This window comes from Lepidochelys kempii, chromosome 3 (assembly GCF_965140265.1).
Source record: "Lepidochelys kempii isolate rLepKem1 chromosome 3, rLepKem1.hap2, whole genome shotgun sequence".
Taxonomy (NCBI): Eukaryota; Metazoa; Chordata; order Testudines; family Cheloniidae; genus Lepidochelys; species Lepidochelys kempii.
Window position 1 is genome coordinate 133549469 of NC_133258.1, and position 144179 is coordinate 133693647.

A 144179-nucleotide genomic window follows, 5' to 3' on the forward strand; every position below is an offset into this window, starting at 1 on the left:
CTGCAGCCACCACCAGCCCGAGCGTGGAAAGGGCAGTTGAGGGACCTAATCCTCCTCTTTACCTCTGGGTCATCTTTCACTGTGACTGAGGAACAGCGGCTGTGCCATGTGGCCCCAGGTGGAGTGGGGAGGAGCAGGGGAGATATTTGGGTTGTTTTTTCTTGTCCCTGTCAGACATGGCCTGAGTTGGGGCCGGGGGACAGGTCTGTCCAAGCAATAATCCCCACTTCTGCATGGGAGATGAAGGGGTTCAGGAAGGGCGAGCTCCACGAAACCCCCTGGTCAGAAGGAGCCCAGGAATATTGGGTACAGTAACTCCTCACTTAACGTTGTCCCGGTTAACGTTGTTTCATTGTTGATCTATTAGAGAACATACTCATTTAAAGTTGTGCAATGTTTGCTTATAATGTTGTTTGGCTATGGGGGGTTGAAACCAGGATAGGCCGGCAGCACCCCATCAGTTCCCCTCCACCCACCCAGCGCCTCCGGCCCACCGGCAGCCCCACAGATCAGCAACTCCCCCCTCCCTCCCCACACCTCCCGCTCACAGCAATCAGCTGTTTCAGGATGGTCTGGGAGGGGAAGGGGGAGGAGCAAGGAGGCAGCGCACTTGGGTGGAAAGAGATGGGGTGGGGGTGGAGTGCAGGCAGGAAGAAGCGGGGTGGGGCCTTGGGGGAAGGGGTGAAGTGCGGGGCAGGCCTTGGCAGAGCCAGGGATTAAGAAACCCCCCCGGCACTTTGGAAAGAACAGCAAGAGGAGCAGCTGGATGATCCACCCTCTTTCACCCTCTGACTCCACCACCTCAATTAAGCTTCACAATCATCATTGCTGAGTACAGTATTAAATTGTTCATTTAAAACTTATATAGTATATGTATATAATGTCTTCTGTCTGGCAGAAGAATTTTCCCCGGAACCTAACCCCCCATTTACATTAATTCTTTAGGGAAACTGGATTTGCTTAACATTGTTTTGCTTAAAGTCGTATTTTTCAAGAACGTAACTACAATGTTAAGCAAGGAGTTACTATATTTTGCTTTCAATAAGTAAAAATGTCTTTTCCTTTTCGGAAGGGGAAGGTGGTGGTGGTAGGGGACTTAGAAAAACTCCCCAAAGCTCTGTCAGAAGCAGAGGCTCTTGGTCCACTGCCCATGTATGTGTGGTGGTAGAAAAGTCCAGGAAGGGGTGGTTCCTAGCCCCTACAAACAGCCACATTTATTGGTAGGGCACTGCCAAATTCACGGCCATGAAAAACATGTCACAGACCATGAAAGCTGGTCTCCCCTGTGAGATCTGGCTATTGTAGGGGGGTCATGGTATTGCCACCCTTACTTCTGTGCTGCTTGAAGAGCTGGGCTGCCGGAGAGCAGTGGCTGCTGGGCACCTATCCCAGAAGCCTGCGCTGTTGCCTGCAGCAGTGCAGAAGGGTGACATGGTATGGTACTGCCACCCTTACTTCTTCACTAATGTTGGTGGCAGTGCTGGCTTCAGAGCTGGGCACCTGGCCAGCAGCTGCAGCTCTCTGACTGCCCAAGCTTTAAAGGCAGTGCCTCTGCCGGCAGCAGCACAGAAGTAAGGATGGCATGGTACGGTATTGCCATCCTCACTTCTCCACTGCTGCTGGTGTCAGCACTGCCTTCACAGCTGAGTTCTTGGCCAGTAGCTGCCAGCCTCCGGCCACCCAGCTCTGAAGGGAGTGCAGAAGTAAGGGCAGCAATACCATGACCCTCCTATAATAGCCTTTCGACCCTCCGCTATGACCCTCTTTTGGGTCCGGACCCGTACAGTTACACCACCATGAAATTTAAGATTTAAATATCCAAAACTGTGAAATTCAAGATTTTTAAAATACCATGACCATGACATTTACCAAAATGGACTGTGAATTTGGTAGGGCCCTAGTTATCCATCTGCCTCCACACTTCAGAACAGAGGGGAACACCCCTCGTTTGGACACTGGTCGCAGGTGTGTCACTCTAGCTCTCTACAGCTCGTCAGTATCTCCTGAGAGGTAACCGGGTTGCGACAGTAAACCTACATACTAGTACCTGTGCTCCTATCACGTGCCTACAGACCCCCAGCTTCTCCTCCACATGCCCGTGCTTGGCTGCCTCCTGAATCCCGCGCCCCAGCAGCGTTGGCTGGGAGAGACCAAAGACCAGCCTCGGCCCAGGAAGCGGCGACACGCGCCTGGCTCAGCACTGGCAGGGCCGGGTGCTGCGCCGTGTGTCAATGGGGCCAGCCGAGCAGCCTGAGAGGAGTCGATCGGGAGCAACAAAAAGCCACGTTCAGGATTCACACTTCGGCCCAGCCAGGTGCAACCTCCCCCCGGGGCTGCAGCCCGAGGCCAGGACTCGGCTGGGCACCAGCGAGCGGGGCTTTGCCGGACCCCAGCGCCCGGCCTGACGGCTGGGGAGCCCGCAGCGCCAACCTGGCTCCGGCTCCGCCCCCTCGCCTAAGAACCAGGATATCTGTGCCTGGGCCAGACGGGTCCGCTCCCACCCCGCCCCGGGCCCCAGCAGGCCCTCAGCGCCCCCTGCCCAACGCTGCAGCCGGGAGCGAGAGTGACAGGAACAGGTGACGCTACTAGGCCCGGGCGTGTCTCCAAGCAACGCGGAAACGGCAGCCCCGCCCCCCCGCAGCCTTGCGCACGCGCCATCTCGGTCCCCCTCCAGGTGTTGTCTTTGCTACCGTCACTTCCGGCTCTGTGGATCTGTATCCGGTCCGGGTCGGGGTCACGGCCTCAGCTGGGCGGACGCTGGAGGGACGCGGCGGGGGCGGGTGAGTGAGTGAGTGAGTCAGGTGCCGGGGGACAGACGCCAGAATCCCCCCTTCCGGCTCTGCCGGAGGAGACGGCACCGGGCGCGGGGCTTGCCCCGATCCCGTGCGCGCGGCGGGGCCGTGGCCGGCCCCTCTCTGAGTTCTCCCGTCGCAACGCGGGGGCGGGGGCGGGGGTTAATCCGCCTCGTGGGGCCAGGGAGACGCTCCGAGCCCCCGTTTCCCTGCAGGCGCCCCCAGAGGGGTGGGCTGACTTCAGCCGCTCTCTCACGGGAGTGGTGGTTTCGCTGTGCAGGCGCCTCGTTTTCACCACCCGATCAGAGTTTCTGTCAGTTTGGGGCCTGCGGAAATAACTTCAGATTCCTGTTATTAAACTGTAGCATGTACCAGGGGGCCAGGGAAGGGGGGCGGGGCGGGGGAGAGGATTAATGCAGTTTGTCATGTCACTAGACTGATTTAAAGTGTGGTTTGGTGTTTCCTCTTGCTATTTAAAAGGGAGCATATGCCCTGATTTGTAATTTGCGCTGGTATTCAGTGAAAGTGCAGACCCTTTCTGGTTCCTGTAAGTGGAAGCTGGCTGATGAGAAGCACCTGCCCTCTTTCTAAAATTAAATTTTGGTGGCTATAACTTGTATGGTTAAGCTTCTCAGACGTACAGCATCTGCATATCAGCAATATGATTCATTTTATTTAGCTCTCCAGTTAACTGTGGGACAAAATCAAGTGGCACACGCAAGGTTATTGAAGCCATTACAAATGAAGTCTCACACCTTGCCAGTTCTTGGACCTTTTTCACTAACCAGTGCAACATTTGTGTGTGAATAAACTTGAGGCAATAGGCAGATCAAAGTGTTTATCAGGGACAAGACATTTACAATTTTATTTTATTTTGCCAGTAATAAAAATGTCAGCACCATCAATGGAGGAAAGGAAGGCTTGCTGGGGAGCCAGGGATGAATACTGGAAATGCTTAGATGAAAATTTGGAAGATGCATCTAGGTGTCAGAAGCTTAGATGTTCTTTTGAATCTAGGTGTCCACAACAATGGGTGAGTGCTAGTAGTTTTTTCACCAGTCATAAGATGCAACCTGACAGTTGTGTTGTATCAAAAATGAATTTCTTCTGCAAATTAATTCATATAAGCATTCTCAAGTAATGCCACAATCTACATTATTCATAATGCCTTAATACCTTACAGTAATATTTTGTTTTTTCGTTTGACACTGCTTCCCTTTAATTTTTCCAGTTATGTAACTATCCAGAATATTTGTACACTGGCAAAAACACAAATGTAAGCAATGCCCTACAAATAGTTAACTTCTGCTGCACAGCGAGCAACGCGTTACTGCTGTAGATCCTCTTAAAGATTGGGTATTCGTTTCATGGAGTAGTACACCGAAAAAACAAAACAATGAGTATTAAATCCAGAAGACTGCCTAGCCAGATAATTGGTGAAGTAGATTTCACTCTATCTATCTAAGTTATGTTGCTATACCACTGGAAAGGTATTTGGGAAATGTCCTGTCAACTCCCAGAAACAGGGAAATTAATGGATAATATCGCAGAAGTGAAAACACAGATCTCAAGGGGAGAACGCTCATGTAATAGTGGCAGGGCTTGCAATTGCATGGCACTTTGAGACCAATATTACAATGTGCTACATCCCATTTTTTCTGCTCCAGTGACGGAGTTCACATTCTAAACCATTAACATACACAACTTCAGTATCAATCTCGTCAAGTGTGTATGTGATCGAAGACTGTTCTTTCCGTAATCCCGTTAGATGATGTGTGAATAAGAACATTTCATGTTGGAGTCCCATACTACACCAGTTTGCTTTGATGAACATAAAGTGATCTCTTTTTAAAACAGGTAAAATACTTTGACAAAAGAAGAGACTTTTTAAAATACAAAGAACAGCTTCAAGCAGGAGAATTTCCTGGGACTACTGAAAAGTCATAGCTACGCATCAATTTATGAAACACAATCAATGAAAGAATAATCTTATGGAAGAGAAGTACTGAAATGCAAGGAGAACTCCTTGAGTTAAAAGTAACTGGTAACTTACACTGTATCTCTAGAAATTCATGCTGCTTTCCTTGTTGCAATGTCTCACTTTTGTGCGAGAACAGTAATTAAATGAAAAAGACTGACTGTCTGTAAGACTGTATATCAACGAAATATGGTATATAATTTTTCCTATACCTGAATTTTTTTATTGTGTAACTAGGATGAAAAGCAGTGTTTCCCAGAAATTAATGCACTGAACTATACATCTATATTTTTGGGAGAATATTAAACTGTTTTCAAACTTGACAAGTTTTTCAATGCACGTGAACTAACTTTTCTAAAAAGCTCCTGCATCTTCCCCCCTTCTCTATGAAGATAATGTGTCAGTGTAAGTGAGCAGGTACACTCTATGCTATTTCTTTGAAAATTTTGTGAATCAATTAATTTCTGCTGTCTTACTGTATGGCCACGTTTTAGATAAAGATCAAGAGGTATAAATAACCACTGTATCTCATTTCTTATGTAGCTGGTTTTCATTTATGTATTTTTATAAATATCCGCACAATTATAGTTGAGATTCTTATGCCACTAATGTAGGTGAACAGTTTCTCAGTCATTAAGTATGTCACCAAAATATTTGAAAAATACAATGCTACAGGTATGATTTCTTATGTCCTTGTTTGTATAATTTGGTGGCAATGATATAACCAACTCCTGTATTATTCACAATGGATTTGCTTCAGTAAAGGTTTGTTTTACGTGAGGTAGTCCTTAGGCAAAATAGCAGCTGCTTTAAAAATGGCATTTTCCAAATTGTCAGTGAAAAAGGCTTAAGAAAGTGTTGTGTATTAGGACAGGGCCCTACACTGAACAATTCACCCTGATAAATTACCAAGCATAGAGTTTACTGGGATCAGCAAACATTGTTTAGGTGTTTAAAACCTGTGTTTTAAAAATGGGTTCACTAACATTTATAGACATGATTTATCCCATACTCCTAAACCACCACCTCATTTCCTGATGTAAAAGACCCTAACTGGTCCTCTGCCAAAACTTCCAGCTTCACTTCTAAAAATGTTATCAATTCAAAATCTGCAGTATGTTGAAAATTTAGGGGGAGTGTAAAAAACTGGATTTAATATGAAAATGACCATCATGAAGGAATAATAAGATATTTCATACTTAATGTCAGTTTTTAAATTCACCTAAGACAGCTGCAGAATTTCAGGTCTGCTGTACCTAGATGCTGCAGAAAACAAAGCATCTTACCACAGACTACACAAGGGTGTTAGGTGTGAGTATGGGCGATCAAATTAAAACCATTTTAACCTCAACTACAGCTGTTGTGATCCGAACAACTGCTATTGTAAAAACCCTACATTTTGAAGTACACTGTATGAAACAGTTAAATGTCACTGAATTGTGTGTTCAAGGGGAGAAGAGTCTATTAACTCTGGTTGCTTCCACTGCAATAAGAGAACTATACATACGTAAGCAATACAAACAAGACTATTTATTACCAATAAAACAGTTGTATATAATCAGATAATACGTTAAGGAATTTAAAAACAATTTTTGTACTACACAACACCATTGTATGACATGCAAAATTTAAAAACATAGTCATTCACCCTGAGTCTGTAATTATTCCATGTGTTTAAAAACATATTTTACAGCACCATAAAAAGCCATCCAGCTGCATTACAAATAAGGCACAAGACTCTTGCAGTTATTTCAGTTGTTTTTGCTTGATTAGTTGTTGCCTTGTATACTCCCAAATCAGCAGAGCTCCACTTACATGAACGTTCAGTGATCGAATGATACCCTGCTGAGGAATTTCTACACAAACATCCAGATGCTGAATCAGGTTTGCTGGGATTCCCTCATGTTCATTTCTAATAAGGAGGAAATTAAAAAGATGTAAGTCTTTTACACAGAAAAGAAGAAATAGAAGCAATATCACTTCATGCTGTCTCCAATATGCACCTGTCTGGAGAAACCTGAGTGTCCCATAACAGAAAAAAACAAGAAATGAGCTTCAGTAGCAAACACCACTCACAACACTACTTGCTGCCAGCTCCACCCATCATGGGATAAGTTTCTTATCCATGCAGTTGATGCTTACTTCTTCATACGTATAACTGATGAGCACAAAAAAAGAAAACCTAAAAATTCCATAGCATTGTAATCGAAAACTTACAAAATACTAGAACTAGTGTCTTGCTTCAGCAGCAAATGTTACAGAAACACTGAAGATAACGGAAACTAGACAGTGTAGTAGTTTAGTCCACTATCTTTTTGCTTTAAGAAAAGCTCAGATTTATATTTTGGTTAAGTCAAAACCAAAATGAACCAAACGGTCTTATCCTAATAGATGTTTTCCACATCTTAAACATGAGACTATGCAGGGATCCTTGTTTAATCTTTTTGCCATGGGAAAACATGGAATTTGCATTTTTACAGAGAATCTTCAGTTTTTACATTTTGTGAAAATAGTTAATATATGTTTTTATTTTAACTAAATTTTATTGAAAGTACCAGTATCACTTATTCAGTGTATGCAACCTCTCCACTCTTATGGTTGATTTTTGAATGGGCTTTAAATTTACATAGCTAAACATACCCCAATAAACTGCTTCTGGCATACAGAGGTTACTCAGTGGCCTATAGGAGTTCATGTTTTAATGCATCTCAAATTTCACTTCAGCCTCCAGATGTAATTAAAGTTATGAAAAGATGCCAAAAACTTTAAAACTCATCCGTAAAGATCAAGTCACTGAGTTTGGCTAGGACAAATTTCACATGGATGGTAAGCTTAGAATTTGTTTGCAAATGTAAATATATTAATAAAACATTGTGTTCACCTGATACCTATATACAGATAGTGTGGTTAGGGAAAGCTAAAGTTCAGCATTTCATTTTAATCACAGAAAAGTGTGGATTTTTATGGGGTTTTTTAAATCAGAGAAGTTTGTTTGTTTTTTTTTAATCAGGGAAAACTAGGATTCCTGCTGATAACACAAATGTTGCAGATCAAGACTGAAGTTTAACAGAACTGTAGCAAAGGTTGCACTAATCTCTTCCTATAACTTTAGCCAATGCTATTAGTTGCCCTGTCACAAAAACTTAAAATCACTCAGAAATGGAAGATGCTGAATTATAATAGCATACTCAACAGAAGGGGTGGTTCACATATAACAATTACTGATCATAGTATTTCCCCATTAATGCAGAAATAAAAGCAACAAAAAGCAAGGTATCAATTTCTTTACTTTTATGCAGAAATAGAAAGTCTGATCCTGGAGAGATTTCTGGGTTTCCATGGATGGGCCAGCTAGGGGATATCCAATCACTTAAATACTTGTGAATATCTTAAGTATTACCACACTGGTCATAGGCATCCAGGTCTGCTATTTCCAGTGACAGCACCTCAGTAAGTACTGCTTACACAGACTGTACCCCCTTCTGAATGAGGTCACTGAAAATAACATCACATAGCTATGCTGAAGATAAAATGGGTTAACCAAAGTGTGCAACATAGGAAAACAAAAGTGTGAAAAAGGAGGGTGAGTGAAAGAGAGGCTGTCACATTACAAAAGAGACTCAGGGCATTTATTACTATACTGTCATGTGAGAGACTTATTACTGGATTTAACTTTAGCTCACTGAAAAGGCAACGTCTATGAAGCTCTACATTACCACTGTATTCTGCTCATGAGAGATGAGGGCACTCTCTTTGCTCTGCAGTGATTTCTGTGGCTGAGCAAATGAATTAGCATTATTGGGCTCTAAAGTCCCATCAAGAAGCCCTAGCCAAGGAATAGTGCCATGGTGTGATTCTTGAGGTGAGCCACGGAGACCACAGTTACAAAGCCCTCGTTAAAGACAAAGATATTTGATCCATGGGGTTCTATATTTTACATCTTTTATACCAAGTGGAAGAGAAATACTGTTATATACTATCTCTCTTCTTTCCTTCCACCAACATAGCTTGATTTTCTAATCATTAAACTGCTGCTTACGAGGAAGGGTGGCTTGATGGACCACAGTATGGAAACTACAGATACAGCTTGTTTGTAACTTACCCCAGCAATAACAAGGATTTCTCTGGAAAGCAGTATTCGGTCAAGTCAGAACTTTTAGCAGTTTGCTCCACACCTATGATAGTGTAGCCTTCAGTTTTCTTCTGCTGTAAATAATTAACAAGCTGAGATGGTTTCACCTGCATGTTAAGAATAGGGGAGAAATGTTACAAATATTTAAATATTTTCTATATAAAAATATATTACCACAAAAAACGTTTACACATTTCTAAAGTTGAGAATAGAACATTCTACAGAAGAAAAAAAAATTGATATTTTAAACTAGTTTTAAGATTTTTTTTTTTCAGACTGGTGGTAATTGGTAATATACAGAAATATACTAGGGCTCTGGGCTTCACAGATATTCGTATAACACAGATCATAAGTTTTACTGGATCTGTACACGATTATATCATATGGGAGTGTTACTGCAGATCAAGTGCAGGACATTTGGTGTTGCCCCAGCTTATGTTTACAATGACTCATTATAAATACCCTTTTTAGGAGGAAGTCAGTAAAAGAATGGAACTGTTACTAGATAATGTAGTGGATAAAGGAAAGATTATGTATTAATAGCCGTGGTTCTTTGAGAGTTTTGCCTTTTCATCACTTGTGGGATGTGGTCCAATCCCCTGGTATAGCTAACCTTTGAAAACCTGCTAGAAAAACACCACCCACTGGGACTACACAAGTATCCATTCACAGCAACAAATGCTCAGGAGCTGAGGTGACAAGAGGCAGTGAGGCACACAACTGCCTCATTTCTTATTGCTAACAGCTAAGTCCTTGTGAAGATGGACGTGTAGTGTGAATATGCAGATGCACTACTCTTGAAGAATCAGTTACGGGTAAGTAAAGAACAGTTACAATAACTTTTTCAAGCGATTGGCCTGTGGATTCCCCTCTTGGTGACTAACAAAAACAAGCAGTCTGTTTGCTTACAGACAGGTACAAGGAATCCTACATAAAGAATGACTGCAGGACAGCTCTACCAAAACAGGAATGAGATCTGGAAGCCTCTACTAAAGAACAGTGTCTTGAAATTGTGTGGACAAAGTATCAGAGGTGTAGCCACATCAGTCCGTATCCACAAAAACAATGAGGAGTCCAGTGGCACCTTAAAGACTAACACATTTATTTGGGCATACGCTTTCGTGGGTAAAAAACCCACAAAAGCTTATGCCCAAGTTTGCATCTGAAGAAGTGGTTTTTTTACCCACGAAAGCGTATGGCCAAATAAATCTGTTAGTCTTTAAGGTGCCACTGGACTCCTTGTTGTTTATGTGGAGCAAGGACCACATAGCTGCATTGCAGATTTGGTTACAGGTACATTCTTCAAACAAAGGCAGCAGAAGCTGCCTGAGCAGTAGTGGAATGAGCTCTAATGTGGCTAGGTGGATCTAGTCTACCTTGTAATATGTCCTTATACAGGTGAAGCCCCATTTTGATAATCAATGGGAGGTTATTGCCTGACCCTTAATCCTATCAGCAAAGATCACAAACTGGCTAGGTGTGTTACTGAAAGATGTTGTCTCGTTAAGGTAGTATGACAATGCCCTTACTAAATCAAGCATATGAAGTTTAGCTTCCCAGGGGATTGAGTGACACTTGGGGAAGTAAACTTGGTGATTAATAAATTGGTTCATATGGAATTCCAAAACCACTTTGGGCAGGAGCTTGGGATGAGGCCTCAGAGTAAGCCTGTCCTTATGAAACTGTGTATATAAGGAGAAGCCCCCCATGAAAAACAATCTCCGCTACCTGAGCTGATGTAATGGCTACTAAAAAGGCAGTCTTCAGTGATAGGTGGTATACAAGGTTCAAAGTGGGGGAGCAATCAACCTTGTTAATACTACACTGAGTTCCCAAGAGTGAGGGTCCCAGGGCAGCTCCTGAATTGGGTGAAAAAGCATGAATAAAGTCTGTAAGGAATATAGCCAGTGTAGGGTGAGAAAATACAGTGTGGCCTGACATGCAGATTTTACTGCTAGGTAGATCTTTATGGAGCTAACAGAGAGCCCCAGAATAGAGATATTATTGCTAGGTAGACAAAATGGGGCTGACAAAAAGCCCAGAATGTTTCTGTAATAGTATATAGTTCTGTATTGTTGAAATGGGTGGTGTTAGGGGAGATGCTGGTGCTCAGATGTGCAAACAGAAAACCACCACTTGGTTTTAGAAGTCATTCTAGTTGAGGCTTTTCTGCTTTAGAGCAGAATGTTCTGAACCTCAGGAGAACACCTTATGGTGTACATCAGCCAGCCAGCATCCACGCTGTCAAACATAAGGAGACTGAGTCTAGGGGTGGATCTAGCCTCCCGGGATGTTTTGTGAGACCATGTCATTCTCAGCAGGTAAGAGATTGGGGGCTGTATTGATGGTTCATCAGATCCAAATACCAGAACTGCTTGGCCCATCATGATAATCAGTCCAGCATCTTGCCTCATTTTCCTCAGGACCCTCAGTCTCACAGGAACCAGGAGCAAAGCATATATCAGTCCCTGCGTACAGAGAGTAAGAAAAGCATCTGACGGGGGCCTAGATTGGACCCATCTGTGGAGCAGAACACTTGGGATTTCTTGTTCTGGTCTGTGGCAAATATGCTATTGATTGGTATCCCCCCTTGCAAAAGATGCTCTGCAGCACCAGGTCCTTGACTGACCACATGTAGTTGTCTGAGAACCACTTGCTGAGGTGATCTACTAGTAATTTCTGTCTGAATGTCTGCCAGGGCTAGTGATATGAACCAGTGACAAATATGCACCATGTCAACAGCCAAATGGCCTGACAGAGCAGAAATGACTCGGCCCCACCCTGTCTGTTGACATAAAGTATAGCTGTACCTGGCCTACAGACAGGTCAGCTGGTACAAAATAGGCCAGAGGTACCGAAAACGACAGTACTGACATGCCGGCTACCAAGAGTGCCAAAGAGGTGTGTCAGAAAAAAGGAAGCCAGAGGATTTAGTCAGTACAACAAGCAATTTTTTTCATGGCCAGTAATCAGGTGCCAGAGGGACCCATCTTAGACTACTGGCTGCCCACAGACTCGTTTTAAGTTTTGCAGCCAAACATATGTGAATTCTTATTTCTCAGTCTAAAGGTCCTGGAGGGGGAGACCTTCATGTGTAGGCTCATCTCTAGAGTGATGCTCCTTCCTAAACCTGCTTGAAGAAGTCAACACATAGACTGAAGTTGACAACTGGGAGCTCACAGACATCTCAGCCCTGGAGCTCAAGGTGGAATCCCGGTGCGCGGGGACACCAGCCAGAAGGGACTGGAGGGAAGACTAGGCCTTAGCTACATCCTCCTCCATGCCCAAGGAAGGTGTCATAGAGCATTTCAGAAGTAGTGAAAAAGAGTGTCCACCACTGAGGGGCATAGAAGCAGCACAGGAGAGGCATGCCTTAAACCCTAAGGTGTTAGCTTCCATCATAAAGAGCTTGACTCTAGCCCTGCCTACTGGGGTGGGCCCTAGGCTCACCGGCAGCTGTCCCTGATCACACTAGCGTGTGCAAGCAGCTCACACGCTCCCAGACAGGAGTTCCTTCCACACAGAGGTCTGCATCTTGCACACACTAGCCCAACCAGGGCCAGCTACAGTTGCTAGGTGTCCGGTTTTTGACCGGCACATCCAGTCGAAAAGGGACCTTGGTGGCTCGAGTCAGCACTGCTGACTGGGCTGTTAAAAGTCTGGTTGGCGGAGCTGGCAGGCTCAGTACATGGCTGTGTGTGGCTCCCTGGAAGTGGTGACACGTCCTTTGGCTCCTAGGTGAAGACACGGTCAGGGGGGCTCCGCGATCTGCCCCCACCCTGAGCACCAGCTCTGCAGCTCCCATTGGCTGGGAATGACAGCCAGTGGCAGTTTTTGGAGCAGCACCTGCGGGCAGAGAAAGCACACAGAGTTGCCTGGCCACGCCTCCACCTAGGAACATGTTGCTGCTTCCAGGAGCCCCTCAAGGTAAGCGTCGCCCGGAGACTGCACCCCTCACCCCCTCCTGCACCCCAACCCCCTGCCCTAGCCCTGAGCCCCTCCTCCACACCCCAACTCCCTACCCCAGTCCTGATCCTCCTCCTGCACCCAAACTCCCTCCCAGAGCCTGTACTCCAACCCCCTGCCCCAGCCCAGAGCCCCTCCTACATCTTGAACCCCTCATTTCCGGCCCCACCCTGGAGCCGGCAGCCGGAGCCATCACCCCCTCCTGCGCCCCAACATCCTGCCTCAGCCCAGAGTAGTCTCCCACACTCCAAACCCCTCAGCTCCACCCCCCAGCCTGGAGCCCCCTCTTGCACCCTAAACCCCTCATCTTTGGCCTACCCAAGAGTCTGCACCCCAACCCCCTGCCCAGAGTCCCCTCCTCTACGGCTCCACACCAGAGCCCTCATCCCCTCCCACACTCCAATCCTCTACCCCAGCCCAGTGAAAATGAGTGAGTGAGGGTGGGGGAGAGAGAGCGACAGAGGGGTTACTGAGTAAGTGGGGGCAGGGCCTCAGAGAAGGGGCGGGGCAGGGGGCAAGGGTGTTCGGTTTTGTGCGATTAGAAAGTTGGCAAACCTAGGGACAGCTGCCAGTGGGTATGGCTGGGGACCGTACAGCCACACCGGAAGAGCTGTCCAGCTTGGGCGCTGGCTCCAGTGACCAGCAGCCCAACATCCTGTTGCTTTTGCCACTACGATTCCTGGTAGAGCTCTGCAGCTCCACGGATATCTGCTGTATATCTGCAGATATAAATTTTGTATCCACGCTGGCTCTACAGATGAGATTTAAGGGACAGAGACTGAGACAGTCTGGGAATCTAAATCAAACAATTACACAGAAAGTGCCTAAGATTAACTATTTATAATGTATTAACTATAACAATTTAAAAGGAGATTTTTCATTAAAACCAGGAAAGGTCCTTTTGACAGAGTGAAGGCCTTTTTTCTCACAACTAGTCACAGAAAGAAAGGAACAGAGGTGGCTGGGCAGAAGACTTCTTGTAACAACTCCAAATGTTCAGTGTTGCAAAGAGGCATGCTGCAATGGATATTTCTTTTTTATATAGTTCCCAAAGTTTAGCAGTACAAAGGGGTAGAGAAAGGCATCTCATAACTGGGAATATGCAGAGGCCACTTAAAATATAATGTTGTTCTACTGATAGAAAATACTAATCATTTTTGTAATCTTGATAGACAGCTAAATACATTTCCTGAGAACTGTGCTAGCCTAATGATTTTGAAGAGCAAAACCAAACAAAATATAAAGCTTTAGATTTATTCCCTCATGAACTTGTCTCTATATGAAAAAATCCTTTTTGCATATAATAATATGGGAAATTATTAGTATTTACCCTAAAATCCTTTTCTGGAACACACTGGTGATTAGCTGATGTGTAGATGGGCTTTCTTTCTACTTTATTCCTGTCTTTATAATCTCAATTTGTCAGAAACCTATCAGAAGCCAAGTCTCACAAGCAGTATAAATTTATCATTACTATCGTGTTCTGTATAGGCTGGGTGTAGAAAATGTTGTTTAAATGCAGATCTGTTATGTCAGTGAAATAGAGTATTGTATGGCTTTGTAATTTATTCTGAAAACAAAACTATTTTAAAGGATTGACAAAATTGTGTAAATACGGAGAATTTTACTCTTACATCAGAAATAAAATTTTCCAGAGATTAACTGTAAGTAGACTCAGACTGCTATGAAAATATACAAAGCTGACTTTGAAAACGTATATATCTATTAGGGCTGTCAAGAGATTAAAAAGATTAACCGCACTGTTAAACAATAATAGAATACTTATTTAAATATTTTGGATGTTTTCTACATTTTGAAATAGACTGATTTCAATTACAACACAGAATACAAAGTGTACCGTGCTCAAAAAAAAAAGTATTTTTCAATTCACCTAATATAAGTACCGTAGTGTAATCTCTTTATCATGAAAGTTGAACTTACAAATGTAGAATTATGTACAAAAAAAAAAACCTGCATTCAAAAAATAAAACAATGTATAATTGTAGAGCCTGCAAATCCCCTCAGTCCTACTTCTTGTTCAGCCAATCGCTCAGACAGACAAGAGGGCAGCATTATCTTCTGTAAATGTAAACAAACTTGTTTGTCTTAGCGATTGGCTGAACAAGCAGTAGGATTGAGTGGACTTGTGGGCTCTGAAGTTTTACAATGCTTTCTTTGAGTGCAGTTATGTAACAACAACAAAATCTACATTTGTAAGTTGCTCTTTCACAACAAAGACTGCACTACAATACTTGTATGAGGTGAACTAAAAATACTATTTCTTTTATCATTTTTACAGTGCATATATTTGAAATAAAAAATGATATACACTTTGATTTCAATTACAACACAGAATACAATATATATGAAAACGTAGAAAAATATCCAAAATATTTAATAAATTTCAATTGGTATTCTATTGTTTAACAGTGCTTTCAAACTGCGATTAATTTTTTAAACATGATTAATTTTTTTGAATTAATCGTGTGAGTTAACTGGGATTAATTAACAGCCCTAATATCTATACAAAACACTACAACCACAGGTTTGCATAGAGTGCTGAGTGTTAGACCTACAGTCTGAAGCAAGATGCCCTGATTTTGATAAAGTATAGAAAAGGCTCTGAAATCTACCTTGTAAATTAGTTTCAGACAAACTGTGTTATTAATTATTCTCATCATGTCACTAAAAGAATGGGCTAAACAAGATGAGATTAACAATATTTCAATGAATCACTAAGTTTTACAAAAGAATTTTAAATTTCAATGTACAACCATCAGCTGTAAAATACTACAATCAGAGTATGTTATAAAACAAGAGGCAACTAGTACAATCAGTTTCATTAACACAAAAAATAATCAACAAACCAACCTTTTAAAAACCGCAACAAGGATCTTCAAAAGCAGCAGGCTAATAATGCAAACATACCTTAATACTAGCATAAAACAGAGAAGCAGGTACTTGTGCCAAATGGGTAAAGCGGTTAATTTTCAGGAGAGGAAAAAAGAAAGTGAGACCCTTGACTTAGAGGGCATCAGTTTGAATGAATTTATATGTACAGTGCTCCTTTTAGCAGCTAAAATACTTTTTCCACCCACCTCGACAAGAGGAAGCCACTGTTCTGCAGAAACACTGAGATGCTGAAATTGCTTATCGTTTATATAATGAAGACTGCCAACAACTAAAGCAGATGCCCCAAATATTTCACTTGTACGACACAAACCTACAAATAAGCACAAGATTTAAAATATAAAGATTACTTTAAACAACAAAACTAAGATATTAAAGCACATGAAAAAGAGAAGACAATCTGAAAACAAATAATCTCCAGCAATATAAACATTTGTCTCTCTAGCCCTCTAGTTTTAGTCAACAGGGTTATTTCCACATGCTTTTCATGTATGTTCCAAGTCATGACTCTCGCAATGTCAGCAGAAAAAGGAAAATGCCTTCTATAAGCTATCAGTAGGTTAGAAATAGATAAATAAATAAATAAATAAAAACCAATCCCACCTTTACCACCATGTCCTATAAAGTATTCTGCAGTATTTACTTCCAATGATGTTACAGTGCAGTGGATCAGCATATATGTATGAGTTTTGGGTTACATACACACAAATGACACAAGGAGAAATCTCTGACCAGCAGGGTTAAGAACAATAAGGAGTTTTGTAACTATATTAGGAATAAACAGAATCCTCACAGTGGTATTGGTTCATTACTAGATGGAAATGGTATAATTATTAATAATAATTGCAGAAAAGGGCACTCTGAGTCCCAGTATGGGTCTCCAACCCTCTTTTTTTCTTCGGTAACTGGAAGTAACGAGAGTAGAAGCCTCTTAGAATTGTGGGCACTGGCTCTCTGGCTCCTATGCTGAGGAGATGGTTTATCTCTTGACATAGCAGCTCTTGTGAGAAGGGTCCCTGAAGAGGGTCCGGGAAGGATGTTTGGTAGGAGGAAGGAGGAGAAATGGATGGAGCGTCCATCCCAGTTGATCTCCAGCACCCATTTGTCGGAGATTATCCATTCCCAGATGCTGCGGAATGGGGTGAGATGGTCTCTCTGAAGGAATGTGGGTGGGGAGGGGCCGGGTTTCCAGTGTGAGATAACAATAAGTAGAATGTTCTACGGGCACCTCGACCAACCGTCAAAACTGTTTCTTTGAGGTGGAGGGTTGAGAGGAAATGGGCTGTGATCCTGACATCTTCCATCTGGGTAACCTGGGCTTCTTCATCTGGGGTTCATATGATCTCTGTGCTGAATATTGAGATGAATATTGTGATGAGTGGGCCTTGATTGGTGGCTGAGGACTATATCTGCTTTTGTACCCAGGTGTACAGATACTGTGAGATTGAAGAGTGGCCCTGGAATCTTTTACTTTGTGAAGGGAGGCGTTGGTCTTCTCGGCTAATAGCTTTATCCCTTCAAAAGGAAGGTCCTCCACAGTCCATTGGACCTCCTTTGGGAAGCCAGACAAAGGAAGCCATGAGGCTCATCTCAACACAATGGCAGTAGAGACTGAACATGCCACTGTGTCAGATGCATCAAGTGCAGACTCGAGAGATGTCTTAGCCAACAGTTAGCCTTCGTTGACTATGACTTTAAATTGCTCCTTATGAGAACTGGAATAAAAGAACTGAGTTTTGCATAGTTCTGATAGTCATATTTTGCCAGTAAGACTTGACAGCTTGCAACATGGAACTGGAAGATGGCCGAGGTGTATGCTTTCCTGCCAAAAAGGTCCAGATGCTTCCAGTCCTGGTCGTAAGGGGTGGAGTTAAACTGGTGTTGGCGGCCCTTAGAATTAACAGCGTCCACAATAATAAAATTTGGGAGGTGGGTGGAAGAAGAGAAACTCTGTCTCTTTTGCTGGCATGTAATATTTCTTGTCAGCGGGCTTGCATGTTGGTGGGACAGACGTGGAGGCCTGCCATATGACCTTGGCAGGATCCAGTAGCGCCTCATTAATAGGGAGGACCACTCCGGAGGATGTGGAGGGAAGAAGGAAGATCCTGGGAACTACAGGCCAGTCAGCCTCACCTCAGTCCCTGGAAAAATCTTGGAGCAGGTCCTCAAGGAATCAATTCTGAAGCACTTAGAGGAGAGGAAAGTGATCAGGAACAGTCAGCATGGATTCACCAAGGACAAGTCATGCCTGACAAATCTAATTGCCTTCTATGACGAGATAACTGGTTCTGTGGATGAAGGGAAAGCAGTGGACGTGTTGTTCCTTGACTTTAGCAAAGCTTTTGACACGATCTCCCACAGTATTCTTGCCAGCAAGTTAAAGAAGTATGGGCTGGATGAATGGACTATAGGGTGGATAGAAAGCTGGCTAGATTGTCGGGCTCAACGGGTAGTGATCAATGGCTCCATGTCTAGTTGGCAGCCGGTATCAAGTGGAGTGCCCCAAGGGTCGGTCCTGGGGCCGGTTTTGTTCAATATCTTCATAAATGATCTGGAGGATGGTGTGGATTGCACCCTCAGCAAGTTTGCAGATGACACTAAAGTGGGAAGAGAGGTAGAGACGCTGGAGGGAAGGGATAGGATACAGAGGGACGTAGACAAATTGGAGGATTGGGCCAAAAGAAATCTGATGAGGTTCAACAAGGACAAGTGCAGAGTCCTGCACTTAGGACGGAAGAATCCCATGCACCGCTACAGACTAGGGACCGAATGGCTTGGCAGCAGTTCTGCAGAAAAGGACCTAGGGGTTACAGTGGACGAGAAGCTGGATATGAGTCAACAGTGTGCCCTTGTTGCCAAGAAGGCCAATGGCATTTGGGGGTGTATAAGTAGGGGCATTGCCGGCAGATCGAGGGACGTGATCGTTCCCCTCTATTCGACACTGGTGAGGCCTCATCTGGAGCACTGTGTCCAGTTTTGGGCCCCAAACTACAAGAAGGATGTGGAAAAATTGGAAAGAGTCCAGTGGAAGGCAACAAAAATGATTAGGGGACTGGAACACATGAGTTATGAGGAGAGGCTGAGGGAACTGGGGATGTTTAGTCTATGGAAGAGAAGAATCAGGGGGGATTTGACAGCTGCTTTCAACTACCTGAAAGGGGTTCCAAAGAGGATGGCTCTAGACTGTTCTCAGTGGTAGCAGATGACAGAACAAGGAGTAATGGTCTCAAGTTGCAGTGGGAGAGATTTAGGTTGGATATTAGGAAAAACTTTTTCACTAGGAGGGTGGTGAAACACTGGAATGTGTTACCTAGGGAGGTGGTGGAATCTCCTTCCTTAGAAGTTTTTAAGGTCAGGCTTGACAAAGCCCTGGCTGGGATGATTTAATTGGGGATCGGTCCTGCTTTAAGCAGGGGGTTGGACTAGATGACCTCCTGAGGTCCCTTCCAACCCTGATATTCTATGATTCTATGAATGTAAAATGTTCACCAGCTTGTAGTGCGACTCGCTCACTTCTTGCAAAGGTATTGGCAATGTTTCTGCCATCCTCTGTGCCAAGTTCTGGCACAGTTTAAAATAATCTGCCATAGTTGGTGGAAGGGGTATCACTGTCTTGTTTAGCGGTGATGATGAGAAGCATGCTTGCCTTTTCAGGAGGTTCAGAAGCCCTCGAGGTAGCAGCTCGATGGTGTTTCCTCGGTTGCTGGTAGGTCATACTATAGCAGTGGTTCTCAAACTTTTGTACTGGTGACCCCTTTCACATAGCAAGCTACTGAGTGCGACCCCACCCTTATAAATTAAAAACACCTTTTTATATATTTAACATCGTTATAAATGCTGGAGGGAAAGCAGGGTTTAGGGTGGAGACTGACAGCTTACAACCCCCCATGTAATAACCTTGCGACCCCCTGAGGGGTCCCGACCCCTAGCTTGTGAACCCTTGCACTAGAGATAAGGGAGACCTGTTGTCTTTGAACCTGCCAAGGATCACGGTATGGCCATTGCGATGGGAAGGGGCCAGTGGTGGGTGCCACAACTGACCAAACCAGGGGGACAATATGCCTGATGTCCATAGTGAAACGGGGCCCCATACAGCGGGTGAGAAGAGTGGCGGGAAACCACGTCCTCTTGCTCACTTTCTGACTGCAACAATGAAAAGGGTGGTGCATGGTACGAAGTCAATGGCAAGTCAAGGGCTCTGGGTCCCCGGTAATGAGCAGAGGTAAGTCCGGTGCGTCAGACACCAAAAGATCCGTCGCGCACTGGAAGTCTGGCAGTGCAGAAGGCATCGGTACCAGCGGTGGTTGTCGATGCCAAGAGGCTTGTACCGACGGGATTAGAGATGTGGACCTGAGAGCAAGGTCTGTTGGTGCCCAGTGTACCACAGGTGGTACCGATGTTGACATCGGTACTGATGGAGCCTTCCCCAGGTCAGATCTTCTAGGTTTTTCATGCTCCCATGGTACCAGTGGTTTCTTGCCTGGGCCCACTGGGTCATTGGCTGGAGCAACCCAACTTACTCCATTGGTATGATACCATCCATGCCCTGGATACCAGATTTAGACAACTTCAGTGCCATTGGTCCTGATGATACTGATTGAGCCAGAGATTGTTTTTAGCTTGATCAGGGATTGCTATGGGGACTCACTGACCTTTTCTTAGAGGCCTTACGTGAGTGGCTCACAGGCAACTCCCTGGGCTCACCTCCCTTCAAAGTAGAAGGTTGCAGTGGGGGCTCCTGCCAGGACTCCAGAGGTTGAAGTGCTGACTCAGTGAAGTGGAATTTGAGCTTCAGTTCTCTGTCTTTTCTGGATCTGGGCTTCAGTTGCCGACACAAACCACACTTCTATGGAATGTGGTTCTCTCTTAGGCAGCGAACACATTGTGAGTGTCCATCAGTCACTGGGATAGACTCCTTGCAACTGAGGCGGTTTTTGAAGACTGGGGTGCAGGGCATATCTTTGTCTAGGGGGTTCCCCCCACCCCCTGGACAAGGGGTTGGCAGAAGACAGTCTTTTTTCTTCTTCTTCTTCTTTTTTTTAAAAGGCAAATGCCAAAATAAAATGTAAACGAAGTAAAGAAAGAAAAAGCGCTTTAATGGAAGCTAAAAATTAGCAATTCTAAAAGAGTTAATGATCTGCGAATGGACAGCTATAGCTCTGTCACTAGCCAGAGGCGGCTGAGAAGGAACTGAGGACGGTTCGCCTGCGTATGCTGGCTAGCCTTGTGGCCGGTGAGGAGCAGTGCATGAGCAGGCTGAACGGACACTGCTACTAAAGTTCTCTGATCGGCAGCGCGGGGATGCAGATACACGTACAATGGAGCCCCCACAGGGACACTACTTGAAGAAGCAGCAGTGATTTTTTTTTAATTTAATCAGATTTTTTAAAAAATTTAAATTAAAGAAATCTCTTTTCATAAATAAACAAAATTACATTTGATATGTAAAGGCCTAAACTTAGTATAATCTACTAAAATCATCTAAATAAAATACAAAAAATAATATTCAAGCACTACATGTTTGTTGTTAAAATTTTAAAAAAAGTCAAACTCCTGAACTGGTGGTAGACCCTGGCTAAGCACCTGGAACTAGAGCTTGTTGAAGTGCTAACTCAGTTTTTGACAGCAGTAGTTCCTTTGGCAGATGCAGAGTGAATATTTTCTTCATTTCAGTTTGTTCAACTAGTTCAGTTCAATGACTAATTCATTCAAAGTTGAGAAATGGCCTGGGAATTGAAAAAGCAGGAAAGCTTATTTTCCTCTTCCAATGTATGAATAAAAACTAGATGTGAAAAGATGTGATTACGAATTCTATACTCCTGAACGATATGAAGGCCAGAAACCATCAGTTCAATTCACTAGTTACAGATAATATTTACTTTGTTTAATAAATCAGTTGGTTTTAAAGGCAAAACATGTTTTGCTAAACATACTTTTATTTTTTATGTATCCAGCAGATTTAGGATTGTTTTTATTAGTTAAATAGAACTATTTGAAAACATTGTTTTCATAATTTATTTAATTCCAATTTCCAATCCAAATGCAGTTTAACACAAATCACAAGTAAAAAATTAATCTAAAAAATAAGAAATGTCATTTTTTCACCATTCTAACAACAAAAAATGTAAAGATTAAGAATCTGAATAAATATATGTTGAGCTATATAACTGCTTCAATAATGCCTATCTAGTGTATTTTCCTTTTTAGCAAAAAAAAGTACTAAATTATACCAACCAATAAGAACTAACTTTTCTAGGAAGATAAATAAAAAGTACAAATGCAAATAAGCTTTAAATTGATTATTTAAATCAAGATTTCCTGCTTACTGATTTAAATCATGAATAAAATCAGCTATTTAAATCACAAAGTCAATCCACCTTGCGCAAATAAAGAATTAAAAATATGCATTGAACCTTACCTCCTAAATTGGTGGGTTTATCAATAAGTGAGGCCACTACAATCAATCTACTGTTGGATTTACCAAGTTTAGCTGCACGGTCCTGAAATACCAATTCCAGGTCTAAATCAGGACTACTGTTTTTCCAAGGGATGATCTTTTTCTGAACATCTGTCCATTCTGTTTGGTTATCCGTTTCAACTAAATCTGAACCTAAGAAAAAGTGTTAGGTTTAAATTATTTAGATGTGGAAAATACTGACATGATAATGAAACTGTTTGGGAACCACTGTTTACTAGGACACCAAAGTGATACCCTTCTGAAACTATAAGGGTCACATATTATCATCAATCTCTATACATTATGCTAATAGCACAGCATAACTATATGCTCTACAGCAGTTTTTTAAAAATTATGTTTAGCAGAGCAAGTACTGACAAAATATATTGCAACTACCAAACCCAAATAATTAATCTCAGATCAAAACATATATGAATTTGTATTTTACCCATATCTTGCTGAGACCAGTCACTTGGTTTTAGATTAAGAAGTTCAGTTCGAGAATGCAACCAATGAAATGCTGCAGGCAAAGAAATGTCAGTATATCTGGTAAATTTATAGAGTGGGATCCATTCATCTTCAACAAGTTCTGAAAGGCGTGGAAGGGTGTAAAATATTGTCTGCAATGTAACACAGGACTTTTAGGATAATCTCAGAAAAAAAATAAACTTCAAAGAGATACTAAACTAACTTCAGCATAATTTTATATTACAAATATTTTATCTATCATAAGCTATAACTTACTGATCAATACATCTCCGAATACTCATAACCTGGTGCAATACAGGAACATATATTTAACATTATGGTCATTTTCCAGTTTTAAAGATAAAACCCATAAAACCCTACCAAAGCAACAATCTAAGAAAATCTAAATTACAAATATTATGCTGGAAAATGCCTCAAATGTACAACTTTTCTAATGTTAAAAATTGTTTGTTGAAGGGGCTAGAAGCAGCAAAGGAACTCGGACAAACACTGGAAGCTTATATGGTAACTCCTCACTTATCACCGTCCCGATTAAGGTTGTTTAGTTGGTGAGCAATTAGGGAACATGCTTGTTTAAAGTTATGCAATGCTCCGTTCCAAGGTCGTTTGGCAGCCGCCTGCTTTGTCCACTGATTGCAGGAAGAGCAGCCCCTTGCAGCTAGCTGGTGGAGGCTTCGAACCAGGGTGGACCGGCAGCCCCCCTATCAGCTCCCTATTCCCATAAGTTCCCTGTGTGGCAGCTGCTTAGCAGGCTATCAATTGCCAGCAGTTCAGCTGTCCCTCCCCCCACTGCCATGTGCTGCTCCTGCCCTCTGCCTTGGAGCTGCTCTCCAGAGCCTCCTGCTTGCTGGGGGAGGGGGAGAAGAGAGGAATGGGCGGCTAATGTCAGGGTGTCCCCTCCCCCCTGCTCCTGCACCCTGCTTACCCCACCTCCATAGAGCAGGGGGGACATACACAACAGGGCTCAGGACTGAGGGAGCTTCCTGGCAGCAGCTGCTGCAGTCTCAGCTTGCTGATTAACTTAACAAGGCAGTGTACTTAAGAGTGGTGTCAGTGTACTTAAAGGGGAAATGCGCATCTCTCTCTCTCACACACAGGGTGTGTGTCTCTGTCTGCAATGCTGACTTCCCTCCCTCCATTCCGGCTGCCTTGTAGAGCGTGAGGCTACAGTAACAACAATGAGTTAACCCTTGAGGGCTCAGCCAATTGCTAGTTCATCATTTAGCAGTAAGGCATTCCCTGGGAAACATCCCACCCTCTGACTTCACCACCTCAACCACGCTTCACAATCATCATCGCTGTGTACAGTATTAAATTGTTTGTTTAAAACTTACACGCTGTGTGTCTGGCAAAAAAAAAATTCCCTGGAACCTAACCCCCCCCCCTCCATTTACATTAATTCTTATAGGGAAATTGGATTTGCTTAACATTGTTTCACTTAAAGTTGCATTTTTCAGGAACATAAACTACAATGTTAAATGAGGAGTTACTGTACCTCAGAGCACAGAGTTTTGAAGGGCAATTATTTTTTAATCCTCATATTTCAACAAAATAAAAAAAACAATAAAAGATGTTAACTCCTAAAATAAGCCATAACTAACCCTAAATACAAAACATGCGGGTGGAAAGAGGAGGGGAAATCAGGAAAAAATAGAAAACCACAAATTGGAAATCCAGACCTTTTTTCAATTTCAATGGTTAGTTTTACTTAATCAGTGGAATGTTATGCCCCCCTCATATGTTGGTATAATCACTAAACTTCACAATAGTTTGGAACTAAAAAATGTATAAGTCTGAAAAAAACACAATCCTTTTGTGACGTTTCACTCTGTATTCTTTATGAAAATATGCTTTTGATATGAATATGACATAACTGAAATGTACTTCATGCAAGATGGATCTTGTAAGATATCATTGGAAAGGTTATAATTTATTGAATGTGATTATCCAATTTGTATGCCTGTATCATTTCTGTATCTGAAGTTAGGAATATGGATAATGTATCTGTATTTCAACTATACTACTTAGGGTGATGCCCACTGCTAACACTTCAGGTACAACAATGGAAATGCCAAAATAGGGCTGATGACCCTCAGCGAGGACAATGGACTGTGAAAAGGCTTGGCCTTCCTGCAGACACTCTATAGTTCCACTGACTCATGGATGCTGTGATACTACAGAATCAGCTGGTCTTATCACCTGATACTAAAGATTACTGGGATACTCGGACTCCTTGTAACTTTCCACTGGAAGGGAAGGGGGGGTCAAGTTTGGGAAACAAAGGATTCCCGCCTTATGTAAATCCTGTTTAAGGGTGGGGAGGAAGGCAAGCAGACTCCTCCTCTCCATGGCCTGTCTGCGCAAGGAGAAAGACTGCGAAAGCCACCTGAAGGGAAGGGGTGGGGTGAGTCCAGACTGAGACAGGGTCCAGTCTGAAAAGGAATATAACTGGAACTCTGAATCACAGAAACTTTGCAGCCTGCCCAAAATAACATTTAGGGTGAGAAGCATATTGGGCTTAGCTTGCATATTTTGCTTTATTTGGTCAGTAATCTGCTTTGTTCTGTCTGTTATCTCATATATTCACTTAAAATTCACCTTTTGTTATTAATAAACTTATTTCTTGTTTACAATATAACCCAGTTTATGTAATTTCTAATGGGGGGGCAAGAAGTTGTGCATAACTCCCTCCACATTGAGGGAGGTGGCGAATTTCATAAAACCTTTGGGTTTATACCCCTTAAAGGGAGTGGGCACCAGGGTGTTGGGGTGAGCCCCTAAGGCTGAATCTTTCCAGAGTGGACTTCTGTCTCTCTGTGCAGCTGGGTGCGGCCCTTCCTGTGCGCTTGACTGGAAAAGGCTTGTGAGCCTAGCCCAGCAAAGCCAGGTAAAGGGGATCCAGGCTGGCAGAATAGGTTGACTCAGTGGCATACTAGCACATCAGGTGACACCCCAAAGGGCCCAAACCCGTCACACCTTTCCTTTGAGAAATTTGTCAAAATTTAGTCTACAGGAAAACTAAGGAGGTGATCTTAAGCTGAATCTTCCCGAAAGAAACAAGCAGACACAATTTGGACTCCAAAGAAGCAAGAAATGTAGTTCATTCAATGACTTCCTGTTACTGTTTTAGAGCAACAGATTGCAATCCTAGCTCGAGTGATTTATAGAAATGTATTGGGCCATAACAAAAAAAATTAAGATATTTAGAAAACTAACTGATCACCAATAGCATGGATATAGCATCAATTGACTATATAAACTATTATTTTATCAATTGAGATGCTCAAGTATAGAAGATGCTCCAAATTCATATTCTTATGCAATACATCTGAAAACAGGTATTTTTCCCACAGTCAACAGCAAACAAATTTCAAATTCTGCGAGGATGTTCTGTTTTTGTCAAGATAGTTGTGCATTTTTCCTCATTCTTGCCTCTTTTCTGCTTTAGGCACTCTACTCATGTTTTTCATCTTCACCTTTATTTTGCCTTTTTTCTCTTCCCCTCTTGTTGATCACTCAGCTTCCAGTTATTCTGAGCCACAGTGATGAAACTGACCTGAAGGAGGAACTGATGTGTCTGACTTCAATGCATCTTTGTCTTTAACTCACAGAAAGTGTGTACTTTAGCTAAGCCACTTCAAAAAGCAGTTTACCAGCACATCATAGAACAAGTGCAAGAGTGACAGGAATGAAAATTCTGAAGGTGGGTCATAAAAGAAAAAAAAGTTGGGTCTTATTGGCTGCAACTGAGCTACTGCAAGCAATTGATCAAGCAACAAATACAAATATAACTAGGAAGGAGTTCACTTGTCTGTTTCCTCCAGATTAACCAGTAACAATTATAATACACGCCTACATTCCTGGGTTTTCAATTTAATTGATTTAGTTTTCTAGCCATGATTGCTATAAAAAAATAATTTTAAAAATCATTTGAGTCCAAATATATTTGTTTTGGTCTAAGATGCACCAAAATATTATGAAGTCATTTTTCATGATATCCAAAAATCAGTTACAACTGATCATTACTCATCATGCAGTAGAACAATGTCCAAATTACAAATATAGCAGCAAAGCAGTGAAAAATAATTGACCATTACATACAGTATTTTATACTTGCCTCTAGACTGTAATCCTTCAGGGGATGAAATGTTGCAAAAAAGAAATGATCTTGGATTCGTTGCCAATTCTTTCTAGCATTCCTATGTATTGCAAAAATACAGTAAGATATACAAAAATTCTACGTATTTACTTATTACAGTCTCACAGTAAAGAAGTCCAGTCTAAATGCATATATTATATATTGTGTTAATGGAAAAAGAGACTACTTTAAATATATATTCACCACTCACATTTATGAGACTCATTTATGAATACAATGAACTGGAAATAAATTCACTTTGTGCCCAGGAACTGGGAAGAAACATATCTCTATGAATTATGGTAACTAAGATAACTATGTTTGATAGAGAAAGGTATCATACCCTCTCAGAGAAGGGGAACAAAAGTTCTCTCAGGAACTCAGAATAAGAGGACTTATGAATGGTGACTATACAGATGAATAAAAAATTAAACAAACTAAACTGCTTAAGACCCCAAACCAGTAATAGGAGGAGTGTTCATGTTGAACTAATTACAAATAAATACAGTGCAAAAATAACAGATAATCAATTTCTCTATTATTTCAACCTTCTCTTTCTCTTGCCGTTGTTAGTGAAATTACGAACACCTAAAACAGTGCACAGAGTTGCATTCAACATTTTATTTCTTTGGATTTCAATGATACCACAAATATTTGCAGGAGGATCCTGATTCTCAAGTCTTGGCAGATAAAAAGATCCAAGTCTGCACACATTTGATCAGATGTGGAGTAGGGAGATAAATGAACAGATTATTAGCAGTGTTAGTAACATGTCAACATATTCACTGTAGATTTTCTGATGTGATCCCACACCCAGGAAGGGATTTGTAGTGCTCACTAAACACTACTCTTTGAACATGGATCTCCTATGTGAATGATCCTTTAAGCCAAGTACAGGTGAACCTCAATTTTATGAACACCAATCTTATGAATGGCCATTTATACGAACCATTTTTCCTCCACAGAAAAAAACAAAAGGTCACATAATGAGAGAAATGTTGATGAAAAATAAGTCAACATCCCTTCACATTCCAATGCTTTCAATGCACTGAAAATCACTTTGGAGTGGTTTGATTGACAAGATGACGGCTATGCAGTACACCATCTTGCAATTTATACACCATACCTACTGTAATGTTCAATGTTAGGAACTTTTGAATTTTACAAACTCATCAATCTATGATTAGTTCATAAAATAGGGGTTCTTCTGTAACTCCAAATGCAGGGGACACACAAGTACTGCCATTTCTTTATATATAGTTAAGAAATGCAAATCTTCTGGAAATCAATCTGTTAGCTTAAATATTTAAACACCAGTACTTTGTAAACATGTTATATTGACAAACTAGCCCCAATTCACAATGCAAGGAGAACAAATAAACATTTACTGTAGATTTATTAGCTAATAAGCTTTGTTCATTTTTCAATCTGGGAGGCAAGATGAGAAAATTCAGGACAGACTACAAAAAATTATAAGCCCTATTCCCCAAGCCACTAAACTCATCTCCATTGCACTGCTGATAGTCTGAATAACATAGTCTGCTCACATTCTCAGACAGGCACTGTAGTTATCAGATGAATGCAGAACTTTCTACTGAGGATTCATATTAAAGGAAACCTTTTAATTCTGAAACACAGAGAAGGAAGGAAGTTTTCTATAATTTCATTTTATCTGCTGATGACGTCTTTAAATTCCATTTTTAAGTGTTCTACTTAAATAGATGAAACACATCAAAATCACAAAGATTATCAAGTGCTACTTTACAAGATTAGACAAGTGGTTTAAGAAGGTCCTTAGACACTACAAATGATTCCAGCAAAGACAGATGGAAGAGCTGCATTCTAAATCAGAAGAATTTTACTAACCCTGTACCATGCATGTTTTCCACTTGATGAAGACTCGATTCAATAACTGGTGTCAAAGCTTCAAATTCTTCCACAAACAATGCTTTGCACATGCCCCAGATTTTCTTGAGAGCTACTAATGCATAAAGTCGAACACTGAAATTGTGGTTAAAACACCACTGTAGAACAACAAGAAGGGCTTTCTTCAAAATTGGTTTCTAGAAAGGGAAAAATATTCTTTAGTTTACATATTTGACTCATCACAGCATTTTTCCCCTGGAGAGCATAAGAAACAGTTTGGGATTGTGAGATAAGAACAGTGTTTTGCTAAAATGGTCAGCACTGAAATACCTAACACAGTTTCATTGAATTGCAATCTTTAGGTTTCAGACTTAACAACCCATTCACATGAATGGAACAGTTCACATCTCTCAGAACCAAAAGCTTGTCTGTACATGTAGTTATTCAGAAATGAATTAACTCCATATGTGGACACTTTTATTCCAGAAAGAGGGTGCCTTTCTCCTGTTTAGCTTAATTAGCTTATTAAAAAACAAATACAACTCTTATCTATAAATGTTTAAACTTCATGTTGGCTTTCATTTTTAAACACACCAAAATATTATTTACTATTTGTATTACCATGGTACCCAGAAGCCCTAGTCACGGGCCAGGAGCCCATTGTGTTAGATGCTTACACAGAAAGAATGTGCAACATAAGTATAAGACAACAGATAGATACATTCAGCTAGACAGGAAGTACCAGGAAACAATGAGACAATATTGGTCAGCATGATAGATAGGCTGTGATTTCAGCACACCACTGGCCTAACCATTGTCACGTTTCTTTGCAGACATCACAGGAAAGAAGAGTTTTGAAGGAAAACAATGAGGTTGCTTTGAGGGTGATTATGGGGAACTCCTCACAAGCCTGCCATCTTCTCCTGGAGGTCTGCATCAAGCAATTAGTTAAATGGACAATGTCAACTTGAAATCTAATCAGTTTAAAAAAAATGAGTTAAAAATAGTCTCAGGTACTATACCATTCACTAAGTTCTCATGCGATTGTGGTTTTAAAAATCACCTTTTTCTATTTTTTAAATAAACGTATCTCTCTCCCCTCTTGCTGTGTGAAAACTCTCACACAAACTATAGAGGAAACCAACGTATTACTGAGGTGTGTGGAGGGGTGTGTATGAGAGTAAAACTGACTATACACAAAGTGACCAAACTGGAAAAAAAATACCCCAGAATGTATGTTTTTCCTTCAACCAGTTTCAGCTCAGTAATCTGAAATGCCAACTGTAATATTAGTTAATGTTTTTCAGACATAGGTGTGATTCTGAAGTTGACAATGTTCCTTTAATAAGCACAATTACTTTTACATATGGTCCAAAACAGAGAAGAGGACAGAAGGCAGAAGTGTGTGTAGGTTTCTGCTCCATAAGAAACACAAAAGGATGGGGTAGGGCAAATAGCTAAGCTAGGCTCAGAAATTTAATGGAACATCACACAATACTATCTAAAACATTAAACCATAAAACTGAAAGGGCACAATCAGATATTAACAACACACTAAACACACACGTTAAAAAAAAAAAAAAACTTTCACAACCATATCTTCAGGGTTGATTTCGTTTTTCTCTGATTTCCTTTGGCCATTTCTTCCTTAAATTTAATATTTAGGACAATAAGGGAAGAGCTTTATTTAAGTTTGATAGTCTAACACTGATTAACTTGATCCTGACAACTTATACAAACAGGCCACTGAAGACAGCAGGATTACTTATATGAGTAATGGTTTGCAGGGTTGGTCTGTACATGCATTTGGACTTTTATCCTGTACAAAAGACTCCAGAAGTCATCTAAACTAGTGTTACAATGAGCACAGGAAAAGTTAACATTTGACAATTTTAGAGAGAGACTGACTAAATTACTAGGGAAATAAACATTTCCAAGATTCCAATAAACTATTACAAACAATTTTTTAAAATCCCTATATAATGCAATTGTGAGCATCCCTTTAAATGTCTGTTCTGGTTTTCTGTAATTTGAACTTACCTTCTCAGAGGTATTTTCAAGAATAATGTCAAAGTGAGACAACACAGATAAAAATGTACAGATGCTAGTTTTAAGCTTTTCTTCACCCTGAAGTGAACACAATGTAATCAATGGAAAAACGTTATATCTGTACCTTTTTGTATTTCACGAAGTGTTCTATAGACTCCAATTATAGCTACAGGCTTTGTAGCCACAATGACCATTATACTGGAAAAACATGTTTCCATTAGCAACACTTATTACAAAAATTAAGTAATTTTGTACAAGAATATGGTTTTAGTTATTCATATTGTTATCACTTTTGTAAAATATCTTAAGCAATAGTAACTATACTATGGTATATATGAAATAGGCTGCATTCCCAGTTAAGTCTAGATAAAAAAATATCACATCAATTTGTCCCTCTGCAAAGAAAAGCAAAGAGTGAAAACAACTCATCGGAATTGAATGAGCTAGGAAACTGAACTGTTTTGTTACTTGCAGTGGTAGTTGCTGTGTAATAGGGTGGAAACACATTGATGAGACAGCATAGGAAAGCTTGCGCTACTGTTACTTTTGGTATACCTGTTCTGTGGAAAAATAAGGAGGATTTGGTTTCCTATGTGGTCATTCCAGTACCTTTCATATTCCACTAGTAAGGTCAATTTCAAAAAATAAATTAATTGAAAAACATTCAAAAAAAGAAAAATGCTCCCAAAGTTTACTTTGTCAAATTGGGAGTCTTGGAGAAGAACTACATCATGCTTCACAGATGTAAGTGATATACAGTGCTAATAATTCAGAGTTTAAGGCCAGAAGAGACCAGTAGATCCCCTAGCCTGACATCCTGTATATCAAAGTTCCCTACATTTCATCCAGTTACCCCTGTCTTGAGCCCAATAACTCATGTTTGAATAAAGTATTACTTATATTTTGCTAAAGCTTATCTTATAGAAAGGCATCCAGACTGGATCTGAAGACTTCAAGAGAAGGAGAATCTATTACTTCCTTTGGTAATTTGTTCCAAAGGTTAATCATCCTCACTGTTTAAAATTGTCTGGCTTCAGCTTCCAGCCACTGGTTCCTGCCTTACTCTGCTACATTAAAGAGCCTCATGGTACCTCATATTTTCTCCTGTAAAAGTACTTATACATAGTAATCAAGTTGCCTCTCAATTGCCTTACTGATAAATTAAACAGATTGAGGTCTTTAAGTCTCTCAGTGTGACGCATTTTCTCCAGTCCTCAAATAATTTTTGTGGTTCTTTTCTTTACCATCTCCAATTTTTCAACATCCTTTTTAAAATGTGGACACCAGAATAGCATACAGTATCACAGTATTGGGTTTTATCAGTATTGTGTACAGAAATAAAATCACCTGCATATTCCTACTCCCTGATTATACTTCCAAGGATCACATTAGCTCTTTTTGTCACAACGTCACATTGGGAGCTCATGTTGAGTTGTTTGTCCACTAAGACCCCTAAATCCTTTTCAGAGTCTCTGTTTTCCGGTCCCCCATTCTGTAGGTATGGCCTGCATTCCTTGTTTCTAAATGTACAACTCTGCATTTGGAGTATTCAAATATATTTTGTTTGAACAGGTCCAGTTTACCAAGCAATCCAGATCACTCTGTATGACTGCCCCACCCACATTATTTACAACTGTGCCAATCTTGCACATTTTATCAGCAATGATTTTATATGTATTTCTAGAGCACTGACTAAAATGTTGAGTAGTGTCACACATGCAAAAACCCACTAGAAACACCCCCTTTCAATGATGATTCCCCAATGACAACTACTTTTTGAGATCTCTCAGTGAGCCAGTTCTTAATCAATTTAACATGTGCTTATTGTATAATATTAATTTTTAAATTCAGAATGTCATGCAGTACTAAGTCAAATGCCTTAGAAAAGTCTATTATATCCACTCAGTTATGCAGCTACCATTGTCAACCAAGTTTGTAATTTCAAAGAGTGAAATCGGGTTTGTTTGACAAGCTCTATTTCCCATAGAAACATTGTGACTGGCATTAATTACAGGCCTAGTCTTTAATTCTTTGTCAGTTAAATCCTGTATGAACTTTTCCATTATTCTGCCTGGTATTGATGTCAAGCTAACCAACCTATGGGTTATCCCACTTTTCCTTTTTTATAATGGCACATTAGCACTCTTCCAGTTTTCTGGAATTTCTCTGGTACTCCACAATTTATTATAAGTTAACATCAGTAGTTCAGAGATCTCCTCAGTCAGCCTTTTGATGATTTTTGGATGCAAATTATCTGGGCCTACTAATTTAAAAATGTTTATCGCTAATAGATGTTATCTAACATCCCCTTCAGCGACGAATGGACTAGAAAGTATGTCTTCATCCCCATAGGATACAAGTACATCCTAAAGGTTTCAGAGTAACAGCCGTGTTAGTCTGTATTCGCAAAAAGAAAAGGAGTACTTGTGGCACCTTAGAGACTAACCAATTTATTTGAGCATGAGCTTTCGTGAGCTACAGCTCACTTCTGAGCTGTACATCCTACTTTTCCAAATATAGAACAGAAATATTTACTGAACACTTCTACCATAGATCTACCATCAAGATTAAAATAAATATTTACTTTATTTGTACATTTTGTTTGTTAACTGCTTTTTCCTTCCCTCAAGATGGTGAATTTTAAGAACTTTTTTAGCAACACATGAAAATGCAAAATATCTTGAAAGACAAAAAGTGAACAATATTCAAAATTGGTCTCCAAGACTCATAACTGGGTAACATGATGCTGAGCAAAAACAGCCACATTAAAAGCTGTAATTTATAAATGAGAATATTACTTATATGACACTTGCACTTCAGAGATGACACAACTTAGATGGGGAAACAAATTCGACTTTTTAACCCCTTTGTACTTCCAAGATTTGGGTCTTGTCCAAAGGCTGGCATGGCTCCCACAGTAAAACAGAGGCATGGCTCCCACAGTAAGACAGAGGAGTTCCTATGTCTGTTTTAATTTACAGTGCCTTCTATGACTTTTTGTGGAGCCATCCCACGTCCCGTCATACCCCTGAAAGCCCCTATGTTGGTGGCTGCCAGGAGGGGTGTTACTGGGCTGTTACACCAACACTAGTCTTCCTGGAGAACCACAGCGAGCATGGGGATTTCCAAGCTGGAGGCATCCATGCGAGTTACAGCCCCTTTCACACCAAAGTATCATATCAGAGTGCATCACAGAATCAGGTTCTGTGGGTTTGATCCTGTGTTCTTTAAGCACTCAAAACACGTACTGACTTTAAGGAAAATTATGGATGCACAAGAAATATTGCACTAGATCCCATGTATGTGAGAAGACATCTTATATTTGTTCAAATTAGACACATTATGAATGTCAAAATTCTTACTTACATGGCAGAAACAATTCCAGAATTTTTCAAGAAACTGGGGGTATCTGTTTAGAATCAAGATGATAATCCATTCTATTAAGTATTTTATGGATGCTTGATTGTTACCAAATCCAGCCTGAAAAATCTTGTCAAGAGTCCCAGTCAAAAAATTCTGAGCAAAATAAAATTAACCCCCCCATTGATTAGTCATCTAAAGTTTCATCAATAAATTTCAAAATCTTGCTAAACTACAAAAAACAAAAACTTTACTGTCATTTGTTCCTCAAATCTTGTTTGAAACACTTTGGAACAATCAAAGCAACAATATTTAATAGGTACATTTAATATATATATATATATGCTACATGTTCACCAATGTGGGAAAAACTCTACTTTGTAGGGAGATGCTGAAATATCTGGGGCCAAAAAGAAATACGCTGTAGAACTGCTGCTTTTGTCCCCCCCTGCCCTATCCTGCCAAACATGTTAATTTCAACACACAGCAGAAGGTGGTCCTTTATTTTTCACTGAGAGGTAGCAAGGAAGTGCTGTGGTTTTTTAAAAAAATTACTACTGTATTAACAAAATACCTTATTTTCAAAACAATTGTTTTAAATAACCAATTCATATGAAGTGGGAATAAAGAGAGAGTATCTTTTGAACTTTTATATTATTAAAGATTATATTGCTGTGCCAGAATTTAGGTCATCACTATAACTGTTCTAAGAATGAATATAACACCTGTACAATTCTTTCAATGGCTTCTTTCAATTCATTCCATGCCAGGCACTGTGTTTTTAAGTGCATTATGACAGATTATCCAAACAATGCAATAGATTCCATTAGGAAGAAAAATAAATGAAATTCAAACAAGCACCAAAGGTTTAGAAAAGTAAATCCTAAACATTCTGAATATTTTAAATAGTAATATTTTTATTAAATGAAAACTAGAATCAGCAATCTGTCCATGATATTTAAGGGCACAAATCACTATTGTATCTAGGTGTTGGCTAGACAGAATTTAAGGACTAAATGTTGCAAATGGATCCAACCTGTTCACATCCAGACCTACTGAAGTCAGTTGGGCTTTCATGTAGGCACAGGGGTGCACCCATGTGGATCCATTTGCAGGATCCAGCATTAAGACAGCACATACAGATAACTGTATTAGTCAGCCTTCATGTAAATAAATTAACAATCAAATCTGTTGTAAGGTACATAAGTGTTACAACTAATATTTTGTCTTTCTAGAAAAATTTATCTTACATGAGAGTTCACGTTGCAGGAATGAAGTTTATATTACACTGGACTTTTGGATGCCAAGTGCAAATATAGATCAAATATTTATGAAATTGCCTATTCCATTTAATATATTCAATTTTGTGTAACAAAATTCCTATTACATAATTAGATTCTATTAAAAATAAAAGCAATTATATAATTATATATATAATTATATAATAAAGGTAATACCTGATCAAGTTTTGGAAAAATAACTAGTAGCGTTTGCCACAACCGATTTTTAATTCTGTGTTGTAAAGAGTTCACATAGTAGCGTGTTCTAGATTTGGACACCAATTCATCCTGAAAACAAATTCAAAATACATGTAACAAGTCTTTAAACTTTTAAAATTTAAAAATGGATTAAATGGTAGGTATAAGTGGTCTCTTCAATAGCTCTTCAAGTATTATTCTGAAATGTATTGTTTTTTTAGAATTAATTTTGAAATCCACACACAAAAAGTAACTGAACTTAGCAAGGATACTAAGTAAAATTAGAAGGTCATTCTTATCTTAATGTACAAGCATACAAATCTTGTGTGTTGAGATGAGACTTCATTAACTTGAAAGAATGTGTCCAAAAGATTATCCAAAAACAGCACTTCCAGCATACAAGAAATTAACAGAAAATGCAGCATAAACAGAAACATGGATCCCAGTTTTCAAATTAGATTGCCTAAACTAGGGCATTCAAATTGACATTTAGTTGTATAAAATAAGTATTAAAGCTCCTACTTGCAGATATGAATATCCAAATGAAGAAACATATGCTCTAACTACTTAGTATCCAAATTGAAATTTGGGATTAGTGTTTTGATAATACTATAAACACTGCAATAATTCAGTTCTGGAGTTTGGCTCAGCTTGTAACTGCAGTTCTAGACAACAATAGATACAAATTGGAGTTCAGCAAAAGAAACATGTTTGTATGAGAGAAAACAGGTCAAAAAAATCAAATATTAAGCAGCTGTCAATACAACACACACTAATTTAACTTTAGATCAGGCAGGTATTTCCCTACATATTCTTCTTTCCACTTATCAAAATATTTGACTGCAAGTATTTCCTTAACTTTTTTGTTAGTGCGTGTAGTACTCTGGAGGTTCAATTTGGATGTTATTATCATAACATGAACAAACTCATAATTTATTTACGGTTTTGTTTGTTCGTTTTGTTCTATTTTAGATTTAAGAAATAAAGAATGCCTATATGAAATCTGTAGGCACCCTAGAGATTAAACTAATGTCATTAAACTCACAACAGAATTGTAATATGTGCCCCTTGGTGTGTCTACACAGCAAAGAAAAACCCATGGCTGGCCTGTACCAGCTGACTCAGGCTTGTGGGGCTCAGGTTGTGGGGCTGTTTCATTGTTGTGTAGTAGACTTACAGGCTCAGACTGGAGCCTGAGCCCTGGGACCTTCCCACCCTGCAGGGTTCTAGAGCTCCAGTCCAAGCCTGTAAGTTTACACAGCAATGAAAGAGCCCCACGAGCCCAAGTCAGCTTGCACGGGCCAGCCTCAGGTGTCTAGTTGCTGCACAGACATACCCTTAGTGGGTCACTGGCAGTAGGGATTGAATCTGACACACCTGTGGACCTAAATGCATGAGCAGCCTCTACTGTCTGAGCTGAAAGACCCATCTCTGTTAGCTCAAATTTCAGTGTGGTTCAGCCACTAGAAGTGGACACAGAGGCACACTATCAGTTATGTAATGACTACCATCCAGCAGCATTAAATATTCATACAAAATAAATTCAGCCAGCCAATAAATCAAAGGAACTGCCCCCACCCTCTTATGCCCTTAACTTTCTTCCCAATCCCTCTGTGTCAAATAAGTGGTTTTTCTGCATGTCCAGATGGTCATAAAATTTGGGCTCTTTCAGATTTTGGGAAGGAGCAAGCTGAGTCTTGAGACCCTCAAGCAGCAGCCCTCCTCTTTTATAGCAAGGGGAATCCAGGTCATGTGCCTCTGCTGACTGCAACTGTGGCAGTATGTCAGAAGAAGAGAGCTGTCTCTTCAGATAACATAAGAGTTGAATACAGACCAAATAAATACAAGCGAGCCCTATGCCAAATGGGATTTAATTCTGGCACAAGGGTCCTTGGAATCTGCGGCAAGTTCTTTTCATTTTCTATAAAACATAAAACTAATTGAATTAAATATGAAATTATGGAATACAACCAGGGCAGTAGCCTGTGTATTATTTATTTTGATATTAAATTCACTTTATTTTATACTGTGCTCCCATTTGCAGTTTTTAAGTTTCCATGCATTTTTGAATTCACAATGCATAATTGCTCTGCAGAAGTTGTCTATGGGGAAGGTGGTGACTTTGGCAGCTGGGTAAGGAACCGCCGAAGTTTCTGGCACGAGGAAGGAGGGGGTTTAGTACTGTGAGGTAAGTACATTAGCTGGACATGTCTCATAAAAGTGATCAGCAGTGAAATAATTAACAACTTTGACACTTAAGGCTGGGTTTTTCAAGAGACCTAAAGGGAGTTAAATGCTTAACTTCCTTGAATTTCAATGTGAATTTAACACCTAATTCCCTTAGGCTCTTTTGAAAATCCCAGCGTAAACTAACATCTTTAGATTTTATATTTAACCACCATTGAAATGAATAGGGCAACTAATATATCTCAGAACTAGTGTTTCAGCCTATCCCCAGGAAAGGAAGACAACACTGCATTGGTTGTACTTGATTTACATTTTCTTCACACAAGTGAGCAATATGATTTTTTTTAAATTGATGCTTAGATTATGGGGCACAATATTATGGCAAATATTGGATTGTTCAGCTATGTCCACAATGGTAAATGCACAGGGCTTGAGTTACAACCAAGTTAAACAAGTATTTTATGGATGAGAAAACCAGTACTTTCAGCATAAATTTTAAAATCTGAGGTCAGATTCTCAGCTGGAAGAAGTTGAAACACCTTCACTGAAGTCTCTGGAGTTATGCAGATTTCCACTAGCTGAGAATCTGCCTCTTGATTTGCAAAAATACTCACAAGCAACTTTGACATCTAGGCCAACTGCAGAAATGTTCATGCCAAGCAAATGTAAAAAGAGGCAGGATTATGGACAAAACGAGTTTATTTTAAAATCTGAATTAATATTAAGATAGTTTTTACTCTAGTAATTGAGGGGGCTAGAGGGACATTGGGACTGGAAGAAAGAAGTGGGGTTAGATGTCCCTGCCAAACGTCATTGAATTGGTAGATAAGTAATTTGTTCATAGAATCGGAAGGGACTTCGAGAGGTCTTCTAGTCCAGTCCCCTGAACTCAAAGCAGGACGAAGTACTATCTAGACCATCTCTGACAGGTGTTTGTCTAACCTGCTCTTAAAAATCTCCAGTGGTGGAGATTCCACAACCTCCCTAGCAATTTATTCCAGTGCTTAACTACCCCGACAGGAATTTTTCCCCAATGTCCAACCTAAACCGCCCTTGCTGAAATTAAGACCAATGCTTCTTGTGTTATCCTCAGAGGTTAACGAGAACAATTTTTCTCCCTCCTCTTTGAAACAATCTTTTATGTACTTGAAAACTGTTATCATGTCTTCCCCCAATCTTCTCTTCTCCAGACTAAACAAACCATATTTTTTCAATCTCATAGGTCATATTTTCTAGACCTTTAATCATTTTTGTTGCTCTTCTCTGGACTTTCTCCAATTTGTCCACATCTTTCCTGAAATGTGGAGCCCAGAACAGGACACAATACTCCAGTCGAGGCCTTATTAGCGCAGAGTAGAGCTGAAGAATTACTTCTCATGTCTTGTTTACAACACTCCTGCTAATACATACCAGAGTGACGTTTGCTTTTTTTGCAACAGTGTTGTTACACTGTTGACCCATATGTAGCTTGTGGTCCACTGTGACCCACAGAGACCTTTCCACAGTACTCCTTCCGTAGGCAGTCAATTCCCATTTTGTACATGTACAACTGATTGTTCGTTCCTAACTGGAGTATTTTGCATTTGTTCTTATTGAATTCCATCCTATTTACTTCAGACCATTTCTCCAGATCATTCTGAATTTTAATCCCATCCTCCAAAGCACTTGCAACCCCTCCCAGCTTGGTGTCATCTGCAAAATTTTCAAAGCGTACTCTCTATGCCATTATTTAAATCATTTATGAAGATATTGAACAGAACAGGACCAGAACTGATCCTTGAGGGACTCCCCACTGGATATTCCCTTCCAGCTTGACTTGAACCACTGATAACTACTCTCTGAAATTCATCTGGAATTTTAGTTTTTATGACAATTTTACAAAGCTGAAAAATAAAACAAGTGATAGTCCAAAATAACACCCCAAGGATTGCACAACAAAACTCAGGAATGGAGCTACCAAGCTGGCTTTCAATCACTTTTGCGCTGTTCTGATCTTGAACCAGCTGTGCGCTAGTCTAGTCACCTAACAGGACATAGAGCAGCTTAAAGTCTACTCTAAATTACACCAGCTGCCAATAACCCTAAAGGGATGTCTCAGTAGCCAAGGATTGCTGGAGTGCATGGAAGCCCTGGGCCAAGGCCCTACACCAGACACAGGAAAGGGATTGCCTTAGGAGCTTACATGTCCGTGGAGGATCTCCCTATGCATGGGCAGACGATCCTCTCATGACAGCTATGGAATACTTTGTGCCAGGACTGGAGGATAGAGTAACCATAGGATAGCTGAAGATGGGGCCTTCCACCCCCATCCTCCAAAACTTTATTTTTATAAGCCAAACCTCTTAGAAATGCTTACAAATAACCTAGAGTTTATTGGACATGAAATATATTAGGCAACACAGTAGAAGGCAAGGGAAACCCAGCATTTTCAACACCACCAAGCCAAATACAAATTCTCAAGACAATGATGCTTATGTTTTAAATATGTGCAATGAAAAAAACAGCCCAGCACAAATGGAGCAACAAACCTGAGACTTGCCACTGTTACTTCCTCAGTTCTGGCTGAATAAAACTCTAATCTCATCCTCAAGCAATAATATAGCCAGGAATATTCAAATCACACTGACAGGTCTTGTGGTGGTAAAAAGATATTATTTATTGGACAAGGAAGTCAAAGGTAGAGATGCTTTAAAAAAAAAAAAAAGATTTTGACCATTCTATAATACCCTTTTGAATGGTGAGTACCTTATATTTCAACTAATCAGTATGATACCAACATTGTGTATATTAAACAAAAATAAAAATTTACTTTATCAAGTAGTTTGATGACAAGGTCTTCCATAAACATCTTGTGCAATGTATTTGATCCATCCAACAAGCATAGGAATTTGACGGCACAAACTCGCACATAATGGTCATCTCTGTTTGTACTGTAAAGGCATGTTAATGATAGGTTATGTGACTACCCTGTCACTTCAGGAAATTAATTATGCCTGCAGAGTTGGGTAATAAATAGGTCCCTACCAAGTTCACAGCCATGAAAAATGCGTCACGGACCCTGAAATCCGGTCTCCCTCCACCCCACCCCACGCCGGTGAAATCTGGTCTTTTGTGTACTTTTACCCTATACTATACATATTTCATGGAGGAGACCAGCATTTCTCAAATTGAGGGTCCTGACCCAAAAGGGAGTTGCAGGGGGGTAGCAAGGTTATTTTAAGGGTTTGCGGTATTGCTACCCTTACTTCTGCACTGCCTTCAAAGCTGGGCAGCCAGAAAGCAGCGGCTGTTGGCCAGGCGCCCAGCTCTGAAGGCAGCACCCCGCCAACAGCAGCACAGAAGTAAGGGTGGCAATACCATACCATGCCACCATAGGTGTCAACTCCATGGGTGCTCCGGGGCTGGAGCACCCACGGGGAAAAATTGGTGTGTGCTCTGCACCCACTAGCAGCTCCCCGCCCTGCCCCAGCTCACCTCCGCTCTGCCTCCTCCCCTGAGCGCGCCGCATCCCCGTTTCTCCCCTTAGCTCCCAGTGCTTGCTGCCACGAAACAGCTGTTTCGCAGCAGCAAGCAGTGGGAGGGAGGGCGGAGGAGAGGGAATACGGCGTGCTCTGGAAAGAGGCGGGGCCGGGGTGGGGATTTGGGGAAGGAGTCCAACAGGGACACGGAGGGGGCAGAGTTGGGGGTAGAGACTTTGGGGAAGGGATTGGAATGGGGGCAGGGCAGGGGCAGAGTCGGCGTGGGGCCAGGGGCAAGCACCCACCGGCGCTGGGAAAAGTTGGCACCTATGCATGCCACCCGTACTTCTGCACTGCTGCCTTCAGAGCTGTGTGGCCGGAGAGTGGCAGCTGCTGACTGAGGGCCCAGCTCTGAAGGCAGCAGCGCAGAAGTAAGTGTGGCAATACCATACCATGCCACCCTTACTTCTGCGCTGCTGCCAGCCGTTGCTCTGCCTTCAGGGCTGGGCTCTTGGCCACAGCTGCTGCTCTCCAGCTGCCCAGGTCTGAAGGCAGCATCGCCACAAGCAGCTGCACAGAACTAGGGTAGCAGTACTGCAACCTTCCCTACAATAACCTTGCAACCCCCGCTCCACAGCTCCTTTTGGGTCAGGACCCCTACAATTACAACACCCTGACATTTCAGATTTAAATAGCTAAAATCATGAAATTTACAATTTTTTAAATCCTATGACTGTGAAATTGACCAAAATGGACTGTGAATTTGGTAGGACCCTAGTAATAAATTTCCATTTACAAAACAGTGACTATATATGAATTAGGGTACCCTGAGACGTTTTGAGTGAGTGATCTCAACTCCAGGTTTTCATTACATTACGGACAACCGAGTATCAGGCTGTACCAAGCACTTTGTAAACTGAGAACCTCATGGGTGAGAATGCTAAAGCAATAAGCCCCTGGAAGTGTCAAGTAAGGGCTGGTGATTGTCAATGAAGTTTTTAAGCAGCTATTGAAACTAGCTAGAAATGCTATTTGGGGGCGGAGGTGCTAGGGAGGAACCATTTCCTTGGGGCTGGGTGGAAGCGTGTGTCAAGCTGCACAAAGGATAAATGTTCTGGTGGCAATAGTTTTTCATTCAAATTCCCAGCTGCAGCAATGACGGGAGGCAGAACTTGCTGTTGAATTGTGGGTGTTAGACCAAACTGAAGAGTGGTCTACAACCAAAGGTGAACAGAGATCAAGACATACTGGTAATAATTAGGGCAGCCAAGAGATCAAAAAAATTAATCGCTATTAATCCCAGTTTTAATTGCATGTTCATCGGTGCAATTAAACTCCTGTTAAACAACTGTTACTAAGCTGGGTGCGCTCTCTTCAGCTGAGCGATCCCATGTTTGCAGAGGAGGGTGGATTTTACCTTAGGGACTCCACATGTGGCAAGAGAGGCGAGGCTGGTGCAGGGAGGCTGAGCTCAACAGGCCACTGTTCTCTATGGGATATCCCCAGAGGGGGATGGATGGGAACAATGAGGCACGGCACAAGGGGCAGGGCAGGGAGGGTCGGTTCCCGTCCCTGGAGCGAGGGGCCAGGTTGGGGGCATTGCGTGCACACGGGGGTTTGTCATCTAGTCGAGTCCCCTGCACTGATGGCAGGATTAAGTATTATCTAGGCAATCCCTGAATATGAACATAAATTAAAACATGTATGATTTACCAGTATTTGGGATAGAGTTTATGAACATGTTCATAAGAACTTGGCTTTGAAGAACATACAAATAATATAATTCCAACCCCCAGCAACTATGAAGGATGCAGTTACCATACATGTTAAATATTAAAAACATACCTTTCTGTGACAACATTGGCTGCACATTCATCTCCAAGATTTTCTACAAAGGCATGGACATCCTGAATGAGTCTTCTCATATGAAAAGTTATTCGAAAGAGGAAGAGAGAAAACACAATTAGGTGAATAAAATATGAAAAACAAACAGATTCTAAACAGTTCACTACTTCTACATTAATTCATAATCTCAAAAAATTTAACCGAGTAGCTAAAGAGCACAAAATCCTAACAAATATAATCACACATACAAAATGAAAATCTAATTAAATGCAGGGTATTTTATACCTTTGATCTCGCCTAAATACAGTTCCAAAGACACAGGCCTCCGTGATAAGTTCACTGTAATTTCCAGCATTTGAGAAGGGATTCTCTAAAGCACCTGTGTCATCAGATGTAGGAAATAACCACGACTGACAGCAATAACTAAGCACTATATTAAAGACTCCAGTTCTTGCAGTGGACATTTCAACTAGCTTGAGTATGATCTGAGGAGGAAAAAAAAGAGATTAAAATCCTAACTCCCAACAAAATATCTTATTGCAGCTATATTGGTCCCAGGATAGGAGAAAGATAAGGCAGAGGGTGAGGTAACTTATTTTATTGGAAGTTATATACATCTTTCATAGAGCAGTTGGTCCAATACAAGATATTACCTCACCTACTTTGTCTCTTTAGATTATTTAAATGTATTTGCAGTACTGCTTCAATATGTTGGGCTTGATTCCCGAGTCAGAGATTTGCTCAGCATTGTGAAGCTGAGGGTGTCTTAGAGCCAGTTACAATTCCCTAATTCTGAGGGCCAGTAGCTTGTCAACAATTCACCCATTATGTGCATTTACTTCAATATATAAGTAAGGCTACAATTTTATCACAGAGATTGTGGAAGTCACGGAATGTGTGACTTCCGAAAACCTCCATGACTTTAGCCCACAGGTGACTGCAGGGTCCCACCACCACCCAGGACAGCCAGGAGCTGCAGGGTACCTCTGCCACCCAAGACAATGGGAGCCCCAAGCTCTGAGGCGGTGGGGGTACCTTGCAGCTACTGGCTGCCGCAGGCAGCAGGGGGAACCCAGATGCCCCTGGCCACTGACGCCAGTGGGGTCCCCGCAGCTCCCCACCGCCGTGGGTGGCTGGGGGGATTCCCCCAGCTCCTGCCTGTTGTGGGTGCAGGGTACCCCACAGCTTCTAGCCACCATGGGTGCTGGGGGACTCAGAGTGGTCGCGGGGGGACCCCGCAGCTCCTGGCCAGCCTCCACAGCTCCTGGCCTCTGGCGCTGGGGGACCCCACAGCTCAGAGCTGTGGAGGAAGGGGACTCTGAAACTCTGAGCCCCCATGGCTGGTGCAAGCCCCTGGAGCTCCCAGCCAGGCCCCCACAACTGCCTAGCGGCTCCCCATTTTGTGATGGATATTTTTAGTAAGAGTCAGGGACAGGTCACGGGCTTCCATGAATTTTTCTTTATTGCCCATGACCTGTCCACGACTTTTACTAAAAATATCCATGAAAAAATCCTAGCCTTATATATAAGAAATGGTCACTCACTCTGTGCATTAACTGTGGTTCTTTGAGATGTGCCCCCTACGGCTGCTCCACTCTAGGCGCACTTGCACCCCCCTGCACCTTTGATCGGTGACTTCTCATAGCAGCATCTGTTCAGCCTGTGCGTGCGTATCACTCACGCCTCGTGCTCCGTGACATTGTTATACAGCCTGGGCAAACTGCAGTCAGTTCCTTCTCTACTGAGACGCTGCATAGCAGAGAACTCCGAAGTAGAGGGGAAGGAGGGCGGGTAGTGGAACATCCATAAGGACACACATCTCAAAGAATCGCAGTTACTGCACAGAGTGAACCACCATTTCTTCTCCTCCTTCTCCTCCTCCTCCTTCTAGAAGCGTCCCTTTGGGTGCCGCACACTAGATGAGTACTCAGCAGTTCCCGCTAAGGAGGAGGAGGGGGCTTTGGAGTTCAGTCCAATACTGATGAAAGTTTAGCCAAGCCAAATGCAACATCAGAAAGCAGAGTATTGAGTTACTGCATAGTGCTCAGCAGACACGGGTACAACGGTCCAAACTGCGGCTCTACATATTTCAATGATGGGAACATTTTTGAGAAAGGCTGTAGAGGTGGGAATAGCCCTCGTAGAGTGAGTTTGTATACCCCAGGGTGTTTGGAGATTAACAAATTATGCAGTCAGATGTCCACTTTGGAAGTCTTTCTTTAGAGAGTGCAGGCCCTCTTGAACAGTCTGAGATCAAGACAAATACTTCGGGAGTCTCTCTGAAAGGTTTAGTCTTGTCAATGTAGAAGACCAGGACGCCCCCGACATCAAGTGTATGTAATGGAGCCTCTTCTTTGCCTAGGTGAGGTTTCGGGTAGAAAATTGGAAGGGGAGTGGGTTGGTTTATATGGAACTCAGAAGAAATTTTTGGTAAAAACTTGGGATATGGTCGTAATATGATCTTGTCCTGTAAAAAGAGGATATACCATAAGGGACCTTATTTCCCCAACTTGTTGAGTCAACATGGTGGCTACCAGAAATGCTGTTTTCATGGATAAATGGAAGAGTGAGCAGGTAGCCATTGGTACAGACAGTGATCTTGTAAGGCATTTAAGAATCAGATTGGGGTCCCAAACTGGAGTAGGATGCTTAACTGGCAAAAGGAGAATTCCAAGCCCTCTAAGGAACCTCATTGTAGTTGGGTGGGTGTAATGAGAGTTGACGGTATTGTGAATCTTGACCACTCCTCGTGGAGTCCAGATGGAGCCCAAGTGGGTTTCTTCGGTAGTAGGTGAGAAGAGGTAGAGCTCTTCTTGCAACTATGGTCCACTGACAGTACCAATGATCTCTCAGAGCCAAAGACTTCACAGTCTTTAGGTTTGAGAGTTCCCTTGATACCTGAGGAACAAGCAGCCTCACTGGCACTGGGTCAAAGAGCAATGGGTGCCAAAGTGGATGGCGTTATCAGAGACCACAACTTCTTCAAGGTAGATTTCCTACCTGGAGAACTCGAGCGACCGTCTTTGGGAGTCTTATGGGTACTCCTCTGCGATGCCCTTGAGGAGTGCAGTTTGGAGAAAGTGGAGGCAGCAGACTTACTCAGAGGCTGGTGTATGGGGGATCCCCTGGCCTGCATCAGAGGCTGGGCGCAGCAACCTCTCCATCATGAGGAGATGAAGTATGATCTTCCTGTTTTTTTCTGGTTCTAGATTTTAATGTCAGACAGAAGTTGCTATTTGGGGAAATATGAGATTCTCTGAGGCAACTGATGCACTGGGAGTGTCATCGCTCTCAGGGATTGCCTCCCAACAAGACAGGAAATGTCTGAAACCAAAAGAACCAGGGACATCCTCCCAGTAACGTAAAACTCTGAGGAGTGTAGAAAAGCTATCTATCTATATATAAGTTTGAAATATATTTTTTAAAACTACTACAGCTAAACTAAACTACTACTAAGAACAACTAAACTAAGGTAAAACTCAATGCAGACAACTGTTAAGACACTGTCTCAGACCAAGGTGGCTGAGAAGGAACTCAGGGTGGTTCACTCACGCAGTGGTGTGGAGCACGAGACTGAGTAACATTCATGCGCAAGCCAAACAGACACTTCTATAAGAAATTTCTAATCAAAGGCACAAGTGCACCTAGGAAAGGAGCACCCACAGGGACACTACTCAAAGAAGAATACAACGATCCAGTGTTTTCACATGAGTAAAAATCCTTGCCTTTGTCTGACTCTCATATATTTGGAAAAAATGCATCTGTGTTTATTTTGATGGGTGTATATTTTTGGAGTTGTAGAAATGTTTCACAATTTAATGGAAAAAAATATAACTTCTATTTCCAAACTAAATTTCTTCATACATATGAAATGGTACTTTTTTAAATTTTCCCAACTGAGGATTAAGTCCATGGCAAATTTAAAGTTAAAATGGTTGTATTACCAAAGTGCAAAAGTGTGTCCGAACCATTTTTTTTAAGATGTGAAACCACCTTTCTTTGTCATTGTTCTGACCTTTCAAGTAGCTGAACAGATTTTTTTTTTTTTTTTTTTTTTTAGTTTAAAAAGAACCCAACCCCAAAACCATAAATTCACTCAGCCCAAAGGGGCGTAAGTGTAAGAAATTGCAGGCCCAAAGTAGAAATGCTTCCAAAAAGTGGTAGTAAGCCTCTAAAAAACAGGGATTTAGAACACGAACAGTTCAGCTGTATTTTATACAATATCATTTGAAACAGAGTTTTAATTATGATTTCTTCTCAGAACAGTTTACTAAAGTAGAATCAAGCCCAGGGAAGGCAGAAGATTTTATGGAGTAAAATAATTTATTTCCAGAAAGATACTATTTTGCCACTATTATACAATTTTCTGACTGCCATGTGATCTGTCTTTGTAACCATAAAAAGTGCTGTGACTACTACAAACTAAAATACTCCTGGAAGAAGGATCTTTAACTGAAATTCTGGAACATATCTGATCTTTCAGATAAAAATAATTCTAGGAATATTTCTTAACATTCTTACAAAAAAATCAGACTCATGAAATTATTGTTATGAAATTCAAGGATGAGAGTTGGTAATACCACAATGAAGGAGGGACCTATACTGCTCTTCATCTATCTGTTTAACTTGCAGAGAACAAGCATGATACTTTCTGTACATTTCAACAAAATCCTAAAATCCTCTTCCACGGATTCCTTAACCAGTAGGGTAAAAATCCATCACATACAAAAAATAAATCTAAACTTGTGCAAGAGTGTGCATTAGTATGGATCCAGTGGAAAGGAGGAAAAAAGCAGATGAAATAAGACCATAAGCGCAGAGCTGTGGACACCTCTCTATGCATTCTATGGTGGGAGTACTCCATTTTTAGCTCAAAACTACCCTTGTGCCCACTTTTTGGCTAATGTTTTAAAGCTGGTACAGTCCACTGTGGTAGACAGCAGACACATTTTAGCTATATTTCTAAAGCAACTCAGTATCCCACAGTTCAATTTTTAATGTCTCTTAAGCTAAAAACTATAGGGACACTCTACAGGGGTCAATGGCAAGAGGTACTGCCACGGAGCGGGGTAAGTATGTACATAAGTAGACACCTGCTTATGAATTTTATCTTCATTTTCTTATGAAGGGACAGAAGGTAGGTTGGACTCTTAGTTGTGTATAGGAGACCTTCGTTACCTCCTTGATTCCTGCGGTCATGGTATGTCCCACTGCAGACAATGGGATAGCTGTCACAGAGACGCAAGACTCTCAACACTTGCACAAACATACCTTGGCATGAAAATATTTAAAATACCAACACTAACACAAAAACTACAAATATTTAAACAAACAGCAGCAAACAAACGATGGCTACAGCTCATACGTTCAAACAACACCGAGCATGTGATTGCCAGGTGTGGAGGTCTGTGAAGAGACAGACCAGACAGAGAGGTCAGGTACTGATTTCTACCACTTGGAATTATTTTACTTGTATATGCTAAGGCAACAACATGTCTTCTCTCAGCTGGGACACAAGCAAAGATTGCTACTGCTGAATCTGATGTAACTATTACTGAACGCAGATGCTGTTACATTTTAACATTTATTTGATGAAGTGGATTTCAAAGAGAATGCACTCAAAAAGAATGAACTGACAGAAAAGAAAATCAATGGATATTATTTTTTGAAAGCTCTAAAAAGAGGAGATTACTCACCTTGTGCAGTAACTGAGGTTCTTTGAGATATGCATCCCTGTGGGTCCACTTCAGGTGTCGGTGCGTCCCGGCGCCGTCGACTGGAGATTTACGGTAGCAGTGTCCACATGGGTCACGCATGTGCAGTAGGCATCTCGTGGTGCTGCGTCTAGCATGCACATGACCCAAGCCCTCCAGTTCCTTCTCTACTGCAGAGTCCTTACTGCGAACTCTGAAGTAGAGGGGAGGGGGTGTGAGTGCTGTCCCTGTGGGTGCTCCACTTCAGGTGAATGTAGAGCAGTGCCCCTCAGAAGACAGGAAGGACTTTGAGTTCATTTGAGTCATAGAGGTAGGTATGGTTAGGCCAACTGTGGCATCAGCCCTGGAGTCTTGAGTGATTGCATAGTGCTCAGTGAATGTGTGGACAGAGTCCCAAGTGGCCACCCTGCAAATCTCTAATATCAGAACAATGTTTAGGAACACTATCGAGGTTGAAACTGATCATGTGGGATGCACTCTGATGTGTGCAGGAGGGTCCACGTTCCAAATACGATAGCAATGTTGAATGCATGTGGAGATCCATTTAGAGAGTCTCTGAGTAGCTCAGTCTTCAGCCGAGGATGGTTGACAAGGAATTGGAGGGCTCAGGTCATGTGCGTGCTAGACATGGCACCAACAGCACCACGAGACACCTACTGCACATGTGAGGCCCGTGCGGATGCTGCTACCATAAATCTCTGATCGACAGTGTCGGGATACACCGACACTTGTCAGTGGAGCACCCACAGGGACAGCACTCGAAGAAAAATTAAGATTACACTGTTTTAAAACTCTTCCCAATATATATGGTTTTATCGGCCAAATACAAGCACAAAGCTTTTGAAAGATTATTTAGTTTCCCCATAAGAACTTCCTGTTTGTTATCTTGTAGCCTCTTAATGCAATTCACTCTTCACTATTGTCACAAAGGATATACTATCTTTCTATTGCACTGATCAAATATTTTTAAGGGGGAATATTTTTCCTCTTTAATCAGAAGTAGGAAGCCAGTGGAATAAAAGCTTTTTCTTGTGTTGACATAAGTCAAGAGATCACACAAAGTCCTTCAAGTCCTTATCTGCTTAATACTGCTGTGGGTGTCATCAAAAACTCAATATTTACTAAGCTACTACAAGAAGTATCTGAGATACTACATTCATTTTCTATTCTAAACACAAATGAAAACAACAATATTCTCAGCTACCACTATGTGGTAACTGTTGGTAAACAGCGACTTTTTAAATTAATTTACTAGGTAACAGATTATGAAAAAAGTATTCATAAATTGGTCAAACATAAATACAAAGATGAAGAAAGGAGCTAAAGAAAATGCTACCATTTAGACCAAAATTGACTACCATTATTTGGTGCCAAAATACACCACAATAAACTTGCATGCTGGCATCAAGGATCTAACTGTAAAAATGATAAAAAAAAATCCATAAGCTTTATAACCAATACAAACATCCAAAAATGGTTTTACTAAAACCCAGGAAAATAGGAACTTTCACTCAATTACAAATTTTCCTGAAACCCCCTCTCCCTCTTCATCAAATGTAGCTGAAGCAACTGGACTCTTGGAGAACAGGAAATGACATACCTCAACAAAATCAGTAAAGATGGATTTCCTGTTTTCCAGAATGGCAAGTAAAAATATAATAGAACTAGCTCCAATGTTAATAAATTCGTCTTTCTTTAAGATGGTAAAATCTTTGTTTTACAGGTTACATTTTTTCTCAGCATTCTGGAATCCTGGGAAAAAACCTCTCTACAGCCGCAGCAAAAGTTGTCTGTTTTAATAGTGTCCTAACTTCAAGTCTAATAGCTCGTCAATGTTATCAAAAGACAGATCTATAAACCACTGGATAAAGATACAAGTAATAATGCATACAGTAGATATGAAATTACAGCAAAAAACTCACTAATCAGACCAAAGGAAACTGCAATCATATTCATGAATTCAGAAGATCTTGGATAGCCAGGGAAGTGAATAATTTACAAGTCAAAGGTACAGTATCTTTCATTACCTATATCACGGAACAAGTAAAGGGGAACTGGATGAGTGAAACAAATTGTAATGAGATATAAAGCCTATCTCTTGTAGGTCACCATTTTGAAGCCAGCACAGATTGGTAGCGACCAAAAGTCATTGCCATGTAATGATTTTTTGTGATCTACTAGAAATGTTTTTTTTCTTTGTAGTTCATAGTAGACAATTTTCCCTCCACCACTCCCTAGAGCCCTAGCTGGCAGGACCAGCAGAGACGGCATAGACTTAATGGACCTGAAAATTAAACAACCTTCTTACCCCTAGAGGCAGTCCCTCCTGAAAGGGTGGAATACACTGTACTGATGTTCTGAAGATAAACAAAAATGACTTTGGTTCTAGTGCTCTCAATCCAGCATCTTTTGTGAGGAGAAAAATTCACTGAGATAGCTGAGAGAGGAAAAAATCATCTATTAAGAAAAGATGTCTTCCGCTCAAGAATTTACATGCATTTACAAAAAAGAACACTAACACTTACCTCCTTTATTTTTGAATATGCTTGACCCTTGCTACTTGCAGCAACAGCAAGAACTTCAGTGTCAAAAACAAACCAAACAAAGGCTTTTAAATTAGACCAAAATATTAGCTGTGTGTTGCTCAAAGAGGACATAACTTTCCAAGCCATATCAAATGCATCTATGCAGAGAGATTCGGATGAGCCCAGAAGCTGAAAATAAAGGGAAGGAAAGCAGTGTTTCATTTCTGGGATGGAAAAATTTTCATTATTGTTATTGACCATAGGTTTGCTTTTGTCTCTTACCTTGGGAACAAGCACTTTCATGCAATGAAACACAGGTAAAACCTGGTCAGAAGGCAAAAGAGTTAGAGCTTCCAGTGCAGACTGTAGAGTTCTTATTGGCCTTTGGACTGCAAGCAAAGATAGTTCCAGAGTCTCATCATTTGACAATGGTATAAATTTATGATACTTATTTAAAATAAAATGAAGGCAAACCCACTGGTCATGTACATAGCTTGCAACGATTTTCCCCCATCCTTGAGAAGATGTTGATTCTTCAAATAAACTGTAACAGAGAAAATACTTTTAAGTCCACATTAATACTTAATACTTCAGTTTCTTTACATACAAACTATAGGCAATAATGTAATGTCCTAACAGAAAAAAGATTAGAATCAAAAGTCTAAATGTCAATTCAACTCCCAGTAAATTCAGTGGAAAGATATCTATTCACTTCAGGAAGAATCAATTGAGTCCTAATTCCCTGTCTACTACAGAAAGGGCTAAGATGAGCAAATCCATTTAGCTTCCATCATATTCTGGATCTGAAGAGTAAGACAAATTCATTTAGCTCCTTAGACAACCTGAATTCATTAAATTATCACTTATGAAACTTGTATCTTGTCAAAAATTACCAAAAAAGTTATCTTAGAGTTACTTTACCCTGTATTAAAGATTTATAGAGAGTGACTTGAACTGAAGCAGAGACATACCTATTTTTTCCCTCAATATAAGAAGGCTTCTTTAATACTTGATTAAGTTGAACAGAGGAAATAAAACCTTTTAGGGTTTCAACAGCGTGTAGAGATTTAAGTTGCAGTTCAGGTTTCCGATCAATAATCTCACAAACCACAGTCAGTGAGGCCATACTAACTACTTTTTGAATCTGTTCTCCAAGCTTTGGTTCCTAGTAATTAAAAATTAAAAATCAAAATCAACAGTATAACATACTAAGATTTCCCCTAATCAATTATGTATAATATACTGATGCATATTGAATACCCTTAAAATATACTATTACATATGAAAATCTGATTAGAAAGTACAATGTAGGGAAAAACGTGTGTGTGTGTGATCTTACAAATTACAAGCATTCCTTTATCAGCACCAGCCCTGTAGTTTGACTATGACATGACATTCATAGTTAACTGAGTGAGCAGAAATTAGCTTATGTACTTTTATTAACAATGGAAATGCTAAGAAATTAATTTCATTCTAGTATATTACAGCACTTGTGCCAGTACAGTTAAGGCTGAACAGCAACTGAGGTCAGTCTTAATTTCATATTTTCTGTTTTATGTCACCAACTTAGTGTTAAGCAAATATTCAAATGTATACCTGTCATAGGTATATTTTCCCCCAAATCAAATTCCTCACAAATTATAAGTTTGAATTCTATTATTTATGGAAATCTGGAAAAAAAAGTAAAATCCAGGCACGTGTAGCCAGAGTCCTCCAGGCCAGTAGAGAGAGTAGTTAAAGCAGTCTAGAAGGCAACAACAGTCACTTCAACTAAAGGAAAATTATTGTGTCTGAGAAGCAGAGCAAGCAGAAGAGACTATGCGATCTACAATAGTATAAAAGCTCACTCCCAACCAAATATATTAATTTGTGTGTAAAGATATACAGGAACAAATATGCAGGGGGAAGGAAGAGGGACAGAAGATTATATAAAAAATTACCTAGCACTGTCAATGTGTACAGCAATGTACAAAATGCAATATAATAACAGATTTTCTCACTGCCTCCAGCTATCAGAAACACAGAAAATGTTCCTAACCTCTGCCCACCTCCTCTATGAAGAATGGCTGTAAGAAACAGCTGCAATCTTTCCACAACACATAACTAACATAGAGCCCCTACTCAAACACTCATTAATCAGTTAAACCTCCTTCTGATTCAACTAAAGTATTGACTTGGGAAGAATTACTGAGTCAGGCCTCAATATACTGTTACAATATGCTACTAACCCACAAAAGTCATTTTTGTTTGATAATATAATAATTATGATAAAATCCCAAACAGAGGAAAAAAATCGAACTTGCTTTTCCACTTAGTCATGCAAAAATGATGCTAGTGTGTTTTAGCTCTCATTCTGCCCTCCATGTATGATTTAATTTCTTTACTTCTTTGAGCCTACTGATTTGTTCTGACAAGGATAGCATCGGAATATTAGAGGGTGCTTATCACTGCCACTGTAATTAAGGTTGAAAAACAGTTTCAAACATACAGTTCTGTTTTTACACAATTCATCACAACATTCACTTTGTGTACTAAAGATGACAGGTGATTTATGCTCTCCTCCCCCCACCAAAAAAGAAAAGAAAAAAAAAAAAGAAAGTGAGCAAAATCTGTCCATCCATTTTTCACTTTGTCAAGGCTGAAAATAACACATTTTTTCCATTTTAAAATTCTATCCTTTTAAAAAATATCAGGGGGCTACCATAAAATAAAAACAGATACAGATTTGGCATGAATATAATCCTCCTCTCTTTTTGAACTAATATCTTTGCTTTGCTTGGGGGAGAAAAATAATTTGATTTAAGAAAGAGATGAATGAATATTCTATAGTGGATATACCTTAAACCTAGACAACCAACTTAAAAATGTACTTTGCATGCATTCACAGCTCAGTTGAAGACATTTTGCTCCCACTGTAGTAATCATTAAACTTCCACTAACTTAAAAGGGAGCAAGAAAAACACACACGCACAGGAAATTAAATCCCCCCAAAATCGTTTTGACAGAGCATTAATGCTTCTAGATCAAGAACTCAAGTCTGGAAATTCCAAAAGTTAAAGTTCCTCTAGCAATATGAATTCAGCCATGTTTCACATCAAATATTTTATATTTCTCTTTCGCTGAAAAATGAAAATATTAACATATTACTCTACATAACACACATGTATAACTGTGGGATATAAAACATGGGGGAATGAATACTGCAACAGAAAATGTTAGCTTTTGGAATTTCTTGACCTTCAAATTTAACGCTGTATTAATACTAACATTTGGGGGATGGGGTTTCAACTTAATTCTATTTTCAAAGCTATCTAACATTTTACTGTATTTTAGGAAAAAGTCTTTGAGCACTACACAAACCATCTTATCTGAGAAAAATGTGTTTATTGCCACCAAGGCATTGTTTTAGCTATATAGCAACTGTATACCTTTAACAAAGAACTAGGGTACTAATAATGTCCTTTGGGAAACAAGAGTGTTTCACTGCAACATAACACTGCAGATGAATTACACAAGTGAGTTTTCTGTAAAGTAATATATTCATTAATATTTGTATCATATAGTTATGCCATTACCCCTTGTAAAATTACCTGTTCATTGCCCGTCTCCTGCAGATTTCGAATAGAGGCATTTATCAGAGAAGAGATGAAATTCCAAATGGAGGGCCCCTTTTTCCAGCCAGCTTTTGAGCATAAATTCACCAGGTCTGACAATAATGCTAAGTATAAATTACAACGATCCAGATCTGAAACCTAACATGAAGAAGGCAAGCAGAGTCACTAAAGAGGGAAAAAATTAAATTGAAAATGAGACAGCTAGAAAAAGGCAGGAGCAGCAGCAACAATTACAGTTGAACAGTCTTTTCTTCTTGTGGCTAAACACACTTTCTTCTCTCCCTTCCTGTCAGGTTCCCCCATTCCACCTCAGGGTTCACGGAGCAATCAACAGCAACTCTGGAACTATGAAAGGAATCTCCAGTCTTCTTTTTTTACTAGAAACTTCCTTCCCCTCCATTTGACCACAGGCTCTGCCCTTCTTCCTGTTGGGTCCATAGATCATTTCAAGCGGTCAGTGCAAAATCAACTGTTTGATAACTGGACCACTGCTTTTTCTTCTTCTGCAGATGTCTCACCACAGAGTCCTAAGAAAAGAGCGTACACGCTTCTCCCCACTCCTACTTCGCTTTCCCACTACGTCTCCTCTATTTGTTCTCTGGCTTCTAGCTTCTGTGCTCCCTTTCACATACTTCTCCTACTCCACACCACGTCATCCCAACACGACCTACTCTCTCTCCTCTCTTCACCCACTGTGTACTTTCATGAACTTTACTGCCTTCTCTACTCCCAGAGAGCTAAACACCTTCTCTTCTTTAGGAACTATTAGGAAAGGGACAGAAAATAAGACAGAAAATACCACAATGCACCACTATATAAATCCATAGACCACCCACATCTTGAACAGCGTGTCCAGTTCTGGTAGCCCCATTTCAAAAAGGATATAGTGGAACTGGACAAGGTTCAGAGAAGAGCAAAAAAGATGATCAAGGGTATGGAATGGCTTGAGGAGAGAGAGGAGAGACTAAAAAGATTAGGGCTGTCCATCTTAGAAAAGACAAAACTAAGGGGTGATATGATAGAGATCTATAAAATCATGAATGGTGTGGAAAAAGTGAATAAGTGTTATTTACCCTTTCCCACAATACCAAAACCAAGGGTCACCTAATGAAATTAATAGGCAACAGGTACAATACAAATAGGAGAAAGTACTTTTTTTTACACAGTGCACAATTAACTGTGGAACTCCTTGCCATGCAATGTTGTGATGACCACCAGTACAACTGGGTTCAAGAAAAGAACTATATAAATTAATGGAGAATAGGTCCATCAATGGCTATGAGCCTAGATAGTCAGGGATGAAACCCCAGACTTCGGGTGACCCTAAACTTCTGACTGCCAGAAGCCAGTAGGGGATGGATCAGGGGCAGATCACTCCAACTGGTCTGTTCTGTACACTGCCCCATAAGCTTTGGTATTGTCAGAGACAGAATACTGGACTAGATGGACCACCGGTTTGACCCAATATGGCCATTCTTATGTTCCTTTTCTCACTTTCACAAATCCTCTTCTCATTTCAGCCTTAGTCTTTGTCTCAGTTCAGGTCCCCTTTTCATCCCATCCTCTATTATGAACCCCTCTTGGACTCTTTCCATATCAGTTTTATTTCCATACTCCACACTCCCTCTCTGATTATGTTCCCTCTCAAACTCTCACTCCACTGCTGAAATGCTCACCCTGATCCACAACCTCTATTTTCCTGCTACCATCCACCTCTTCACTCTTGCTGAAACACAGCTCTTTTCTGATGCCTCAACCTCTGTTGCTACCTTCCTCTTACAAAGACCATCTTTTTGCACTCCCCCAAGTGTTATAAGTGACTATGAACTTCTCCCTCCCTCCCTGTTAGTCACTTCCTGTCCCTTCCTCCTTCCCATGCAACTTTCTTATTTGGAGTCTACACTGGCTAGTTTGGCCTAGATTCACAAAGGGACGTAGGCATTGTGACACTGAGTGTCACTTTTAGGAATCTAGAAAATGACAGGGACAAAACTGCGATTCACAAAGGCTGAGTTAAGCACCTTGGCTCCCCATACAACAAATGGGGAAAAATAGGCATCTCAGAATGAGATTTACAAAATCAAGCAAATTAGGCAAGAAAGTGCCTAAATTAGCCAATAGGAGACAGCAATGAGAAGAATGTGTGCTAAGTCCCACTCCTCTCAGAGAGGTAAGTGCTGAGACCAGGCTGCAGGGAAGTGCCTATCACTGCTAGCGATTTATAGCTGGGAACCCCTCTCATGGAGTCAGGTGGCATAAGCGCCTAACAGTGTTTCTTGTGAGAATGAGCTAGGCAGGTGCCTAACTCCACACAAAATGGCCAGAGGTGATATCCACCTTATAACTTTTAGCCGAATGGTTAGAGTACTCACCTGAGATGAGGGAGACCTGGGTTCAACTCCCCCCTGAAGCAGAGGGAGAGAAAGGATTCAAACTGGGGCCACCCACTGCTCAGCTGAGTGCAGTAACCACCGAGCTCTGGGATAGTCTCATGTGGGGCTCTCTCAATCTCGCTTGTTGAGGCTGTTCAATACTTAAATGGTCCCTGGGCCAGAGAGAGAGAAAGAATGACTCTGTAGCCTGGTGCTTCGGGCACTCTCCTGGGAGTTGGGAGACCCAGGGTCCAATGTTTTGTTCATTAGTTATCCACAGTGGAACAGCTGCAACAGGACAGACTGACAGAGCCCCATATCAAACTATCTCAGAGCTCAGGGGTTAGAGCACTCTCCTAAGAGGTGTTGGAAACCCCTGTTCATAACCTTTCTCCTACTCTGGCACAGAATGGGGAATTGAACCTGGGACTTAGACACTAAATGCTATTTTGAATCTGGACCTTTCTCCCTTTATCCTCTGAGTAGCCACTAACTACTGCTAAAATTCTTGCCCAGGTTCTCTCTCTCTCTCATCTTGTTTACAGTAACCTCCTTTCTGTCTTTCAACTTCTCACTTCTCCCCATCTAGTCTATCCAAATTGCATCTGCTGAAGTCACCGTCCTCTTGTCACACTGCTCACCTCCTTGTACTCACCTTAAAGGCCTTTAAATCTCTGATCTCATTTCCTCCTACACTTCTATTGCCACTCAACTCCCCACATTTCTCCCAACCCACTCATCTTTTTGCTTTATCTCCTTTCTCACTCTCTAGCTTTGTACTTTGTTATACTGCCTTCTATGCTTTGAATAGCCCTCCGTCAGCCAAGCCCCTCTCTTCTCCTGAAAACCTACCTCCTTCAGCAATACTACATTTCTTCTCATCACTATGTCTCATTTTACTCTTTCTCCCATGAACCGTTTATCACTAGTTTCGCCTTGTGTGTGTCTTGTAAGCTCCTTCGTAAAGCTCTCTGCTCAAGACCAACAGAGAGCTAGTACTCCTGGGGAAATTCTGCACCAAAAAATAAAAAAAATCTGTGCATACTATTTTAAAATTCTGCATATTTCAGTTGTCAAAAACAACACAATATAATCACTCCAGTTTCAATTATTTTGGGAATTTATTTTAAAGTACCTGTCAACAAGTATGTCAACAATACAGACAACAGCCAAAAAGATTCCCCCAGGAGCAGAGAGTTAAAGAAACCCCTACAACAACCCGGTTCCAGTTGGGGGGTGTTGGAGGGGGCTGTGTGGGGCACCCAGAGCCCAGACATTGCATCTCCCCAGAGCCCAGCTATGGAGCACACGCACCCCCCCGCCCCGGATCGGACACTCACACCTCCTTCCCCCCAGAGCCAAGCCACAGGGCACCCCCTAGCCTAGACACCAGCCCCACCCTTGCACAGAGCCCAGCCGCGTGGGGCACCCCCCCCAGCCTAGAACACTAGCACCCCCCCAAAACAGAGCCCAGCCACGGGGCAGCCCCCAGATACCAGCCCCGCCTTTCCCCACAGAGCCCAGCCAAAGGGCAGCCCCCAGCCCAGAAACCAGCCCCAACAGATCCTTTACTCCACCAAGCTTCTATACTGTTCCGCTGGAGGACATGGTGTAGTGCGGCCCCCTGCCCTTCCTCACCCTTTGCTAGAGCTGGCTCGGTCTCCCAAGCCCTCTCCCGTCCTGGGAGAATGACGATCAAAGAGCATGCAGCCTCCAGCACTCCCAGGCTGGGCGCTCCAGCGGCCCTTAGCGGCAGCCAGAAAGTCTGTATGGAAAATAGGGAATTCTGCATTCTGCAGTAACGCAGAATTCCCCCAGGAGTAAACTAGTTATTAGCAATTTTTTAAGAAGTCAAATATCACCAGCACCTCTCAGGTTTCATTTTAGGACTCTCAGTGAAACCCCAACATGAAAAACTGTTTAAATTTTAACTAGCCTTTTACTGAATACAGTAAAGAGCGAGAGGGAAAATAAAATAAAATGTTGACCAGTACTATAAAAACAAATTGTCAAGTAACTTTCTCTCAAAACCACCAGTTCAGTACCTCTGCTATAGGATTTCTTTAGACCAGAGCAGTGACAATTAATGTAGTGAACTGTTCCCACTGTGCCAAATTTCAAGTCAGTTTGATGGCTGAGGTAAACCAATCTTTGCTGAATACCCTTTACTGGAAGAAACTTCAGATATCTGTCTCAGCGGGCTTTTATCAAAAACCATTAAAGTATTTCTATCCAAGATGATTTTCTGCGTGTTGAAATATTTCATTTGGAAACATGTAAAAATATTGCCAATTCCATGTATAACAGATTAACAATCAGAACTGTAATTAAAAAAAAACAAGAAATCAGACAGTATGTCTTTCAAGTACCTACAGTAAATACTTACAGTATTCAACTCACTTGTAGTGAGTCTTCTGAGGACAAATTCCAGAATACTTTCTGCAGCAGTCATAACAGAATTAGAGAGAAAACTTAACACCACATCTATACAGAAAACAAAACAAACGCACTATTAAAACAATGTACTTTTTTGTGTTAGAGAGATACATGATATACAAAGTGGATTAAATCAGGTTACCATACAATGTCAAGCTATACAGGAATAAGCATTTACAGTTCTCTTAAGCCTCTGATCATTCAGTATAAATGACTGCTCACTGTTTTATTGTATACTATTCTATTTCAGTGGGTTCTACTTCTCTTTTTGAGGGGATCTTCATCTGTTTGGTTAGAGGGCTATAAAATGGTGCACAAAATATAAGAATATAACATTTTCAAGCAATGTTTGTGATTACCTTTTTAGGGTTAGGCATTCTATCTTAAAGGCCACACACAAAGCTCTGCTGCTTAAAAATGTATAAAAACTTGATGCTAAGAATCCCTCAAATCTTCTCAAGTGTTAATCAATAAATCTGGAGGGTATTCAGAGTTCCAGATCAAATCTCATAAACTAGTAGGTCCAATTTAATGGCCAAGTAAACCTGTAGTTCATTGGTTTGCTGTCTATATTTATCAGCAATCAATTTGACTGAATAAACACCAGAGAGATCTCAAAGTCAATGAGATTATTCAAGTGCTTAAAGTTAAAGCACATACTCGAATGCTTTGCTGGATCAGAGCCTAAAGTAATTAGAACGACTCTCAAACTTTATTATAGTATATTATGGTATTCTAATGCCCAGATTATGTGTGTGTGGTTGTTGACCTTTACTAAAAAAGTTTCTCGGTCTTGAATCAGCAATTTAAGTTATGGCTGCAAAACAGGTTCCATTCAAACCTAATTTTCACAGTTTCATAATTTTGTGAAATATTTATTACTGGTACTGAAATTTTCCATAATGAGCCTCTACACAAATATAACTTTTTTCTGAAAAACAAGCAAAATCCCTTCAACGGCTTTTAAAGCTGAGTGAAAGTGAAAAAAAAATACACCTTTCCTGTTTTAAACCAAAACTACTATGATCATATACATCACTGAGGAGGAGTATGCTTATATGGGAAAATTATATATATAATATTTGTTTAACACATTTATGGTTGGATGCAAATTGCAGAATGAGCATGCACATCAGAAAAGATCACCATGGGCAAGACTGTCATTTGCCCAATGCACCCATGCAGAAAAGTAAGGGGTTGGGCTACCTGGAACACCAGCGTATGTAACGAGGACAAGAGCAGGCATCACTGACACTAGCCCTCCTTTACCTCCACAAAAGTAACCAGGGAATGGATCGAGAGGGGCTGGGAATGAACACAGCCACTGGCTCTGTTCCCACAATATGCCAGTTAGCACAGCTGAACTGGCACAGCGGGAGAAGAATTTACTACTACAATAGCCGGTAGCAGATACTTTCTCCCTTAGAATAAAAACAAAGCAAGCTGAGAAAGGAACACTTTCCTCCTCAGAGTCAGAACTCTTTCCTTGCTGCACCACACTCAGGGATAGATGTAAGGTCACAATCTGGCCCAATGTCTCTCAATAGACACATAAAGATAGATCTATTTCATTTGTACACACAGCTAGTTAAAATGGGGTTCTAGTCAGAAAAGCAACTATGTGAAAATGACATGTTCTAACTCTTATCAATTTGCTCCTTGTTTCTATCTAGCATTGTATCTGCTCTTTTTAAATGATTAAAATAAGGGTACTTAAAACACTTTGTACTTTCATAGCATTGCAGAGTGAAGTGGGTCATATTCCTTCTTGTGAGTGATCAAAGTTTAGTGAAGTTTGCAAAGATGAAAGATAAAGAGCTGGACCGTTTTCAAATGTTCATAACATTATTGAATTCCCAAACCATTTTTTCCCAAACTTTGTCACGAGCTTACTCCTCAATGAGGACTATTTAGAATGCTCAGTTTCCAAATTCAGCCGCTAATATAATGTACAATGGGAAAAGTTTTTTGTTTTTTTCTTAAAAACATCTGCATACACAACAGCTAAAAGAGAAAAGGAGTACTTGTGGCACCCTAGAGACTAACCAATTTATTTGAGCATGAGCTTTTGTGAGCTACAGCTCACTTCATCGGATGATGCTCAAATAAATTGGTTAGTCTCTAAGGTGCCACAAGTACTCCTTTTCTTTTTGCGAATACAGACTAACACGGCTACTACTCTGAAACCAGCTAAAAGAGAGTTTCTTGACGCTTTCTAAAGTAGTTCACCTTTACGTAGAGACCAAGCATGGAAGATTTCAATAACTAAAATGTTATTTTCAGAAAGTTATAAACAAATGAGAGCACAAGATTATAATGGAAAATAGCATTTGTTACTTAGGGAAGGTTACAATAAAACATGCACAAGACATAGTGCCACACAATACATTTGTATGGCACTTAGTCATAGAAAATGACAGGTATGTTACTACTGTAGGGGCTGTAGTGGGTAAACGTGGCAAAATGTACTTCACCACCTACGTACCTCAATCTATATTTCAAGGGAGACCACAGTGGCACTGAAAGTCAGACGGATAATACATCAATAAGGAGATGGCACTGAAAGCCTCTGCATGCTCTTTTTGCACCAACATATAGGGAGTCAACAGAACACAGGGAGGATAACAAAGTATTAAAGTGGAGTCTATCTGATTGGACCTGCTGTGAAATAAACATCTATGAAGCACAGGTTGAGCTCCCAGCAGAGATTCTCAAAGAATACCTTTGAGGATTTCTTCAAGGTTTTCTGTGTCACCTTAGAATTACACCAAAGAGCAAGCTCAGAGGAAAGCTTGGTACCCTTCCTGGAGATTTAACAGCCAAATCTTGCGCTGATATTTAATTTTTGAAATCACAGTTTAATTAAATGGAAAACTGCCAAATGCCAGAAACAATATGGACATATTTCAAAACTATATTGTGCTTATTATCAATGTTCTCTATTTATTAACATGGCTGAAAATGGCTCAGCTGACTGCTTGTATAGGAGTGCACATCTCTAGTTTGTTCACAAGGTTAAACATTGTAATTTTGTTGCTACATCAAATTATTACAGTTATTGCACCATATCTCCCCCTTGCATGCTGTTTGGTTCATGCTTTACCTGTAATAACAATTCTGCAAAGGGAACTTAGAAATTATTTTGATAAACCATAATGCAGAACAGAATCCAGCTAACTCTCCCATAGTTCTGTTGGCCCTCAAAGGTTATCAAGAGTAATAATTAGTAAAAAGTTATTTTTCAACGCTAAAGTCTGCAGACTCAGTAAACACAGGTAGCAGATCTGTTGAGTAAGAAAATGCCAATAATGCAGCCACCTTTCGAAAGGAACATCAAGTACATTTTTGTACTTTTTTTAAACAAAGCATTCACCACTCTTAGTAACATCACTGTACAAGCTTGAAAAGCAGAACCTGTTTGTTTCAGTTTTCCCCTTTCAATACAGTGTGTCCCCCTCCCTTTTTTTTAAATGGTAAACATGCCAACCCAACTTGGACATTTACTGTATTTCCCTGTTCGTGAATCATCAGCAAATAGGTCAGTTCATAACACTGGCAATTAAGTTTATTACTTGGCTTTACTCTGCAGCAGAGAAGCATGAAAACACAGCAGGTCATACCTAAAGAGTGCCTTTTCTTTTCTTACATGTCTCGATACCAAAGCATTTAAAAGGAGAAAAGAAGTTTGGAATTCAATCCTGCAAGGTGAAAGCAGTCTCCTGGGAGATTCCACGGACTGCTAGGAACTCTGCAGGCTCAATTCCCAAAGAATGGGCTCATAGTTATTTGTAATATGTTCATGCTATCCAGGTTCTAAATACCTGTGGGTCCAATCCTGAAGGATGCCAAGTGCTTTCTTGGAAGCATTCTACATCCTCAACTCACAAGCAGTGGTGGGATACGCCAGAAGGGCTTCTGCACGATTGGGCCCACAGTTTCTGATTTGGAGGGCATGGCCCTGATTATAAACTTTTTTATGTACATTACTTACGAATGGACATTACTTGACAATATCCATTTACCGTAGTAAATATCCACAAGTTTAATTTGATTATAAATTATATAGGATGCAATATACTAAAGATATCACTAACCATCTTGTGGACTGGACTGTTTTAACAAACAGGTCTGTAATAGCTTCAACAGTAGCTGTAGACTTTTATCGGTTTTCAGTGTTGGTATGTAAGCATTAGTGCCAAGTTTCAACAAGACATCCAGAAGAGGGTGCAAGAAAGACTTTAGTTCATCCCGTTCAGTGTTGCTTTTTTTGCTGCACAAAACAAAAATTAAAAAATATTCTGTGAACTTTTCTTACATGTCTAAGTCACTTGAAAATCTAGGACTTAGACTCCAAAGTCATTTAGGCACTTTTGAAAATTTTACAAGACAAGTTCTAAGGCAATTGACTACGGATTGATCCAAAGCCACTGAAGTCAACTGGAGTCTTTGCACTGGCTTCAGTGGGCTTTGGAACAGGCCCAGAAAAAAATTTGATGAGATTCCTACTTGCCTGTGTTTATTCTTCACCTCCTCCACATCTGCAGCCAGAAGAATCATTGTAGCAACAAGCTTAGCTTCAAACCAGTCAGGCATAAAGCAGTTTTCTCCTGATTAAAGAGAATTTAAATTTTCCATTATATTTTTTTTAAAATCTCAGTATGGTAATTTTAACTGTTAATGTAGGTTTCCAATCCTATTAACAGCAGGCAGTGATACATAAATGATTCATGAATTCAATATAAAAAATATCAGCGTAAATATTAATAATGAACACTTTGCATTCTTGTATATAAATTTAAATTAAACCAGGTTCATTTTCATCCTCTACCTACTACATAAGAGAGCATCTACCAGCCTTTTGGTTTTTTGCATTTAGGAGCTATTAATTCATAAAGATTAACTGAACTTACTTTTGGATGTAGGTGCCTTAAGGTAATCTTCCACAAGAGTATGTACATATGCACTTAATGAAGATCTTTCTTGATACTCAACATGGCAGTTTATGGACTTTCTGAAGCATCTGTCATGAGTATACAGCCAATCGCAAAGCTAAATGAAATAAATGTTGCTATTTAAACACTTTTGCCAACTTAGGGTATATAGAAGAAAATAAGTTATCCGACACGATCCAATATGCTTAAATTCTCTAGAAGTGTGTATGGTGGTATACGTATTAATACACGTTTGATACATATGTAGAAAAGGGAAGAAATCTGCAGTATTTTTTTTTTTAAAAATCCTGTACTTGTTTAAGCTTTTCGTACTCATAACAAGAGTAGAACAGATGCTGAGCATAGTCATTACTTCATTAACCTGCTGTGCCATCGCATGCAGCTAGATCTACTTATTCAGTCAGAATGTTCTTAAGTCCAAAGATTACTCCTTCCATGTTTTTTCACTTAAATTTCTAATTCTGTGGCTGAATGTGCCCATTCAAGGTTGTGATATATGTGTATTTTGAGAGTTAAAATTCAAAATGGAAAGCAAAAATTTAATCTTACATGCAAATTTGTCTTCTTTTGGGAATGGAGTTCTGTTATTCTTGTAAATGCTGGGTTTTGCCACACAAACGAAAATGAGAGGCAATTCTCATGCAATTCTTTGGCACCCAAATACTGGCCCTTTAAGAGGTTCCCAGACACCCACTGCCTCAGAAAATACTTCCAAAACTATGAAAAAGGAAAGACAGGTACAGCAGATAATCATTCTGAAGAGAAGGCACATTTAAAGATAAGACAAAACAGTTTATTACTCCAGCAAACAAATCCTATATCCGCTAACCAGGGTGGATAAAAATCAATGATTTAAAAAAAAAAAAAAGATTTTTTTTTTTATTTAAATCGGATTTTTTTTTGAGGGAAAAAAACCTATCTAAAGATAGTTTTAATTAAGATACATTATAGCTAAAAGATATCTCATCATGGAATAGGGATTATAAATTCTAATTCCATAGCATGAGACAATATATTCCTGTAATGTTTAAGAAAAGTTTTGTAAATTAGCTCCAATATCTCATGAATTAGGGACCCAATCTTATGGGGTTCCAGGGGCTTCTGTATAGATTCTTTAGGTTAATCTTTCTATCTACACAATGGGACTCAGTGCTCAGTCAAGAAGATACCATCAGAGATGCTGAGTTTTGCAGTTCTCAAACTGTGGATTTGTGTCTCCAGAGATAACATGCTTGTTAATAGCAAAAATGTTTTTCAATAAAATAAATAATATACAGAGGTGAGAAATAACAGACCTCAATTCTATTGTCCCTCTGCAAATTTGTGTACACAGAGTCAATCCCTTACCTCTCTCTAAAAGTGAAAAGTTTCAAAAAGTTCAACAAATAGAAGATTGTTGGGGGCGGAATAGGTCTGGACAAGAAGAAGTCAGGAGATAAATGTGAGAAGGGTGGGACAGGCACAAAAAATGAAACTGTTTGGGCAGCACATTCCAGAAGTCTTGAGGTCTTTGAGTGTAGCTTTCCTTGATCTGAGATCTACCATACCATTCTCTCACTAGAAGGGAAAACCTATAATGGCAGCAGGCCGTAAAAGAGACTCAGTTTGGGAATATTTTAATGAAGTTTCTCTACCTGTGGGTAAGACAGGCATGCGTGCAAAATGCAAACAGTGCAACAAAGAAATGTAAGGCCTGGTTGCCCGAATGAAACAACATCATGAGAAGTGTTCCTTCTCAGGAGGAAGCTGTGTTGAAGATGATGAAAGGAACATGTCTGAACATGCAGGATCTTCGGGTTGGTAAACTATTTTTTATTTCATATTCCTTTCTTAAGGACTGCCTGTCTTCCTTCCGGACTATTCTTGAATTCTCATGTTTGAGCAAAAAATATAGTTGTTACTCTATGGTACTATCATTTTAGATGCAGTTGTGATAAAAAATAAATAGCTGAAATAGGTAGATCTTCCTTTTACAATTTCACCTTTAAAGTAGCACTGAGTGTCAGTGAATGCAATGAGTAATACTAAATGAGGAGTATGGTGGTAATAATTAAATAACTGCATTGACCTATTTGGTTTAGGAGAATCCACCCTCAACATACAGGATTCTGAAGACTATCCACCTTCAAGATCACCATCATTTTCTACAGTTTCAGAGTTATCTGCCAGGTAGGGTTTCACTCACATCATGTATGTCACATAGCCACAGTATATCACCTGGGGCAAGAAGGAAAAAAAATCTCCATCATCCAGAAACAACCATAGATAAGTTTGTGATAAGAACCAGCAGATTACAAAAAGAGGTAATTGATGAAAAAATTGCCCAGTTTATTTATGCAACAAACTCTCCTTTCTGGATGATTGAGAACCCACACTTCATTAACATGGTCCAGTCATTAAGACCAGGATTCAGTCCACCCAACAGAGCAGATGTCGCAGGCAAATTGCTGGATAAAGTGTATGAAAGAGAAATTGAGCAGCATGCAAAAGGTCTAGAGGGTAAAATGGTTAAACTGAGCTTTGATGGCTGGAGCAATGTCCGCAATGATCCTGTTGTATGTGCTTGTGTGACAACAGAAGAAGGGAATGTCTTCCTTACAGAAACAATTGATACATCAGGAAATGCACCCACAGCAGAATACTTACAAGAAGTAGCAGTAAAAACTATAACAAACTGTGAAAAAAAAATTCAAATGTCTAGTACACAGTTTGGTCAAAGACAATGCTGCAAATGTATCCAAGATGAGAAGAAATTATTTAGAAGAGAGTCCCAAGCTAATAACATACGGTTGCAGTGCTCATTTGATGCACCTCCTAGCCAAGGGAATGGCAAGGGAGAAAGCAGGCTGGCACTGTGGATACCTGGAAGTCTCTTATAGAACAAGCATTTGGGCACCAAAAGTCTGCATGAAGGAACTGATTCTGATTTGCACCAGGATATGGCTGAATACAAAAGTTACAAATTAGCTCATGTTCTCTCTCTGGAGAATGCTGTGGCAAAGCAGGGCATACAAGTCCGGTACGAGCTCAGCTCCAGCTCTTACACTGCTTTGAAGTGCAACAGAAGCTCTGCCCTCAGGAGAAAGCTGCTCTTGTGCAGAATTCAGGTGCTCTGCAGGAGAAAAGAAAAAAACAACCTACCCCTTCTTCCTTACCTTCTCACACAATGAAGGTGCATGTTAAAATCTTCTGACTAATTACCTGCTGGATAGCAGGTTGAGGGTTAAAATTAATCTCCTCCTTAGCGTTAAACGCGTTACAAGGTACAGATACAAAGCACAAATAAATTAGCACTCAGTACCAGAAGCTCCAGATGTGCCAGTACAAAAGGGACTGAAAATTAGTTCACATGCATAAAGTATTAGAGAATTAAAACATTAGCTATAACTAATACAATAGATCAGTACAGTCTATTACAGAACATTTTGATTAACACAAAACCAGCAGCAGTTTCAATTCTCACCTCCATCCATAGTATAGTCCCTCTGCTTAAGGACTCCTCTTGTCTAAGAGACATGAGAAAACTTGAAATCTCTGGAAGTGACACTTTCTCCTAAAGACATTATTTAAGCTTCATTAGTCCCCAACACACACACACACACACACACACACACACACACACACACTCTCCCACACACACGTAATATTTTAGTGTGAAACTGAGAAGAGTTTGCTTTCATCTGGCAAATGATTCAATAAGAAAATAATCTTTTCCCTCTCACCCTCAAGTTATTACAGGGATGTGAACTTTCCGAAGAGATTAATTTTTGCCTTTTTTCAGTTCCTAACATAACTTAATCAGGACACACAGCTCATTTTCCTACAGTCTGATGTATCCATATTGAGATGTACACTGAAGGTGAATGAATGGCTTGAAGCGAGGTATTCACTGATGGCTTTTTTTCTTTTTAAGTGGGGGCAGGGTGTGTAAATGGACAACCTCAGTTATATTAATTTTAGATATTTAGAAGCCCTTGACTAATTCTTCTGTTTCTGCCTTTTCACAGGAAGCCCTGCTCAGGTCAGCTCATGGTCAGCCACAGCAAAATCTGAGACAGCAAAGAGAAAAGGTAAGCAGCTGTATTAGCAGACAAAAGAAAATGGGGTGGAGAATATAAAAGAGAACCTTTGATGTAGCTATCAGACATAAGCAAGAGTAGTGTGTACTCCCCTTCCATTCAGTCACATGGACACCTCCATTCTCACTGATGATCATATGACATCCTTATGGCAACTACAGCAATTGCTTACTTGGAAATATATTAGGAAAGAAAGTAATTTTAGATTATTCTAAAGAGATTTAGAGGATTAAAAAAGGGCCAGCAACTATATGATAGTAAGTTCTCCAAATACCACTGGTTGGGAATTGATACTGAGCAGGAAATTGCTTATCACCTCACAGCTACGGTGGCAGGTAAATAATAAACAACAATGCATTGGTATTATTAATTAGTACTAGTCTTCACCATGTGCTATGCATTGTCCAAGCAAGAAGACATTCCCTACCCCAAAGAGTTTATAATCTAAAAGAGCAAGACACACATGAATGGTGGGAAAGAGGGATACAATCAAAGTATGTATTTATATCATGTAGGTTTTATATACATCAGGGTGTTTTTTTTAAATTAAAACATATAAATTGAACTCAATTACACCATCAGCCTATCCACTGTGAGATGGCCAATGTCTTGTAGGCTTCACAAAAGAAGTGAGTCCTGAGGAGAGGGCTTTATAAATCAGTTCAAGGAGAACACACACATTGCTGGTATAAGTGAAAAAGGCAGAGAAAGATTTGTCAGAGGGGTGAACAACAGGCAGTCAGAACTAGCATCACTTGATGGAAGAGGCAGGAGGATAATGCTATCAGAGACAAGAGCAGGTAAGGAACAGGAGCAGAGTCTTGAAGGTGAGGAGAAGCAGTTTCTACTTACATTTAGATTTCTTTTAAGTTTAACATTAACTCTGGATTTCCTGGGTTTCTATTGCTTTTTTTTGCAACAATTACAACATACCTGTAATACTTTTACCCTTAAGTTACTGATCTGTATTCAGCCTTAAGTGCAGTTAAATGTAGTTTTTATCCAGGAACTTTACTGAATTTCATCAAACAAGATAAAAGCATGAGTCCTTGTTTGATGTCAAGTTTGAAGTTTAAAAAGAAAGTTTATCCAAAGCACCAAAATCATTTGAAAATTTTTGAACCACATTTTATAGCTTAAAAGTGCCCAGACAAACTCTTGTGATATTATAGGGGAGAAAAAGGGGAAGGGTTTCCTTCTGGTTCAACACTAAGCATGAGAAATTTCAGTCCCACAAAATAATTTGAGAATTAGACAATTTATATTCAAGATTTTAAAATGAAAGTGATATTTTAACCTGACTATAAAGTCACCATGCTAACACTATAACTATAATTTTAAAATCTTTTATGTCATTTTGAAAGTCTCTTTAATATTAAATTTTCATTTTTAAAGAAGTGTTTGTATGGCACCTAAGAGCATAACAGGATCCTGAGCCCATGACTAGGGATTCTAAGCATTTCAGTAATACAAATATCATCATCAATAAAGTACTGCAAATGAAATGCGGAACAAAAAGGATCAAGTTGTTTCATATGAAAAAACAAAGTTAAAAGAATTACTAGTACAACTGAATACAGGAACTACATCACTCAAGCACATTTTTCAAATGGATATTGCCAAAACTACAAATTCAGTCAAATCAGCTACTCCAAGTTCTATTTGGCAGCACTTATATATAGCATCATCATCTCTGAAAAATAAAATATTACACTAGAAAAAAAAAAGAGGAACTTACCACATCTGTCAAATGCATAGCTGTTTGAAGAAGAAAACACTGAGCAGCTCCCCGCAACAAAATTTGATGCGTGATCATAGTGCACTGCAGGACATCTCTGCAAACGGATAAATATGCACCTTAAATTATAAACAGATTTAGTAGCTCTTAAAATACATATTTACCAACTATATTTTAACTGAAGTTGTCAATATATTAAGAATGCAGAAGCACTCAGAACATGAGCTGCACTTTCTAAACATACAAGATGATATAATTCCTGCCCTGAAGAGCATACAATCGAAAACAAGATGGGTTATGATTCTAAATAAACACAAATAACTTTTGTTTAGTGACAATTAAGGTTGCATAAGGACAAACTCCACCAACTCAAAATCTGAAAAGCATGGAAATGAAAAGCTAAGGGAAGTCTCTATTCCATGTCACAGTCATATTGCCTACAATACTGTTGGTAAAACACTCCAACAATTCATAAGGCTTTCATTCACTTACATCTCTAACAGATATTGAAAAGCAATAGTACCCAGAATTCATTAAATTCTCATTCTATCACAAAACCTTAACAGCGATCTCAGATGCTCCTGTGCCACCAGATTGACATCTGCCTGTCACACATTCCATGCTTTTGGGAAATCACTCTCTTAACATTGCTGAGGTCATCGATAAGATTTTGTGCTAGAATTCAAAAGTTGATTATGTTGGGATAAGCATTGCTTTTCAGTATCTGTTGGAGACAGAAGCAAAACCCTTACAGCTTGATGGAGTGTTTATTATTATTATTAAGTGTTGCAGGCAATGTGAATGCCAGAGACTTTTCCCTTAGTTTTTCATTTTCATGTGTTTCAGATTTTGAGTTGGTTGAGTGTGTCCTGACACAACTCTAACCGTCACTAAACTAAGTTTTTTGTATTCATTTCCTAGTTCATTTTATACAAGGTTGGTGTACCTCAGTGGGCAGGTTCCAGGATCAAGCAAGGAAGAGGAGCTGACAAATGACTGAAATGTGAAATATCTGTATTTTGACACACACATCTTGAATAACCGCAGTTCCTGCACAAAGTGATTAACCTCTTCTTCTTCGAATAGTGTCCCTATGGGTGTGCCATTTCAGATTATTTCCAAGCAATATCCCTAGATGGAAGAGGGAGCTTTGCAACAGTGCAGAATCAAGACAGTACTGCAGAACCAAAGTGTCACATCCGATCTGACTGCATGGATCAGAGAGTAATGTTTCAAAAACATATGTACTGAAGCCCATGTATCGGCCCTGCATACTTCAGACACAGGTACATTCTTTGTTAATGCCATAGATAGCACATTCAGCTAGATTGTAGGCATTATCACCCTTTGGAAGGGATGAATGCCCGCAGCATCATAACACGTGATAATACATCCAGATATCCATCTTGACAGTCTCTGAGTAGAGTTCGAGGACCATGCAGATCTATCCATGATGGAAATGAAGAGCCCAGGTGACTTCCTAAATTGCTTGGCCCTATTTAAGTAGAAGACCAATGCCCTTCTAACATCTAGGATATGTAAATTGGATTCCTGTAGAGAACTATGTGGCTTTGGGAATAACATTGGTAGATGAATGGATTAAGGTGGAATTCCGATATAACCTTAGGGGAGAATTTAGGGTGTGGATGTAAAGAGACCTTGTCCTTAAAGAACATCAGGGGGAGCAGGGGAGGATCTGCCATCAAGGCTCTAATCTACCTGACCCTACGGGCCAACAAGAATGGCTACTAAAAATGCTGTCTTCATAGATAAATGCAACGGAGAACAGCAAAAAGAAAAGGAGTACTTGTGGCACCTTAGAGACTAACAAATTTATTTGAACATAGTGTGCTGTAGCTCACGAAAGCTTATGCTCAAATAAATTTGTTAGTCTCTAAAGGTGCCAAAAGTACTCCTTTTCTTTTTGCGGATACAGACTAACACGGCTGCTACTCTGAAACAGAGAACAGGTTGCCACTGGTTTGAATGGTGGTCTCATAAGGTAACTGAGTACCAGGTTGAGGTCCCAGGTCGGGGTAGGGTCTCTAATCTGCAGGTTGTCACCTCCCAGAGCTTTAATAAATGTAGACTAAACCAGATGGGCAAACATGAAGAAACCATCTACCAGAGAATGAATGGCTGATATTGCAGCCAAATGGACCTTAATAGAACTGATAACCCCAATTTTCATAGATCCAAAAGACAATCCAGGATGACTGAAAGTAGCACCAAATCAGGCAGGAGGGAGTGACAACAACATTAATGGAAGAATCTCTTCTATTTCTGTAGGTAAGTAGTGCAGGTTGATCTCCTTCTACTAACACTTGTACTTCCATACAGCAGGAGGATTCTAACCACGTGAACTATCGGAGGAGCCATGCCCTGAAGTGGAGAACCACCGGTTGGGATGAAGCACAAAACCTGCATCCTGTGACAGGTGACGAGGAATGGTTGGGAGCCTGAACGAGATTTGGACACATACGTGTAGATGGTAAGGGTGCCAACCATCTCTCAGCCAGGTTGGCACTATACGCATAATTCTGGCTGGGCCTGGTCTGATCTTGTTCATCACTCTTGGTATCAGCAGCATTGGAGAAACACATAGAAGAGCCCTTTCTTCCAAGATAGAAGAAAGGCATCTTCCAATGACTAGTGGCCCAGACCCCCTCTTGAGCAGAAAAGACGACACCTCCTGTTCCTGGAGGTGGTGAAGACATCCACTTCTGGCAGTCCCCATTTTTGGACTATGCTGTGGAGACCTTGGGTGTCTAGATCCCATTCGTAATCCTGTGAGAAGTGTACGCTGAGGGAATTGGCTGTGGTGGTCTGAATACCTGAGAGGTAGACCAGTGAAATTTGGATTTGATGAACTGTGCACCAATTCCATAATTTTATGGCTTCGCCACAACAGGAAGGGGGATTTTGCTTGTTGATATAGAATGCATGATCTTGATTGATTTGCCTGTGATGAAGGATAGGAAATGAAAGCAAGAATTCCTGACAGCCCTATGCTTCAACAGATTGACATGGAGACTGATTTCTTGAGTTGTCCATTTGCCCTGAGTTGTGAGGGTATGGAGATGGGCTCCCCATCCCAACAGTGATAAATCTGTTGTTAAAGTTACTGATGGGGCTGCGCTACAGAAAGGAATGCCTGCACAGACACTGAGTTGATCCTCCCATAGTCTAAGGTGTTCCTCACGTGGCAGAGGAACTATCACCTGTCTACCCAAGGTGTCTTTGACTGGAGAACAGGTCATTCTGAGCCAACCCTGGAGGCAGTGGAGACACAGCTTTGTCTGATCGGTCACAAAGGTTCAAGCTGCCACGTGTCCCAGCTACTGAACACAGTTCCTCATAGATGATGCATAGGGGGGCATGCAGCATTAAGTGCCCCACACCCAGATTTCTGCTTGGCCTGCTGGGGTGCGAGGAAGAGGGGCTCTGTCCTCCGCTGCACCTGCCCCTGGCATGCTCAACTCCTGTCCCTGGCAGCCAGGCCTGGGCAGGGTGCAGAAGGGGCAGGACCAGCCACTTCTCATGATGGCTGCTCCAGGTCACTGCTCTGTGCAGAACAGCAGCTACTTGAGAGCCTGGCTGGGGAGATGGTGGCAGCAGCGGGCCGCCCCCGGCATGGGCTCAGTTGCCAGGGACAGAGGCTGAGTGAGCTGGACACCAGTGAGCTGGAAAATTGCTGTTGATGGGCAACCCGGGGTCCCAGTATGGTCATTGGAAGGGTCTGTAGTACAGAAGTGGCGATGGCATGCAGGATTGGTTCCACCACCCTCAATAATGAGTCCAATATTCCCTATGACTTTCAAAGAACATGTTTCTGAAAGAATATATTGGAGAACCATAAACAGAAATAGAGGAGGCTGACTGGAAGTCACTTTCATCCTCCTCCATCTCATCCAATGGAGGAGCACATGTAGAAAACAGTAGAGTCTCTTGTGGTCCAGATGACAGTAGGCCAAAGATCGGGATCTTAGTACCCACAGATTCTCAGTACCCACCAGGAGCAGGGACTCCGGTTCATCTGTTATTGAGAAATCCTGAGTATGTCTGAACTCCTGTGGTACTGACGCAGCATTCAAGGGCACAGTCACTGAAGCTGATAATTGATGTACTGAAATAGATGCCGACGGTGTCTAGCACCGCTGCTTAATGTAGACCTGAGGTTAAAAAGGATTCTAAAGGGAGCGGGAAAGAATCCCCTAATTATCCTTCATGTGGGAACAAATGATACGGCTAGATTCTCACTGGAAAGTATTAAGGGAGACTATGTTAGGCTGGGGAGGACGCTTAAGGAAATTGAGGCTCAGGTGATCTTTAGTGGGATTCTGCCTGTTCCTAGAGAAGGGCAACAAAGGTGTGACAAGATTATGACTATCAATAGATGGCTTAGGCAGTGGTGCTATAAGGAGGGCTTTGGGATGTATGGCCATTGGGAGGCATTCATGGATAGAGGACAGTTCTCTCGGGATGGACTTCATCTGAGTAGGGAAGGAAATAGACATCTAGGATGGAGGCTGGCACAACTGATTAAGAGAGCTTTAAACTAGGAATTTGGGGGAGATGGTTGGGAGATGTCCAGGTAATCTCCACGCCAGAATTTAGCATAGAGTGGAAAGAAAATGAAGTAAGAGTGGATACAGCTGTAGGTAGGAGGAAGGGCAGTGTAGATACAAGTCTAATAGGTTATACTGGTAGTAAAATAACCGTGCCTAATAGGGTACAGAATGTGAGTGAGGCCAAACAGCAAAAATTAAGATGTTTGTACACTAATGCAAGGAGCCTAGGTAACAAAATGGAGGAACTAGAGTTACTGGTGCAGGAAGTGAAACCAGATATTATAGGGATAACAGAAACATGGCGGAATAGTCGTCATGACTGGACTACAGGTATTGAAGGGTATGTGCTGTTTAGGAAAGACCGAAATAAAGGTAAAGGTGGTGGAGTAGCACTGTATATCAATGATGAGATAGAATGTAAAGAAATAAGAAGCGATGAAATGGATATGACTGAGTCTGTCTGGGCAATAATTAAATTGGGGAAGAAAACTATTAGAGCCTCCCCTGGGATAGTGCTTGGGGTGTGCTATAGACCGCCGGGATCTAATTTGGATATGGATAGAGCCCTTTTTAATGTTTTTAATAAAGTAAATACTAATGGAAACTGTGTGATTATGGGAGACTTTAACTTCCCAGATATAGACTGGAGGATGAGTGCTAGTAATAATAATAGGGCTCAGATTTTCCTAGATGCGATAGCTGATGGATTCCTTCAACAAGTAGTTGCTGAACCGACTAGAGGGGATGCCATTTTAGATTTGGTCTTGGCGAGTAATGAGGATCTCATAGAGGAAATGGTTGTAGGGGATAATCTTGGCTCAAGTGATCATGAGCTAATTCAGTTCAAACTGAATGGAAGGATTAACAAAAATAAATCTGCAACTAGGGTTTTTGATTTCAAAAGGGCTGACTTTCAAAAATTAAGGAAATTAGTTAGGGAAGTGGATTGGACTGAAGAATTTATGGGTTTAAAGGTAGAGGAGGCCTGGGATTATTTTAAATTAAAGCTGCAGAAGCTATCGGAAGCCTGCATCCCAAGAAAGGGGAAAAAATTCATAGGCAGGAGTTGTAGACCAAGCTGGATGAGCAAGCATCTTAGAGAGGTAATTAAGAAAAAGCAGAAAGCATATAGGGAGTGGAAGAAGGGAGGGATCAGTAAGGAAAGTTACCTTATTGAGGTCAGAATATGTAGGGATAAAGTGAGACAGGCTAAAAGTCAAGTAGAGTTGGACCTTGCAAAGGGAATTAAAACCAATAGTAAAAGGTTCTATAGTCATATAAATAGGAAGAAAACAAAGAAAGAAGAAGTGGGACCGCTAAAAACTGAGGATGGAGTGGAGGTCAAGGATAATCTAGGCATGGCCCAATATCTAAACAAATACTTTGCCTCAGTCTTTAATAAGACTAAAGAGGATCTTAGGGATAATGGTAGCATGATAAATGGGAATGAGGATATGGAGGTAGACATCACCATATCTGAGGTAGAAGCGAAACTCAAACAGCTTAATGGGGCTAAATCGGGGGGCCCAGATAATCTTCATCCAAGAATATTAAAAGAATTGGCACAAGAAATTGCAAGCCCATTAGCAAGAATTTTTAATGAATCTGTAAATTCAGGGGTTGTACCGTATGATTGGAGAATTGCTAACATAGTTCCTATTTTTAAGAAAGGGAAAAAAAGTGATCCAAGTAATTATAGGCCTGTTAGTTTGACATCTGTAGTATGCAAGGTCTTGGAAAAATTTTTGAAGGAGAAGGTAGTTAAGGACATTGAAGTCAATGGTAAATGGGACAAAATACAACATGGTTTTACAAAAGGTAGATCGTGCCAAACCAACCTGATTTCCTTCTTTGAGAGAGTAACAGATTTTTTAGATAAAGGAAACGCAGTGGATCTAATTTATTTAGATTTTAGTAAGGCGTTTGATACTGTGCCACATGGGGAATTATTAGTTAAATTGGATAAGATGGGCATCAATAGGAAAATTGAAAGGTGGATAGGGAATTGGTTAAAGGGGAGACTACAACGGGTCCTACTGAAAGGTGAACTGTCAAGTTGGAGGGAGGTTACCAGTGGAGTTCCTCAAGGATCAGTTTTGGAACCAATCTTATTTAATCTTTTTATTACTGACCTGGGCACAAAAAGTGGGAGTGTGCTAATAAAGTTTGCAGATGATACAAAGCTGGGAGGTATTGCTAATTTAGAGAAGGACAGGGATACCCTACAGGAGGATCTGGATGACCTTGTAAACTGGAGTAATAGGAATAGGATGAAATTTAATAGTGAGAAGTGTAAGGTCATGCATTTAGGGATTAATAACAAGAATTTTAGTTATAAGCTAGGGACGCATCAACTAGAAGTAACGGAGGAGGAAAAGGACCTTGGAGTATTGGTTGATCATAGGTTGACTATGAGCTGCCAATGTGATATGGCTGTGAAAAAAGCTAATGTCGTCTTGGGATGCATCAGGAGAGGTATTTCCAGTAGGGATAAGGAGGTTTTAGTACCGTTATATAAGGCACTGGTGAGACCTCACCTGGAATACTGTGTGCAGTTCTGGTCTCCCATGTTTAAGAAGGATGAATTCAAACTGGAACAGGTACAGAGAAGGGCTACTAGGATGATCCGAGGAATGGAAAACTTGTCTTATGAAAGGAGACTCAGGGAGCTTGGCTTGTTTAGCCTAACTAAAAGAAGGTTGAGGGGAGATATGATTGCTCTCTATAAATATATCAGAGGGATAAATACCAGAGAGGGAGAGGAATTATTTAAACTCAATACCAATGTGGACACAAGAACAAATGGATATAAACTGGCCACTAGGAAATTTAGATTAGAAATTAGACGAAGGTTTCTAACCATCAGAGGAGTGAAGTTTTGGAATAGCCTTCCGAGGGAAGTAGTGGGGGCAAAAGATCTATCTTGCTTTAAGATTAAACTCGATAAGTTTATGGAGGAGATGGTATGATGGGATAACATGGTTTTGGTAATTAAATATTCATGGTAAATAGGCCCAATGGCCTGTGATGGGTTTTTAGATGGGGTAAGATCCAAGTTACCCGGGAAAGAATTTTCTGTAGTATCTGGCTGATGAATCTTGCCCATATGCTCAGGGTTTAGCTGATCGCCATATTTGGGGTTGGGAAGGAATTTTCCTCCAGGGCAGATTGGAAGGCCCTGGAGGTTTTTCGCCTTCCTCTGTAGCATGGGGCACGGGTCACTTGCTGGAGGATTCTCTGCTCCTTGAGGTCTTCAAACTACAATTTGAGGACTTCAATAGCACAGATATAGGTGTGAGGTCTTTTTTAGGAGTGGTGGGTGAAATTCTGTGGCCTGCATTGTGCAGGAGGTCAGACTAGATGATCATAATGGTCCCTTCTGACCTAAATATCTATGAATCTATGAATCTTAATCAGTGCTGAGGGTACCACATGCATGAGTACTGACAACTATGCTGAACTTGGTGGTGCCAGTCCAAAGTGTCTGTGCTCCCCTCCTTGCTGGTAGAAGGTACCCAGGCCATCCTGGAGCCATGTCTCTCTCCTTTGTGCTCTGGAACTTTATGGTCCCACTAGTACTGGAGGAGGAGTCCTTCAACTTAATGGTACCAAGTCAAGAGGTTGAAGCTTCAGAGACAGTGGATCTCACCTGGACCTTTTGGAGCTGGCTCCTTAAGCCCACTCCTCTTTGTGGAAGCCTTCCCCATCCTGGAAAGGAGAGGAGAGGGGGAAAAGGGCTTGGGGGGCAGGGGAGGGGGTCTCCCAACCTAACTCAGAAGCTGGCCAAAGGGCGCATTCCATCATTAGCAGTCTGTGTTTAATCTCCCTATTTTTCCTTGCCCTGGACTTGAGGGCCCGGCAGAAGTTGAACTACTGGGAGACATGGAACTCCCCTAAGCAATGGACACACTTTAAGGCCATTACTCACAGGTACAGCAGGAGAGACATCAGCTGAAACCTGGAGAGTCAGGCATTCCCTGCCTCAAAAAAACCTCTCTCTGAGGGGAAAGAGGAGTAAAACAATCCTCTCATTACTTATCTAACTCTAACTATCCTAACAACTAACTATAAAAACTATTTTACCCACTATAGAAATATTAGAAAAAAATCAATGCATGCTCAAGGCGGACATACTAGGGCTCCATCTCAGGCCAGAGCAGTTGAGAAGGAGCTGAGGGTGGTTTGCCCACATACCCCATACAGCCTCAGTATCTGGCACAAGGAGGCATAGGGCATCCATGCAGGCCAAATGGACACTGCTAACTGAAAATCTCCGATCAAGGGCTCATGTGGCACATGCACACCTGAAATGGAGCGCCCTTAGGGACACTATTTGAAGAATCCAGGGTTCTATCTCAGACTCTGGGAGAAGCATGAGGCTGAGCGGTTAGAGACTGGATGTGATTTGATTATCTGAAAGGCAATGCAGCCAAACAGCTAAGATCTGGGTCTACCACATTAGAATCCTATTCCTGCTATTAACTTATTTGCCAAATGCAGTGGCAGATTTTAATCGTCTACGTTCTAGGATCCACATTCATGCCTTTGGTCAACAATAAGAGTGGAGCTGCATGAGGCTCATGATTGTCTCTTGTCCAGCTCACAGAATTTCTCCTAGGTTATAGGGGTATTTGGTGGGTGGATTGGCTGATTGACTTTCCTCTGTCTCTCTCACCCACCCACAGATTATTTCATCAAAGTGGATGTATTACATCATCAGTGCTAAATATAGTGGGTTCATCTTGGTGCATTTCTTTTTCCATTTATGGAGAAAAAGTGAAAAGTCATAACAAACACAAGCACAATGTATTTGTAATTGATACTGTATTAATCAGCACACAAGGAGCAGCACATGGAGCAAAGCAAAGAGCTCAATGTCTTAGATGTCCTGCAAAAGAGAATCTAAGAAAGATGAAACAATCCATTGAAAAACTTCAAAAAGGGATGATTTTGGAATTATTCTTCTCTCTGAATCAATCCAATTTTCAAACCAACAAGAAAAATGCAAATTGTACTCAAAATTTACAATCTAGGTTTTGGCCATGTTAATAAAAGTTTAAAGTGCCTGTTGAAATGAAAACTGATTTAATCTTAACTATAAATTCATGACCAATGCCTCCATAATTAATGATAATGTAATATTGCCATGAGTACTGCAAAAGAACCTTCTAATGTTAAACACATAGGTTAAAGGCACTATCCCCCACTGAAGAGCTCTCCAATTAAATCAAAACAACAGTTTCCCCTAAAAACTAAAAATTGCAGTCTATGAGTTAATTCACCCCCATTCGGTGGGTAGAAGTTGGACTGCAAATTTTATGCCCTCTAAGCAAGCGGATATAGCTTTACCCAAAGAGGGGAATACACCCCTAAAACAGGGTAAGCACCATTTGAAATATTGCTTTCACTTGGAAGTTCGCCAGAGGAGAGTAGCTTTACATTCCAGAGAGTTCTCCGTAAAATCCTTAGTGGTAAAGGAAACCAGGAAATGCACTGAATTAGCACATCATTCTTGTGCCCTGACCATAACCCCTTCCCAGACAGCCTCACGTGCTGAGGGTTGTGGGAAGTAGTTGCAAAAACAGTGCTGTGTCAGGGCTTACAAAAGGGTTGTGCTTGCTGCTAAAATCTCTTAAGACAGACTTTCTGCCACTAGACCTTGGCATATCCACTAGGGAACTAACCAAAGACCAACATGGGAGAAAAATTTGCCACAAGTTTCAGTTTGTCCCTCACATTCACGTGGATGAGGTAATATCTTTTATTGGACCAACTTCTGTTGGTGAGAGACAAGCTTTCACAGCGCTCTTCTTCAGGTCTGGGAAACTAAGGCCATGTCAACACTAGCACTGTCCGCAAAACTTTTGTTGCTCAGGGGTGTGGGGAAAAAAACAGCCACCTCAAGCGACAGTTTTGCCAGCATAAGCACCAGTCAACACACTCTCCCGTCAACATAGCTACCGCTGCTCATTGAGCTGGCTTTATTATGTCGACAGGAGAGCTCTCTCCTATCAACGTAATGCAGCTACTTGAGCAATCTTAGGGCTAGTCTACACTGACAGTGCTTTAACGTGCCTTGTGTGGTCGCAGCGCTGCTCTAAAAAACCACCTCCACGAGGGGCACGGCTCCCAGCACTGGGACACTGTTTACACTGGCGATTTACAGCGCTGCAACTTGCTGCGCTCAGGAGGGTGTTTTTTCACATCCCTGAGCGAGAAAGTTGCAGCGCTGTTAACTGCCAGTCAGCTGTGCCACTGTAAGCTTGTAAGTGTAGACATGGCCTAACTCAAAGTGTCACTGCCAAATACAAGATCTGAACTGACTGTGTGGCATAAGCAGTTAACACATATTTCAAGGGACCATTCAAGGTAAAGTGCCCCATTAAACACCTCTCCAGACACAGGGAGGAAAGGAAGAGCAGAGGGAGCAGCAGCTGGGAGAGGTTGTCAGTGAGTTCAGATTGTTGTAATAAGGCATAAATCCAATGTTTCTATTCGGTCCATGATTTTTAGTGTCTAGCAAAGCTATGAATTTAAGCTCCCAGGCACATCTTTTGAAAGTGTTGTGCAGGTTTCCTTTGAGGATAAGGACTGACAGGTCAGATACAGAGTGATCGCTTTGTGAAAAGTGAAAACTTTTCTATTGGACCATAGTAGAAGAGAGTGGGGAAGGATAGAGAAAAAGTTTCTTTACAAGTTTAAGCTTTCAGTCTTTCGACTGCATTTGATTATTTAAATTTTCCCAAAAAGAGTCAGTGCATTCCCCAGAACTGTTTTATTAGTCTCCCAGAACCTGTGCATAAGTAAGGGACATAAAACCGCTGAAGTGTGTTACCTTAGAGCATGAAGTCCTTCTGTACCCAGTGCTTTATATGATGGGATACATGCCAGTGCCATAGACAGAAACAAAATGGGAACAGCACACCAGTGCCTACTTGTCATCTTCTGAATAAACTTTAACAGGAAACTACCTTTAAATAAGAGCAAATAAAAAAAAAATTATTTTGTAGGTCAGCTGAAATACTACAATATGGAAACTACTGTATTTTGAAAGAATATCTTGACTGAGAAAGTAAGATTTTCAATGCAAACTTCCATTTTGTATAGCCAGAATCCATTTAAATGATGGAGGTGCAGGGAGAGGAAAGAGTCCTGGTGCTTTCATGATAAAGATTCAGGCTCAGTCCTACACTGCTTGAGCAAGAAAGCCAAAATCAAGCCCTTAAACAGCAAGGATTATCTGCTACTATTTGGTTTCAATGTTAATATTTAATGTGGTTTTAAATGATCTATTTTATAACGGTTTCTAACTGACTGTGCAGTGCTACCAGCACTGCCACAGAAAGGACAGTAGCTTTTCAGGAAAACTGAACTGCACAAGCGTGAGACACTTCGTTTTAAATAAATACTTTTCCATCGACAGTTACTGAAATACAACTTCCTAGAAAAGCTTATTGAGTGTCCATTACTTCTCTTCTAACTATGTTACTGTGCGACAGGAAATTCAATATTTAATTTTTTTAAATGAAAGAATAAAAACTAGAGAAAACAAAATGGACTGCTTAACTGCGGAAAGATAAATTGCTTTCTAAAAATATTACATTTGGGCCCTTCCTCCTACCTCCTTTTCTCTTCCTCATTTGCCTTCTCTCCTCCCTCTGATCTCCTTTCCCTATCTCCTTTTTCCTCTCAACAGGTCAGCAAGGCTCCTCCTTCTCCTGAAAATATCTGCCATACATTTGTAACACTGTTCCAGAACTGAATTTGGAAAGAAGATTTACCATGTGCAAGCAAACAAGAGAAACTAAAAACTCTAATATACAACGCTTATTGTGGAGACCAGACCCAGGGACTGTAGGAAGAGACGTGGAGGAAGAGAAATGGCTCAATCCTAGGTTCTGATTTTGAAATATGATCTATGTGATCCAAGAGTGAGATTGGGGCCCATCCCACCGAAATCAATGAATACCAGATGTATTTGCCAATTACTTCAATAGAAGGACTGAGTATGAATCATAAAATCATAAAAATGCAGGGCTGGAAGAGATCTCAAGAGGAGGAAAGTTAGTCAGTGGGTTCTTAAGCATTTTTAAAGTATTTTTTCTTTTGTTTGCTTTTGATTTATTTCGACGTTCTTTCTTGTAAACTTCTGACTTTTTGGTTCCTGCCAAAGGAAGCAAGAGGCTGAAGCGCTGTCTGCATTGCTGGAAAACAGCTTCAAAATTCTGAACCCAAAACCACTCAGAGCAGAAGAATTATCACAGAGACAACTGTACGTCTGAAGTACTGTCACTGAAAAATAACTCTACAGCAACTATACAAATCCCTGCATTATGACTGACCACTAAGACTGTAATCCAGAATCATATGCTGCATAGCTGAGAAATAACCATATGGTGTGTACACAGATCAGACACTTAGAACCAAAATGCCATCACTGAGAGAGAGGGGAAAGCTATTTCTCTGTTGTTCTCAGTGGGAATTACTGGGTGCGGAATATTTTTGTAAATCATAGAATTGTAGGACTGGAAGAGACCTCAAGAGGTCATCTAGTCCAGTTCCCTGCATCCATGGCAGGACTAAGTATTATTTAGACCAGAGGTTCTCAAACTGTGGTCCGCAGATAGTTCCCTCTAAGGTGCGCGCCTGGGCAACCGCACACAAGAGAATGAAAGGCCATCAACCTAATTAGTGGAGCCACGCCTGCCTGGACCCCGGAGAAGCAGCTCATGCAAGGTGAGGTGGTGGCCTTGGGGGGAATATGGGGTAAGCGGGAGGGGTGTGTGTAGAATTTGGGATGTGCAGGACTGCAGAGGCCAGAGAAAGAGGCAACTTTCCCCAGCTCCAGGGCTGCAGCTGCCAGGGAAAGAGGGCCCTCCTTCCCAGCCTCAGCTCTGTGGCTGCTTTGGTGGGAGAGAGACCCCCATTCCTTCCCAGCCCCAGCTTCGGGGCTGCCACAGCAGGTGAGAGAGGACACGTCCATCGCATTAGAAAGGTAAGATGACGGATATTAAAATATGAGTTGTGCGCTTTTATTTGTAGAACAAAAAAACATTAATGATTAAGGTTTTTTTAAACATATAGTGCTTTTTATCCAAAGCACTTTACAATAGTTAGCAAACGGTACAAACAACATTTGGAAAGATCATTAAGTGGTCTGCCAAGACCCTCAGCAATTTTCAAGTGATCCACAAAAAGAAAAGTTTGAGAATCACTGATCTAAACCATCTCTGACAGATGTTTGTCTAACCTGCTCTTAAAAATCTCCAATGATGATGGAAATTCCACAACCTCCCTAAGCAATTTATTCCACGGCTTAACCATCCTGACAGTCAGGAAGTTTTTCCTAATGTCCAACCTAAACCACCCTTGCTGCAATTTAAGCCCATTGCTTCTTGCCCTATCCTCAGAGGTTAAGGAGAACAATTTTTCACCCTCCTCCTTGTAACAACCTTTTATGTACTTGAAAACTTATGTCCCCCCTCACAGTCTTCTCTTCTCCAGATTAAATAAACCCAATTTTTTCAATCTTTCCTCACAGGTCATGTTTTCTAGACCTTTAAATCACTTTTGTTGCTCTTTTCTGGACTTTTTCCAATTTGTCTACATCTTTCCTGAAATGTGGTGCCCAGAACTGGACACAATACTCCATTTGAGGCCTAATCAGCGCAGAGTAGAACAGAAGAATTACTTCTTGTGTCTTGCTTACAGAGATACTGAATCTCTGGAGGTTTTGTGCCTCTTCCTTGGCACCAATGACAGTGATCAAGCGCTGGAGTCAGACAATACAGGAGGAGCACTGTGGACCAATACTGACATACCCAGCGCCCACTCCAAATTGGACAGCTCCAGGAGAGGATGAGTGCCACCTCCACAAGAATACACTTAAGCTTGGCCGCTCTGTACTTTTTTAAGCAAGGCTTATAACCTTTGCAAATGTGACATTTGTCACTAACATGGGACTCCCCCAAGTGATTAAGGCAGCTGGGGTGCAAGTCGCTCACCGGCATTAGTTTGCTGAATGAACAACATGATTTAATCCCGGAGATGGAGGTACAGTTCCAGTCCTGCTCCCAGTACTGAAAGCTGAACCTGGCAGTCTAAGACCTAAATCTGAAATTTATAAGTAGCTAATTATCTTAACTACAGATTCCCTAAATTCTATGAAACTTCACTAAGCAAAACTGGATATATTTTACAAAGAATGAGAGAAGAATTTGGAGCGATTACAGCCTTACAACTGCAACAACCATCATGGTTGGTAAGAAGGAACTGAGAGGGGCCAGCTCCACCCTTTATACCTGCATGCAGCAGCAGAGGATGCTCAAGCCACCCTAACAGGTTCTGCTGAGGGGAAAAAAAAATCTCCAGCAACCATGCATTGGGCATGCACTCACCTACAGTGAAATGGACATGTTCAGTCACTCAAAGAAATACTACTGCTCTTCCAAATTTGGTGTCTGCCCTGGTTGCCAAGTCAAAGAAATAATATTTCATGGAAGTCAGTGGGTTACTCCACATTGCAGCCTTGCAGTTTTCAGGGACTGGAAGGTTTCTGAGGCAGGCAATAGCTGCAGGCTATGCCCTGGTGGCATGTTCCTTGATATGCTGAGGGAAAGGTTCACCAGCCAACTGACAGCGGGTGGAAATGCACAGCATTTCCAACTGGATCATGCGACTGTTCCAGAACATGACATGCCAATATTACTGAAAGATAGACCAAGAGACCTGAATGTCAGGCCCATCTGCTTCAGGAGTTGCATACAGTCCAGGATCTTCAGAGGGTCAAATGGAGAATCTTTTCCACTTTGAGGAATAGGTCTTCCTGTGGACAAATCCCTAGTTTGTATGATAATTTTTTGAACCCGAAGAGAGGCATCTCTTCCAGTATTGCTAAAATAGCCAACACCCAAGCAGTCAGGTGTAATGACTGTGGATCTGAATGCATGATCTGATCTTAGCTCGAGATATGTCTGGGCAGGCTGGGAGATGAACAGGAGGTCATGCGGACATCTGCAGGAGTTCTGACACCCAAAATTGTCTCAGGGGCTATTAGGATAACTGTAGCTTTGTCCCTCCTGACTTCGAAGTTATCTTGAGGAGAAGGGAAAGTGGTGGGAAGGCATAGAGGAGTGCTCAAGACTACCGGAGGAGAAAGATGTCTGGCAAGGAACCTGGGTTCACATCTCTTCTGGAGCGGAACTTTGGGCATTTGGTGTTGTCCTCTGTCAATTCTATTATGGGGGTCATCCACTGGCAGAATATGATGAACTTCATAGCCCATTCACGGCTAGTCACTGCATGCTTGCTTAGAAAGCCAGCAAGTCATTACTGATCCCCAAGAGCTGTACTGCCAGTGGGGTTATCCCATGTTGATGACACCCCTTCTAGAGCTTGATGGCTTTCTTGTCAAAGAGAGGATGATCAGGTACCTCCCTGTTTGTAAATATAGGGCATAGGTGATATGTTGTATATGAGAATCCAAACTGTAGAGCTCCCCAGACCTGGCAGGAATGCTTCGCAGGCTAGTCTGATGACCCTCAGCTCCAGGATGTTCATGTATAGTCTTAAGTCATTTTAAAACCAGGTACCTTGCATCTGTAGTTGGTTCAGGTAAGCACCCCAACCTGTCCCTGAAGCATCTGTGATAACAGTCGTAGTTGGGAGGGGACAGAGAATGGCCCCTTTTTTATATACATACACTGGGTCCAGTCCTCAAATAGTATCTAGAAGGGCTGGGGGTGCCACTGTGACCCTTTGGTACCTGTGGTATCTGGACAGGGCATACATGGACCTCAACGTAGCTGCATGGGCGAATGGCACTCAATCAAAGCTCCTATGAATTCTATCATCTGTGATAGTGGGAGGAACAATTTTTTGTAGTTTAAGCTTAATCCTGGTTGGGAGAAAAGGATGTATTCCAAGGCTGTCCCCACTGGTACCTACCTCTGATCAGCCAACCGGGCAGACAGGAAATAGACATCATACCCTACCTCCTTAAATGTACCTACTACCAGACATTTTGTAAACACTTCTGGTGCCACTGAGAGTCTAAAGGGCAGAATCCTGTGCTGGTAGTGGTCAGGACCCACTGAGAGTCTAAGGTACTTCCTGTGCGCTAGATGGATTGCTTTATGGAAGTATGCATCCTATAAGTTGAGAGCCATGAATCAGTCTTGAGCCTGGAGACAAAATGATGGAAACAAGCATTACCTGAGATGCCATATGTATTTGCTAAGGCTTCTCATGTCTAGGTTAGGACAAAGACCCCCTTTCTTCTTTGGAATGAGATAATACTGGGAACAGAAGCCTCTTCTCCTGAACTCTACTGGTACCACCTCTGTGGCTCCCAGACAAAGCAATGAGGCCACTTCTGTTTGTAGTAGGCTATCTTAAGGAAGACATAGACAATGTCCTCTAACACCCATCTGACTGATGTCAAGGCAGACTATGTTTCGTAGAATAGAGTGAGGCAGTTTCTGAAGATGGCATTCTCTAGACTGGATCTGATGAGACTCTCACCTCATCACATCTGCTGACAAATCATAGGTGTAGGTCCTGTTGCTGATGAAGAGGAAGAATGATGCCCCTGTTGTATCTTGGATGTTTCTTAGCTTGATAGTCTGAGGTGGTAGGCAGTGTATGCTGTCTTGGTTGAGGCTGAGAACAATAGGTCTTGAGGTATGAAGCAGGGGTATTAATCACCAGAACGTGTAGGGTAGCTTTTGAGTTCTTTATGGAGTGAAGAGCACAGTCAGTCTGATTACTGAACAGCTCTGAGACCTCTAAAGGCAAGTCCTCAATTATGGCCTATACCTCTCCTGAGATGCCCGTTGCTTGAAGCCACAATGCCCGTCAAATAGTTACCAGAGTTGGCCATACACCTGGCCATGGTGTCTCAGACATCCATCACTATCCTGGACACCAGCTGGCCCTGCTTAATAATGTCCTTAAGGTCCTCTCTCCTGCCATGAGAGCTTACATTGACTTAACTACGTCAGTGTACAAGCTACAGTCTTGCTCCTGCCGACGTAAGTGCCCTACTACACCAACATAATTACTCCACCTCCACGAGAGGCATAAGGCTTATGTTGGTGTAGTTAGAGTGACAGAGTGTCCATGTAGACACTGCATTACTTACATCAGCTGTTGGCTGCTTGGAGTCAGACTGCACCCGTCTGGCTCCACACTGGATCCTGGGTGCTGCCTGGGTCAAAGATCCTGGGTGCTGCCCAGGCAGCTGCCCCACTCCCAGTGGGGACGCGAGAGGGTGGTGGGGGTCGCAGCCAGCCGGGAGCCCAGCAGGCAGCTGTGCCCCCAGCAGAGTACTGAGAGTCGGGGGGAGAGGGGAGGAAGAGCTGACGTGGAGCAGTGAGCTGAGAGCCCATGAAGCAGCCAGGCTCCTGGCAGGGAGCTGTGAGCAGAGCTGAGACTGGGCTCTCAGCTCCCCACACTGCCTCTCTTAGGTCAGTGGAAGTGCTCCTGGTGAGGACGCACACCACCAACCAAAGGAGGATAGTTTGGACGTGAACCACCACAGTAATTATTCCGGTGGCTGTAAGTCAATCTAACATAGGCTGACTTAAGTTTTTAGTGTATACGTGCCCTAAGTATACCTAGATCATCCCTGACAGATGTTTTTCTAACCAGTTCCTAAAAATTTCCAATGATTAGGATTCCACAACTTCCCTAGTTAACCTGTTTCAGAGCGTAAATACCCTTATAGTTAGAAAAAATCTCCTATTATCTAACCTAAATCTTCCTTGCTACAGACTAAGCCAATTACTTCTTGTCCCACCCTCAATGGACATGGAACCTATTGATCACCATCCATTTTATAACAAAACTTTTATATATTTGAAGATCATTACATCCTCCCACAGACTTCTCTTCTCCAGAGTACACATGCCCAATTCTTTCAATCTTTCCTCATAGGTCATGTTTTCTTAACCTTTTATTTTTGTTGCTCTTCTCTGGACTCTCTCCAATCTGTCCACATCTTTACTCTCGCTGAGTCCTCACCAGTGCCATTAGAGCAGATCAGTTACCTCCCATCTCTTACATATGACACTCCTTTTCATACATCAGAAAGTGACATTTGCCTTTTATGCAACAGCATTACATTGTAGATGAACATTCAATTTATGATCCGCTATTACCCCCAGATCCTTTTCTGCACTACTACTGCCCATTCAATTATTCCCCAATTTTGTACTTGTGCATTTGATTTTTCCTACCTAAGTGTCGTGCTTTGTATTTGTCTTTATTGAATTTCATCTTACTGAGGTCAGATCAATTCTCCACTTTATCATGATCATTTTGAATTTTAATTCTGTCCTCTAAAGTGCTTGCAACCCTTCCCAGCTGTGTGTCATCCATTAACTTTATGAATGTACTCTCTGCTCCATCATCCAAGTCATTAATGACAATGAATAATACAGATGCAGGACAGACTCCTGCAAGACCCCAATTGAGGAATCCTCCCAGTTTGACAGTGAACCATTGAAAACTGTTCTTTGAGTACATTTTTGTCAATCAGCTGTGCACCCACCCAATAGTATTTTCATCTAGAACATAGTTCCCTTGGTTGCTTTAGAGAATGTCTTGTGGGACTATGTCAAAAGCCTTTCTAAAGTCACCTGGCAACAAAGATGAGAGATCCCTTGGTGGCAAGATGGGGCACTGATATTGATTTGCACTCGGATCTGGCTCCTCCTGATATTCAGACATCAGTGGCCTGGTCACGGATGCCACTGGGGAAACAGACTTTTCTCAATTATGAAGGCTTATTTCTCAATGCCTGCAATGAAGAGTAGACTTCCTCTAGAGGCAGCACCAACATGAAAGGTGCTCTCAGCTCTAAGGTCCATACTGGTGCTGGTAGGTGTTTCAGCACCGATAACGGACCTGGTTTTTCCCTAGTCTCATGCTCAGAGGCCAGAGTCAACACCAAAGAGAACACTGTCGGAGCACCAGGATTAGTTCCAGAGGAGTCTGCTGTGTAACAGTTTGCTCCCTCTCTCTGGTCCTTGACACTCTGTGGGGTATGAAGAACTTCTCTCTGAAGGCCTTGCTGTCTGTCCTTATGGGAGGACACAGATCTCCTTCTTGTGCTTCTGCCTTAGAGCTTGGAGCAGCCTCTTTCAGTGCCTGACATCAACATGGGAGTTGTTGAGGTCAGCTTCTTTCCTTGGCACTCTTTTTTGCCCCAGTCTTAGGCGATGCCTGACTGCTCAGTGGGTCACTTGATAACACTGGTTTGTTCACTAGTAGGATTTTGGAACTTGGTTTCCTTTATGAACCGTTCCAAAAGGTGGTGTTTCAGCCTTGTCTTGTGCAACTTGCACATCCATATTGATCATCTGTTTAGAATGTGCAATTCACCCAGAGAACAGAGATACCCACTGCATCCATCCTTCAGAGGGAATAGTTCATTGCAGGATGGACAAGACTTGAAACCTGCAGGTTTCAAGTGCAACATGTTGATGAACCCTGTTAGGTCGGGGGTAAAAGGTCTGTACATGGGTGGGGAGGGGGGATAGATGTACAGAGAAGGGGCATATAGGGTCTCACCAGCAAAATTTGGTCCAGGCGGGTCAGCTCAGATCATGGCAGTTGAAAACAAGAGATAAACGGTTCTGAAGAAGTTAGTCTGAGCTACAAACTAGCAACTTCCGGCTCTGTCTTGCTGGCACAGTTAGTAAAAGAGAACTGAAGAGACGTTGCGACTGTTCTTCCTTTGATGCCCTCACATAGGAGCACAAGGAAGCACATGCACAGCTCCAACAGATACACTTGCTCAAAAATTTGAGGTCTCATGTGCACTGGGCACACATGCACCTACAGTGGGATCCACCCTGACACATACTCAAAGACGACGACATTTTTGTATGAAAACATTTTAAAAACCAGAGATAGACAGACGATGGAGAACTCTTGTGATTCAGTCTATGACAGGTGCAGTACACTAGCAGGGAGAGAACACACTCGTAAACATTTACATTAGATACTGGAAATGGATCCATTACCCTTACTTCCCTTATCTTTCGAAAGAAAAAAATAATTAAAACATACTTTTTTCTTCTTCTGGAAGGAGTGTGAGGTAAGTAGACAAAAACTTCTGTAACTTCATCCCTAAAGGAGGACAAGCTCCTATCAACTGGCCTGGTGACCTGTTTTTAATCAAACATAAAATTAACTTTATGCACATTAACTGCACTTTATAAAGAGGGATCTCAAAGCCCCTTATAAAACAAATTAATCAAAAACATTACCTAATTGTCTAACTCATTAGAATACAAACAGCCAATCAAAGTAAAGTGTTTCAATATGAAGAATTGGGGGAGAGGGGGATTTTTTTTTTTTAAGTACTTCTGATACTTTTAAAGGGTATTGAAAATGTAAATATTGAAACTGAAATACAGCAATTGCCATGATGAATCAGAACTGTGGTCCATCTAGTCCAGTCTCCTATCTCTGACAGCATCAGATGATTCCCAGACAGATACAAGAAACCCTGCAGTACCAGATGTGGGATAATGTAATCCCAATGCAGGTTTCATCTTAATCCCTAAAAGTTCAGGTTTAAGACCTGAAACATGAGGTTTTATATCCTTTCCAAAATGTATCAGCATTAACTATTTATGACTCTGGATATTCTTGGTATCCATATAAATGTCCAATCTCTGTCTATTTCTCTAACTTTTTAAAACACACCTATATCCACTCATCCAGTGCTCTGAGTGCCGATCCCACATGTTAAAAATTACAAGAAAAATATAGGTTTCAGAGTAACAGCCGTGTTAGTCTGTATTTGCAAAAAGAAAAGGAGTACTTGTGGCACCTTAGAGACTAACAAATTTATTTGAGCATAAGCTTTTGTGAGCTACAGCTCACTTCATCGGATGCGTACTGTGTGATACATGGTCTGTGTGTATAAAAACATCTTCTGTATTTTCCACAGTATGCATCTGTGGAAGTGAGCTGTAGCTCACAAAAGCTTATGCTCAAACAAATTGGTTAGTCTCTAAGGTGCCACAAGTCCTCCTTTTCTTTTTACGAAAAATATACACTGCTGTTGCAGCCATGTTGGTCCCAGGATATTAAAGAGACAAGGTGGGTGAAGTAATCTCTTTTTATTGGACCAACTTCTGTTGGTGAGAGAGACCATAAAAGGTATTACCTCGTCCACCTCGTCTCTCTCAGAAAAATACAGACAAAAAAGACTGCCCATAATATTTCCACCTCAACTCCTTCCCTGAACAGCCTTGACAAAGAGGGGAACAAGATGGGCTTTGTAGAGTGCTCAGAAGGCAAACAAATCCAACCTCTGGCAGACCAAGGAGAGGTGGAGCAATCTCCAAAACTGAGGATCTTTCATATAGAATGCACGGACAGCAGTTCCCTCTTATTTATATCGAGGGAGATCCAGATAGAATACCTCTGTTGATCTCAGTTACGACAGAATATCGTAAGAAGAGAGGCAAGCTCTCGGGTAATCAGGTTCCAAACCATTTACACTTTATGGGTTAAAAACAGCACCTTGAATTCTACACAGAAACATACCGAAAGTCAGCGGAGATCATGGAGATAAAGTGCTCCCAACATGCAACTCCACTTAATAAGCAGGCTACAGCATTTTGCACTACCTTCATCTTCTGAATATCCCAATACAGCTCCATGTATGACATTATAGCAATCTAATCTTGAAGTGACAAAGGCATAGATTTTTGTGGCAAGGGCCGTAGCAGAGAGAAAAGGTCACACTCTTCTTGCCAGGTGCAGAAAAACACTGTTGGTTTCAGCCCCAACCTGGGCATCCAGGAGCAGTTGGATCCAATGCTACCCCGAAACTGCACGTGTTTTACAAATGGTGGTTACATGTCCTTTATGAAGGGCACAGATGTAAGTTCTACCAACTCTTCCAGCTGCTCTCCCCAACCCACCAACACTATCTCAGGGCTGGTCTGCACTACAGAGTTAGGGTGGCTTAACTACATCGCTCAGGGCTGTGAAAAATTTCATCCCCTGTGCTACGTAATTAAGCTGTAATTAAGTCCCAGTGTACACACAGCGAGGCCAACTAGTGTAGACATCCTAGGTCTATTCCGGTTTGAGTTTGAACAGTAGGTCAACTAATACTTATCCAAACTCCAGGTTCACCGAGGGCGTTCAAAAATTAATTCTGCTGTTCTGGCTGGGTCGGATGTGATAGAAACCTAGAGCTGGATGTCATCAGCATACCAAGTGCACTACAACCCATGTCTCCTCACTACCCATTCTAGCAGACTCCAATACACATTGAACAAAAGAGGTCACCATAGATTCTTGGCCTCCAAGATACCCTGTAACAAAGCGTTTCAAAGTCTAATTACATAGAAATGTTATCAGTTTTGAATTTGCCACCTTTTGACTTCATTGACTGCTCCCTTGTTCTTGTGCTGTGAGACACAGAGAACAGAAGCTTCCTATCTTCACTATATTATTTTATATACTTTTATCATATCTACACTTATATTTCTCCTTTCTAAGATAAACAACCCCAATCTTTTCAATCTCTCTTCACATTAGAATTTTTCAATGCCCTTTTTATCACCCTCTCTGAACCCTCTACTTTTGCTGCATCCTTTCCGAGATAGGGTGGCCAGAACTACACACTTATTCCCAATGAGGATGTACCAATACCATTTATATAAGGGTATTATTATGTTTTTCAGATTATTCCTCATTTGTTCCTTATGCATTCTAACACTGTTTGCTTTTTAGACCACAGCTACACACCATGCCAAAGCCTTCACCGAGCTGTCCACAGTGATGCCAATTTTTTTTTTTTAAGTTGATACAGTTCGTTTTAGAACCCTATGAGATGTATAGTTAATTATTTTTTTCTCCTTGGGTGTGTATCACTTTGCATTTATGAACACTGAATTTCACTTGACATGTTGCCCATTCATCTAGATTGGTCCATTCCTTCTGAATTTCCTCCAGGCCTTCTTTAGATTCGATTAAGCTAAATAACTTTGTGTCTTCTGTAAATTTTGCTACCCAACTGCTCGTTCATCCCCCTTTCCAGACCATTAATAAATACAGTAAACGATATCAGACTTAATAAAGAACCTTGAGGCATCCTACTATGAAACTTCTGCAAGGATGAAAACTGAACATTTATTCCTATGCTTTGTTCCCTTCTCTTAGCCAGTTTTTGATCCATAAAATTTTTTTGCCTCTCACCCATGACAAAGTAAGTTTCTTGAGAAGCTTCTTGTCCAAGACCTTTTGAAAGTATAAAAAATTACGTCAACTGGTTCCCCTTGCTTGACTGACAAGTTTAAAGTGATATCAACCAATATCTTATGTCAAATGTAATGGCCCATTGTTCAATACTTACTAAACTAAATAACCAATGGTTTACCTGCCATAGAGAGAACTTTCTGAAAGTGCATCCATTAACGGTCCGATAATAAACTGGAGAGAGAAAAATTAAATTTACATTAAAACCATTTTATATACATTTATACATTTTACATTTTATACACGCACGAAGTAGATTTTACTTGTGATAAACAAGATAGAGAAAGGGTTCCTACTAATGAGAGAGACTTTTATCATTACTAACCTACAGCAGCAAAGGATTAAGCAGTGAGCTTTGTACAGTCAGTCATTTTTGCTAGAACAACAACACTAATAGAGCGGTGGTTTGCCTATTTGGTACAGAAGTTGGGCTATTGAGGAGAGGAAGTAAACTGATTCAAGGAACAAGAAAGGCATTAATATTAGTTGCACATGGAAGTTGAAAGGAGGAAGACAGTGAGTCTTCACTGATCACTAGTAAAAACAGTCAACTTTAAAAAACAAACAAACAAACAAGAACACACACAACTGTTCCTCACTACTGCATAAGTAGGGCCCTACCGAATTCGTGGATTGTTTTAAAAAATGCGTCATGGGCTGTGAAATCTGATCTCCGCCATGAAATCTGGCTATTGTAGGGGAGACCAGATTTCACAGAGTTGGGCGGCTGGACAGCAGCAGCTTCCGGTCATCAGCAGTGCTTTACTTCTGCGCTGCTGCTGGCGGTGGTGCTGCCTTCAGAGCAGGGCGCCCGGCTCCTAAGGCAGCAGCAAAGAAGAAGTAAGGGTGGCAATACCACAACCCCCCTACCATAGCCTTGCGACAGCCCCACGAGCCCCCTTGTGGGTTGTGACCCCTATGGTTACAATACCATGAAATTTCAGATTTAAACATCTGAAACCATTACATTTATTATTTTTAAAATCCTATGACAGTGAAATTGACCAAAATGGACCATGAATTTGGTAGGGTCCTATTCATAAGTAACCTTTAAGAGTACTATAACTGAAAAAGAAAAAAAAAATTCACTTTGTACATTTCACAACACTTTGTATATAGTCAGTTCCTCTACTACAATCCATTCCCATTTGGGTCTGTTTTGCATAAAACAAAAAGGAAGAAAACTATTTTTTACAAAACAAGAAAAAAAAAGATTAGAACCATAACATTGGCAGGAGGACTCAGAGGCATGTACTGTAATTGTAGCTACTTTTAACCTTTTTTTAAAAAAACTGACTATAAATCAAGTTGGTGTCACTTTAATGAGAGATTGACCTTAATTGTATAAATCAGAAATTTTGGCTTTTGAGGTACCTGCAAGCTGTTTCTTAGAAGTGGGGCTGGATGGTGTACAAAATAGATCATTCATACCCTGCGAGATGTAAGCTAACTACTAAATCTATGCAAATGCAATATGTTATTCCAACAGTAAAACAGAGTGTAGTTTTAACAACTACAATCTCTCTTTATCATATAGTAAGACAGACTTTTTTCATAATTTATTATAAGAGATACAGTAAAAAACTGATTATTCAACAGTCTCTAGAGATATCTGAACCTTCCCACAATAAGGGGAGATAACCATCAGGCTTCAAAGTCTGTCCTTAGAGTAGTGAAATGCTGAGCATGGACTTCAAAACCTTCTCAGTAATCTCCTTCACAACCAGATGGTTCTGCTGAACTGAGGTGCTCAACAGCTCCAGTTCTGAAAAAGCTTAGGAGCTCTATAGAACTGGAACATCAGCAACCCTCAGGGAGAAAGAGATCATATCCAACCTTCATATAAAAAGAATCCCAGTTAACTGGGATTCAACTAATTAAGGTTAGACTGTACTGGTCCCTGAAATAAGGATTTGTGGCTAAATGGCAAGGAACACTGCAATAGGCACTCTTTCTTTGACCAAGGTAATCTTAGTCCTGAGATCACTTCTAAATAATGTCATTACTATTGATGTAGCTATACTTGATACGGTTTTATAGAATCTGTCTAACTCCTCCTCATGATTTAGGTAATCAATTTAGGAAATGTTTCAGGTTAAAATATCTATTTATCCTAGAAAATAGTTGGGAGGGAGGTTGGTTAGGGGAATGCTCTTACCTCTGAAAATCCTGGTGAATTTGGAAGGCGTTTTGTTTCATAAAGCTCCAGAAATTGAGCAACGCCTTCCCTCGTCAAAGTTTTGTTTTCACTCTCAAACATCCTTTTGTAAATGCACATATGCCATGATGGGTGAAACAACCAACAACCTGGTACAAAAATGACAACTTTGACTGGTGTGTCAAAGGATAGTGACATCAGCACATAATCTGTCTAGTAGTAAATTTTAAAGAAGTGTATCAAACTAAAGCGTAAAAAATATTGAAGGTATCATGACATGATGGTTAGCCATTACAAAACACTATTTAGAAAGATGTTATACAGGTAGCTGTTTATCTGGTGTCTAAAATGTGCTTTTCTCTAAAAACACAATATAAACATTTATTAACATAGCTTGAAAAACTTACTTAATGCTTTCTAGCTTAAGGACTAAAACTAACAGCAAGAGGGAAAAATACTTGTTTCTTTTTCTCCTCCAAGCCACTCTCTCTGTAATTCAAAGCAATAAACAGCTATCTACTGTACTTACTTGTGACAAACTGACAGTCAACTATCTATTTAACAGATTACAATTTAACTTACTACTCATATTTTATTTTGGTTAGATCTTTTTTTCCTTCCTAGATTCACTCCATCATGGTGTATCTTTCCCAGTGTTGTCTATGGTATCCAGTTCCTTCCTCTCCTTTGTCTACTGCAATGTTGCCCAGACAGCCTGGCTCAGAACCTCCCTCCCCAGCATGTGAGCCAGGGAAAGAGGAACTTAAAACTGGCTTCATTGGGTCATATTCCTGGCTGCTGTTCTCCTGGCATCCTAGCTCCCGCTGCTATCTTAAGCAAAAGCTTAAGTGGAAATGGGCCTATTTGTGAGGTGGGAAAGATGAGAATTAAAGGAATTTCATGGTGATAGAATAAGTAACTTTGCTGCAGGTACTGGTCTAAATAGCTCTGACTGTCAACACTGAAATCAATGGCACCAGTAGGTCATGTCTCACTTCAGACAGTAGCAGGGAGAGTTGAGCCATAGTTCTCACTCTGATTTGGTACCACAGGACTCATGAGATGATTTGGGCGAGGAGTGACGATGACTCGAGTGCTTGAGTAGCCCTTCTTGGATCTTGATTCAAGTTTTTGTTCCTTGTGAGAAGATCCTAGCGAAGATGACATCTCTTCTCCTCATGTGATCTAGGAGTCTTTGCATCCTTGTAAGCAGATGCAGAGCTTCAGGGGCTCTTCTAGTCAGTATATACTCAGCTCTGCCAACTCCTGTATGGGCTAGATCAGGGGCTGGATGCACTGATTGTTCAATAAAAGTAGTCCCTCAAACATAACTACTGTTATTTCTGTGACCTCTTCTTGAATGATTTGCAGATGCTACATTTCTCTCTCACATGCCCCTCTCCCCAAGAATATGAGGGATCTGATGTAAGCATTGCTCACTCGTGGGCATAACAGCCCTGCAGGAAGGACAATGCTTGAAGGCCAGGGACTTCTCAATTTCAAAGCTAATGCTGGAGGGTTTGATAAAAATATCAAAGGAAGATCCCATCCAGAATGAAAGAATAATTAAAACTAGTAAGCTATCTCCTAACACTACTCTATTTACAATAATATTTACAAGACATTAAGTGATAAACATGTGAGAAAGAAAGGGGACCATGGGCACCAGACACACTGGGAGCTCCAACTCCTAGCCACAGGCAATGCAGTCAGAGCATGAATAATTCTGTGGGCAAGTTAATGACAGAAAGGTAAAGGAGGTGTCATTTGATTCATAAAAATCTATAGACTCCTCATTTCAGTGGTGTCACCCTATCTATCATGACAAGAAAGATCCGCTACTCTCCCAGCTCCAGGTCCTCCAATTGGTGGAAATTTTGCTAGTGCAATGTCATCAAAAATGGGTAGAATTGGGTATCCTTTGAAAGCCCTTTTTCCCCACAAACACAATGGTACCAAATATGACAAAATTAGAACAATTATGTAAATATATATTCAAGAAAGTGTTTAAAATCAGCTCTCTTTTATTATACTTTAGCACAAGCATATCAAAAATGCAGCCATCACAAAATTAAATTGTGGCTCTCAACTGACAGTACCAAGCTATCAGCTAACGCTCATAAAATGAGAGCTTATTCCAACATTGTCAGCCTTTAACTCGACACTACACAAGATGCCAGACTGAATCACCTGTGTACGAATCCTGCCAATCATAGCAGCTAGCCCCACTGATAGCTCAGTTCATTTAACATTCCTTATGCAGCTGGAATGCAAGAACAAATATATCTGCAGAATTGAATCAAAATGTGTCATGACACTAGAGGTGTGCCTTTAAAGGCCTGTTCAACAGGCTAACTAAAGTAGTCAAGAGTGCTAAACGAGGGAAGATATGAGCAACCAGCAGGTACAAAATCAAGATGTTGAGAACAAAATTAATCAAGAAACAAAGGGCATGCAGAGCAAAAATGCCTGAATTGCCTATGCGCTAATAGTAGGAGCCCAAGTAACTAACAGAATTGGAATTGCTCATTTATGAACATAAATTTGATTTAACTGGTGGGATGATTCAAATAACTGGAATGTTAACATCAATAGTTATAACCGATTTAGGAAGGACTGAGTAGGCAAAAGAGGAGAGAGGGAATGGCACTCTACATTAAATATGGCTTTATCTGTCTCCGAGTCACTGATAACGCAGAAGAAAATTATCTTGAATGCTTATGAATCAATAACCGCACAGATAAAGTACAAGATGAATGATCAGACACACACAGATCAAACACAATTTGTTGGGGAAAAGTCAACACACCTTTTGTAAAGGAAAATCCTGCCTCACAGATCTACAAGAATTCTTTGAGGACAGTCAACAAACATGTGGACAAAGGTGATACAATGGATATAGTGTAACTGGACTTTCAGAAAGCTTTAGACAAGGTCCCTCACTAAAGGCTCTTAAGCAAACTAAGCAGTCATGGGATAAGAGGGAAGGTCCTCTCATGGATCAGTAACTGGATAAAAGATAGGAAACAAAGGGTAGGTGTAAATGGTCAGTTTTCAGAATGGAGAGAGGTAAAATAGTGGTGTTCCCAGGGAACTGTACTGGGACCAGTCCAACTCAATATATTCATAAATGATCTGGAAAAAGGGGTAAACAGTGAGGTAGCAAAATTTGCAGACAGTACAAATTACTCAAGATAGTTAAATCCAAAGCAGACTGCAAAAAGTTACCAAGGGATCTCAGAAAGCTGGGTGACCGGGAAACAAAATGGCAGATGAAATTCAGTGTTGATATATGCAGAGTAAGGCACATTGGAAAACATAATCCCAACTATGCATAAAACGATGGGGTCTAAATTACTGTTACCACTCAAGAAAGATCTTGGAGTCACTGTGGATAGTTCTCTGAAAACATCCACTCAATGTGTATTGGTAGTCAAGGTCAAAAAGCCAACAGAATGTTAAGAACCATTAAGAAAGGGATAAATAAAAAGACAGAAAATATCAATGCCATTACAGAAATCCATGGTACTTTGAATACAGCATGCAGTTCTGGTTGCTCCATCTCAAAAAATATATAGATTAGAATTGGAAAAGGTACAAAGAAGGGCAACAAAAATGATTAAGAGTATGAAACAGCTTCCATATGAGGAGAGATTAAAAAGACTGGGACATTTCAGTTGGGAAGAGAGATAAGTAAGGGGGATGTCATAGAGATCTATAAAAACATGAATGGTGTGAAGAAAATGAATAAGGAAGCGTTATTTACTCCTTCACATAACACAAAGACCAGGCATCACCCAATGAAATTAAAAACCAGCAGGTTTAAAGCTCAGAAAAGAAAGTACTTATTCACACAACACAGTCAATCTGTGGAACTCAATCAATAAGCTGTCTCTCACTCGCAAGAAGGACAAGTTAACTGCATACTTTGCAGAGGAAATGCTACAGCAGGCAAAAAGCTGCTCGAAGAATTTTGTCATCACACGAAATAACAAAGCTGTTACCCCACACTGTTCAATGGAGTTTCTTCATTAAAAGGCTGACACTAAAATCATCTTGCATCAATGCCCTAGAGAGAGTTGCAACAAAACTCCAGATTTTTGCACAAGACTACCCAAGACTTCCACAAGATTCTCTTTTTGTGCCTTCTGCTAGGGATCAGAATCGCTGTATAATCCTCAGAAGTGTGTCCCTATCACACAAAGCATTAAAAGCCACTGCACTGTCAGGTGTCCACGCCCTTTTAGGATGTGACACTACTGGAAGGCTGGCATGAAAAACGAACTTATCTTACTGGAAAGCACCTGATTCAGCCTCCGAAGACTCTCTCCTTTCCCTGAAGGTGCTCAGAATGGCTGAGACATTCATAACACGCGTTTACCATTTGAAAACTAACCTTACAACACTTGCCAAAATACAATGGTGGATGTTTTCCATGAAACTGACAAACAAAGAAAAATATTGCCACTGATTAAGGGATGTATTTATACTTGCTATCAAGAAGGCAAATCATCAAGGAATGGAACGGCTCTGGGATGATCAAGCACATCCAAAGCAAGGCTCCCCTATCAGGCATTGATAGGTCTTGGAGAACAGACTGATCACATGAGTTATATGTGAAATACCACGCGCTCCCAAATCAATCCTTCAGCTAATCAAATGCTTGTTTGCAAAGACCAGATGCTTGCCACCTTACAAATTTATGGCCAGCAGCCTGCCCTGAATGAAGATGTATGAGCACGGCGCAAGCAATATCAGTGTGACATGTCTAGCAGTGGTAGCCAGAGACAATACTGATGACTTTGATGAATAAATGTTTCCAGTCCTACATGTCAAGGTTAACTTCCCCAGGATGACCAAAGATCAATGTCTTTTTCATGTACACAATACATACCTGTGTTGAAGTAAAATTTAAAAAGTTGCTTTTTAAACATTTTCGTGAATATATATATCTACATAATTGTTCTAGGTTTGTCTTGTTTGGTGCTTTGTATTTGTGGGAGAAAAGGCTTTTAACTGACACTCAACTCAATCCGTTTCCGACAACATTGTACTAGCAAATTTTCCAAAAACCGGAGGACCTGAAGCTGGCAGCAAATCCACCCACCACAATGCAAAGGGTGACACCACTGAAATTATGATTCTGTAGATTTTTACGAATCAAATGACACCTCCCCTGCCTTTCTACCATTAACTTGCCCATGGAATGAGGTTTTACTACATTATGCTCCCAGATACTGTAATAAGAAGGAACTGAAGTGGTGTGATTTCACCCTTTATACCCTCAACTGGAGGCACCAAGAAGCTCATGAAAACTCTCTGACTCAAGTGAACTCCACACACAGCGCTAAGAGAAACAGACACAAGTACTCAAAGAAGAATTAGGGGTTCTTGCCACGAAATTAGATTCCATCTTACTTCGGAGCACACTGGGCCCTGTCAACGTATGTTTGGTGGACAGTCTATAAATCAATATGGAAAGCAACCCTGGATAGGACACACAGCTAGCTAAAAGACAGTTGTTTCACGTGAATGGTAAGGAAAAAATATTACCATACAAATGAAAGTGTAGGTTAAAAAAACAAAACAAAAACCACACACACACATTGATACTTAACCATTACATTAAAATAATATCTGAAAACAATCACCTTACCTTTTTCCGATACTGCATATTCATACAAACTGTTTAACTTTGGTAAGACTGGCTTTATAACATGTATCTGAAATTAAAAAGCAGATTTTATGTAATTAATTTAGTTCAACACAAACCAAAAAGTTATTATAGCTATACTTATGGGTTAGAATTTGATCTCAGTCACACTAGTATAAAACTGGAATAACTTTATTTAATTTAAGTGAATCAGTACCTTTTGTAATTAATCCTAGGATCTGGTGCATGGTACTTAGGTAGTTTACAGGTTTCTTATTGAATTGCCTTCACTGTCATGCTGTTCTATCATACCAACCACTCACCCATTAGCAATTGACATTTTCATTCATGACTTAAAACAACTTGTAGATTTTCAATTCCATAAAATAGCACAATATATTTACTAAAATGTGAAATTTTAGTTAGCAAGACAAGTGTAGGAGTTATTTCTCTCAGTAAAGGCTATTTGTCGATACATTTCATTTTAGACAGTGAAGAGCAGCAAATGGTTTGACTACAGGTGATGGGTAGGACCCTATCAAATTCACAGCCATGAAAAACATATCACGGGCTATGAAACCAGACCTCCCCCATGAAATCTAGCTATTGGAGGGGTGGGAGATGGGCAGGGCTGGGAGCTCCTACCATCCACCAGGCTCCAGCTGCTAGCCCACCAGACTGGGGAGGGACGGGATTTTCTCTTCCTCTGCATGGCCACTCTCGGGGGGAGATCAGACCCACCTCTGGATACCTCCCCTTACTGCAGGAAACTCCACGGCTGCTGCTACCTCTGAAGGTTCTCAGCAGCACGGGTGAGATCAGACCCACCCCCATCTCCGGGAATCTCGTCTGGCGGCAGGAAGCTTCACAGCCCAGCTCCAAAGGCAGCACAGAAGTGAAGGTGGCAATCCCACAACTCCCCTTTATCCCCTTTGTGACCCCTCCATAACCTCTTTTTGGCTCAGGACCCCCATGGTTACAACACCATGAAATTTCAGATGTAAATATCTGAAAACCTGAACCTGACCAATTTAAAAACCCTCTGGCCGTGAAATTGATCAAAATGAACCATGAATTTGATAAGACCCTAGTGATGGGGTGTACAGATCCCACACTACGGATAAAAGGAGTAGTGAAACAGTACTGTGCCTAGAAGGCCCCACCTCTCAGCAGCTGCCAGGCATGTTCCCTATGGAGGGTCTGCTTAAACAGGAAGCTCTGGCAGTCAGCAGCGTGGGAGAGTGACGGAGAGACGGCTGCAAGAAGGCAAATAGAGAGTAGTTGCTGAAGCAGAGCAATATATAGGGGGAAGACTGGGACTGTAAGACATGGCCAGGAGACGGAGGGTCTGACCTTTCCCCCTCTTCTCCCTGACCCGAGAGAACAAGTGGACTCTGGGAGTGAGCTGGAAAGCTACCCCTGCATCTGGAGCTCTGTATTACTGAGACTGTGCAAGGAGAAGTCTGGGGCCATGATAAAACAGGGAAGGCTAATCTAGAGCAGCAACCAGAAGGAACTGAGCCACTCCTTGCCTCTCCCCCTCTTGAACCCTAAGCTGGACCTGCTGGCGAGGGAGGACCTGTGTCCCCTCCACCCCAAACACCTGAGAAATCCCAGAGGACTCAGGGCAGGAGCTGGCAAAGTGTGCCTTGGCCACAAGACTGCCCAGAAGAGTTATCCCAAGACTGAGAGACACAGTTTGGCTGCAGCCTGACCACTAGGCCTGCAGGCCACAGAGCGAAGCCCACTACAGTATGGAAAAACAAATCCTCAGAACAAGACAATACAGGTGATGAGACTGAGCTGGAAGAATGGGAAGGCTGGAAACTAGCAGATAAAATAATATGACTAGACCATGGAGTGTGGGAAGGGAAGTCTTCATGTCCCAAAATGAATGAGCAAATACTACCCCACTTTGAAATGAAATAGGGCTAAAGTCAATAGGAGTCTTTTCATTGAGTCCAATGGAAATCAGGTCCGTAGTGACTTTCATCCAAGGACCTTTTAGTGGTTTAAAGTGGTGTATTAGTCTCACAAAGAGAAAAGGAGTGCCACAAATACTCCTTTTCTCTTTGTGAGACTAATACACCACTTTAAACCACTGAAAGATCCTTGGATGAAAGTCACTATGAGCCTGATTTCCATTGGACTCAATGAAAAGACTCCTATTGACTTAGCTCACGAAAGCTTATGCTCAAATAAATTTGTTAGTCTCTAAGGTACCACAAGTACTCCTTTTCTCTTTGCAAATACAGACTAACACGGCTGCTACTCTGAAACCTATATTCGTCTCACTTTTCAGATGCGAAACTGAATGCAATAACGAAAGCTGATTTTCATCTTCAGCTAAGTGACTTACCCACAGTCTTTCAGCAAACTGAAACTTAGGTCTCCCAACTGCAATCCCCTGCTCTACCCACTAGATTGATTGTTGTCTCAAAGAAATTGAGAGTGGGTTTCTAACACCAAAAAAATTCCATCACACTAACTTATAAAAGCTACAAGTTAAACGTTTTGCATGTGAAAGCCAAAAACTCTAAGGCAAAAAGCTTATAAAGCTGTAACAGACTACTTAAACATGCTTGTTAAAGCAAGATTACTAGTTTGTGATATTTGAACAAAATGTGTGATCGACAATACTGTTCACCATGTGCACACATAATCAAAAATACTCGACATGTTAAAACAAACGAAGTACACTTACCTGATTTCCTTCCAGAGTCTCCATTATTAAAATGTAATTTTCCCAAAATTGCAAAAGTTTGTCATTCTTCTCCACAGACCACCAGAAAAGACTTGATTCTAATTGAAAATATTAAATTGTTTAAATTACAAAGATATTTCTGCTCCTATCCTTCAAGCAAAAAGTGATAAAATGTCATCTCCAGCATGAGTTATCACCTCATAAGTGATAACACAGCACTTGATCCTACAGTCTTGTCACGTACACAACTCCTACTGAAATCAACAGTTTTGCCTCGACAAGGGCTGAAAAAAAAAAATCTAACTTTGTAACCTACTGAATTTTAACAGCAATTTCCCATGTGGCTGAAGTGAAAATATATGAACATGCACATATTTTTCTGATAAACCCATTTAAGACTAGATAGAAAAATGTGACAGTGCTAATCACCTGTCAGCATTTGCTATCCTTTCCAGATCTCATCACTCGTTTTTCCAATAACAGTAACTCATATTTTGTTACCTGCTGTATAAATAGTAAACTGACATGAAAGTGACACTTCTCTGAATCTGCTTGAGAAATTGAGTGTTTTATCACTTTGTGGGGATGTTCGATTGCAGATTTTATTTTTTAATTAATATTTTGCACTCACTTAAGTAACTTGCCCACAATCACACAGGAAGGCAAAGAAAACAGAACCATGGTATACTCATGCCATGTGCTTTTAATGACAGTGCAACAATCTTTAGAGTTTCAAATATTCTGAGACATTAAATATTTGAAAGTGTAAAGAGAGAATCTTGCTCCTACCTCTTGAACACCAAGCCCTAAATTATGCCTCTCTGAGTGGGTGCGGCATAAGCAGGGCCAGCAACCCTTCCCCATGCCATTTCAAGCCAGCCCTCGATGGCCAGGCTTCCATCACTGGGGAATAGAAGGGGGAACCAGTTGGTACAATTGGCAACCCTAGCAGCCCTACAGAGCATGTTTCAAGTTGCACTCTTCCCAGTGATCCCCCAGACTTCTGAGTTAAGTCTTCCATAATAGTCCACAAGACTGACTAGTCATCATGTGAAGAGTGTGGGCATAGAAAGTATTCTGCAAAATGAACGATCGCTTGAGAGGCTACAAAGTGGGTCAAAATTTGGAATGCACTTTTGTCCACTGTCCACCTCCAGCTTTACTTAAGCCTCAGTCAGAGGTTCATTAGAAAGGTGCTTAGTTTCCTTAGCTATTTAGGGAGGGCCCAGGGCTTGTTGGTGCTGATTTTTACCAAGTCTGAAATGAGGTTGTAACATGGTGGACTCCATGAACTGTTTGTTTCCGTACTTTATGGTTAACACATGCTTCTGAGCCATGTAACTGCAGAGTTTCAACTCAGCTCATAACAAATGCCAGGGTGTAAGCAGATCCTAACATCATTTTTGTGCGTGTACCAGTTAACCAAATTTGCCTATCTTCCTACCTCCCAATGCCCAGTACAAGAGGACAGAAATACAATTATCTCCCGGACACCAACAACTCTGCAGGGTACCTATGAAACAACTATCATCTGGGTACCCAAGCACTGGCAGACCAGCCTGGCTGTGCAGATCGCCCCACAATGCGGCAAGGCACACACGGCCGCGCAGGGTGGCAGGCCGAGGCCCGGCTAAGCTGTGCGAGTCGCTGCTGTGTGGATGAGCCGCGCGGGGTTAGCTAGGGCAGTCGGGGGGGGGCTATGTACCGTCTCCACTGTCCGGGGGGCAGGTGCAGTCCGTCCGCAGCTGATCGGACACCTCCACCGCTCGCTTCAGCAGGTAGCGGGCTCGTTTCCGGCACAGCCCGTCCCCGTCGGTGAGTCCCTTCTGCATCACTCGCCAGAAGCCCCCGCAGAGCCGGGCGTCCCGAGCTGGGCCCTCCCCGCCACCATCCCCCTCCAGGCCGGGGAACAGCAGGTCCGCCAGGGCGGTCAGGGCCAGCAGGGTCCGGCTCACCCGGAGGGCGGCAGCGCCCCCCTCCGCCCCGCGCCCCGGCGGCAGCAGCAGCCCCTCCCAGACCCGCCCCAGGGCGGCGCGGTTCCTGCTCAGCGCCGGCAGCAGCCGCCCGGCCACCAGCGCTGCCGCCACCTCCTCCCCGGCGTCGCGCCCGCCCGCCCGCACCAGCGCCAGCGCCGCGTCCACCGCCCGCTCCAGCAAGGCCGGCTCCTGCAGCTCGGGGGCCACGGCCACCAGCGCCTCCACCGCCGCCTCGGCGCCCAGCCCGGCCCCCGGCGGCTCGGCCCGCAGCGCCGCCAGCGCCTCCCCGGCCAGCCGCGCCGCCAGCGGGGCCCCGCAGAGCCGGGCGCAGAGCCGCAGCGCCCCGCAGGCGGCCCTCACCAGGCGGCGCCGCTCCGGGTCGTCCGCTCCCCCGCCGCCGCGCAGCAGGGGCCAGCAGCGCCCCAGCGCCACCTCCCCGGCCGCCCGCCGCAGCGCCTCCCCCCCGGCCCCGCCGGCCTCCAGCCACTGCAGCAGGAAGCGGAGGGTCTCCACGCGCTCCGCGGAGAGCGGGGCGGGCCCATCGCCGCCGCACACCGCCCGCAGCAGCGCGCAGGGGTCCGGGCTGCGCGCGAGGCCCAGCAGCGCGTCCGCCAGCACCAGCTCCATGGGGGGGGGGGGGGAGGCTCCGCGAGGGGAAGGGGACGCGCGCGCGAGAGTTAGCCCGGCCGCGCGACCCAGCGGTCACCGCCCCCGCTGCCCCGCCCCTTTCCCCCCCAGCAGCCTGTGCGCTGCCGTGGGGCGCCCAATGGTCTCCGAAGGCGGGGACGTCTCCCCCCCCGCCCCCCCCCAGTGTGGGAAGAGCCGAGGTGGAACCCCAGCTTCACAGCCCAAGCCTGGGCCGTTCCCTTGGCTGCAGGCCATGTACCTGTTATTGCGGGGATTGCTGCCTGTCTGGTCCGACGGTTCTGCTCGGATCGCGGTAACGTGGGTGACTTCGCCAGCAGTCAGTTGATGTTAACCCAAACTGGAGAAGGATTGTGGGCAAAATTACATGGCCTGGGACGTTATTACGCCTCCCCGCGACCCTCATTTCATGCAGTTTCCAAAAAATACACTGAGGTGAGGTGCTGCCCTAGATTGGTGACGTGGAAATAGTTCAAAAGGGATTACAACATTCAGAAGGAAAAAAGTGAAACATTGATGGTGTTTTGGGTTCAACAGAAACTTGTCCTCTCATGAAAAGGTATTTACACGCACACACACATGCTGTTTGCACAGATTCCTCTCCCCCATTCACATGAGAAGGGGCCTCAGATGCCTCTGTAGACACCATCCTTCCCCCCCTTGAGGCTTCTCTGCATATCTGAGATACCCAAGAGGGTGGGGGAGTGCATGTCATCTCCCCATCCAGCCCTAGTGTGGATGGCATTAAGGTACTCTGGATTCCTGCTGGAGGAAGGGCAAACTTCACCACGCTTCTCAGCAGGACTTAGTGGAAAAGATTGGGGAAGAGATCTCAGTGTAGGGGAGTCCTCCAGGAGATTTTCCATCAGAACCCTGTCCTACAGTAACATGGAACCTAATTACAGTACATGCTGAAATCCACAGATGTGCCCAAATATACTAGATGCCTCTCCTTGGTTTTCCCAGTGCTGCTATGCAACAAGTAGCAACCCCTACTGTTTGCACATTAATTGCCTTATGGGGCAGCCTTTGCAGTGAGAAAAATACAAGGAAAGAGGGAATTGGGTACTGTGGCTGATGTTCACATAAAGATCCAAAGTATGTGGCCATATGCATTGCAGAAGGTTACTTGAAGTTGGGTAGGACAGGGGAAAGAAAAATACAAAACAACAGAAAATGATTGCATATCAAGCCACAGAAAAGAAAAGATAGTAATAGATGTTGCCTACAATTTTGTGACTGAGCTTTTGTGAGGAAGAGAAATGAAAGAAAAACAGTGCAAGCCAGGATAAAGGATAAGCTCTAGAATACTTGTAGCTCTTCCACATGTCCATGCTATCCTGAATGCATCCAGTCTTGTGAACCAAGAAATTAGTCCAACCTGAATCACAAAATTCAGATCCAAATCCACACTTCTCCAAAGTTTGAGGCTGTTCAGATCAGATGTTCAAGCCCAATCTCTGGATGCCTGTAATGGAAAACTTGATTCCACAGGTTTTATGCTTCTCTCAGCAGGTGGTGCTGTTGTCATTGACATTTGTTTTTCCACTTTTTTCAGCTGTTTTGAATAAAAAAAACATGCAGCAAAAAGCAAATGTGTGGAAAGAAGAGTGAATATGATTGTATTAAAATGAGGAGTGCAGGGGAATGAGTGTTGATGTACAGAAAACAAAAAGGCATTTCAGAGAGAAAAGTCCTGAGATGAAATATTCATGGTATGTTTGCATGGAGAAAGGCAGACGAGAAATTATGGGAAGTAAAGGGACAATACAGAATAAGGCCCAAATTTTCAAAACTGACCCCAGGTTTTTAGGTGCCCAATCTGAAGTACTTGGGTGCTTAACACCTGCAGCTCCTCGATTTCAATTGGATCTGTAGATGATCAGCTCCTCTGAAAATCAGGCCCAGTGTGTCTCATGCCAGGCATCCAAAAACTGAGACACCCAGTTTGAACATTTTGTTCTTAAATATCTGAAGAAAATACAATCAGGCTGAGACTGGTGATTAGCAGCAGTGAATGAAGAAATCAAACTGATCAAGATCTGGCACTCCTGCACTGCACCATTGATTGCTTGTTCATGTTTCAGATATTACCACAGCTTGATTGCATCTTCATTTTTCAGATATTACTAGAGCTGATAGTGCCTAGCTTCCTTTCTTTGTCTAACTATATGCATGAAATATACACAAAGAGGAGTGCTCCTGGAAACCGCACTGATGCTGTTTTCACATAACAGAATCCATAAGTAATGCTTTCTTCCATCTCTTTCTACCACTGGCTAGGAGACTCTATCCCTGTGACCCCAGGAGACCTTCTATGCCACACTGTTGGAATTATTAATAATATTTGAAATTATTAATATGGGAAATCACCATACACTAATTTAACCATAAATTCCTTTATTAAATCCAAAGCCAAATGGTATTTATACAATTGCTCTAAACATACCTAAAAATCCTTAATAATAAGCAATTTACTACATCCCAACAGTAACAAAACATTTATAAACATTTGATCAAGATACTTACAAACAGGCTAAACCCAGGCATGCTTAGACCAATATTGGTTGGCTCCAGCGTGGTCTGGCAGGTATTAACAATGAATCCTTTAAGAGTTTACTTTTTATGCCTTTTAACAAACAAGGTATGTCATTGCCAATTACTGACTTCATCTAAAACCTATTTGGAGACAGTTTGCCCTTAATTCAGATGAGATTTATGACCTTTCTTCCCAGGGCTTTTCCCTCCCTCCTTCTTACTTCCCAACAGGTTTTCCTTTGCAGTTGAGTTCACATAGCTTTTAATACTGGTGTGTGGGTTGGGAAGGACCATGTTGGCTCATTTTAAGACAGATTCTCTTTGTGTTATTTAAAACCATCTGCAGTCATCCCTATTGGTCAGAGGCCATCTTTTTAGAAACTTCCTCTTATCTCATTAGTTATTCTTTAAACCAGACAGCCTCACAACTTCATTTCTTCTGGCGTTATAACTTACTGTTTTCAAGGCCTTCGTTCTTGCTCGTCAGGGCCTTTCTTTACAACATATATTCTTAACCAAACTTAAGCTAACTCTAATTCTTTAATTTTATATTTATTCTACACACACTCATTGCCAGAACACACTGTTGTTATAATCTACATCTCAAAGGTGTCATATAAGGTATCATATGTAAACTGGTGACTTGCTGCTCCTGCAAAACACTGCATGATGTATGTATGGGGTATGCACAAAGAGTTATACATGTGTCCTGCAAATATGTTCTCAAAATTTGTTTGGGAGGCAGCACATGAACCCAATCTGCCCAGTCAAAGGAATGTGTATTTACCTGTCTGACTAGCTTAGTTACAGACAGAGGACAATGTAAGTGCCTTTACCTATAAGGTAAATAAAGCCATCATGCTAAACAAGCAGGGGAATTGACCATTTACCAATCACCCCAGGGGACAGAATCTGCAGCCTAGGAAGCCTCCTGGCTCTTGAGGCAGAGACAGTGGATTTTGAGTAATATAAGTGGAGCAAAAAGACCTTTTAGTTATGCATCACTGAGGGGGACAAAGGGTGCAGCACCCTTCAAGCCTGTGAAAGTTGGATCCCCTAGTCTGGAGGGCTAGGGATGCTGGTAACTGGATGTAATTAAGAAAACTGCTTAGGCAAAGATTGTAACTTGCTAAAATTAAGTTTGAGGGCTTGGCTACACTTGTGACTTACAGCACAATAAAGAGGCCCGGGCGCACTAGCTCACTACCCGTCCACACTGGCAAGGCATGTAGAGCGCTCTGACTCCGCGGCTACAGCGCTGCTGGTACTCCACCTCGGCGAGTGGAATAACATTTGCTGCACCCCCGCTGGAGCGCCGTGGCGCCAGTGTGAATGAGGTGTTGCATTACTGCACTCTGATCAGCCTCCGGAAACATCCTATAATCCCCTTAAGTCAAGTGGTCACTCTTGTCATTGTTTTTGAATCACTGCAGGAATGCGGATATGCCCTTTGAAAGCTCCATTTCTGACAGCCGGCTGCTTATCTGCTCTGAGACAAAGCAACCATTAGTGGGGAATGCTGTGTGTGAGAGAGAGAGACTGGGGGGAGGGGGGTCTGCTGCTCTCTGAACTTACAAGACAGCATGCTGACATGCTCTGAGCCCCCAAAAAACCCACTCTCTCTCCCCACACATACACACAACACACTCCCTGTCACACTCCACCCCCCCCCCCCATTTGAAAAGCACATTGCAGTCACTTGCATGCAGGGAGAGCTGCCCACAATGCACCGCTCCCAGTGCCGCTGCAAGTGCCGCAAATGTGGCCACGCCAGTGTGGTTGAAGCTGTCAGTGTGGACAGACTGCAGCGCTTTCCCTACTGTGCTTTCTGAAGGCTGGTTTAACTCAAAGCACTCCACATCTGCAAGTGTAGTCGTGCCCTCAGTCACTAGAAAGCATTTTGTTTTGTTTTATTTTTAACCATACTTGTCTCTTTTATGCTTGCTTAGTATCATTTAAAATCTCTGTTCTTTGTTAATAAACTTATTCTTGTATTCTTACAAAACCATCCCAATGCTGTGTGTTAAAGTGAAGTGTGGTCCTCAGCTAACCAATAACTTTGCTCCTCTGGCACAATGTCGCTTTCTATAAAGTTAAAACTCATCTGTGTGGGAGACGGAACCTTCTCAGAGGCTGGGCCAATGAATTCCCACAGCAACTAAAGACCATCACAAACCTCATCCCCTTCTGCTCTGAGTGTAAAGCACATTTCCTTGACATTGCCTTCTCTAACATAAACTTATAGCAACATTCCACACATGTAGCTACACATTATTCATTTTTTAAAATTCCAAAACAAAACACTTCCACGCACACACTTCTCCCCCAGAGAAAGGATGAGAGAAAAAACACGTGACAGATGTGTAGTCACATTGTTTAATGCACTATTGGAAGGCACTCAGATACTACAGTGATGAGCATAATATAAGTACCTGCACAGAACAGAATATACTTGGAAAATTACAAAATGTAAAATAAAAAGAGCCCCCACAAAAAACTCAAAATACCTGTAATATCCTAGTTATCACTTTGCAATGCAGCATTACTGAGACACCCACATTTGAATCACAGGCTCAAAGGCTAATGCTTCTTTGGTGAGCAAGGCTGGGAGCACTGCAGAAGTAGCTACATTCAACAGAAGCACCTGTTAGGATATTCTAGGAAGTTGATGATAATATAATATGTAAAGAAGGTTGTTCAAGATCTCGAAGGGGCACTGCTTTGTGGTATTTCGTACTCCCCTTGACAACACATTACATAAATATTGGTAAATATGTATAGAGTGAAGGCCAATTCTTTTTTAAAGAATAAGTGTAATATTGCTGCTATTTCCAACAATAAAAGAGCCTGCACAATATGCACTATTAATCTGAACAGGCAGGTTTCTTTTGCTGGTTAATTCAATTAAAAGTTCTCAAAACCTGAAGGCAATCCAGGTAATAAACTTTCTGCTCCTTCATCAGTTTAAAATAAAAATTAATCTACTTATTCACTTAGACCAAGAATTTTAACATCATCCAGAGTTTGATGCAAAATCTTTTCTCACTTGCGTCAGTGTAACTGAGTGGAAAATTTGTCCCTTTGTGTTTAAAGCAAAGCCGGAGTCCAACTGCTCTATTGCTGTCAAAAATCTTTCATTCTGCAGCTGAGAATCTAAATGGGTGGTTGGAAAATAGTGTTGTGTCTGACTTGGGCATTCCTAATGAATGAAAAGTTGCAAAGCTATAGTAGGTGGTATGTCACTGTGATCTGTAGAGGTGGAATTAAGCTGGTAAAGCTCTAGTTAGAGTGAGTGCAGTACAGTGGTCTGCAACAGCTATGTTCGGATGAAGAATTAGACTTAATCCTTCACCATCTGTCTTTATTTTGCAAACCTGAGTGGAGACCACAGAAAGCTCCACAAATCATGTTTTATCCCTTTCATGTGACTGAAGAGCATTTACCAGATAGTATGTAGAGGAACTATTATGTTCACCAGTAACAGTCTGCTTTCCCATTTATTAACCTGGATCACCTTCTTTGTAGGAATTTCCACTTAAAACTAGATAGGCTACAACATTAACTTTTAAACATTTATACGCACTTAGACTCAGAGCCAAGTTATTATGGTGAAGCTTAAATGGATGTCACCATTGGTTCACTAGGAAAGTGATAATGTTGTTAAGATGTGCATAGTCTAGATTTCTTTAGCTTTCAGCACTGAGAAGCTTATCTGAATTAGGCAGAAATATGATAATGGAGAACACAACTCTGAATGCCATCACTCTCCTTCTCATAAAATCAGCCTTCTTCATATAGGTCACCATGCATCAAATCATTTAAACATGTGCTTAGAGTTAAGCACATGCTTATGTGGTTTGCTGAATCAGGGATATAGAGTACAAGGAATCTACTGTCAATAAATTGGAAAGTAACTGTTCATAGTGAAGAAAGCACTATATTATTTCAGGGCATTATACTGTGCCAACTGCAATCCCTATTACAGTGACATTAATGGGAGCATAGCTTGAATAAAGATTGGGGATTTGGCCCATGGACTATAATAAAGTTATTGTTGGGGATTTGGCCCATGGACTAAAAACAGACCACAACTTCACTGCCATACTATGGGCCAGTCCAATTCCCATTGTCTTCAATGGGAGTTGGATCAAGCCCTCTTGGAGGTTTCCACTTCATTTTGACTCCTTGGTATTGTCTATCTGTGAACATAATATGTAGTTTTTCTTTTAAGAAGTAGGCAAAATATTTGAATTTTGAAGTTTCTTGGATTAAGAAAATAAATTACAGTTGAATAGTTTTTCGGTTACCTACTAGGCACAGGTCTTCTCTTCGGAAAGGCAGAGATAACATGCTACCTATGATAAAGTTATTTTTGACTTGGAAGACTGATGGAGACAACTAATTGAAACCATATTTATCCTATGATTGTGAACTTAGTCTGAAGTTTAGGCACTGTGAGCTCAATTCACCATTGCTGTGCACCTTGTACAGTCATTTACACCAGTCCAAAGTGAGTGCAAGGTGGGTATAAAATGTTCTTCTTCAAATGACACCTCCAATCTAGAGTTTGTCAACTACCACCTTCCATCTTTTTCAGTCATGATGAAGTTGTAAAACTTCCACTCTCCTTTGGATACCATTCTCTCCGATGATATTTCTGACATAACTGGCTCTCTTTCTTCCTCTTCCTGATTTGCTTGCACTCTTGCCTGATAATATGAGTACTGGAAGCGAGCCGTTCTGTGATCGGCGAGCTACATGTCCACAAAAAGATGTTATTCTGTACAAAAATGTTACCATTCTTATCTGGTAGTATTTACATTCACCTTGAACTGTGTAAATGACTTCCCAAGGTGCAGAGTAACACTGAATTGGGCCCTCTGTGCCAACATCTCATTGTCACTTTTTGGCTTGCACATCAAACTATAGACTTCAAAGAGTTCCCTCTTAGTTTATTTTAGTGTGAGAAGTTTCAAAATAAAGACAGCATCTCATCAATTTGGTTGAGAACAGTACCCTTGAAAACATCAGCCAAGGGAAGCTCTAGTGTTTAGAAAATAGACCATAATGCAGTACGTTCTCTTTAATGAGTATGGCTAATCCTCTCAGTCTGCTCATATTCACAGCAGCGCCTTCTGAGCTGAGGTTTGCCAGTTACTTTGAAAACTCCTGACTCATTCCAATATCACTTAGGGCCTCCTTAATTGAGTGCAGAATATCTTCAGCATCAGAGGAGAGCCCTTGTTTGATGTTGTAAAAGGCTTTCTTGGAGGTTACAATCTCTTCATTTTTTGTAATTTACTTTAATCATTCATGGATCAAAGAAGAGCCCCCAGATTAGCTCCCTTTTAGAAACACTCACCTCACTTATACCATCTAATTACAAAGGAAGATATTTGATTTTTTATTTTTAAACTCAGCTTCCAAGATACACCTTTAGACCTTTTCCTGTACTGTTTCACAGGATTTATTTCAACAATATTAACACCATGTTTTCCCTCTGCCCCACCCCTCATTTCTCAAACCTCTTCTATTTTAAAAATAAAATAATGCTTTGCATTTTCATAGCACCTTCCATTCAAGTTATTTCAATGCAATTTTTAAACATGAATGTATTAAGTTCAGAGCACACTTTTGAAGCAGGCATTACCCATTTTACAAATGGAGAAATTGAGTCCAGAGAAATTAAGTGATTTTCCCAAGGTCATACAGGTCAAACAAGGTCATACTGATTCCTAGTTCTGTGCTTTAGCCATCAGACTATTTTGTTTGGTTAAAAAAAATACACACAATTTGAAAGCCAAGATAACTAACTGATTTGGGGCTACCTTGATTTTTGGATGCTTAATTGGAGACACCTTAAAGGGATCATCTTTTTAGAAGCTGAGTGCTCAGAACTCTCTGAAAACCAGGCCCCTTTAAGGTGCCACAGGTTGGGCACCCAAAAATGGAAGCATCCAAAATCACTAAGCCCCTTCAAAAATCTTGGCTTCTGGTGTTTTGTTTCTTCCCACCACCCGCCTTAGTTCTCTGTTTAATCCGTCTCTTCCCTGACAGATCAGATACCTGCAATGAGTTTAGCAGCAAGAAGTTTTAACAAAGTTTTCCTCTTTTCACACTTTGTCATTTTGGGCCCATTGTAAGACATGCCCATTTGTTGTGAATCTTCAAAAGCAAGCCACTAGCACTATGCTCTGGAGAGCAAGTAAGACACCCAGAGAAATAGTGGCTACCCCACACATTGTACTGAATTGTATGAAGGTTACTTAGCCCTGCGTAGTCCCTTTGCAGCCCAGCTCACAAAGTTTGAAAAACCTGTTGGAGATAGAGATGGGGATACAACAGAGGATGAGTAGATACACTCATGCTGTATTCCCAGTGGCTCTAACATACGCAATGGGCTGTCCAGCAGTCACTTCACTCCCAGTTGTTGTTCCTATATAGTTAACTCCAGATGGTTTGCTAAAGAGAGACAGTGTATATTTTTATCTCCAACATCATTTATTACTTTGCTCCTCACTCCTTTACCTTCCTAGCACCTCATGTCTGAACACTCCCTTTTTTTAATCTCTCTTCCACCCTTGTCTCTGTGCCTTTTCCATGCTCTTCCTTAGGTCTGGAACACACTGTATGAGGCAGAAAACCCAGCTCCTCGTTGGTCTGAGATCCTCAGCAGCTGCAGACACAACAGCCTGTCTTGCCAGCCTGAGTCCAATACATTTGTCAAAGACTAATGCCTTATAGATTTATTTTAGCTGGTGTACATGGAAAGTCATCTTTCTAGACCCTGGCAATTCCAAATGTTGAAAAAGAAACATCCCCACATATACTGTTTAAAACAAAGCAAGCCTAAAACACTTATTTATTTATTTAATTATTTAAACAGTATGCACATGAGCTAATCCTTAACCCCAGTTCTGTGCTTCTCTCTGTCAGCAAAGGGCCTTCCAAGGGGAGATATGCATTAGTTATCTGCTTGTACCTGGATGCCCAAAAGTACCTAAATAATCTCATTGAAGCCAAGGGCTGCTGGATTGAGCCCCTTTACATTGTATGATCCACAAGGCAGGAACCAGTGTATTGTGTCTTGTACAGCATGAGTACTATCAGTTTTAAAAATAATAAAGACGTGATAAGAATGACAAGATTACTCCAACACACAGTGGTAGCCCTGTGATTTTACAGGCATATAGGATCAGGGCATTTGAAAGCATCACACATATATTCTAACAATACAGATGGTCTTTTATTTAAAAAAAAACAAAACATGTGGAGTGATATTTGCAAAAGCACTCAGCATTGACCTAACTCTCCTATTAAAGTCACCCTTGAACGTTTGATATATGCTTAATAAACATTTCTCCTTGGGGATCTGACAGTTTTTCTTTTAAATTTCAAACCAACTTTGCAACCCACAGCCACAGTAGTTATTATTGTAAGTCTGCAGTCTAGTTTCCCTCTAGATCTGCCAGAGCTACCTTACAATTATCTACCGTCTGTGCCTTTTAAAATGATATTTGCAGCTCCAGCTGCCAATTTTTACACACACACACACACACACACACACACACACACACACACACACACACGAAAACCAAAACCCTCACAGACACATCTGAACTTCTAATGTTCAGTTAGCCCTATATATAAGTTCAACAATATGTAGCTGTTCTGGAGTGATCACAGTTACCAGGTTAAAATGTATGTACAAAAGTTTCCTCCTACTCTTCAGCTTAGATGCTTTCATGTACAAAGCTACTTCTTGGGACCTAAAGTCCTGAATGATATTGCTGCATATTTTTGGACAAAGAATATTTAAATACCAAACAGACACTCATGCTAGTGGAACTATAGGGCATTTTTTAAAGTGTGGTTCTACTCTGAAGAACAAATCTGTAAAAATGGCACTAAGGTTTGGAAAGGGTTCCATGTTTCTTCTCTCTCAATAGTTCCATATCAAATTTACCCCATTTCCATGATTCAACTCAACTTGGACTCTGAATACCAACTCATGTTCTTTCTGACTTGTAGATCATCACTAATAATGAAGATACTGCAACTGGAGCTTAGTTAATAGTTCTGCTGATACGCAATGCAAGACAGAATCCAGCTCAAATAGTTGTGTTGGATCTACAGAGCTAATAAAAAATACAAATTAAAAAAAATCTTATTTTTGTCAGTAAAAGAAGCGGACTAAAAAAAAACCAAATTAGCAGATCTGGTGATTAACAGGGTGACGTTTTTACATACCCCTAAGCATGCCTTAAGTATTTCCCACAAAAAAGAAACCTCAGTATTACAGTCATGTAAAATATAGATGAGCTAGGGCACCTTCCACAAGAAGTAGGACTAGTTCTACATTATTCACTGTTCCTTTCATTTATGACTCCAAACTAGGGAGTCGCAAAATATATTTAAGAAATGGGGGATTAAGGGGGAAGAGATTAAAGGAAACAAACAAGTGCATGAAAAAGGGGCTCAGCCTACTACTGCAATTACAAGAAAACTCCTGCAGATGGCACATGAAAACCATCATGAGAGGTTATGTTCAGACTTCTGTTATGGATAATAGCCCTTAAGAAATATGTCCCAGGGTCTTATTACTTGCAGCACATAGTACATTTTAAACATAAATAGGATCAGAATTTCCTAGTCTTTAATTTTGTTAAAGTTTTCAAAAAGTAAAGTGAAATAATGCAAAAGCCATTTTGAATGAAAAGTCAAATTCACCCTATATTTTTAAAACTAAAATGTAGGGGATTTTGCTCCAAAGCCCATTGAAATCAGAGAGTCTTTGCAATAAAGATTACTTTGACCAGCCAAGGTACTGAAATGAGAATTTTTTCCAGTTATTTGGATTTATTGCCAGAACAAGTGGATAAGCAGCTGCACCTTCCAAGCATGCCCCAGCATGTTGCTTTGCTCAATTGCCTGGACATGATGGAGATAGGAGAAGGAACATTCCATATTTTTACCATACTGTGTCAAGTAACTTCTTTTTCAGGAGAATCAATGAGGACCCAGAATTCAGGGGTACATCAGCTTTGATCTCAAGTGATTTACGGTCATAGAGGTTGACATTTTGTTTTATCAGGTTTATCCTTAAAATACAGTTTTTACTTTTAAAGCCTTTCATATGGCAAGTCAAAACAGAAATTAAACAAGCAAGGGGACAGCCATACCGCATATCAGAGGGGTCCAACATTTTCATTCTGAGTGCCAAGATATTATAGCATCCAACTCCAATACAGGCTGCTAGTGTGAATTTTGTGGTACACTAGTCACACAGGCTGTGCAAGCACCAGGCTCTACAGATTCCAGGCCTTAGTGGGTTCCTGTACACACTCATATATTTCAAACAAGTAACAAGATGATTTTACTCAAGAGGACAGAAGATAAACTCACAATAACCTACGCACAATTACTTTCACAGTTGCACAAAGATCAACCCACCAGTTCCACACCCAATCCCTACGGGCAGTTCCGCATAAAGTTATAATAACTGTACCTCCTTCAGTTCCTCAAGCCTAGTGCCATGGATAGGTAATTCCATCTACCCTCTCCCAGAGGCAATGAAGCACTGGCCTGCAGAAAGGGTGAAAGTAACTTAAAGGACTTGCCGGTACTCCAGAGTCCCGAGGAGGGGGTGGAGCCTCAACCAGAAGAGGCGTGGCTTCTACCGGAAGAGGCGGGGCCTTTAAATCCCGGGCCCTTTAAATCAGGATTTAAAGGCCCGGGGCTAGGGCTGCGGTAGTAGCAGCTGGGAGCCCCAGGCCCTTTAAATCACTCCCTCAGCTCCCAGCTGTAGAGGTGGCTGGGAACCCTGGGCTCGGGGGCGATTTAAAGGGGGCAATTTAAAGGGCCCGGGGCTCTAGTTGCCGCTACTGCAGAGGAGCCCCGGGCCCTTTAAATTGCAGACGGAGCCCCGGGGGTCCAGCAGCAGGGCCTGGGGCTCCAGCTGCTGCTAGCATCCAGGGCCCTTTAAATCATCCCCGGAGCCCTGCTGCCAGAGCCCTGGGGTGTGGCGGTGGAGCTCTGGCGGCTATTTGAAGGGCCTGGGGGTAGTAGAGGCAGCGGGAGCCCCGGACCCTTTAAATAGCCGCCGGAGCTCCGCCGCCACTACCCCAGGGCTCCAGCAGGCTCCGCGGGCTATTTAAAGAGCCTGGGGCTCCCGCTGCCTCTACCGCCCTGGGCCCTTTAAACCATCCCCAGAGCCCTGGGGTAGCAGCAGTGGGGCTACAGCGGCGATTTAAAGGGCCTGGGGCTCCAGCCACTGCTGGGACCCCAAGGCCTTTTAAATTGCCATCTGGGGAAGCCGGTCCACCCCGGGACGGCGCACTGGCTCTTGCTGGCAGGGGTGGCAGGTTTGTAGAAATTTTGGTGGTGCCCAGAACCTGCCCCTGCCCAAACTCTGCCTCCGCAAACTCCATCCCCCCCACACCTGTCCAAGGCTCTGGAAGGGAGTTTGGGTGAGGCTGGAGGTCTGGGGTGCAGGCCCTGGGCTGGGGCAGGAGATTGGGGTGCAGGAGGGGTGCAGGGTGCAAGGTCTGGGAGGAAGTTTGGGGATGGGAGGGAGTGCAGGGATGAGAGCTGTGGGGTGAGGCTGGGGATGGGTTTGAGGTGTGGGAAGGGATGAGGGCTTTGGCTGGGGCTGGAGATGAGGGGTTTGGGGTGTTGGAGAGGCTCAGGGCTAGGGCAGAGGGTTGGGGTGTGGGGGGATGAGGGTTCTGGCTGGGGGTATGGGTTCTGGGGTGGAGTGGGGCAGGGCTGGGGATGAGTTTCGGGTGCAGGCAGGCTGCCCTGGGACTGGAGCCAGGGAGGAGGACTCCCCCCAGCCCTCTCCCCACTGGCAGCAGCAAGCTCTGGGGGAGGGGACCCCCTCTCCCCGCTGGCAGCACACTGTCACTGCATGTGTTCCTAGGGCATGTGCATGTGTCAACCCGACACACTGTCACTGCATGTGCTCCTAGGGCCCCTCTCAGGTCCAGGAATCTCCCTCGCCTCCCCTGTGGTGGGTTTTGTGCGGGTGGGGGACTGCCATCACGTGTGCCTCCTCCCCTGCTGCTGCCCCTCACTGTAGCCTCACTGGGGGTGGGGGATGGGGCGGTGACTGCGGGCAGGGGGGCAGCTGTACTGGTGGAGGGTCCTGCCGGAAAATGAAAGGGTCTGAGGGGGAAGGGCAGCCTGCCCAGCCACTAGTTAATGGGGGGCACTAGGACCCCGTGGTGGCAGTTGATGCAGGGAGGCAGCATGGAGCTGCACGGGAGAGACAGGGACCTGGTGGAGCTGGGCCCAGAGGCCCTCAGCATTGCTGGAGCCATGAGCCCATATAACTCGCCTCTGCTGCTTGCCGGTACACTGTACCGGGGCATACCGGCTTACTTTCACCTCTGCCTGCAGACCCCATTGGCCAGAGTTCAGTACTTTTGTCTGTGGTCTCATTGGGGTCTATCCATACCATCCTCCCGAGTCCTGCCATGCGTATGCCGTTTAGGGTTGCCAACTTTCTACACGCACAAAACCGAATACCCTTGCCCGGCCCCTGCCCCGCCCCTTCTCTGAAGCCCCGCCCCTTGCTCACACTAGCCCCCCTCCTTCTGTCACTCACTCTCTCCACCCTCACTCACTCATTTTCACCAGGTTGGCTCAGGAGGTTGGGGTGCAGGAGGGGGTGAGGGCTCCGGCTGGGGGTGTGGGCTCCGGGGTGGGGCTAGAAATGAGGAATTCAGGATGCGGGAGGGGGCTCTGGGCTGAGGCAGCGGGTTGCAATGTGGGAGGGGTGAGGGCTCCGGCTGTGGGTGTGGGCTCTGAGGTGGAGCCAGGGATGAGGGGTTTAGGAGCAGGAGGGGGCTCTGGGCTGGGGGGTGGAGCCAAGGCATTCAGAGTACAGGAGGGAGCTCTGGGCTGAGACAGGGGGTTGGGGTGTGGGAGAGGGTACAGGCTCTGGGCTGGGAGTGCGGGCTCTGGTGTAGGGTTGGGGATGAGGGATTTTGGATGCAGGAGGTGGCTCCATGCTGGGGCTGAGGGGGTTGGAATGCAGGAGGGGGTGAGGATTCTAGCTGCGGGTGTGGGCTCTGAGGTGGGACCAGAAATTAGGGGTTCAGGGTGTGGGATGGGGCTCTAGACTGGGGCAGGGGGTTGGTGGGGTGGGGTGAGGGCTCCAGGTGGGGGTGCAGACTCTGGGGTGTGACTGGGGATGACTACCTGATTGGTCTGATGTGTTTTGCTCCTGTTCCCAAAATTCACACTGACATCCAGGGGAATTTTAGGTGAACAGGGAATGTAGGATGGGGTGCAATCACCTCTTTAATGGCCACAGAAGAGTTATCCCCACTGGCCTATTACACTCAAGGTAGCCCCAAAGCACTTTGTAAAATAATGAGTGAAATACTGGTAGTGATATGATTTCATAGGCAAACAAAGTAACCACTATTCACTCAACAATAACACACTTTGACACTAGAGACTGTGTATGCATATAGTTTACAAATATCCTCAGGGATCAGCAAGTCCCACAGCAGCCCTCCCCCATCATACCAACTACTGAACATACGTTTCCAATTGGAGACTCATTTCTCATACAGAAGTTGAGATCTATCATAATATTTTCTGGAACATTTTTGCCTGCTGGTCACACAACAGCATGTCTTTATGCACACACAGTTACGATCACTCAGCAGACATGTAAAAAAATTCTCAATTTTTTTCAACTAAAGGAAAATGTGAAGGCATAAATTCAAAAGTAAGTGATAAAGAGAAAAGAGAGAAAACCAAGATGCTGTGGTTGTGGCAGCATCTTGAAACAAAATAGGGAAGTGTTGATATATTGAATGTTGTTGGTCTTGAACAGGATTTAAAGTAACTTAAAGCTGCATGGATGGGGAAAATGACCAACATAAGATTCTGAAGATTCTCCTGTTAATTGAACTCTTTGAAGAGATTGCAAACCACTCAAAAACCTGGATTCTACTTGACATGCTTGCCTTAGAAATTCAGACCAAACCTTCCTCTCTATGGAATCTAAGGAACTAGAAATCCCATGGGCCAGATCGTCAGCTGTTGTAAATCTATTGACTGCAATGGAGCTACTCCAATTTATACCAGCAGAGAATCTGGCCCCATGAGTTTGGACTTGTGGAATTCCTACCTGGACATTTCCTAGGGGTTGCATTGTCCCTCTTCATTACAAGCAGAGTTCAAGGCCCCAAAATGGGACAAAGAAGTAAACGGAGGGATCCACCAAAGGCCAGAACTCAATGGCAAAAGCCCTGGTCCTCCACGCTACTTCCCAGCTGATGAGATCCTATTCCTGTAGGAGCAATATTTTCCCCACATCTACAAGCCCTTGTGGTGGGTGGCATGGGAAATGGCATATGTTAATACTGACCCCTTCAGCGTTAATTTACACCAGGAATGAGGGGGACAAGGCCAAAGAGAGCAGATGTCCCACCAACCTTTGTTCTGGACAACCCCCATCCCATCTGTAAAGCACCACACCTGGGGACCACCCACAGGAGGGCTTCCATAGGATCAGGGGAAGGACAAGTCATGCTTTGAAATGGCTACTTTCCCTCCCCCATCCCAGATGCCCTAGTTTGCTATTCATGATAGAGGAAAGAATTGTCTATGCTTCAGTAATGAGAATTAACGCTGTAAAATAAGATGTAGAATTTCTAGGGTGAATGACTGATGAAAATGAGTTTAGAAATTCTGTTGAATTTTCAAAGGATGAAATTCATCTCAATGCAAAGAGTTTGCAGCAGCCTCTATGCACCACTTAAACCCTATGCTAAGTTGGAAGTCATCCATATAGCCTTGTGTGGGCACTCGGGTAAAATTCACCTAAAAAGCAGAGTTAGGAAGGAGAACTTATGAAGGAGAATACTTATTACCTAAATATCTATCTTTGCAGAGGCATGAACTTAATTATTTAATAGTTCTTTTCCCCTGTTGACTACTGTGATATCATATGCTGTATATCATACTAACAAAATAAATGCTTTGGAGGATTTTTTTTTCTTAGCCTCTTTATGTCAGGACCCAAATCTAAACTATGTTTGGTTAGCATTTATCTGGATAATGAAAAAGAAATCTACTCTAAAATTAACTACTAATTATTGATGGGACACTCATCATGTCAATCTTCTACTCACTATCTCAATAGAATGACTCAATAAGGCAACACCTTGTGAGAAGATTCATTTGTCATAAACGTCCTTGTTTCTTTGTAAAACAACCTAAAGCCTAACAAGCAACATGACTGTGATTAAATTGCCTGGGGCATCCTTTGAAAGCAACAGCATGGGCTGGATTCTGAGCTCACTTACACTGAAGTGAATCAGGACTAATGCCGTGAAATCAATGGAGTTAGACCATTGCAAACAAGGGGAGAATCAGGCCCTAGGAATCTAATTCCATGATGAAATTACTCGTGTAAATAATGAGTGTTGCCGTTCAACCTTTTTCTTTTTCCAAAGTGCTTTTAATGAATAATGAATTTTATGAATAAGCTTTAATGAATGACTGAATACATTTTAATGACTAAACTAATAAGATCATAAGTTAGAGTGCTTTCCTTCTAGCTTTCCTCTCCTCCTTCATCCCCTCCCCTGCAAACACACACACAAGCACCCTTTTAAAACTTCATATCAATCAGAGGAACAAGCCGGGGGTGGTGACAAGGAGCTACCAAACTGCAAAGGTGCACATGATGCACTCAAGAAAAAGAACAGCCTCTGTTTACTGTAAGTATGTGAGATATTCTCCAAGACACAAGCATTTGAAGACACTGACATTTAAGCATTTATTTCATTGATGTTTTTTTCAGAGACATTAAAATCCATACATGTTAATGAAGCAAGCCAGAGGAGGGTTGTTTAATGACTCCTCTTACTGGCAGTTTAATATAGTGTATAAGGAATTCCTGCTGGAGGTCAGAGCGTCTTTTGTGAGCTTGTGTATTGTCAAATAATAATAGTATTTAAATAGAGTAACACTTTGTACTTCTATATTGCTTTCCATATGAGGACTTTAAAGCACTTCAAACATTAATGAATGAATCTCCTAGCACCCTGAATCATAGAATCATAGAATCATAGAATATCAGGGTTGGAAGGGATCTCAGGAGGTCATCTAGTCCAACCCCCTGCTCAAAGCAGGACCAATCCCCAATTAAATCATCCCAGCCAGGGCTTTGTCAAGCCTGACTTTAAAAACTTCTAAGGAAGGAGATTCTACCACCTCCCTAGGTAACGTATTCCAGTGTTTCACCACCCTCTTAGTGAAAAAGTTTTTCCTAATATCCAACCTAAACCTCCCCCACTGCAACTTGAGACCATTACTCCTTGTCCTGTCCTCTTCTACCACTGAGAATAGTCTAGAACCATCCTCTCTGGAACCACCTCTCAGGTAGTTGAAAGCAGCTATCAAATCCCCCCTCATTCTTCTCTTCTGCAGACTAAACAATCCCAGTTCCCTCAGCCTCTCCTCATAAGTCATGTGTTCCAGACCCCTAATCATTTTTGTTGCCCTTTGCTGGACTCTCTCCAATTTATCCATATCCTTCTTGTAGTGTGGGGCCCAAAACTGGACACAGTACTCCAGATGAGGCCTCACCAATGTCGAATAGAGGGGAACGATCACGTCCCTCGATCTGCTTGCTATGCCCCTACTTATACATCCCAAAATGCCATTGGCCTTCTTGGCAACAAGGGCACACTGCTGACTCATATCCAGCTTCTCGTCCACTGTCACCCCTAGGTCCTTTTCCGCAGAACTGCTGCCTAGTCATTCGTTCCCTAGTCTGTAGCTGTGCATTGGGTTCTTCCGTCCTAAGTGCAGGACCCTGCACTTATCCTTATTGAACCTCATCAGATTTCTTTTGGCCCAATCCTCCAATTTGTCTAGGTCCCTCTGTATCCTATCCTTGCCCTCCAGCGTATCTACCACTCCTCCCAGTTTAGTATCATCCGCAAATTTGCTGAGAGTGCAATCCACACCATCCTCCAGATCATTTATGAAGATATTGAACAAAACCGGCCCCAGGACCGACCCCTGGGGCACTCCACTTGACACCGGCTGCCAACTAGACATGGAGCCATTGATCACTACCCGTTGAGCCCGACAATCTAGCCAACTTTCTACCCACCTTATAGTGCATTCATACAGCCCATACTTCTTTAACTTGCTGACAAGAATACTGTGGGAGACCGTGTCAAAAGCTTTGCTAAAGTCAAGAAACAATACATCCACTGCTTTCCCTTCATCCACAGAACCAGTAATCTCATCATAGAAGGCGAGTAGATTAGTTAGGCATGACCTTCCCTTGGTGAATCCATGCTGACTGTTCCTGATCACTTTCCTCTCATGTAAGTGCTTCAGGATTGATTCTTTGAGGACCTGCTCCATGATTTTTCCGGGGACTGAGGTGAGGCTGACTGGCCTGTAGTTCCCAGGATCCTCCTTCTTCCCTTTTTTAAAGATTGGCACTACATTAGCCTTTTTCCAGTCATCCGGGACTTCCCCCGTTCGCCATGAGTTTTCAAAGATAATGGCCAATGGCTCTGCAATCACAGCCATTGAAGAGGTGGGTAAATACATTATACCAGGTGGAAGGAAACTGGGGCACAGGGAGATTCAGGGCCACATTTTCAAAGTGTTCACCAATTTCGAGTGACGAGAAGCAGCTTCTCGGAGCTGCTGACCACCTGCAGTTCCCATTGACTTCAAATAGAGGTGTGTGTTCAGGGCCTCTGAAAACTGTGCCCCTAGTTAACTCAAGCTGGGCACCTAAAAACAGAGGCACCCAAAATTAGCAGGCACTTCTGAAAGTCTGAACCCACGGGATCTGACTACACTGCAGCTGGGAGATGTGATTCCCAGCAAGGGTAGACAGACTAGCACCAGCTCTGCAGTGTGAATGTTGCAGCATAGGTGGCAGCTCGGGCCTAACACCTGAGTCCAAGCCCACCCAACCCTCTGGGTCCAAGCTCAGCAGTTCCACACTGCTATTTTTCACACACTAGCCTGAGCAGGACTAATGCAAGTGTGTCTACCCACACTGGGAATCACACCTCCCAGTTGCAACAGTGACATACCTTCAGTGACTTCACCAAAGTCACATAGATAATCAGTATCAGAACTGAGGGCAACTTCTCCAGGGGGAAATGTGGGCCCGATGGGGTGGCATGGGTGTGTCGTTTTAATTGCTGAGAAAATTAATGAAAACAAACAAATAAAAAAAAAAGTGAGACTAGAACAAGGAAGGCAGTCGAGCACGTGTGTCATTATCTGATGAACCTGACTATGCCTCTGCACCTAGTGGATCCTGTTTAATCCTGCTGGCCACCAGCTTCTACGCTATCCTGTTTGTATTTACATACTCCATAGGCTTTTAACAATGTTATTGGGCTGGATCAGTCACATAATGCAAAAGGATTAGCCAGTTAGAAAGATTAACAAGAGACACTAACCACCAGATAATCGCCAGGGGGTAGGGAATGGGAGAGAGTCAACAATGCTCCAAAATGAAATCTCACTGTTCACTTAGCCTAGTAAATATACACTCAAACCCCATTCATCCAAAGCTCAGTTATATCAAATGATCATTCTTCTGAAAGAAGGTCACGCTCCAGCGACGTGGATCAAGCACAATGACACCATCCCATCCCCACCATGTAAGTAAAAAGGCATTGATCAAAATTACTTTCGTTTCCCCATCTCATTTGCATCTTATATCCATTTACCATTCCTGCAGGAAAGCCAGTATGGAACGCTATGTTTTGTCATGATAAAAATCACAGGTAAAGATGGTGAAAGGGGGAAAGGTCAGAGAAATATGCTTTGTATGTTGAAATCCTCAGGTTTTGTTCTGTTCCCCAGTCATCTAATTTTCCTGTGTTTGTTTTAGGGAAAACAACAAGAATAGAGCTTAACAGTGTGTATTTTTTGAACACAGGAGTTGCCATACCAGAGCTGATCTTTGCGAGACCAAACCAGCTCTTCATACTTTTGTCTGCAGAAACTTCCTGAAATAGCACAAGATCAAATCTGCACAGACACACCCCTGGAACCCCGACCTGGGATATTCTATCTACTACCCAAGATCCATAAACCTGGAAATCCTGGGCGCCCCATCATCTCAGGCATTGGCACCCTGACAGCAGGATTGTCTGGCTATGTAGACTCCCTCCTCAGGCCCTATGCTACCAGCACTCCCAGCTACCTTCGAGACACCACTGACTTCCTGAGGAAACTTCAATCCATCGGTGATCTTCCTGATAACACCATCCTGGCCACTATGGATGTAGAAGCCCTCTACACCAACATTCCACACAAAGATGGACTACAAGCCGTCAAGAACACTATCCCCGATAATGTCACGGCTAACCTGGTGGCTGAACTTTGTGACTTTGTCCTTACCCATAACTACTTCACATTTGGGGACAATGTATACCTTCAGATCAGCGGCACTGCTATGGGTACCCGCATGGCCCCACAGTATGCCAACATTTTTATGGCTGATTTAGAACAACGCTTCCTCAGCTCTCGTCCCCTAAAGCCCCTACTCTACTTGCGCTATATTGATGACATCTTCATCATCTGGACCTATGGAAAAGAAGCCCTTGAGGAATTCCACCATGATTTCAACAATTTCCATCCCACCACCAACCTCAGCCTGGTCCAGTCCACACAAGAGATCCACTTCCTGGACACTACAGTGCTAATAAACAATGGTCACATAAACACCACCCTATACCGGAAACCTACTGACCGCTATTCCTACCTGCATGCCTCCAGCTTTCACCCTGACCACACCACACGATCCATCGTCTACAGCCAAGCTCTGCGATACAACCGCATTTGCTCCAACCCCTCAGACAGAGACAAACACCTACAAGATCTCTGTCAAGCTTTCTTACAACTACAATACCCACCTGCAGAAGTAAAGAAACAGATTGATAGAGCCAGAAGAGTTCCCAGAAGTTACCTACTACAGGACAGGCCTAACAAAGAAAATAACAGAACGCCACTAGCTGTCACCTTCAGCCCCCAACTAAAACCCCTCCAACGCATTATTAAGGATCTACAACCTATCCTAAAGGATGACCCAACACTCTCACAAATCTTGGGAGACAGGCCAGTCCTTGCCTACAGACAGCCCCGCAACCTGAAGCAAATACTCACCAACAACCACATACCACACAACAGAACCACTAACCCAGGAACTTATCCTTGCAACAAAGCCCGTTGCCAATTGTGCCCACATATCTATTCAGGGGACACCATCACAGGGCCTAATAACATCAGCCACACTATCAGAGGCTCGTTCACCTGCACATCCACCAATGTGATATATGCCATCGTGTGCCAGCAATGCCCCTCTGCCATGTACATTGGTCAAACTGGACAGTCTCTACGTAAAAGAATAAATGGACACAAATCAGATGTCAAGAATTATAACATTCATAAACCAGTCGGAGAACACTTCAATCTCTCTGGTCACGCAATCACAGACATGAAGGTCGCTATCTTAAAACAAAAAAACTTCAAATCCAGACTTCAGCGAGAAACTGCTGAATTGGAATTCATTTGCAAATTGGATACTATTAATTTAGGCTTAAATAGAGACTGGGAGTGGCTAAGTCATTATGCAAGGTAGCCTGTTTCCTCTTGTTTTTTCCAACCCCTCCCCCCCCCAGATGTTCTGGTTTAACTTGGATTTAAACTTGAAGAGTGGTCAGTTTGGATGAGCTATTACCAGCAGGAGAGTGAGTTTGTGTGTGTATGGGGGTGGGGGGGATGTGAGAAAACCTGGATTTGTGCAGGAAATAGCCCAACTTGATTGTCATGCACATTGTGTAAAGAGTTGTCACTTTGGATGGGCTATCACCAGCAGGAGAGTGAATTTGTGTGGGGGGGTGGAGGGTGAGAAAACCTGGATTTGTGCTGGAAATGGCCCACCTGATGATCACTTTAGATAAGCTATTACCAGCAGGACAGTGGGGTGGGAGGAGGTATTGTTTCATATTCTCTGTGTATATATAAAGCCTGCTGCAGTTTCCACGATATGCATCTGAGGAAGTGAGCTGTAGCTCACGAAAGCTTATGCTCTAATAAATTGGTTAGTCTCTAAGGTGCCACAAGTACTCCTTTTCTTTTTGTCTGCAATTGTCTTCCTTTCTTTCTTTCGCCTGGGGGGAAACATGAACTTCACAATGAGGACCAGTGGAAAATATAGGGGATCTTTTTACAGCACATTGTGATGGTCACATAGATATTTAAAGTTACCTAAGTCAAGTTGTTGCGAAGTTACTCGTTAAAATTGCCTGAACAGGTACACTTGGGTATAAAAAAGATTTAAAATATACAGCTTAGCAAAGCAGCAGGGATCTTTCTGAAGCTACAGTGGGAGATGGACACTTCAACTTGGACTGATTCTTCTACTCCCAAGGTTTGGGCAATAAAACCCAGTATCTGCTGAGTTCCCAGGGGTAAGGTGCAGGCCTTGTGACTCCATAGCAGCCCCTTTCCAGCTGATTTATGCAGCAGTTTAAAGAGCCATGTGCCAACCTCTTACTGTGATTGCTACAGAACAGTGATTGAGAAATAAAAGGAAACATTCCAGTTTTTCTAGTATCCCACTTATTGCCCCTTGAGGACTAAATGCCCTCAGCAAGATTCTACTTCTTTGACCCTCTGTGTTACTACAATGTTGTCCCTGAGTTCCTGCTCTCTTCTAACCTCTCAGGCCCCCCAAGAATTCCACCTTGCAGCTCCTAAGGCTCCCAGTAAAGCGTCTTCATCACAACCAGTCACACACAAAAAATTACAACATGCAGATATTTCATTTATTTTCATATGTTTAAAAATTGCCCATCACAACATCCTCGGCTCCCTGTAAAAACATCCTAACAGTGCACAAAACACATGGACTGAAGCCCCTATATAATTAAACAGACTCAGCACAGGGTTAAACTATGCAAAAACTCCAGAATCATCCTTTCCAACCAGAGCCTCAGCCAACAGATGGGCCTTACACTGTGCTCTGAGAGCCAGCAACTTGGAAGCAAATTCCAGACTCAACAATCCTCCACTGAGATGGTCACGTGTAGGGACTGGTCACAAAAGCTGCCCCAGTGGATTTCAGTGGTCATGGCATAGCATGGGGAAAGATGCAATCTAGGATGCAAATTATATAGGGCTTTATAAATCACTATCTACACCTTGGGGCCTCCTCCTACCTCCATTAAAGTCAATGGCCACGCTCACACTGACTTCCATGGGAGCAAGGTGAAATGAAAAAGAAACCTATGCTTCATTGGGAGAATTGATGTGACAGGCTCGCTGCAGGAAATGCCACTGAGCAAGATGGCAACTACACGCACCATTTGTAGGTGGTCAGTGGTCGTCTGTGATAGCCGCATGCGGAACACGTTACCATACCTCAAAAGCCATTGATATGTTCAAAGTCCTCTGCTTTTTGTGTACAACTGACCCCAATTCTAGCGCTAGCAGACAGTTCTGTGACAGCACCAGATAAAGGCAAACCCATTCCCAAGCAGAGTTTCATGCAGTTAAATATTAGGATAATAAAACAGTCAATCACAATACAGTGATTGTGTTTCAATTTCTCTGTTTTTAAGGCTTTGCTCCCTATTTCACATTTGCACAGAAATGTCAGTATGCAGCAGATTTTAGTAGTGACAATATAGAATTGCACTACAATAATAGGCAGTGGAAGCCAAAGTATTTGGCAACAGAGAAGGACTGGGACTTTTGACCGGAAAGTGTAAGACTTGGGGCTTCTATGCATGGCCTAGGTGTACACAAGATATCTCTCTCCAAAAGTGGACGTATGTGAATCTTTTGCTCTCACTCTGGAGGAACCAGAGCCATCCACATGGCTAGATCAGTTTACTCAGTGCTCCCCTGTCCTGCAGCAATCCTATAACTGGTGATGATCTGTTGGCTATGCCCAAGCACCCCAGCCAGCATATTCGCTGTTCTGCCACGTTATTTCAGGAAACAACTCTCTGCGGGGTCCTGTGCAGGAGGCAAATTCCACAACCAAGGTCAAATTCCATGGCCACAGAACTCACAAAGCCTTCAATATTTGATAAAAACATGAAAATAATAGAACTCGTGATTCCCAGGACAAAATTCCAGTTTTAACTGACAGAGGGTTTTTTCAACTTGACTGCCACAGTCAGTTGATTGTGTAAAATGCACTGTGACAGTTATAAATCATCAGGTACATTTAATAATGCCCCTTCACCAAAATTAAGTTAGTTATCAATTAATTTCTTAGACTGACTTCTTTAGCTTGTTCTTCTCAAACTATTAAATTACAAGCACATGATTAACTATTATAGCAACTGCATTGCATCTTAAGATTGTCACATAAGAACAAAAAGACACCAAGAGAAGAGGTTTACCTTTAAGCTAGAAGGAATATTTTCTAATTTGGTAAAGTTTATCCATTTGTATTTTCAAATAAAAACAGAAACAAGAGAGAACACAACCAGTTATGTGGAAAGGCAGAAAGTGAGACAGTTAAAAATGAGCTCTGTTATTTCTCACAGTTTTAACTAAAAAGGAGGACTTGTGGCACCTTAGAGACTAACCAATTTATTTGAGCATGAGCTTTCGTGAACTACAGCTCACTGCATCGGATGCATACACTTAAATAAATAAATACATAAATAAATAAATTGGTTAGTCTCTAAGGTGCCACAAGTACTTCTTTTCTTTTTGCGAATACAGACTAACACGGCTGTTACTCTGAAACCTATAATTATTTATTGAAGCTAGAGGTCACTGCGCACACAGTTCTAGAGCTTTCAGGCTTTAACCTGAAGTTATTGCATTTAACTTGCACTCCTGAAACAATGTCAGATAGTGTATCCCAACTGTTAGCAAATTCCAGCATCTAATCTAACACACACAGTTTCATTTTCTACAATGTGCTGTTTCAAAAGGATAAATAGGGTGCCTTTGTCAAGGAATGTTGCTTTCCTTAAGAATATAAACAACAGTCAACCTACAGATAGACTATCCACTTCATTCAAACCTGAATGTAAACACTTTGACTCCCAAGAAGGTATTAAGCATAGTCTGTTTTTTAAAATGGTTTACAGCAATGAGATACACTAGATACTCTGTCACTAAGTGTTTTTGGAAGAGGAAAAGAACTATTCAGCATTAAAGATTCAGGAATGTCTGTTGACATATTAAGGAAACAACCTCAGGGGACAGCTGACAAGGCTCCAAGAAGCATTACCAAGGGAACAGTGACGCAAATGTGTTCCATTTTTACAGGCTGGCAATTTGCCAGATTCTCTCGCCTGATGTCTGATGTAATGCTAATCCCTATCTGGGTTAGTGCTTAGATATCAACCATAGCAGCTCACTCTGCAGCAATCAATATAGGGCACTTTTTATAGAAGATAGTAAAAAAAATATTCTGTTCCTAATATACTAGGGACATGCACATTATAACAACAATGATAATGGGGAAACTAAAATGTCACATGAAATCCAGTAATCTTCATAAGTATCTGTGTGCATAAATACGTTTCACACACATATATATTCACACATATTAATGCCAGCCCTAATTTATGGCCGGATTCAAAACCATTGACTTCAATGGGGTGTAGATCAGACCTAAGAGAAACTAGGAATCTAATATTAAATTACATATAAATGGAAGAAAACGTACAGCATGAAGCTGGCAAATAATATTTATGATCAATTAAGGCATAGTTAAAAGGTTTCTTTATGTAATAATGTTAATATTTTGCACTTATAGCACCATTCATCTGTGTATATCACAATGTTTTATAACACATTAATTAAGCCTCACAATACCCTTATGGGCTGCTAAGGGCCTATGTAGCATGGTGAATTGTCCCTAAACTGATAGGTAAAGGATACATAAAGAATTACTTCATTCAGGCCTGGAGTACAGTCCCCCCTGAGGTTTGATGGAACAGCTTTTTTATTAGTTCATAGCAACACTGCAGCGGCTAAGGACAGGAAGTGAAGATAACTGTACATAATAGAAATTTCCGGGGAATTTAGGGATTCTAAATCATTGAATCACCTGAGCAGGAATTTGTCTTGCTCTTAGGGAAAGCATAAATGAGCTCTCTAATGACCTCAAGGGGTTAGGGCCTTAGTTTTACATCTCGTGTAAAGGACAGACCGACACTCCAGTTGTACAGCATGCTCACCAACATTTTACATTCATTTCAGGGAGACTGGTGGTGGTCCTTAATTTGCTAATAAAGCCTATCTCAGTAGACACACAATGAAAGTTCCCTTATGTTACTTTGATGTATAGTAACATAAAAACACACATTAAGACTCTTGCTGAACATCAGTGAATGTAACACTTTGCCTTCTGTAGCGTCTCCTTGCTCGGACTGAGCTGGTAACAGTCCTATTTGCACTCCCCAAGATGTTCTCTGATTCAGCTGGTGAGCCCCAAGTAAAGTCTTGCTCTCAGGAAGCAAGATGTATGTGACTTTCCATTGTGGCAACCCCAAAATGCTGCCGATCATCTACAGAAGCCTGCACTTAGAGACAATTAGGACCAGCCCTGGAGTCCAGTCCCTTGTCTAGGATGCCGTACCTCCTGACCTCTGCACACAGTGCAGCGGGAAAGCGTGCTCCAGCGTAGAGAACATTCTGTAGAGCTCCTCCGTCATGACGGGGTCGCTGCTGGGCCAAACCTCAGTGCAGCTGTGACCCAAGTGGCAATGCCCAGAGCAGGAAGCCAGTGCCAGACCCACAGGACACAAGAGCAACCGCTGCAGGGTACATGCAGGGCAGGCTTTCTCTCTGACATGCCGCCACCACCACCACCGGGACCTCCCTTCACACCGGGCTGGTAGCGCGACCCACCTAGTGACTTCCCATACAGAAGTGATGGACACATAAAGAAGTCACAGTAGCCATGACTTTTTCACCATCATTACAAACCTGCAACCCTAATAATAATATACACGAGTCCCAACTTGTATCCAGAGTATCAGCACACATTATGGCTTGCACCTTTGTTGGCAAACTTAATTTCTTCTTCTATTCATCCAATTCTATTAAACAAAATATAGGAGGAGTTTCAGGAAAACAGAGGTTAAAACAGAAATTAATGCATCAGTAATAAGAGTTCATGGATTTATTTCTAGTGGATATGAAAAGAACTTAAATAACTTCATAATTCAGGGGACCCTTAATGGGGCCTGCTTCACAGAACAGCTTCACTATAGGTGACATTTCATGCATCAGAGTTTACAAAAGAGTGAGTTCCACTGTAATGCAATGCTTATACTAACCAGGCAACTGTCTTTAGCTTTCCAGAGAATTTGTTTAATGTGAATTGACATTCTTACTGCAACAGCCTCCTGAAATAGTCAAGTAGACTAGGAAACTAGTAAAATGTGGATTAAGCTCACCTTGCGTGTGAAGATTTAGGAAGTTGTGAAAACTTAGGAAGTTTAAGTATTGAGGAGTCTCTATTCTTACAGAAATCACTTTACTGTGTTTTTGCTTACATGTAAGAAGGAGTCAGAGAATATTTCTTTATAAACTAAGTAAGGAGATAGAAAAACTACTTACCATCTTGTACGCACCAGAAGATAGGGTATATTATATGATATTATTCCAAATGTGCCATTAGTTTGTAGCAAATTCCTGCATGATAGAGAAAGAAACATATGGGCCCAATTCTCCTCATTTAAAGTAAATCCGGAGTAACGCCATGGAATTGCACTCATGTGAGGGGAAAATCAGAGCCGTTTACATCTAATACCTAGTCAACGTGCATGATTTTGTTTGTACATATTTCTGCTTATATTTAGGATTTTATTACATGTTCAAGAACATGCATTTTTGCAAAACATTGATGTAAATGTAGCTGGTTGTGTTTGACTTTCCTCTGAAATAGAGTCATCTGCATTTGTTATTTTTTCCACATGTTTATATGTACATTATATTAAATACATATTCTACCCACACAGACACACATTGTGTGTTTTATAAATATTTTGCACAGTTGGAAATATGTTGTTCATATTTTAGCATGTTTTCCCACGTGCAGTATATTTGGACCTAATTCTGCTCTCCACTACACCAATATAAAAGCAGAATAACTCCACTGAAGTCCGTGGTCCAAATTCTGATCACTGAAGTCAGTAGGGTCACAAGGGTATAAGTTAATACAGAATTTGACCCAATCAATTTACTCTAGATTTACAGAGAGAGCAGAATTTGGCCACTTATCTTGCTCACAGCACTGCACAGTTAAACAGTAGGGTCTCCTCATCAGAGGTCCTGTCTGAAAGATTCCAAACAAGTTCATAGTGCAGTTTAGATAGTGACGTGTGCTCTAATACTAAACACAAGAGATAGATTTCTTAGCATCAGTGCCCTGCAGGGTTTACTGCCGTCCTAGTTTCTCTTTCTCTCTCTCACACACACACTGCTCCAACAGTCTCTGATGAGCCAATTACTCTGAGTCAGGTATTATCATGCATCCTTTCTTACTCAGATCACCCCGCCTTCTTACTGTAGTTCTGATGTTACTTATAAAGAGACAATTCAAAAGAGATGATCCCATAGAAATTAAAAAATATTGTATTGATATCATCTTAATGCAAAGGCTCATGTGTATAATTCCTAGGAATCAATTAATAAAACTTGGCGATTTTAAGGATAATCCTTCTGTGAAATTCAGAGGGACTTAAAATGGCAGCTTTTTATTTTCAGGGCAGGAATTGTCCTCTAATTTCAGTGCAGAAATCATCTTTTCCCAGTCCATTCCATTATTCCTATGCACAAAGAAAATAAATTAGGGTGTGGTTTGGCTTAGCTGTTCCAAATCCTCTGATTCCATTCCAAAATGAAGGCCCTGTTAGGTACAAAATATATTCCACCTCCAGATTAGAATGACTGGTCCACTAAAGCTACTGCAGAGGCTAAGTAGGTGGATAGACATATGCTATATGCATGTTTATAGAAAGGTCACAAAGCAAATATTAGCAATCAAGAACATTAAGGGGACACTCCCTTTAGGATACATCTTTCTACACCCCATAACTAAATTTGCTGCTTCAGAGAGGCACAAGCCAGCTATTATGCTTTAATGTATGACAACATCTTGGTTTGACAACAACTTGGTTTAAGAAAATTCAGGAAATACCAGTGATAGATGGGTTTTTCCGTAAACAAAACAATGCCCCTCACCCTACACACACACAATAAAACCCCACACCAAATTTTGAAAAGACTTTGGAAATGTGGTTGCTTTTTAATGAATTCACAGGAAAAAATAGCTCATCAGAAATCAAGCCCATAACATTCATTTTTTATTTACTAATAAATGACAGAGGGATAACAATTGTGATTTAGGTCTTGTTTAGTGAATGTGCTTCTTTTGTGTTGTTAACTGCCAATTGTTATTTGTCTTGACATAAATCCTCGCTTCGATTTGTTTGAAGCTGCACTGACTCGTGTATGTGTACCACTGCCCTGTGCTGGGTGGAGTGTCAGACCTGTCCAAGCATGAGTGACCATGTCACACTGTAATAGGTGGGCTGCAGAGGATAAGACTCCTGTTAATACAACTGATGAAGAGTCTCATTTAGCTCAAGGTGTAGAGGCCTGTGTTTCATTTCCCTAGGCTGCCCGTGTGTGATTTAGCTAGAGATGGACTGTCAATTGTTTGTGGCCACTGCTTTGTTGAAATAGGCTTTATGCACAATTAAAGAAAAGTGTACCCACGGTCCTAACATTAGTACTCCAGAATATCCAAAGATTCATGTCTTGGCACGAAGACACTTGTGAAGAACAGTACATAGCATTATCCCTTGAAATAAATGCACAACTTGCTGAGGAGTTGAAGAGGAAACAGTTGAACAACACGTGTCAGGGAGCCATAGGAAATGATACTTCGCTATCCTCAACATTATACATTCCTTCTACATCCTGCTGTATGTGACTGTATGACAATCACAGGAACTGAACATGGGTCAGACTAGTTGGCAGGGCTGGATTAAGGCATAGCCCTGGTCTACACTAAGACTTTAGGTCGAATTTAGCAACGTTAAATCGATTTAAACCTGCACCCGTCCACACAGTGAAGCCCTTTATTTCGACTTAAAGGGCTCTTAAAATCGATTTCCTTACTCCACCCCTGACAAGTGGATTAGCGCTTAAATCGACGTTCCGAGCTCGAATTTGGGGTACTGTGGACACAATTCGATGGTATTGGCCTCCGGGAGCTATCCCAGAGTGCTCCATTCTGACCGCTCTGGACAGCACTCTCAACTCAGATGCACTGGCCAGGTAGACAGGAAAAGAACCGCGAACTTTTGAATCTCATTTCCTGTTTGGCCAGCGTGGCAAGCTGCAGGTGACCATGCAGAGCTCATCAGCACAGGTGACCATGATGGAGTCCCAGAATCGCAAAAGAGCTCCAGCATGGACCGAACGGGAGGTACGGGATCTGATCGCTGTTTGGGGAGAGGAATCCGTGCTATCAGAACTCCGTTCCAGTTTTCGAAATGCCAAAACCTTTGTGAAAATCTCCCAGGGCATGAAGGACAGAGGCCATAACAGGGACCCGAAGCAGTGCCGCGTGAAACTGAAGGAGCTGAGGCAAGCCTACCAGAAAACCAGAGAGGCGAACAGCCGCTCTGGGTCAGAGCCCCAAACATGCCGCTTCTATGATGAGCTGCATGCCATTTTAGGGGGTTCAGCCACCACTACCCCAGCCGTGTTGTTTGACTCCTTCAATGGAGGCAATACGGAAGCAGGTTTTGGGGACGAAGAAGATGATGATGAGGAGGAGGTTGTAGATAGCTCACAGCAAGCAAGCGGAGAAACCGGTTTTCCCGACAGCCAGGAACTGTTTCTCACCCTAGACCTGGAGCCAGTACCCCCCGAACCCACCCAAGGCTGCCTCCTGGACCCAGCAGGCGGAGAAGGGACCTCTGGTGAGTGTACCTTTTAAAATGCTATACATGGTTTAAAAGCAAGCATGTGAAAGGATTACTTTGCCCTGGCATTTGCGGTTCTCCTAGATGTAGTCCTAAAGCCTTTGCAAAAGGTTTCTGGGGAGGGCAGCCTTATTTCGTCCTTCATGGTAGGACACTTTATCACTCCAGGCCAGTAACACATACTCGGGAATCACTGTAGAACAAAGCATTGCAGTGTATGTTTGCTGGCATTCAACCAAAATCCGTTCTTTCTCTCTCTGTGTTATCCTCAGGAGAGTGAGATATAATTCATGGTCACCTGGTTGAAATAGGGTGCTTTTCTTCAGGGACACTCAGTATAGCCCATTCCTGCTGGGCTGTTTGCCTGTGGCTGAACAGAAATGTTCCCCGCTGTTAGCCACAGGGAGGGGGGAAGGTTGAGGGGGTAGTCACGCGGTGGGAGGAGGCAAAATGCGACCTTGTAACGAAAGCACATGTGCTATGTATGTAATGTTAACAGCAAGGTTTACCCTGAAAGAGTGTAGCGACTGTTTTATAAAATGTGTCTTTTTAAATACCGCTGTCCCTTTTTTTTTCTCCACCAGCTGTATGTGTTTCAATGATCACAGGATCTTCTCCTTCCCAGAGGCTAGTGAAGCTTAGAAAGAAAAAAAAACGCACTCGCGATGAAATGTTCTCCAAGCTCATGCTGTCCTCCCACACTGACAGAGCACAGACGAATGCGTGGAGGCAAATAATGTCAGAGTGCAGGAAAGCACAAAATGACCGGGAGGAGAGGTGGAGGGCTGAAGAGAGTAAGTGGCGGGCTGAAGACAGGGCTGAAGCTCAAATGTGGCGGCAGCGTGATGAGAGGAGGCAGGATTCAATGCTGAGGCTGCTGCAGGACCAAACCAGAATGCTCCAGTGTATGGTTGAGCTGCAGCAAAGGCAGCTGGAGCACAGACTGCCACTGCTGCCCCTCTGTAACCAACCGCCCTCCTCCCCAAGTTCCATAGCCTCCACACCCAGACGCCCAAGAACGCGGTGGGGGGGCCTCCGGCCAACCAGCCACTCCACAACAGAGGATTGCCCAAAAAAAAGAAGGCTGTCATTCAATAAATTTTAAAGTTGTAAACTTTTAAAGTGCTGTGCTTAAAGTGCTGTGTGGCATTTTCCTTCCCTCCTCCACCACCCCTCCTGGGATACCTTGGTAGTCATCTCCCTATTTGTGTGATGAATGAATAACGAATGCATGACTGTGAAGCAGCAATGACTTTATTGCCTCTGCAAGCGGTGATTAAAGGGAGGAGGGGAGGGTGGTTAGCTTACAGGGAAGTAGAGTGAACCAAGGGGCGGGGGGTTTCATCAAGGAGAAACAAACAGAACTTTCACACCGTAGCCTGGCCAGTCATGAAACTGGTTTTCAAAGCTTCTCTGATGCGTACCGCGCCCTCCTGAGCTCTTCTAACCGCCCTGGTGTCTGGCTGCGCGTAACCAGCAGCCAGGCGATTTGCCTCAATCTCCCACCCCGCCATAAACGTCTCCCCCTTACTCTCACAGATATTGTGGAGCACACAGCAAGCAGTAATAACAGTGGGAATATTGGTTTCGCTGAGGTCTAAGCGAGTCAGTAAACTGCGCCAGCGCGCCTTTAAACGTCCAAATGCACATTCTACCACCATTCTGCACTTGCTCAGCCTGTAGTTGAACAGCTCCTGACCACTGTCCAGGCTGCCTGTGTACGGCTTCATGAGCCATGGCATTAAGGGGTAGGCTGGGTCCCCAAGGATACATATAGGCATTTCAACATCCCCAACAGTTATTTTCTGGTCTGGGAAGAAAGTCCCTTCCTGCAGCTTTTGAAACAGACCAGAGTTCCTGAAGATGCGAGCGTCATGTACCTTTCCCGGCCATCCCACGTTGATGTTGGTGAAACGTCCCTTGTGATCCACCAGAGCTTGCAGCACTATCGAAAAGTACCCCTTGCGGTTTATGTACTCGCCGGCTTGGTGCTCTGGTGCCAAGATAGGGATATGGGTTCCGTCTATAGCCCCACCACAGTTAGGGAATCCCATTGCAGCAAAGCCATCCACTATGACCTGCACATTTCCCAGGGTCACTACCCTTGATATCAGCAGATCTTTGATTGCGTGAGCTACTTGCATCACAGCAGCCCCCACAGTAGATTTGCCCACTCCAAATTGATTCCCAACTGACCGGTAGCTGTCTGGCGTTGCAAGCTTCCACAGGGCTATCGCCACTCGCTTCTCAACTGTGAGGGCTGCTCTCATCCTGGTATTCATGCGCTTCAGGGCAGGGGAAAGCAAGTCACAAAGTTCCATGAAAGTGCCCTTACGCATGCGAAAGTTTCGCAGCCACTGGGAATCGTCCCAGACCTGCAACACTGTGGGGTCCCACCAGTCTGTGCTTGTTTCCCGAGCCCAGAATCGGCGTTCCACAGCATGAACCTGCCCCATTAGCACCATGATGCATGCATTGGCAGGGCCCATGCTTTCAGAGAAATCTGTGTCCATGTTCTGATCACTCACGGGACCGCGCTGACGTCGCCTCCTCGCCCGGTATCGCGTTGCCATGTTCTGGTGCTGCATATACTGCTGGATAATGCGTGTGGTGGTTGATGTGCTCCTAATTGCCAAAATGAGCTCAGCGGCCTCCATGCTTGCCTTGGTATGGCGTCCGCACAGAAAAAAGGCGCGGAACGATTGTCTGCCGTTGCTCTGACGGAGGGAGGGGCGACTGACGACACGGCTTACAGGGTTGGCTTCAGGGAGCTAAAATCAACAAAGGGTGTGCCTGTACATCAAGGAGTATTTCAGGCAGGACTGCACGGAGGGTTCCAATAAGAAATGGTGCACCAAAGTTATCGTTGTTATTGGAACAAGGAGGTTAGCCTGGCCTCTGATTGATACATGGCTAGATTAACCTCACTGCGCCTTCTCTGTGACTGACTGCAGTGTGATCTAGACAGGGGAGGAGGAAAATGAGTACAAAACAAATCTGGTCTATTTCTTGTTCTGACCCACTCCATCTATCCTTTACATCTTTGGCTGGCAGCAGACAAAAAAGGCGCGAAATGATTGTCTGCCCTTGCTTTCACGGGGGGAGGGAGGGTGGGAACGGGGTCCTGACGATATATACCCAGAACCACCCGCGACAATGTTTTAGCCCCATCAGGCATTGGGATATCAACCCAGAATTCCAATGGGCAGCGGAGACTGCAGGAACTGTGGGATAGCTACCCACAGTGCAACGCTCCGGAAGTCGACGCTTGCCTCGGTACTGTGGAAGCGCTCCGCCGAGTTAATGCACTTAATGCACTTAGAGCATTTTCTGTGGGGACACACACACTCGAATATATAAAACCGATTTCAAAAAAACCGACTTCTATAAATTCGACCTAATTTCGTAGTGTAGACATACCCATAGACAATCTAGACACATGCCTAGGGCCTAATTTGTGTATGGGATAGGGTGGGTCAGGTACTGGTGGGGGAGATGGCCCCACATCAGAAGTAAGGAGGAGCAGTTCTGGCCACCCCACTGCTCACTTAGGTTTGGCCTCACTGACCCTCTGTCATGATGGAGAGGAGGCGGAGCTAAAATTGAGTTGAGTGGTTTTGCAACCCTGGTGCACTAGCTCGCAACACCACTCACTTTTGGCTCTGCCAACTCCCCTCATGACAGAGGGCTGGCCGGGCCAAACCGAAGTGGGCAGTGGTGCGGCCAGAGCTGCTCTTCCCGCCCACTGTTGTGGGCTGGCTTCTTCACCAGTACCTGAAGGAGACTAGCTGGAGCTTTGCCACAGTCATCCAGACACTGGATGGTGAGTGCCTCCATGTGGGAGCTGGTGGTGGGGTTTGCTTAGGACCCAGAGATGGGTTAATCCAGCCCTGCTAGTTGGAATCAGTCTACCCTCAAATCATAACTATAGTCAGTCAGGGTTCCATACTTTAGTGGCACAATGAATGTGGGAATTAAAAGCCTAGAAAAAAACTCCTTAAACCTAATCCTGACTCTTACACAGACTCTCTCTGGTTTGGGTAAGGCACATGGCACCTCTGCCTCAGTTTCCCCATTTGTAAAATGGGGCTAATAATACTTACTCCTCTACCTCACAGGGGAGTTTTGAAGACCCACAGTTTAAAGTAAAGTGGCTAGAAGATGAAAACTCTGATGCAAATGTCAAGTATGATCATGATTACCCATTGGTATCTCCATTTTTTTGAGAATTGCTTTCCCGTTCAAAACCAAGGAAAAATATTCCTTTTAGTCTGACACCATCAATGTTCTGCACTGAATTTCCTATAGATTTGATAAGGACACTCAGGAATATGAGAAAAGGAAACAAAATATGGTCCCCTGATCCTAGTTTACCTCACATCTCCCAGGAAATTGCTTTGAAAGTACCTGACATTTAGTGCAATGTGCTGCAGTTCCCAAGGCAAAATGTTTACCCTTTCCAAAGCGTTTTCACGAGCTCCAGGAATAAGCTGTTTCTAATGCAGACGATTCAGCAAAATCTAGAAGAAATGTGACACCCCAAGCTTTCCTTCAGTTTGGTGGTGGAATTTTAGCAAGAGATCTTGAGAGCCCTTGTCCAATATGTTGCTGGAATATCAACATTTAAAAATTCCAGAAAAAAATGTTTACCGGCCAGATTATTTTCTTCTAACTCAAGCCTGTTAAACCTTGGATTTGAAGGTAAAGTTCCAATATGATTAACCATGTTTAAAGAAAAACAGTCAGTACAGGCAACAGCAACATTATGCTTAGGTCAACATCTTCTAAGACACTACTGGAATGGTGAGTGACAATAATCCCTTGGTGTGTGTGTGTGGGGGGGGGAGCTGGGAGACTGGTGACTCGTTTGACTGTTATGATACTGGTTGTACTGGGAGATAATTGGATACAAACTACAGTAAATGAGCATAGAATGATCAATTTAATAGTAGCAAATGCCAATATTATCAGGGGTGGGGGGAAACCATTATTTTCCATCCCAGAAAAAACATTTAACCTGTTAAGATTACTCTGACCCTTCCCTATTCCCTGCCAGAAATTGTTCTCTCTCCTAGAAATTAGATGCGTTTAAGCTATTGCATATGC

The 144179-nt window shown here is 42.1% G+C and overlaps 3 protein-coding genes across 13 annotated transcripts; 2 read left to right on the forward strand and 1 right to left on the reverse strand.

Annotated features, from left to right (window-relative positions):
- The first annotated feature begins 2701 nt into the window (after window positions 1-2701).
- Window positions 2702-6336, forward strand: COA6 (cytochrome c oxidase assembly factor 6). Its single transcript, XM_073338128.1, has 3 exons — window positions 2702-2780; window positions 3674-3825; window positions 4650-6336. The coding sequence occupies exons 2-3, from the start codon at window positions 3682-3684 to the stop codon at window positions 4737-4739; spliced, it is 234 nt and encodes a 77-aa protein (XP_073194229.1). The 5' UTR covers window positions 2702-2780; window positions 3674-3681; the 3' UTR covers window positions 4740-6336.
- TARBP1 (tRNA guanosine 2 -O-methyltransferase TARBP1) lies at window positions 6283-107533 on the reverse strand. 11 transcript variants are annotated; one of them, XM_073338120.1, is made up of 31 exons: window positions 106617-107529; window positions 104912-105009; window positions 102211-102277; window positions 96555-96703; window positions 94518-94570; window positions 91181-91278; window positions 81942-82077; window positions 70536-70632; window positions 68182-68271; window positions 65268-65435; window positions 64677-64815; window positions 64277-64373; window positions 63861-64036; window positions 59717-59769; window positions 54935-55096; window positions 52316-52509; window positions 51627-51888; window positions 51345-51533; window positions 43391-43590; window positions 43106-43177; window positions 40612-40732; window positions 35595-35705; window positions 34144-34293; window positions 30769-30855; window positions 28729-28925; window positions 26842-26923; window positions 22684-22855; window positions 22197-22388; window positions 15967-16091; window positions 8873-9009; window positions 6283-6682 (listed from the first exon to the last, which is right to left on the reverse strand). In XM_073338120.1, the coding sequence occupies exons 1-31, from the start codon at window positions 107512-107514 to the stop codon at window positions 6517-6519; spliced, it is 4938 nt and encodes a 1645-aa protein (XP_073194221.1). In that variant the 5' UTR covers window positions 107515-107529; the 3' UTR covers window positions 6283-6516. The 11 variants fall into 11 exon arrangements, 9 of the variants coding, with proteins under 9 accessions (XP_073194221.1, XP_073194219.1, XP_073194223.1 ...); XM_073338118.1 differs by having other exon boundaries at window positions 59717-59814; XM_073338122.1 differs by lacking the exon at window positions 65268-65435 and having other exon boundaries at window positions 59717-59814.
- A 30960-nt stretch (window positions 107534-138493) lies between these two features.
- On the forward strand, window positions 138494-140178 carry LOC140908805 (uncharacterized). The gene is made up of 2 exons (XM_073336677.1): window positions 138494-139070; window positions 139658-140178. The coding sequence occupies exons 1-2, from the start codon at window positions 138494-138496 to the stop codon at window positions 140176-140178; spliced, it is 1098 nt and encodes a 365-aa protein (XP_073192778.1).
- The last annotated feature ends 4001 nt before the right edge of the window (window positions 140179-144179 follow it).

Excerpts from the sequence above, each read along its gene's own strand:
- COA6 (XM_073338128.1), top strand. The coding sequence starts at position 3,682 with ATGTCAGCACCATCAATGGAGGAAAGGAAGGCTTGCTGGGGAGCCAGG. Across the intron at positions 3,826-4,649 it reads CTAGGTGTCCACAACAATGG|GTAAAATACTTTGACAAAAG; the intron begins GTGAGTGCTAGT and ends TTTTTAAAACAG.
- LOC140908805 (XM_073336677.1), top strand. The coding sequence starts at position 138,494 with ATGCAGAGCTCATCAGCACAGGTGACCATGATGGAGTCCCAGAATCGC. Across the intron at positions 139,071-139,657 it reads AGGCGGAGAAGGGACCTCTG|CTGTATGTGTTTCAATGATC; the intron begins GTGAGTGTACCT and ends TTTCTCCACCAG.
- TARBP1 (XM_073338118.1), bottom strand. The coding sequence starts at position 107,514 with ATGGAGCTGGTGCTGGCGGACGCGCTGCTGGGCCTCGCGCGCAGCCCG. Across the intron at positions 94,571-96,554 it reads ATTCACCAGGATTTTCAGAG|TTTATTATCGGACCGTTAAT; the intron begins GTAAGAGCATTC and ends TTCTCTCTCCAG. Across the intron at positions 82,078-91,180 it reads CCTTCCAGAAGAAGAAAAAA|GTAGTTTCCTGTTAAAGTTT; the intron begins GTATGTTTTAAT and ends TCTTATTTAAAG.